Genomic DNA, 144,179 nt, shown 5'->3' with positions numbered 1-144,179 from the left:
GAACGTGGACACGCGCCCCAAGGACAATGTACTAGGGCTATCGGGTCTGTCTTTTTCCCCGGCGTTTGTCCCGTCGCGCGCGACCCAACGCGCACGCCGTTTGGCTGACCGACGTCGAGACTCAGGAGAGTCTGAAGACGAGGATTTATATGGGGATAGCTCTCAATGGGCCACAAGCTTCCAGACCAGTAAGCCTCATCTTACTGGTGGCCCGAGTGAGGAGGTTCATCTCTTACGAGCCCAGAATCGGGAGCTCTCCGACCGTGTTGATCAACTCCAGGAAGTAATGGAACTTATGCTTCAAGAGAACAGGCAATTACAACAAACCCTGATAGCTCAGAGACAGCCCATTCCGATACCGGGTCAGGGGGTACCCGTACAGCCACCCGCTAATGTGCCTGCTCCACCCTTGCCTCCTGGAGCTCCTGTTGCTCCTCCGCCCGGACCACCCGTGCAACCACCCGCTAATGTGCCTGCTCCACCCTTGCCTCCTGGAGCTCCTGTTGCTCCTCCACCCGGACCACCCGTGCAACCGGGTCAACCTGCGCCCGGCCCTTGGAAGCAACTCAAATTGAGGACTACGTATGACGGATCTCTCGAGACTTTGCCTTGTTTCTTGCATCAAGTGGACAGTTATATGCGAGAACAAGGACAACTTTTCCCCACGGAAGATAGCCGGGTGCGTTACGTAGCTTCCCTTCTGACAGGTAAAGCGGCTGACTGGATGGTCCTCCAGTTTGACACCCGCTCTCGTGCTATTCGTTCCCTCAACAACTTCATGACTGCCCTGAGAAGGAGGTTTGAGGACCCCTTCCTGGGGGAAAGAGCCAAAACGGAACTCTTACAATTAAAACAAGGCTCTGCTACAGTTCGAGAATTTGCCGATGAATTTCAACGACTGGCAAGTAAAATTGTAGGTTGGCCCGAGACCACCCTGATCCATCATTTCAGGGAAGCCTTGCATCCTGACATTCTGAACTGGTCTTACATGCGAGGCGATCCCGATACCCTCGAAGACTGGATCCTATTAGCCGAGGAAGTGGAAAGCCGCCGACGCTTTATTTCTCTCGTCCGTCAAAAGCACAAGGAAAAAGGCACCCAAAAGCCTCAACCCAAGGCACCACTGCTCGTCCCACGAAATCCCCCACGTCCGCCCCAGGAACGTGAAGCCCGATTTCAGAGGGGTGCCTGTCTTACTTGCGGAGAAATGGGCCACTTTGCAGCCGTTTGCCCACGCCGCCAGGAATTATTTCGTCCCAGCACGACAACCCGCGCCCGAGGTCGTCCACCACGCAGAGGCACCGCGGCCACCCGCAGCGCAGCTCCGGGAAGACCCACACCCTCTGCACTCCATGCCGGGGACCCAGCCTCCCTGCCTACTACCAACGACCCCGCCGGGTCTCGGATTACAAGTGCCCCATTGGGGGACGACTTTCCCTCTTCGGATGAGGAAAACCCTTGGATTTCTCCAGCCTTAAACCTGGAATCTCCCCTCGACTTGTCAAAAAACGGCTCCGGTCTGTGGTGAATGGAGCGTCTCCACAGACCTCTCAGGATCTTCCTATCAAACCGAATGCTCCTACCAAAATCAAAGAAGTGGACTCCACCGTCTACGTGGATGCAGTTTTACAACAACTTAACGGTGGCCCACAAATCCCCGTCAAAGCACTAATTGACTCCGGTTGCTGTCGCACTCTCATAAGCGAAACCACTTTTGCTGCACTCAGAGCCGACTCTGAGGCTTTACCCGCCCCCGTCCAATTTGCCCAAATGGACGGAAGCCATTTCCAGGGGGGTCCAGTTGATCACCGCACCATAGGGGTGGCAATGGGAATTGGTTCCCACTGGGAACAAATAGACTTCACTATAGCCCCTATCCGATTTGAAATGGTCTTGGGAATTAACTGAATTAAAGGACATAGTCCCAGTATTGATTGGGAAACAAACACTATCTCCTTCGCTAGTCCCACCTGCGACCAGCATCGGCAAAACTTTGCTCTGCTATATCCGCCCGTTCCAGCATTAACCTCTACTGCCCCAGCACCACCGGCTCTACCCGCTGTATACCGGGACTTTGAAGATGTCTTCGACCTTAGGGAATGTGATGCCTTACCCCCCCACCGGGCCTCAGACTGTGCGATTGAAGTGGTAAAGGACTGCACATTAACCAAGAGTAAGATTTACCCTATGAGCGCTTCCGAGCGCACTGTCCTCCGGGACTTTTTGGACAAAAACCTCGCCAGAGGGTTCATTCGCCCTTCGAATGCCCCAAACTCGGCCCCCGCGTTTTTCGTCCGGAAAAAAGAGGGCGACCTTCGCCTGTGCATTGACTTCAGAAAGCTCAATGCGGTTACCCAGACCAACGCCTATCCTATCCCATTAATATCCGATATTTTGGGGCAATTACAGGAAGGCCGTGTGTTCTCTAAATTAGACTTGGTGGAAGCTTACTACCGAGTCCGTATCCGCGAAGGGGATGAGCACCTCACTGCCTTCTCTAGCTGTTTCGGAATGTATGAATTCCTTGTGATGCCGTTCGGATTAAAAGGGGCCCCGGGGGTCTTCATGCAACTCATCAATGAAATCCTACATGACCTTCTATATCGTGGGGTGGTGGTCTACTTAGATGACATTCTCATTTATTCGAAAACTATGGACGAGCATGTGGCTCTGGTCAGGGAAGTTCTGCAACGCCTGCGTAACCATCAACTTTTCGCAAAACTAGCTAAATGCGAATTTCACCAAAGCAAACTCACGTTTTTGGGATACATCATCTCCCACCAAGGTCTTCGCATGGACCCCGCCAAAGTCCAAGCCGTCCTCGATTGGACTCCCCCCACCAACCGGAAGCAAGTACAGCAATTTCTGGGATTTGCAAACTTCTATCGAGGATTCATCCCTAACTTCGCCCAGGTGGCTCTACCCATTACGGACCTACTGAAAACTAAGGGAAAAGTAAGCTCGGCTGCCTTGCCCTCCGCAAAAATCCTATGGACTGAGCAATGCCAAGCCGCCTTTCTGGCCCTCAAACGCCTCTTCACTTCGGAGCCGGTGCTACAGCACCCAGACCCAAATCAAATGTTCATTGTGCAAGTCGATGCTTCCGATGTAGCCATGGGAGGGGCTCTCCTCCAGCAAGGACCGGATGGTCTTCTTCACCCTTGCGCTTACTTTTCAAAAAAATTTGCGCACGCTCAATTAAACTGGCCCATCTGGGAGAAAGAGGCCTCAGCAGTTCATCATGCACTGACTCTATGGCGACAATTCTTGGAAGGGTCTAAAGTCCCCTTTGAGGTTTGGACCGATCACAAAAATCTAGCTGCCCTCACGGGGTCCCATAAGCTATCGGCGAAACAACAACGGTGGGCGGAGTTCTTTGCGCAGTTCCGTTTCACCCTGAAGCACGTCCCTGGGAAGCAGAACGTTCTCGCGGATGCCCTCTCCCGTTTACCACAATATCCGGTAAAACTCGAAAGACCCACCAACTCTCTGTTCACCCCTATACAACGTGGGGCTCTACCTATGCTGGCTGTGCAAACTCGATCCCAGCATCAGCACACCTTACCCAACGTACAAGCTCCGCCAGCCCAACCGACTGCCCAGCCGCCACCGCAACAAACCGGAGTTCCCGCCCTTCCTACCCCTCCGACCGCCCAGCCGCCTGCAGTCTGCGCGCCGCCGCACGTAAGCACTAGCCCCATAACTGTTTCTAAGATCTCCATGGCCGACGGGGGGGCCCCCTCCAAAATCCCCATCTCCGAGTCCTTTTTAACTGTCCTTCGGGACCAGTGCCTTTTAGAACGCACCGCTCATACCCTACCTCCTGGTGTTTTGGAACAAGGAGGCTCCTGGTACAAGGACTCGAAATTGTATGTACCCAAAGCTCTCCGAAAGGACGTTTTACATTTAGCTCATGGAGCCAAAACAGCTGGGCACTTTGGGTTTCTGAAAACCCTTCACTTATTGCGCAGACAGTTCTGGTGGGGGGGAATGCGTTCCGACATTGACTCCTTCATCCGCAGCTGTCCCGTTTGTGCCGCTGCGAAACGATCACAGGGAAAACCCCCGGGACTGCTACAACCTCTTGAAACGCCCAGCAAACCTTGGGAAGTGATTGCTATGGACTTCATGACTGATCTCCCTCTCAGTGGGGGTAAAACTGTGTTGTGGGTTGTTACTGATTTGTTTTCTAAGCAAATACATTTGATTCCATGCGCAGGGATCCCCTCTGCTCAGAAACTGGCCCGCCTCTTCGTGACGCATATCTTTCGCTTACATTCGTTTCCGCGTAAGATAATTTGTGACCGCGGAAGTGGTTTCGTTTCTAAGTTTTGGAAAGCTTTCCTCAAGTTGGTGGGAGTGGAACAAGGGTTGTCTAGTGCATACCATCCTCAAACCGATGGTCAAACTGAACGTGTCAATGCTGTACTTGAATGTTATTTACGCTGTTATGTTAACTACCACCAGGATAACTGGGTGGAACTGTTACCTTTAGCAGAATATGCCTACAATAATGCCATGCATCAATCCACAGGTTTTAGCCCATTTTTTGCTGTGTATGGACAAGATTTCAGTCCCATCGCTCCTGCAAATGATGTAGAGGGGGAGGGGAACCCCGACATTGCCTCCTGGGCACACGCCCTCCGTACCACTTGGCCCTGGCTCGTTAGCAACCTCGACCGGGCCAAACGTAAATACAAAGCGCAAGCTGACAAACATCGCTCCCCCGGGGGTGATCTGCAAGTGGGTGCTTTGGTTTACCTTTCCACCAAAAATCTCCGTTCCACCCAACCGTGCCATAAGCTCAGTGCTAAATACATTGGCCCTTTCCCCATCACCCGGGTCATAAACCCTGTCACGGTGGAACTGGCTCTCCCCAAATCCTTGAGGCGTGTGCATCCTGTTTTCCACATTAGCCTCCTCAAACCCCATGTTGCTTCTCCACAGTGGCATCCGGACCCACCTCCTGCGCAACCCATCATGGTGGGGGGGGGAGGAACACTTCGAAGTCTCCAAGATCCTTGACTCCCGTGTTCACCATGGCAACCTGCAATATTTAGTCCGTTGGAAACATTTCCCCCCTGCCTATGACGAATGGGTGCGCGCACGGGATGTCTCCGCCCCCGACCTCGTCGACGCCTTTCACATTGCTTACCCAGATAGGCCATCCCCCTTGCGAACTGGGAGGGGGCCTTGAGGGGAGCAGAATGTCAGGCTGCTATCTCGGTTTCGTTATTGCCTCTGTCTCTGCGCTGTATTGTCTGCCCCCCAAGGTCGCATACCTAGGCCTGGGAACTCAGCTCCTGGGAAACTGTATTCAGCCTGTGCGTGTAATCTCCCGCCTTTCCTGCCTTATAATATCTCCCAGCTAGTGAGTCTCTCATAGCTGTCATTTTATTCGTTTGCACTGTATGCCTATTTGACCAGTAAAAGCCATCTGTTTGGACTCTATCTGACTTTGTGGTGATTTCTGGTTCTGTGGGCCAAGGGCTGACACACCCCCAGAGGGGGCCCAGAGGGAAAGGCTAGGGTTGCCAAGTTCCTCTTCGCCATGAGTGGGAGGTTTTTGGGGTGGCGCCTGAGGAGGGCGGGGTTTGGGGAAGGACTTCAGTGCCATAGAGTCCAATTGCCAAAGTGGCAATTTTTTCCAGGGGAACTGATCTCTATTGGTTGGAGATCACTTGTAATAGCAGGAGATCTCCAGCTAGTACCTGGAGATTGGCAACTAATTCCTTAGTGTTTTCTCTCTACATATCAAGACAAATGGAAAGGTGTTTGGAGGATGGCTTGTGGGCACTTCAAAGGTGGAATAGGACTGCACGCCCCTCCGCCCACACAGACCCAGAGGGCATCGGAGAGTCTGGGGGCCACTGCCAATGATGTCGGAGGTTCCCCACCCCTGGGCTACAGCCTCCCCCATCCAGGGCGGGGCAGAGCCGGAAAGGCCAGCAGCTTGGAGGAACCGCGCGTACCGACAGAGAGGGCTACGCGTGCCGGAAGTGGCACACATGCCATAGGTTCGCCAACACGGGTATATATCAAACCAAGGAGATGCATGTTCAGAAGTTTCCCTGCTCGCTTTTTACAAATGGGAAATGTGTGAGGAGCCAGTGTGGTACAGCGGTTAGAGTGTCAGACCAGGATCTAGAAGATCCAGGTTCAAATCCCCCCTCTGTCATGGAATCTTGCAGGGTGTCTTTGGTAGAGTTGCCAACCTCCAGGTGGGGCCTGGAGATCTCCCAGTATTACAATTGATCTCCAGATCACAGAGTTCAGTTCCCCTGGAGAGAATGGTTGCTTTGGAAAGTGAACTCTGCGGCACTGTACCCTGCTGAGGTCCCTTCCCAAACCCCACCACCCCTAGGCTCCACCCCCTAATCTCCAGGTATTTCCCAACCCGGAGCTGGCAACCCTACCCAAGATATTTATTTATTTGAATTCTATCCTGGCTTTCTACATGGTACCATAGGTGACTTACCACATGAAAAACACATGAAATAATAACTTAGGAAAAACAGCAACAGTTAGAAACAAATAATAATAATCAGAGAATTAAGCCAATATCTTATCTATCCCATTTTAATCTTGCCTTTCCTCTAAGTGGCACAGGGTGTAGTGCATGGTTCTCCTTTCTTCTTCTTACCCTCACAACAACCCTGTAAGTAGGGTTGCCAGCTCTGGGTTGGGAAATACCTGGAGGTTTTGGGGGTAGAGCCTGAGGAGGACCGGGTTTGGAGAGTGGAGGGACTTCAATGCCACAGAGTCCAATAGCCAAAGCGGCCATTTTCTCCAGGGGAACTGGTCTCTGTCGCCTGGAGATCAGTTGTAATAGCAGGAGATCTCCAGCCATCACCTGGAAGTTGGCAACCCTACCTGCAATTTAGGATTGGCTGAAAGAGAAACATAGTGAATGTGCCCTTTTCCCTCTCAATACTTCCATTGTAGTGCCTTATTAATTTAGTTTAAGGGAAAACATATATTATTTTGTGTATATGCATATTCACATAGCATAAGACACACATACATATATATATATTCTTATGTACAGATCTAGAATCACTATGCATGATGGGTAAAGTAGCAATCTTTGGTCAAGAGACATTTACTACTGGGTCAGGTTGACCCAGCAAGCAGTTTGCAAGCCAGCTGATCTCACTTGGTACAAGCAGGTTCCCTAATTAAGCCTGGAGCTTTGATTTAAGACAAGAAGTGTCATCCTGGAATGTAAACTTGTGTTTCCTCATTAACCATTAGGGAACGCCTTGAAGAGCATTTTCTATTGATATGCAAATAGTTGCTTATACGTCTATAAGGGTTTATTGGGCAGTTGAGTCTTACGTGTGTATTACGCCTCTGTAACCACCCATTATCAAAGTCTATATCCATGCTTGCAACCCTTTGATGTGGGTGGAAATTGCTCTGCGCTTTAGGCAATTTTCACCAGCATTTTGTGTATTGGCCAATAAAAACAAACTGCTTTGAATCATCAACTTCCGACTGTTTTATTGTGATTGAATATTGATACAATACAACAGGCTTATCACCATCAACGCATGCACTGATAGTCTCATGACATTTACATAAGCCTTGTTACAGGGTCACACTTCGCTTGGGGGAGGGGCTGTGGCTCAGTGGTAGAGCGTCTTCTTAGCATGCAGAAGGTCCCAGGTTCAATCACCTGCATCTCCAGATAAAGGGACTAGGCAAGTAGGTGATGTGAAAGACCTCTTCCTGAGACCCTGGAGAGCCGCTGCCGGTCTGAGTAGACAATACTGACTTTGATGGACTAAGGGTCTGATTCAGTATAAGGCAACTTCATGTGTTCATGTGCACTTGTGATCTATCCTACGTTTGCTGCTACTTTGTTAGATCCCGATGGGTAGCCATGTTAGTCTGTCTGAAGCAGTAGAAAAAAAGCAAGAGTCCAGTAGCACCTTAAAGACTCACAAAATTTCTGGCAGGGTATAAGCTTTCATGATTGATAACGGGAAAACCACATCTCTTGCTCCTGACTATGACTGGGTTTTTTTTAAAAAAAATATTAAAAATAGCATGCCTCACTCACATAAGGAAGGTGTGAGTTCACAGGATGGAAAGCTGAAAAAACTGTATCCTATTCTTGTTCTGTATGTTAAGGAATTTACTTCTGGGGTGATGGAAGAGCTCAGACTGGCAGAGAGCCAGCTTGCTGTAGTGGTTAAGAGTGGTGGTTTGGAGCAGTGGACTCTAATCTGGAGAACCGGTTTGATTCTCCACTCCTCCATATGAGTGTGTGTGTGTGTAAAGTGCCGTCAAGTCGTATCCGACTTATGGTGACCCCTTTTTGGGGGGGTTTTCATGGCAAGAGACTGCCAGAGGTGGTTTGCCAATGCCTTCCTCTGCACAGAAACCCTAGTATTCCTTGGTGGTCTCCCATCCACATACTAACCAGGGCTGACCCTGCTTAGCTTCTGAGATCTGACGAGATCAGGCTAGCCTGGGCCATCCAGGTCAGGGCCGCCATATGAGTGGCTGATGCTAATCTGGTGAACTGGGTTGGTTTCCCCACTCCTACACATGAAACCAGCTGGGTGACCTTGGGCTAGTCACAGTTCTCTTCGAACTCTCTCAGCCCTACCTACCTCACAGGGAGGAGAAAGGAAGGAGATTGTAAGCTGGTTTGATTCTTCCTTAAGTGGTAGAGAAAGTCGGCATATAAAAACCAACTCTTCTTCTTCTACACCATGCAAGAGAGTGATTTCTGGGCTTTGTCTGAAAATAGAGATTCTACACATTCCTTAGTGGATGGGCGAGATAGGATGCGTTGGCTTGCTACATTCTCCTTTGCCCAGACAAATATTCTCCTATGCACACATTCCAGTTCCTTGCCAACCCTCATGTTGATGTAAGCTGTCCTTACATCTGCCTCCCATAAATGTGCTTTTCAAATCTCCTTTCCTCGGCCTCTAGGCTGTAATAAAGATTGGTTTAGGTATTTCCAGCAAATCTACCCAATCAAATTTGACAATTTTTTAAAATGAGCAGCAATACTTTGTATATCAGCAGCTGATACAGCCAGCCAATTCTATAGTATAATTCTATTCTGGTTTTCCTTTCAGTTTTGCTGCTGGGATTGGTAACAGCACCAACTGCATTACACCCAGTTTACACCAGTGTAAGCAGTAGGGTTGCCAGGTCCCTCTTTGCACCCGGCGGGAGGTTTTTGGGGCGGAGCCTGAGGAGGGCAGGGTTTGGGGAGGGACTTCAATGCCATAGAGTCCAATTGCCAAAGCGGCCATTTTCTCCAGGCGAACTGATCTCTATCGGCTGGAGGTCTGTTGTAACAGCAGGAGATCTCCAGTTAGTACCTGGAGGTTGGCAACCCTAGTAAGCAGCCACCGGTACAGCTGTGACTAGAGGTTTGTTCTGCCTGGAAGAATTAATTTATTGCAATGAGGTTTTTTTCATGACTATGTATTTCACCAGATTAAGGAAGTGGAAAGTGAATGTCCTGTGTAGTATTCTGAGGAAAACAGGCACTCAGTTTTGGTCAGTACTCCTTGGAAAGTACTGTTGTTGGTGGTGGAAAGTGCCATGAAGTCACTGTTGACTTATGGTAACCCTGTAGGGTTATCAAGGCAAGAGATGAACAGAGGTGGTTGGCCATTGCCTGCCTTTGCGTAGCAACCCTGGACTTCACTGGTGGTCTACCATCCAAGAACTAAACAGGGCTGACCCTGCTTAGCTTCCAAGATTTAATGAGCTCAGGCTAGCCTGCACCGTCCAGGTCAAACTACTGTTACATGTAGGCAAATTGACATCTTTTTAAAAAAGTTATTCAATTTAAAAGTTGGATATAAAGCTTACACAATCATCTCCAATTCTATAAACAAATAATATAGATGTTATTAAACTCATTGATGAATTAACATCTACCTGGTAGCATAATAGCCAAGTATTGCATTTCTCCTTTAAGCAAAAGTGTCATAAATGACAACTCCTTAAAATGACCAATTTAATGTTTGTTCTGATAGCATTTCATTGATTAGATTTGTTGATGCTGAAATTTAAACAGTGCCCCTCTTCTGAAGAATTCTGATTGGCAGGTAGAAAGCCAGTTGCCCTCCCCTTGAACCATGGAAGTTATTTTTTAAAAAAACTAAGTCACTTTAGAATTATCCTATAATGTTTCATCCCTAAATTTCACTTACTATCTTTGATCCAATTCTGAGAGACAGGCGAATCCCTGTAGCCAGGTTTAACCTTCTAAGACTTCATATCACGTTAGTTAGCCTGAATTTTTTGTTTTGAAATGAAGACAGTGCTCTTGAAAGATCTGAGCTGGGTTTAGGGATTTGGGGAGCTCCATATTCTTAGTAATGAAACAGCAAATGAAGCCCAAGGATACGGATCTCACAGCTGCAGACATGCAGATTCTCAGGGGACTGGTATATGCCCCAGAGTTGAAGGAATACTCATGGCAAAGGTAATCAGAACACTTAATAATAGTGAAAAACATACTAACCGAAGCAGAGGTTCAGTGGAGAAAGTGGTGTGGAGTCCCATGGTTGATCAAAACATTAATTTAATAAATGTTTAATTAATTGAAGATTAATTCCGCTGCATTAACGGAACTAAGATTTTACTTTGCACAAATGTCAGGCCCATCCCGCTGCTGTTTACAAAAGAAATAAGCCAATAACATATTAATGAAGATTGTGATGGGGAAGAACAAGAAGAAAGCAATAGTTTCTTGGGTCCAAATCACCCAATTGTTCTCTGCTATTTTTGTGTCTGTTGCAAAGCAAAATATAAAGAGGAAAGATTGGTTTAAATGAATAATTGCTTCAGTATCATTTCCTATTGTACTGGAACCTTTGCAATGCTTGCGGTGTATATACTAGCAGGTTTCTCTTTCCAGTAATTTTCCAAAAAGAAGGTACTTAGCTTTAAAAGCTATGGAGTGAAATGCTAGAAATCTCAGAAATAAAATTAAAAATAAAATAAGGCTAGTGGAGGCACTTTCCCCCTGGCAGAAGGAGTCTACCACGGAAGAAAACCTCTTCCAGTAGCACAGGCAACTCAACAATGGGCAGAAGTGCCAAGTATGAGAACTAAGGTAATACTGATCTTTAAACTATGGCAAATTCAAGTAATACTAGCCTGTCCTATTTAAATATCATTTAGGATAAGTACTGAGTGTAGGAGGAAGGAAGGCAGCATAGTATTGCCCAATCTTGTCAGATCTCAGAAACTAAGGGTCGGTACTTAGGGGTTGGTACCTAGATGAGAGACCTCCAAGGAAGACTCTGCAGAAGGCAATGGCAAACCATCTCTGCTTAATTGCTTACCTTGAAAGCCCCTTTCTGGGGTTGCCATAAGTTGGTTGCGACTTGACGGCAGTTTACACACACACTTAGGCCTAAAACGCATGGCCACTTACCACGGTTTCTGCCCAGGCTTCTCCCTGTTGATTTCCAATTTCACCCAGGATCAAATCCTCGTAAACGAACAGCACTTGATTTGCTGCTGGCCGAGAGATGTGTCAACCCAAAACGAACCCGGATTTGCTCTTGAGGAGCCAAAACGTTATCCCTGGCTCGTTCAACTTACCCGGAAGTGGGGCGTGGACACCAGAGGCTGTGGTTGGTCAGTGAGAATGAATTGACCAATCACCAGGGGGAGGGGGCATTGCTGGATGACCAGGAAGTTAGTTGCTCCCACGTTTTCTGTTTGCACGGACGGAGCAGCTCACAGTTTCGCCATGGGTCATGCATACAGATACTCCCCCGGCCCGGGTTCATTTAATCCTGGCTGGAACGGGGAGGAGCCTGGGCAGAAACTACGGTAAGTGGCCATGTGTTTTAGGCCTTACTGTAGGGAAAGGGGATTGCATGTTTTCTCTTTTTCTTTGTACCCTTGCTTGGTCTGATGCTTGAACGGACCATGTGTATTCTTTTTATTCATTTATTAAACTTTCTTATATTTTGAATGCTCTAAGCTTGGTTGTAAACACACCGTTCTTGCTATCTGAAGTGCAGTAAAAGAGAGGGGCAGCAGGCAATTTCACTGTCTCTTGAGCATGATAGCTTGAAATTTCAAAAGTGCAATTGATAGTGTTGCCAGGTCCCTCTTTGCCACTGGTGGGAGGTTTTGGGGGCGGAGCCTGAGGAGAGTGGGGTTTGGGGGGAGGGACTTCAATGCCATAGAGTTCAATTGCCCAAGCGGCCATTTTCTCCAGGTGAACTGATTTCTATTGGCTGGAGATCAGTTGTAATAGCAGAAGATCTCCAGCTAGTACCTGGAGGTTGAGCAACCAAAAATTAACACCTCTGTACTAATATCTAAGATTAGGAAGAAAGTACAGAACACAGGCAATGCTATAACAAAGTGACAAAAGTGTAATTCATATATATGTTATATAAGTGTATAAAAACATACACAGTAACTTTCAATCCAAGGTTGAGGTCTAGAAAAAGAAGGGGTGAAAAGGGATACGATCGTTTCAAGTCTCAAATCTTCCTCAGTCTTGTTCAATCAAAACAGTAATATGCACACTTGTCTTTAAACAAAGGCTTCGAGAGCTGTAGATTTCTGTTTCCCATAGGGATTAGCAGAAGCAACCCATGTATTCTTTTTCATATAGTAATTCTTCCAACAAGATAATAATTCACTGATACATGGTTGCACAGACAATTTCAACCGGTTACAACGTTCCCAAACAGGATACAATCAGTAGCCTCAACCTTGGATTGAAAGTTACTTTATACGTTTTTATACACTTATATAACATATATATGAATTACACTTTTGTCACTTTGTTATAGCATTGCCTGTGTTCAGTACCTGGAGGTTGGCAACCCTAGCAATCGATTGTCCCCACACTAGCTTGTAGTAGTGAAATGGAAGAAACTGCATCTTTGTGGTGTCTCTAAACAGCAACACAGGTTTAGAGTGCTGGATGTACAAATCTGTCCAGTAGGAGATACTCTTTGATTTGCTTGTGGCAGTGGTTAATACCCAGTTTGGTTTTGGTCTTACCCCCTTGATGGGTAAGGATGGCATTGCCAAGAGGAGACTTGGGATGGCCACTGGCTTTTCAGGCCCCTCCCCCTGGAACCCAAAGGAATGGGGGTGCAATTCTGTTCCCTCCCACTTCTAATATGTTGGTTGCTCTTTTCTGCACCTTCTCAAGCTCTGTAATATCCTTTTTTAGATGTGGTGACCAGAACTGTACACAGTATTCCAAGTGTGGTCTCACCATAGATTTGTACAAGGGCAGTATGATATCAGCAGTTTTATTCTCTATTCCTCGTCTAATTATAGCCAGCATGGAATTTGCCTTTACAGCAGTCGGACACTGGGTTGACATCTTCATTGAGCTATCCACTACCAGCCCAAGATCCCTTTCTTGGTCTGTCACTGCCAGCACAGATCCCACCAGTGTATATGTGAAGTTGGGATTTTTTGTCCCAATATGCATCACTTTACACTTACTCACATTGAATCTCATTTGCCATTTTAATGCCCATTCCTCCAGTATGCAGAGATCCTTCTGGAGCTCTTCACAGTCCGATTTTGTTTTAACCACCCTAAATAATTTGGTGTCATCTGCAAACTTGGCTACTTCACTGTTTAACCCCAACTCCGGGTCATTGATGAACAGGTTGAAAAGCACCGGTCCCAACACAGATCCCTGAGGCACCCCACTGCTCACATCCCACCATTGGGAGAACTGACCATTGATTCCTACTCTCTGCTTCCTATTTTTCAGCCAGCTCTCAATCCATAAGAGGACTTGTCCTCTTATCCTGTGACTATGAAATTTGCTTAGCAGTCTTTGGTGGGGGACTTTGTCAAAAGCTTTTTGGAAATCCAAATACACAATATCCACAGGCTCATTCCTGTCCACGTGCTTATTGACACTTTCAAAAAACTCTAATAGGTTAGTGAGACAGGACCTACCCTTACAGAAGCCATGTTGGGTTTTGCCCAGCAGACCTTGCCCTTCTATATGCTTGACAATTCTATCTTTAATAATGCTTTCCACTAATTTACCCGGAACAGACGTTAAGCTAACTAGCCTGTAATTTCCTGGGTCCCCCCTGGAACCTTTTTTATAAATGGGTGTTACATTGGCCATTCTCCAGTCCTCTGGTACAGAGGCTGATCGAAGGGACATATCACATATCTTTGTTAGAAGTTCAGCAATTTCCCATTTGAGTTCTTGAAGAACTCTAGGATGAATACCGTCTGGTTCCTGTGACTTGTTAGTTTGCAGTTTGTCTAGACGTTCTAGGACTTCCTGCCTTGTTACCACTATTTGCCTCAGTTCCTCATTTTCCCCTCTCCAAAATCGCTGTTCAGGAGAAGGAATCTGCCCTGTATCTTCAACAGTGAAGACAGATGAGAAGAATTCATTTAGTTTTTCAGCCATCACTTTATCCTCCCTTAGAGTTCCTTTACTCCCATTGTCATCCAATGGTCCAACTGCTTCCCTAGCTGGTTTCCTACTCCTAATATATTTAAAGAATTTCTTATTGTTTGTTTTGATGTGTTTAGCAATATGCCCCTCAAAATCTTTTTTTTTCTTTTCATCTCTAATTATTTGCTTGCATTTCCTTTGTGCAAGTTTGTGTTTGCTTCTGTTCACCTCGTTTGGGCAAACCTTACAGTCTCTGAAGGAAGACTTTTTTTCTCTAATTGCTTCCTTCACCTTACCCGTTAGCCATGGTGGTGACCTCTTGGACTTATTACTACCTTTCCTGACCTGCGGTATACAAGCTAGCTGAGCCTCTAGTAATGTGGACTTGAGTAACCCCCAAGCCTTTTCAAGAGATTTAACCCTCCTAACTGTTCCTTTCAACTTCCTCTTTACCAGTTTTCTCATTTTAGAAAAGTTCCCTCTTTTAAAGTCAAAGGTAATTGTGTGAGATTTCCCAGTCACTTTCCCACTTACATATAAATTAAATTTGATGCCATTTTGATCACTATTGCCAACTGGCTCAACTACATCCACATCCCGCACTAAATCACTGGCAGCACCACAGAGTATTAAATCCAGGATCGCCTCCCCTCTGGTTGGGTCTATGACCAACTGTTCGAGGGCACAGTCATTTAGGATGTCTAAAAAATTTATCTCTTTGGCTTGACTGGAGCATACATTTATCCAATCAATATGAGGGAAGTTGAAGTCTCCCATTATTACTACTTCATTACCTTTACATGCTTCCCTAATTTCATTCTCCATCTCAAGATCACCCTGAGCCATTTGGTCAGGGGGCCGATAGAACGTCCTCAGTACTAAATCTCCTTTGGGGCCCGGAATCGTCACCCATAAGGATTCTGTGGACGGGTCTGCCCTTTTTATTGTCTCTAGCTTATTAGATACTATGCCTTCCTTGATATACATAGCAACACCCCCTCCAATACGCCCTTCCCTGTAATTTCTATACAGTTTGTAACCAGGGATGACTGTATCCCACTGGTTCTCTCCCCTCCACCAGGTTTCTGTAATGCTCACTATATCTATGTTTTCCCTTAAAAGCATGCACTCTTAACTCCCCCATGCACCCATCAGAAACCCAGCTATCTACAATCCTAAGGATTGAATCCCCCACTACAAGAAGCCCCCCTCCCCTCTGAGGCATATCCTCGGTACAAGAGGATATCTGTTCATCCACCAAGGAAGAGGTCCCTTCTAAGGTACCACATTTCCCTACCTCAGTGAGATGGCGGGCTCCATCATCCGTGACTGGCAGGTTGCCGTCACCTTGGGACTGGGATGTGACTATTTCATCCCCGGAGTCCTTAGTCACCTCTCTCTCTGCCTGCCTCAGCTCCTCCAGTTGAGCTACCTTGGCCTCGAGGAAGTGAACTCGCTTCCTGAGAGCCAAGAGCTCCCTGCACCAAGCGCACACCCACGACTTCTGTCCAGCAGGCAGATAATCATACATGTGACACTCCATGCAGTACACTGGATAGCCCCCTGACCCCTGCTGGCTTTCTACCTTCATAACTGGTATTTTATTAATTAATTTATTATTATATTATTCTTTGGTGTTGTAACCCTGCCCTTTACTCTCTTGCACTCTTCCTATACCAAATAAGAACTGAGTGCCGAAGTTCCTTGCCCTGCAGCTATCTGCTGCTAATTCACATAGATATTCAAGTTGCTCGGTACTCCAACCGGATGGAGAGAGTTACTCTGCTAAAATAAAAAGATTTTATACTCACCTACAGATCCACAGGCTAAGAGCCCTTGTGCTCTCGCGCCTCTGGCGAGCAGGAGCCTTGGAATTTAAATGCACACAGCCCCCACCTCTCAGACACAAGCTCCAATCACAACAACCCCACTTAACAAGGGAACAATCAAGCTTTCAGGCAGCAATCAACCTTAATCACCCCCCCTGGCACAACAATCACAACCCTCTCCCAGCAAACCTCAATTAAATTCTCAGTTTAGTTAGGCTTCCCAGCGTTTTAAAAAAGGCAAAGTTTAAACTCACCCCTGCCTGTAGTCCCCATTGTCCTGGCCTGGCCTGGGCTCAGTGACAGTGAAGACTCCGCGGAGGAGGAGGGACCCTGTGCAGCCAACCCACAGCTGACAGCAGATGACCAGCAGGGAGACCAAGCGCAGGCACTCCCGGATGTGCTGCTGATAGTCAGCTCAGAGGCACCTCCACCCCCTAACCCTGAGGCAGTAGCCCAGCCCTCAGTCCCCAGCTCCCAGGGTCGCTGGCCCCCTTGGAATTTCACAGGAGAAGACTGAAGTCCAAAGTACAGGCCCAAAGGCCTAGTGCACACCTGGTTGCTCAGCGTCAGCTGCATGCGGAGAGTGAGGATGAATCTTTGCAGGACTGTTCCTGAGAGGCAGGCATCAGGTCCCAGCATGTGGCTATAAAGCTTCCGGAAAGAAGCTGTTGGGTGTGGACGCAACATGTTCGACAGATGCTGGACTTGCCAACACCCCTCTGATTGATTTCCAGAAACCTGACCTTGGACTGCTGACTGACTTGCTGCAACCTCTTTGGCTTCCTTGACTTTTGACCATTTGACTTAGCTTCCAGGCATTCAATCAATCAATCAATCTTTAATTTACAGTCATTTGACCAAATCAAAGTAACAATATTAATTGCTCAACAAATCCATAGATAAAAAATTATCGACACGATCCCAATAAAATCCCATTTTTGAAATGGACCATATTCTAACTTATAAAAGGTTTATCTAATAGCATTTACTATTTATGACTTACATCTTTCCGTGCCTTATATATAGCGGCACAAAGTTCAGCCGCACATCTCGAGATTAATGGGTTACTATCTTCTAAAAGTCGTTGAGTACGAATTTCATCAGACGGACCTATATTGTTTTTTTAAATTTCCTGGATAGTCTTGACTCTTATCTCATGATGGAAAGGACAATACAGTAAAGCATGATCACGGGTCTCAATTTCTTCACCATTACTCGGGCAAGTTCTTTCGATGAAGGGGATTTTCCTATATCTGCCTTCTACGACAGCCGATGGCAAAGCTCCCCACCTGGCTAACGTGAAAGCTCTTCTAAATTTATTCACCTCCAATGTCATCATATATGGGGACCGGGCATTCCTTTGGCTTGTTATTCTTGAGACTGAGAGAGACGCTGTAACTCGACGCTGGCAGCCGGCAGCTAGCCAGAGCAGAAGTGTCTGAACAGGGGAACAGGAGTATTTTCAGGCTTTGATATGTGCAAATGTGTACCCACAACAAACCTGGGATTCCAATTCGATGTACCAAAGCTGGAAAATTCACTTGTTGCCCTATTCATACAAAACACTGATGGCACATAATGCTTTCCCCATAAAGAGGCAGGAGCATTTACAGAGGTCAAACTTTAAGGCAGGAGATCTCCCTGCCTCGCTTATCTCTATGGGGTGCTTTTCCCTTGCATCCCCAGCAGGAGGATGTACAATGTTTCAATCAGAAAACTGACACACAGGAACGCTTCTTTTAATCATTGGCACTTCAAAGAAATTTCAAAAGTCTTCTCATTCGGTGCTCATTAACATCAAATCAAATGTGAGAGAACACCCCATTCTTTCCCAATAGGAAACACCCATCTATTTTGGCTTTTGAAGATAAGAAGGGTTGTAATTGCAGAGAGTCTAGCTAGTGGCGATGCCTTAAATAATGCAGGAATATTTAGCTGGAGGAGCCATCTGTTGTGGCTTAAATACCTGTTTTTACTACTTGCCAGGTACTTCTGAGCGTCTTTCGGATCTAATTGCATAGCGGTGAAAGAGTTTGGACCACACTCAATCTACCCAACCCACCATGAAGATAAAAGAATAGAGGACAGAAGCTGAGCCGGAAACGATCTAGAAACATCACAAAATTCCACCCTGGGGAGATATTAGGACTGATAGTACTAAGGCAGGAGTGTCGAAATAATTTGTTAGGAGGGCCAAATATGACTTGTCACTTGGTAGGGCCAGGCCAGGCCACGCCTCGCCAGCCCAGGACTGGGATGGGGTGGTGGCTGCCTCGGCTGATGAGCCCGCAGTGGACTCGCCACCCCAGATTGAGAGAGGGGGGATGGCTGCCTTGGCTGGCTCACGGGCCGGGTAAGCGCTCTCAAGGGCCTGCTGGCTGTATGATTTACACCCCTGTACTAGGTAGGGTTGCCAGGTCCCTCTTCACCACCAGCAGGAGGTTTTTGGGGTGGAGCCTAAGGAGGGCAGGGTTTAGGGAGGGGAGGGACTTCAATGCCATAGAGTCCAATGGCCAAAGCAGCCATTTTCTCCAGGTGAAATGATCTCTATCGGCTGGAGATCAGTGGTAATAGCAGTATTAAGGTATCATATGAACGACTGCTTTTCTTCATTCACCTGGAACAGGGGTCCCCGACCTTCTTGAGCCTGTGGGCATCTTTGGAATTCTGACCCAGGGTGGTAGGTGCAACCCCAAAATGGCTGCCACAGGAGGTGGAGCCAAACATACAGAGGAAACCCAAATGCAGGGGTGAAGAAGGGTGATTAAAAAAACACCCTGTGTTCCAGAAAGCATGCAGATGGCAATAGAAACTCCAGACAGAAGGAAAAGTTTAAAAAGAAGGGTTAAAAAAGCCGGAAGAATACCAATTTGACTTTTAAATATGGGAAAGGGGGGGTAGAAGAAAAATGATATCAACTTAATTTTTTACTTGGGGGCATATAAAGTTTTTAAAGATCGAATCCATTTTAAATGACAGAGATGAAAGACTGGAGAAATTACGTTAATGTGTTTTGTTCTGTCTCTGTTTTTCTTTTTAAAATGATTTTTTTCTTTTTTTTCTCCCTTTATTATCAATATTATATTATTATTGCTTATTGAAATATATTAAATAAGGGGAAGTTATAACATTAAAAGGACTTACAAGGATTAGAAAATATTAATACAAAGGAGATACTAGATATTTGTAGGGAGGGAGTTAGTCGGTGGGGAAGTCAATTATAACTAATTATATTTAATACTGAAGACATACACCTAGTAATTTTTAAAAAAAAAATTTGACTCACAGATTGATTATAGGATGTATTGTCAAATGAGATGTACCGGCTGGGCAAGAGCCCCACCTGGCCCCACTCACATTCTAAAAACACTTGGTGGGCACCCAGAAAGGTGTTAGCGGTAGGATTGCCAGGGCCCTCTTCACCACCAGTGGGAGGTTTTTGGAGTGGAGCCTGAGGAGGGTGGGGTTTGGGGAGGGGAGGGACTTCAGTGCCATAGAGTCCAATTGCCAAAGTGGCCGTTTTATCCAGCTGAATTGATCTCTATAGGCTGGAGATCAGTTGTAATAGCAGGAGATCTCCAGCTAGTACCTGGAGGTTGGCAACCCTAGTTAGCGGCCACCATGGCACCACAAGCACCATGCTGGGGGGGCCTGACCTAGAAGAAGGCTGAAGTTGACTTGGGTATTTCTCCCTTGCCAACTGCTTTGGGGCTTCCTTTTGATTATGCATGCCTTTTCCATCTGTCAGATGTCGCCTCGCTCTCCCTGCGCGTTTTGCCCACATTATCCAGATTCTGGCTAAAACAGCATCTGGAAAACATGGGCAAAACACGTGTGGGGAGCGAGGTGACCTCTGACAGGCAGAAAAGGCATGCATAATCAAATGGAAGCCCCAAAGCAGTTGGCAGGGGTGACCGTGGGGAAACGTCCCTGCGTAAAAGGTCTTCCTTTCATGGAAAAGCCTCTTGCATTTAAATCATAGTGAAGAGAAGAGTTATATTGCACAACCTGTATCAGGCCCTGTGAATCTGTTCCATTAATGGAAGTGCTTTCCTCCAGCACAAAGAGCTTTCCCCTTTGCCACTTGCATCAATGGGAGGCTCTTTACACTGGAGGAAAGTACCTCTGCTAGTGGAATTGATCTGCAGGATCTAACTCGCTTTTCCATATGCAAAGTGTCCCTTAGCTGGGAGATTCTCCCTCAAGCTTGCAGATTATAGCATCTCAAGGACAGGTCTGACTCTGAACATAGCCAAGGGGAACCCTTTCTGCTTTGGAAAGCTAACAGATTTGAGGCTCGGTCCGGAGCTGAATTTTTCATGTGCATTTTAATGTTTGAAACAGTCTGTGCCATGACTAATGTTTACAGAAAGTGTAAGCTCCGGAAAGCGATAATACATGCAGCGACGAAGAAGCAAAGTAGGGCAATCCTGTCACTCCTTGTTTTATATGGCTATGATTTCAGAAGGAATGGATCGTGGTGCACAGTCACTCTTAATGTAAGTTGGATGGGGATCACAGTGGAATGCTACAGCCCTTTGAAGGTGAAGAAGATGCATTTTACTGTAGGAATCATTAAAAGTGGGACATGATGTGTTGTGACATCTGGTCTCCACCGTGCTCAATAACCTGGGAAATGATCCTTGTTTCACAAAAAGCCGCGGTGCCTGTGAGGTGCAAGAACGGTGAATGTTGCCCCACATTCCGTACCTGACTCTGAGGATTGGAGAAGTGTCTGCTCAAAAGTAACCCCAATCCAGAGGGGCATACCAGAGTTGCCACTTTGTGCTGCATATCTGAACATTGTCTGTCGTTCTCTGCAACTCTGTTAATTTCTCCACTCAAGAGTTTGGAATGGGGGAAAAAAGTGGCCATCGAGAGATATTTACAGTGCATTTCTGAAAGGAATGCATAAGCCGGTCATAGGAGGCAGCGCACCACCTAAACAGATGGCGTATCTCACGAAAATTAAAAAACGGGTGTTCCTGGCCCGAAAGGGCTTTGGCGGCCGCCTAAAGGTGGCTCCTCTCCCAGCCCGGTGCTGGAATCCCCTGGGAATGCCTTCTGGGATGCCAGAACGCCTCCCAGGATGCTGGCGCAGGCTTTTACACTGGTGAGACGCTGGCGGAAAGCCCTGTTGGCGTCCCGGGGTGGAGCTGCTGTGGCAGCACCCGGCAACCAGCGTCCAGGCCTCCCCCAGCATTTGGGCCACTGACGCTGTCGTAAGTAACCTGGACGCCAGCCCTGGGGCCCGGACACCGGCACAGAACCTTCCTGGCCTCTTAAGGGCTTTCTCCCTTCAAACTTAGGAATACGTTGTTAGTGTCACCATTAGGGTTCACAGTTCCCTCTTCATAACCGAATGAGGTTTTGGGGTGGAGCCTGAGGAGGACAGGGTTTGGGGAGGGGAGGGACTTCAATGCCATGGAGTCCAATTGCCAAAGCGGACATTTTCTCCAGGGGAACTGATCTCTGGCAGCTGGAGAGTAGTTGTAATAGCAGGGGATCTCCAGCTACTACCTGGAGATTGGCAACCCTAGTCACCCTCAGGAGTAGATGGACATGCTTCAGGGCTACTTCTGCAGCCTAGACACCTACCCAGAGTGGCACAGTGGGGAATAAAAAGCACTATTACATGGATAGTGCGGATCCTCCTCAGGGGCTTAGTTTCCAGCCAGCAACAGCAGGGAAGCTGATGGGCGCTCCATGCTGTGGGACGATGACATACCTGGAACCGGATCCCCTCTGCTCCACCTGCAAGTTTAAGCATCTATGCAAAGAGATGGCCTTCTTTCTTTTCTGCGAAGCCCCACTGGCATCTGGGGTAGGGTTGCCAACCTCCAGGTTCTAGCTGGAGATCTCCTGCTATTACAGCTGATCTCCAGCCGATAGAGATCAGTTCACCTGGAGAAAATGGCCGCTTTGGCAATTGGACATTATGGCACTGAAGCCCCTCCCCAAACCCTGCCCTCCTCAGGCTCCACCCCAAAAACCTCCCGCCAGTGGTGAAGAGGGACCTGGCAACCCTAATCTGAGGGTGCTGGCGCTTTGGCCTCTTGAGTTAAGATCAGTCTCACCTTTTGAAACCGGAAAGATGGCAGCTGCATCAATCTAACTTTGGAGTGACACAGTATTGATCTGAACATGAAGCAACTGAGAAACTATCCACAGAGGCCAGAGAGTAAACAGACCTGCTTTTATCCTAGCTGGTTTCTACCAGGAAAAAAATAATCCAGCAATAAATAGCTCAAAAATCAAGAGACAAGAGACAAAGCTGTAAAAAACAGAGAACTCAGGGGGGAATTCTAGCCTTGGTGTCCCTCTGCTGTAGGGTTGCCAACTTCCAGGTACTGGGTGGAGATCTATTTCTATTACAGCTGATCTCCAGCCGACAGAGACCAGTTCACCTGGAGAAAATGGCCGCTTTGGCAATTGGACTCTATGGCATTGAAGTCCCTCCCCTCCCAACCCTGCCCTCCTTAGGCTCCGCCCCAAAGGTCTCCTGCTGGTGGCAAAGAGGGACCTGGCAACCCTACTCTGCTGGCTTCCTAGGGCAGGAGTGTCAAACATAAGGCCCACAGGCCGGATCTGGCCCCTTGAGAGCTCTTATCTGGCCCACAAGCCAGTCAAGGCATCCATCCCCCCCTCTTGATCTAGAGTTGCCAACCTCAAGGTACTAGCTGGAGATCTCCTGCTATTACAATTGATCTCCTGCTGATGGAGATCAGTTCACCTGGAGAAAATGGCTGCTTTGGCAATTGGACATTGCTTATGGCATTGAAGTCCCTCCCCAAACCCTTCCCTCCTCAGGCTCCACCCCAAAAGCCTCCCAGCAGTTGCGAAGAGGGACCTGGCAACCCTATCTTGATCTGGGCTGGCAAGGTATGGTCCAGCCCGACCAAGTGACATTTATATCATATCTGGCCCTCATAACAATTGAGTTTGACATCCCTATTGTGGGGGCATTTGCGTTAAGCAGGATGCTGGAGGGATAGGGTTGCCAGCAATGAGTTGGGAAATACCTGGAGATTTGGGGGGTGGAGCCTGAGGAGGGCGGGGTTTGGAGAGGGGAGGGACCTCAATACCATAGAGTCCAATTGCCAAACTGGCCATTTTCTCCAGGTCACTGGATCTCTATCGGCTGGAGCTCAATTGTAATAGCAGGAGATCTCCAGCCACCACCTGGAGATTGGCAACCCTATGGAGGGACCATTATTGATCTCTAGCAGGGCTTGGCTTATGATGCTCTTAGCAGTAGTTTTCATCCTAAAAAAAGAAAAGAAAAGAAACCTACTCCCTTGATCTCAAACACATCATTTTATATCCACATTTTGATAAAATAACATATTTTGGGGCTAATGCATTCTCATGACCAAATCAATCTTATTTCACTGAAACAGTAAGAAAAAGAATAACCCCTAGGGTTGCCAGGTCCCTCTCTGCAACCAGCGGGAGGTTTTTGGGGTGGAGCCTGAGGAGGGCGGGGTTTGGGGAGGGGTGGGACTTCGATGCCATAGAGTCCAATTGCCAAAGCGGCCCTTTTCTCCAGGTGAACTGATCTCTATTGGCTGGAGAGCAGGCTGTAATAGCAGGAGATCTCCAGCTAGTGCCTGGAGGTTGGCAACCCTAATAATCCCCCCCACACACACATACACATTCTTAATAATACCCAGCTCTTGAAATATTGTGATTGGTGTGACAGTACACTTCTCCAAAGGGATGAAATTGTTTCTTGAAACCTTGTAGAGAGGGCAGGTGGTTTTAGAATTTCGGCGCTTCCTCTGAGAAGACGTAAAGAGAGTAGCTGTGTCAGGAATTCAGCAAGATGCCTGCTTGACGCAGGCATCTTGCTGAATTCCTGACACAGCTACTCTCTTTACTTCGTCTCGGATTTTCCTAATGAGAAAAATGATTTTCCTAATGAGAAAAAAATGATTTTTCTAATGATTTTCCTAATGAGAAAAATGCTCATAGTTCAAGCCCACAACCTTTCAAGTTCTGTACTTGCGCTCTACTTATAGTTGAGGGGCCTTCCATGACTGCGCCTCCTTCCTTGAGATCAGTGGGCGGTGGCTGTTCCTTCTCTGATAACTGAAGATAAAAAGGCATGAGGCAGCGATCAAGTCAATGGTTTGAAGGTGAGGAGCATTTAATTCAGCTCTCTTCTGGTAGGCAAGAGGGTCCACGTAGAATAGGGTTGCCAACCTCCAGGTAGTAGCTGGAGATCTCTTTGGCAATTGGACTCTGTGGCATTGAAGTCCCTCCCCTCCCCAAACCCCACCCTCCTCAGGCTCCACCCCCAAAATCTCCAAGTATTTCCAAACCTGGAGGTGGCACCCCTATGCTCCACCCACCATAGGGTTGCCAGGTCCCTCTTCACCACTGGTGGGAGGTTTTTGGTCTGGAGCCTGAGGAGGACGGGGCTTGGGGAGGAGAGGGACTTCAATGCCCTAGAGTACAGTTGCCAAAGCAGCAATTTTCTCCAGGTGAACTGATCTCTATTGGCTAGAGATCAGTTGTAATAGCAGGGGATCTTGTACCACCACCTGGAGGTTGGCAACCCTAACCCACCACTACTAGCCAATCAAACCAGGAAGACAACAGAGATGGTGACCCTAAGTTTGGCAGGCAGAGTCCACCTAAATAGGAAGTTAAAAGAAAGCACAGAAGGCAAGTGGAGAAAGGTCGTTCCGCTTCTCTTCCGAGGGACCCAGAGAGCGAACTGCAGCTCTGCCAAAAGACAGAAGCAGGGGCAGCACAGTTGGGGAGGGAAAACATCCCAACCAGGCCTTTAGCCGGAAGCTCTGCTCAACTTGCTGAGGAAATTGCTTGTCATGTCCCAGTGCTGCAGAGGGAGCTGCAGCCACTGAATTTTTGTTCCAACCAAGATGCTAAGAAATCCTATGTCCTTTGGAGCTTGTTCTGGTCTTTATGCCCTCACTAGGGTGGATTGTTCACCACTTCCATGGCTAACCTCTGGGCAGAAGCCTCTGCTGTACTTCATCAGAGCAGGTCAGCAGAGCTGAGCCCTTCATTGCTGTTGGCTTATTCCCTATAAGAATCCATCTAAATACAACCCATTGTTAGCTTTTTAGTTCGTGAAATTGCTAGCACTGATTAATTCCTGGTTGATTCTACTACTAATACTAATAATAATAATTGAGTGCCTGCCAGCCAGCGTGGTGTAGTGGTTAAGAGCAGTGGTTTGGAGCAGTGATCTGGAGAACCGGGTTTGATTCCCCACTCCTCCACATGAGCGGCAGAGGCTAATCCAGTGAACCGGGTTGGTTTCCCCACTCTTCCACATTAGGCCAGCTGGGTGACTTTGGGCTAGTCACAGCTCTCTTAGAGCTCTCTCAGCCTCACCTACCTCACACAGTGTCTGTTGTGGGGAGGGGAAGGGAAGGTGATTGTAAGCCAATCTGATTCTCCCTGAAGTGGTAGAGAAAGTCAGTATATAAAAACCAACTTTTCTTCACAACTGACTTATGGTGACCCCCCCCCCCCATGGCGTTTTCAAGGCAAGAGGCAAGCAGGGGTGCTTTGCCATTGCCTTCCTCTGCATAGCAACCCTGGTATTCCTTGGTGGTCTCCCATCAAAGTACTGATCATGCTTAGCTTCCGAACTCTGACAAGCTCAGGCTAGTCTGCGCGCTTCAGGTTGCTGTGATTGATTCTGCTACGCTTTAACAATTTCCTGAATCTGGCAGCTCTTTATTTCCTGGTTTGTAAGTGCATGTACCAGTCTCTAAAATTAATGAACTGTTTTTTTGTATAAAGCTGTTCCTAACTCCATGTGGTAAATCTGCCCTGCAGATCAAATGTAATGGGCTCAGGTTTAAAGCACAGAGATCTTATGTTTCTCTTTGGCCCATGAGGGACTGGGGTTTAGTGGCAGTACACCTGTTCGGCATGCAGACGGTCTCAGGTTCAGTCCCCAGCCTCTCCAGTCAAAAAAAGGACCAGGTGGTAGGTGACGTGAAAGACCTCTGTCAAAAAGTCTGGGGAGCCACGGCCTGTCAGACAAGACTCACCTTGATGGACCGGTGGTCTGATTCAATATAAGGCAGCACCATGTGTTCATTTGGAAAATTAATAAATATCTGGTTTTCACACTGAGTGACTGGAGGTGCCATCCTAAACAGAGTTACACCCTTCTGAGACTACTGAAGTCAATGGGATTAAAAGGGTGTTAACTTTGCTTAGGATGACACTGTATGTCATCCAGTCTGGTAGATACAACTTCTATAATAGCCCAGTTACCCAGTATGCTACTGAGGTGGGGTGGATTTAATGACAGGCTAAGAGCCCGCGTTTATCCGCGTTTTGCCCATGTTTTCAAATGTGAGATAAAACAGGTCCCTGAAAACGCAGGGAAAACGTGGGGAAACGCAGGGGGAGAGCGAGGCGACCTCTGACGGTCAAAAACGGCATGCATAATTGAAACAAAGACCCGAAGTCATGAGAGGAGTGACAGCAAGTGAAACAGCCATGCATAAAAGACTAGGGTTGCCAACCTCCAGGTACTAGCTGGAGATCTCCTGCTATTACAACTGATCTCCAGACGATAGAGATCAGTTCCCCTGGAGAAAATGGCTGCTTTGGCAATTGGACTCTATGGCATTGAAGTCCCTCCCCTCCCCAAACCCCACCCTCCTCAGGCTCTGCCCCCAAAACCTCCCGATGGTGGCGAAGAGGGACCTGGCAACCCTATAAAAGACCAATATTTGGGAAGTGCTGTTCATGGAACTTCTCATCAATTGGGTAAGATGGGGGCATATCACAATATAAGAATTATCAAATCACCCACTCTGCCGGCTGGTTAACACTTCAAAAAGTTGGAGAGGCAGGACTTTTGCTTGGTAGACACTATTCAGACCCTAGCATTTGCCTAATGCTAACTTGTAGACATAACGCTGTTATTTTTATTTTGCGTCGCTTTACTCCAAATTACCTCACTTGGAGAGAGTTTAGCTTATCTCGAAAGACCTCTGCTTGATTTTCAAGATCCGCGGGCCAATTATTTCACTTTCTTCCTACTTTCCTGTCTGCGGGATCGATATGGCTAATATATATATTTTTTTCCTTGTAAAAGTGACTGAAGGAACATAAAAATGGAGCCTGTAATTGCTCTCGCAGTTGCCAGTAAATCAATGAAACTTCCGGCTGGGCTGGCATGTTCCACAACACTAGCTACAATGAATAAACCGAGAACGGTTGACCATTTGTGGGACGGTTGATGCCCGTTCCAGGAAGGGAAGGCAAAACCAATTCTATAAATTATGCAGTTGTTTAAATGTTCCGTGCCAAGCCGCTGTCACTTACCCACACCTCGACCCAGTGGAAACGGTAGCACTACAGAAACTGACCATGCGGCTGTTAAACATCTGAGCCAGGGACTGTTGTGAATCCAAACATTCATTTCCTAGGCAGTTTGACTAACTGCGACGCTCCCATCCCTGTTTTGGTTACAGAAGTTCTCACTTTTACCAGGGCTGCATAGTGAGGTGTGTTACTGTAACGTTATATGGATATTCTGCTATAGCGGCTACTATTGCGCTTAAGCATGAGACTGTGAACTTGAATGCAAGTAGGACCACCCAGTGAGCATGTCCAGGTTGGAAACAGAACTAGCACTATGCTTTTATTCCCCCGCATGCTTTAATTCCCCCAAATTTGCATCTGAAAAGTCCTATTGTCCCTCTGTTTTAGGCATCTTTCCATGTACATCTGCACCGTCCAGTCACAACAGACTTACGGCAACCCCAGCAAGGGGCTTTCAAGGCACGTGAGAAGCAGGGGTGGTTTGCCATTGCCTTCTGCAGAGAGCCTTCCTTGGTGGTCTCCCTTCCAAGGCCTGACCCTGCTTAGCTTCAGTGATCTGATGAGATTGGGCTACATACATAAGAACATAAGAAAGGCCCTGCTGGATCAGACCAAGGCCCATCAAGTCCAGCAGTCCGTTCACACAGTGGCCAACCAGGTGCCTCTAGGAAGCCACAAACAGGACGACTGCAGCAGCACCATCCTGCCTGTGTTCCACCACACCCAATGTAATAGGCATGCTCCTCTGATACTAGAGAGAATAGGTAGGCAGCATGACTAGTATCCATTCTAACAGCCATGAATACCCCTCTCCTCCATGAATATGTCCACTCCCCTCTTAAAGCCCTCCAACCTGGCAGCCATCACCACATCCTGGGGCAGGGAGTTCCACAATTTAACTATGCGTTGTGTGAAAAAATACTTCCTTTTATCTGTTTTGAATCTCTCACCCTCCAGCTTTAGCAGATGACCCCGCGTTCTAGTATTATGGGAGAGGGAGAAAAACTTCTCCCTGTCTCCAAACCATGCATAATTTTATAGACCTCTATCATGTCTCCCCTCAGCAGCCTTCTTTCCAAGCTAAACAGCCCTAAGCGTCTTAACCGCTCCCCATAGGACAGTTGCTCTAGTCCCCTAATCCCTCCCTTTAGGCAGTTTTAGCCATTTCAGAACAGCCTTGCTGGTTATGCACTCCATAACTATTAAGGACCACCAGAGAGCTCATGTTGAGCTAGACACATCAGCTCAACAACCTTGCGCACCACAGGTAGGGTTGCCAATCTCCAGGTGGTAGCTGGAGATCTCCTGCTATTACAACTGATCTCCAAGTCACAGCTGGCAACCCTAACTATCGGCTACCCTCTGTTCAGTCTGTAGGGACAGGATATGAGGTGAATGCTCCCCAGAGGTGCTTTTCAGAGCACTTCATTTACATTATCTCAAGAATCATTATGACAATTTGGTAAGACGAACCAGAAACTATTATTATTATCATCCCCATATTATAGATTGGGGGGTGGGGAGTGGCTCAGGTAAGGCCACCTTGTGTATATAATAAAAACATATTAACAAAAATGAAACTACGTAACAATGACACAAAAAAAGTGAAAAACTTTTTTAAACAATAAACCAAGATAATTACAATTTTTGTGCACACTCCTGTGAAGTTCTCAGGAATGACCCCTGGAAAGAAGCACTCGTGCCTTGCTCATAGCCTTCTCGTTGGATTATTAGGCCCCTCAGCTGAGGGTTGCCAACCTCCTGGTACTTAGTACAGGGGCGAAAAATACTTTTAGGTGCAGAATATATTTATAAGCTACTGTGTCTAAACAAATACGCATATACAATTACACAATTTGAAGCTTCCTGTCACGGATAGGTATTTAGAAAACTGGTTTCACATTGCATACATGGCTACATTTGTGAATGTTACCCTTCGTGGGATTTGATATGCATGCAGCACTTTGAAATTGATTACTAGAGATGTGCAATATAGAGGAATATGCTTGCAAGTACTTTTCATACATTTTTTATATATTTATTGTATAAATTATTTTTATAAATTAATATAAACGAACTTTGGCATTTTTAAAATAATTTATTGTTGCATAGGAAAGACTGATGAAGAATTTAAAGAATTTGAAACGGCCGTATCTTCCATGAAGCAAATCCTCCTTGAATAGTCAACATTTATTAGAACTGTTTACTTACCTGTATGAAACCTATACAGAAGACTGATGTACATACAGTGAGAGACATTGCACTTCTGCATTGATAATATTCTTCTTGTCCACTACCATCCATGAAATGGGATGTATAGTTGGTGTATAATATTTGTGTGTGTTGAGTCCAATTGTGTAATTGTATATGCGTATTTGTTTAGACACAGTAGCTTATAAATATATTCTGCACCTAAAAGTATTTTTCGCCCCTGTACTAATTTCCTTATCTTCCGATACCAGTACAGTGGTGTCTATTTTCTCCCCAACCTCCTGGTACTAGCTGGAGATCTCCTGCTATTACAACTGATTTCCCGCCGATAGAGATCAGATCCCCTGGAGCAAATGACTGCTTTGGCCATTGGACTCTATGGCATCGAAGTCCCTCCCCCCAAACCCCACCCTCCTCAGGCTCCGCCCCCCAAACCTCCTGCTGGTGGCAAAGAGAGACCTGGCAACCTTCCTCCGCTGCTTCTAGTTGTATCCTGCAGAAGAAAAATTCCCCGCTGCCTTTGTTTTCACAGAAGAGTCTTGCTGCATTGGCAGACAATAATCACTGCAGTCCTTTGGGGGCACAGGAGGCTGTAGCGGGTCATTGAAGCAGACGAGGCGTTCACAGGTCTGGGCGCTGAGGGCATTCCTGTCAACCTGGAAGAAGAAGACATGGCTCATTTTTGTCTCTTTACATTTAAGACCTCGCTGGAAAGAAAGTTTGGGACATCTGGATAGTTATAAGTCAGCTGCATGGACAGCAGCTCCGGGAAGGAAAAAGCAAACCAGTTCCTTGCGAGAAAAGTCTGAGTGGCTGTGAATCCCCATGTCCTTTTAGCGTAGCTTCTAACTTAACTAGGGTTGCCAGGTCCTTCTTTGCCACTGGCGGGAGATTTTTGGGGTGGAGCCTGAGGGGCGGGTATTGGGGAGGGGAGGGACTTCAACGCCGTAGAATCCAGTTGCTAAAGAGGCCATTTTCTCCTGGGGAGATTTTTGGGGCAGAGCCTGAGGAGGGCAGGGTTTGGGGAGGGGAGGGACCTCAATGCCATAGAGTCCATTTTCTCCAGGTGAACTGATCTCTATTGGCTGGAGATCAGTTATAATAGCAGATCTCCAGCTAGTACCTGGAGGTTGGCAACCCTAAACTTTACCTTGATCTCCATTCCACAAGCCCCGATCTTTTCCTCATGTAGGGCCAGTTATTGAAATCAAGGAATTCTTATCTCAGAGAGCCAAATTATGTTACTTTTCCCCCTTGTTTACACTCATTTTTGCATGTTCCCTATACCTACCCATAGGGTTGCCAGTTATAGGATGGGAAATTCCTGAAGATTTGAGGGGTGGACAAAAAAACAAAAGGGGGAAGGAAAAGCCCAACATAAAACCAGTTTTGCCACTCCACGGATATGGATGCCAAGAGTCAGGTGGTGGCTGGAAATCTCCTGCTATTACAACTGCTCTCCAACCGATAGAGATCAGTTCACCTGGAGAAAATGGCCGCTTTAGCAATGGGACTCTATGGAAGTCCCTCCCCTCCTCAAACCCCGCCCTCATCAGGCTCAGTCCCCAAAATCTCCAGGTTTTTCCCAACCCAGAGCTGGCAACCCTATCCATGTGGAGTATCTGTGCATGTGTCAGAGTATCAAGAAGTTTGTTATGTTGGTATTCAGTTTATTAAAAAAACCCTTTTCCTATGGATAACTGCCTTATTTCAATCTTATTGGTACAGCTACACTTTAGGGTTGCCAGGTCCCCCCCCCTCCAGCCTCCTGCGGTGGATGGGAGGATGGGGTTGCCAGATCTAGGTTGGGAAATTGCTGGAGAATTGAGGATGGAGGTGGGCAGTCAGGGACCTCAGTGGGGTACAATGCCATAGAGTTAGGGTTGCCAGGTCCCCACTCACCTTCGACGGGAGGTTTCTGTTCCGTTCTTGTGTGCGTGTGCATGCACGCACGCACGCCGACGCAGCACTTCCGGTTTACTAAGTTTGAGTGGTCTAAGGCTCCTCATGAGGCAGCACTTCCATGCACGATTGCTCGCCGCCCCTCAGCTGGTCAACGGGCAGGGGGGCACATTACCAGGGGTTTGACTGCCACCAGCGGGCACCTGGCAACTCTACATAGAGTCCATCCTCCAAAGTATCCATTTTCTCCAGGGGAAATTATTTCTGTAGTCTGGAGACAAGCTGTAATCCCAGGGGATCCCCCGGTCCCACCTGGAGTCTGGCATCCCTACTATACTACTCATCAGTTAGTTTCAAAATGGACATAATCCAGTCATGGCAACCTCTACCAATCCACAAGCAGGCTGCAGCATTTTGCGCTAAAGGTTGGATCCAAGCTAACCTATCAACTGCCACTGATTCCTTTGCAAGTGAAGGTTTTAAAGGGCATTCATACTTCCTGAATCTTTGTTGACTTTCAGCTACCCTAAGTTGTTTAGAATCTGGCATTCGACCACTTTGCATTTCGTTCCTCAAACTTTCTAGGCCTCGTGATTGAAAATAACGTTTGACAAATAGGGGCAAATTTCACTTTATTAAGTCGGCCTTGGACTCTGCCTAGGCCACCTCTATAATTTCTAATTATGCTCTCAGGTATTTCTCGTTTTAAGCCACTCGAAAGATGTATTAGCTTCTCTAGATGAATCAGACAGTGTCTTAGAAAAAAATCAGATTAGATGAAGATCATAGATCTCTGTCCATCTTTAAAGTGTAAATTGCAGGCTTGTGCAGACTCAGTTAGCATTGAGGCTGTGCAGGGAAGGGTGAAGGAGTTTAATTAAGGTTGCAAACCTGCAGGTGGGACCTGGAGATCTCCCAGAATTACCACTGATCTCTATTACCAGTTCTTAACTTAGCCTTCACAGCAGGGTTGCTAACCTCCAGGTAGTGAGCAAAAAATATCACCTATACTGTACAGTAGCTCAACAAAAATCCAGTATTAGGCTCAAATGTCTATAGAAACAAAATGCTATTTACTTATTCCTAATCTCAGTGAAAAATAAACAAGATATTGTGCATATTGACATACATGGAACATAGAAACAATATATACAATAATACCAAAAATCTATGTCTTGGAAAAGGATGGGATAACGTCTTGGTATAGGTAATTCCAGGCAGTTCCAGGCGGAGCCTGAAGAGGGCAGGTTGTGGAGAGGGGAGGGACTTCAATGCCATAGAGTCCAATTGCCAAAGCAGCCATTTTCTCCAGGGGAACTGATCTCTATCGGCTGGAGATCAGTTGTAATAGCAGGAGATCTCCAGCTAGTACCTGGAGGTTGGCAACCTTAGTTACCTGGCTGTACTTTGCTGGGATGGTCAAATACTCTGAACTAGCCCCAGCAGCAGAACAAAGAACCAGTGTGAGAGCTGCTGTGGTGTAGTGGTTAGAGTGTCAGACTCTGATCTGGGAGATCCTCGGTTCAAATCCCCACTCTGCCATGGAAACTTGCTGGGTGACCTTGGGCCAGTCACGTACTCACAGGATAGTTGTGAGGATAAAAATGAAGGAGAGGAGAACAGTGTAAGCCGCTTTGAGTCTCCATGGGAAGAAAGATGAGGGATAAATGAAGTAAATGAATAAATAAACCTGGAAGAGTCTGCCTAGAACTAAAAATATAATTCCAAGCAATTTGGGCAGCAGATACAATTAAACCACTTCCTCTTTATTTCTTTTTTAAGCCTATTGGCAACTCTCTTTGGTGCTCATGGAACTAAAAACACCCCTTAAAAATCCAAAGTTGCCAGCAAACAAACAAAAAAAGTTATGATCTCATGTTTCTCTCCCTTTCTGTAATCGGTGTTTTAATTAAAGATTTCCGGATCTTGTTTCCTCTTTTAAACCAACGAGGGAAGGAACCACACTGCAGGGGCCAAGTCTATTGCAAGATCACGCGCAACCAAGCCCCTTTGCTAACTGGACCATGCCTCCTGCCAAATGCATCCCGAGCGTTTGGCAGATACTAGACCCAGTAGCATGACGGTCCCATTCAAGGCCAAAAACGCTGGCCCCGTCCTAACTCTGGAAAAGACAGCGCTCCAACGCACTGGGATGCTGTCTAGCTTCTCCGTCATAACGCCATGACGTAACCGCAGGCAGATCAACCTCTGGCAGGACAGCTGTCCCTAGTTTAAGTCCTGTATACTCTCTGAGCAAGGAGCAGAACGCAAAAACTCTGTCCTTGATTTGTGTTTCATAGAATCAGAGTTGGAAGGGACCACCAGGGTCATCTAGTCCAACCCCCTGCACAATGCAGGAATTTCACAACTACCTCCCCCCCACACACCCAGTGACCCCTACTCCATGCCCAGAAGATGAGCAAGTTATTTCCTTCAACCTGTACTGCTCGGAAATAACAGGCACCGGCAGCAGAGTCTTTTTGAGCAGGTGAGCTGGGGTTAATAATAACTTCCCCTTTCCCTTAGCTGGAAATTTTTGTCAGGGTGGTTCCCTTTATGTAACAGGAACTGTCCAAAGGCATCCCATCTGCCCCCCAAAAGAGTCACTTGCCGGCAAGCGCAGGAAGCTCCCGGTCTGAGAGCAGCCTCTTTAGACGGAGTCATCTGCCTGTTTACAGTTTGCCTGGCACATACCATTCAGAGCCGGCTTTTCTGCCTCCCTCCCTCTCTCTCTTTCACCAAAGAGCGCATTACAACTCCAGAGAGCTGCTCGCTCCGCAGGGCATCCTTTCCCCTGCCGGACAATCTTGCTTTTGAAAACTCTGACCTCCAGGTCCCGAAACCCGCCAGGCTGCAGCGGTGGAGAGAAACAAAGCCAGCCCTCTTTGGTCTGCCCTCCTTACCTTTGCTGTTGATGGCATATCAATAGTGGGAGGTCTGAACAAACTGGGGGGAGGAAAAATCATTGAGAAAGAACTGGCATTCCTGCTCGGAATCTCCGGCAAACCTTTGGGGGGAGACTTTTCCTTCTGAGGGCATTTTTTAACAAAACATTTTGGGGTGTCCCTTGGAACGAGCTCCAAGATCCTTCTCCTCCTCCTCGTCCTCCTCCTCCTCCTTCTGTGGCTTGCCTTAAGGGAAAAATAAGAGAGTCAAGGGAAGTGTCAGCGGTGCAGAAGCAAAGGATAAGGAGGAAGAGTCTCTCTGCTGTCGTCGGGAGTTCAGAAGTCAACCGAACTGCCAGCGAAAAGCATTCCTTCCATGCAGACTGCAAAGAGAGGGGCGAGGGAGCATGCCAGAGGATATAATGACGGGCAAAGGGAAATCACGGCACAGCAAGGATCTAATCCGCGGGGTCTCGAGAACAACGTAAGTCTCCCTCGTGTCGCGTGTTAAAAAAACAAAATAAAACAGTATTAGTGAAGAATTTTCATTGTCACAAGGCTCCAGAATAATCGGGACGGTTATTTATCGCAGTCGATGTGCAGTGTGGCCGGCCGTTCCTGGCGTAACACTTTAGAACTGTTGCAGAAATATGACAAGGCTGGTGATTGACGGTAGTGTCAAAGAAGAACTATAAATAGGAGCTTTTTTTTTAATTACTAGGGCTGTTGCCTTTAATCAAGAGTCTCGCTTCAGATCCAGGAGAGATGTGCCGCTTTGCGGGGCAAACTGATTTAACGGCGCACCCACTTTTTCAAATTGCCAACACACCGATAGTAATAAGATGCCGTTGAGAAAGAAGATTCTTATGGCTGAAAAAACTGGGGGAGGGGAGAGGGAATGGACTGCTTGCCCCCTATATTTCCCTCCTTCCTTTTTAAAGCCTCAAGGCGACATTTCTTATCCTGCAGCAGAATTCTGTCTTTCAAATGGATTCCGAGAGTACACTGACACTGGAGCATACCTGAGACTGAAAATGAGTTTTCTGATTCGGCGTGAACCTGTTTTCTTCTGCATTGCCCTGATAAGGCGATCAACTTTGTACTAATGAGGGAGGCAGAAACGGTTGCTAATGAACACTAACCGTTGGCATTCTTGCTGTCCATCCTTGCTGGCTTTGGACATCTCGGACATGGATATGCTCTACGAAGAGGAGAGCTCTGCGAACTCCACAGCCAATTTCTTGCTACAGTTCCACAAGGAGAGGAAACTCTACCGAAATGGGTTTCTATCTGGAGAGATCAACAGATCTGCCGTGTGCAATCTGACTTCAGACTTAGCGGAGGTGACCAATCGTTCCTGCGAGCGAAGCCTGCCTCCGCCGTACAACGCATCCTTCCTCAGTATACAGGAGAAAAACTGGCCTGCCCTCCTGACCGTTGTCGTGATCGTTGTAACCATAGCAGGAAACATTCTGGTCATCATGGCTGTATCGCTTGAGAAAAAACTGCAGAACGCTATGAACTACTTCCTAATGTCACTCGCGATAGCTGACATGCTCTTGGGTTTCCTTGTCATGCCGGTATCGATGCTGACCATACTCTATGGTGAGTATCGTCGACACTCTCTTGCAAAACTGCATGCGTGCACTTGTTAACTCCACACCAATACCAGCTAAAGTTAAAACAAAAACTTCCTGTGCCCCAAGGCAGGTGCAAACCCATGAGCAATGCAGACTAGAAGCTGCATAGTCTTTATGTGCCCACTTATTACTTCCTTGTTGTGAATATCATTAAAGAAGCTTGGGTTTTTTTGCGGGGGGTGGGGAGGGAGGAAGAAGTATAATGGGCATTACTACCTTTGGCATGGAGATAGTTACAGAGGGTAGCCATGTTGGTCTGCAGTAAAACAGCTAGATTGGAGTCCAGTAGCACCTTTGAGACCAACAAGATTTTCATCGAATCACAGAGTTGGAACGGGCCATACAGGCCATCTAGTCTAACCCCTTGCTCAATGCAGGATCAGCCTTGAGCATCCCTGACAAGTGCTTGTCCAGCCTCTGCTTAAAGACGGCCAATGAGGGGGAGCTCACCACCTCCCTAGGTAGCTGATTCCACTGTCGAACAACTCTTACTGTAAAAAATTTTCCCCAAACCCCAAAAGGGGTCACCATAAGTCGGTTGTGACTTGAAGGCACTTTACACACACAATATCCAGCCGGAACCTTTCCGCCCGCAATTTAAACCCATTATAATATTCAAGGTATAAGAGAGTCAAAGCTCCCTTCGTCAGGCTCTTGAAAGCTTGTTGGTCCCAAAGGAGCTGTTGGGCTCCAATCTAAGGCCTTATATGCACAGCTGTTTCCCTCGCAGTCACCCCTCCAACAACTTTGGGCCCTTGTTTGGATTATGCATGCTGTTTCTGACCGTCAGAGGTCGCCTCGCTCTTCCTCTGCGTTTCCCCGCGTTTTTCCCATGTTTTTAAATTTGAGATAAAACGGGTCCCTCAAAACGTGAGCGAAATGCGGGGAAACACAGGGGGAGAGCAAGGTGACCTCTAATGGTCGGAAACAGCACGCGTAATCAAAACAAAGACCCGAAGTCGTGGGAGGGGTGACGGCGAGTGAAACAGCCACGCATAAAAGACCCAGCTGTTCATTGGCACGGAGTGGCCATCGCTTTAATGAAAACAGCCATGCATTATTAAACATTTGCACAGTGTGGCATCCTAGCATTAAAAGAGGCAGCTCTATTATTTTTAACATAACAGGTAAGGCAGGTTATGAGGACGTGTCAGTCTTGATTGCGATCATGGGGATTTATGAGTGATGCATTTCTAACGTGGAAGGCTACGATGCTGAAAGCCACATCTTTTTCAGCTCAAAACGAAAGCTCCTTTTTTTTTTTTAGTGAGTCCTACTGATTTACAGGCCCTGACCTGGATGGCCCAGGCTAGCCTGATCTCGTCAGATCTCAGAAGCTAAGCAGGGTCAGCCCTGGTTAGTATTTGGATGGGAGACCACCAAGGAAGTCCAGGGTTGTTGTGCAGAGGAAGGCACTGGCAAACCACCTCTGTTAGTCTCTTGCCATGAAAACCCCAAAAAGGGGTCGCCATAAGTTGGCTGCGACTTGACGACACTTCTCACACCTACACAAGGCAGGTTATTTACAGGTCACTTAGTGGGTGTCTGAGTGAACAGGGAATGGAAGTTTGGTCTTCTGGGGCCACATCCTGAAGTTTAGATGCTGGGTAAGTGTGTGCTTTAGGAGGTAAAGGGCTATCCCGTCTAAATGAGTTGCTGTATTTTTATAGTTATCCCAGTTATTCTAACATGGATGTCTGACACCTCAGATTTAGTTTCTACCACGATGCCACTCACAAGCGAGGGACACCATCACCATTAATGGAGATACCAGCCTGTATTTATTTATTTGCTTGTTTATTTTTCAAATTTGTAACCCGCCCCCACCCCAGCAAGCTGGCTCAGGGCAGGTAACATCATTAAAAATAATACAATAATGATTGATATAATAAAATCAACAATAAAATACCTAAAAATCCCCCAAAAAGAAGAAGAGTAGTTGGTTTTTATATGCCGACTTTCTCTACCATTTAAGGGAGACTCAAACCGGCTTACAATCACCTTCCCTTCCCCTCCCCACAACAGACACCCTGTGAGGTAGGTGAGGCTGAGAGAGCTCTTAATAGAGCTGTGACTAGCCCAAGGTCACCCAGCTGGCTTCGTGTGTAGGAGTAGGGAAACAAACCCAGTTCACCAGATTAGCCTCCGCCGCTCATGTGGAGGAGCAGGGAATCAAACCCAGTTCTCCAGATCAGAACCCACCACTCCAAACCACCACTCTTAACCACTATACCATGCTGGCTCTCTGTTTGGCCATGTGTGAAACCTTCCTCCAGCCCACAGAGCCTTCCACTTCCAGAAGACTCTTCATTTCCCAAAAACCAGCAAGGGATTTGTTTCTTGCATACAGTTAAACATTGGCCTGTTTCCACAGTACAAGAAGCAGAGCAGATAGGAAGAGGGAACCACAGGGTAGTCTGTTTTGAAGAACTGAAATGCTATAGACATTTCTGAACTGGTTCATAAACTGTGTAAGCAAGGGTGCTTAGATTGCTATGTAGACATTTAGCCTCATGAAATAACGTACGTACATAAGTGCCATCAAGTCTCATGAACTCATGCAGCTGCCTTATACTGAATCAGACCCTTGGTCCATCAAAGTCAGTATTTTCTACTCAGACTGGCAGCGGCTCTTCAGGGTCTCAGGCAGAGGGTCTTTCACATCACCTACCTGCCTAGTCCCTTTAGTTGGAGATGCCGGGGATTGAACTTGGGACCTTCTGCATGCCAAGCAGATGCTCTACCACTGAGCCACAGCCCCTCCCAACTGACTTCTGGCAACCCCAGCCAGGGGCTTTCAAGGCGAGTGAGAAGCAGAGGTGGTTGGCCATTGCCTTCCTCTCCAGGGTCTTCCTTGGTGGTTTCTCATCCAGGCACCAACCCTGCTTAGCTTCCAAGATCTGACAAGACTGAACTATACCAAGACTGAACTATATTGGGGCTGTAGCTGGATTTGTAGACCATCTGCTGGGCATATAGAAGGTCCCAGGTTCAATCCCTGGCATCTCCAGTGAAAGGGACTAGGCAAGTAGGTGATGTGAAAGACCCTCTCACTGACACCCTGGAGAGCTGCTGCCAGTCTGAATAGACAATACTGACTTTCATGGACCAAGGGTCTGATTCAGTATAAGGCAGCTTCATGTGTTCATGTGTACCATGCTGCCTTCCTTTCATGAAATAAAGTTAGATCTAAATCTTTATTTAACAGCCCTGTGGCGCAGAGTGGTAAGCTGCAGTACTGCAGTCCAAGCTCTGCTCACGGCCTGAGTTCGATCCCGACGGAAGTCAGTTTCAGATAGCCGGCTCAAGGTTGACTCTGCCTTCCATCCTTCCAAGGAAGGGTTGCCAACCTCCAGGTACTAGCTGGAGATCTGCTATTACAATTGATCTCCAGCCGATAGAGATCAGTTCAACTGGAGAAAATGGCCACTGTGCCAATTGGACACTATGGCATTGAAGTCCCTCCCCTCCCCAAACCCCACCCTCCTCAGGCTCCAAGAACCTCCTGCTGGTGGCGAAGAGGGACCTGGCAACCCTATTCCAAGGCCAGTAAAATGAGTACCCAGCTTGCTGGGGATAAAGTGTAGTTGACTGGGGAAGGCAATGGCAAACCACCCTGTAAACATAGGGCGAAAACGCATGGTCGCTTTAGCCTCCTTTATTCCCTGTTTCAGCCAGGATTCAGCAAGGATCGAACACACGTTAGGTGAAAACGCATGCGTTCTATCCTGGCTGAATCCTGGCTGAAACAGGGAATAAAGGAGGCTAAAGCGACCATAGTCTGCCTAGTAAATGTTGGGATGTGACATCACCCCATGGGTCAGGAATGACCCGGTGCTTACCTTTACCTTTTACATCTTTATTTAATAGAGTTCTCTCTGTCTGGATAGCAAAAGCACAAACTACCTGGTGAAAGATCACTGTTACACATAAAGTTCTGCTGAGAAGAGCAAGAGAGACTCTGGCTAGGCGGCAGCTCCTTCTCCGTTCTCTGAAAAACGAGTCTGACCATTGTGAAACTGCCCACTGTTGATGTTACTGTGCGCACATGCTGCCGTGAACCGGCAGCTGCCTTATCTCTGCAGGAGCTAGGAAAGCCTCAGAGAGGATTATCCATTGTCTGGTAGACAATCAGAGGAGAGAAGATTTGCACTCCCCTTTCTTCTTCCCGTATTTTAAGGACAGGGCCATTACAAAGGCATGTGGGTGCGCCGTCAAGTCGCAGCCGACTTATGGCAACCCATAGGGTATACACAGCAAGAGACATATGGAGGTGGTTTGCCATTGCCTGCCTCCGGGAGGGGTGAGAGAGTTCTGTGAGAACTGTGACTGGCCCAAGGTCGCCCAGCAAGAGAGCCAGCGTGGCATAGTGGTTAAGAGCGGCTGACTCTAATCTGGAGAACTGGGTTCGATTCCCCACTCCTCAACATGAAGCCTGCTGGGTGACCTTGGGCCAGTCACAGTTCTCGCGGAACTCTCTCAGCCCCACCTACCTCACAAGGTATCGGAAGAAGTGAGCTGTGGCTCACGAAAGCTCATACCCTACTAGAAACTTTGTTAGTCTTTAAGGTGCTACTGGACTCTTGCTCTTTTCTACTACCTCACAAGAAGGTGTCTGTTGTGGGGAGGGGAAGGGAAGGCGATCGTAATCCGCTTTGAGACTCCTTAAGGGTAGAGAAAAAGCAGGGCATAAAAACCAACTCTTCTACTTCTTCATGTGGAGGAGAGAGGAATCGAACTCGGTTCTCCGAATTAGAGTCCGCAGATCTTAACCACTGCACCATGCTGGCTCTCTATTACAACGACACCCTGCTGGCTCTATATATTACAACTGTAGAGGGTAAATAATGTGGTTTCCAAAAGGACCCAGCAGATGCACCGCATTGTGCAATGGTTGTTTCAGCAGGACAGTGCGCCACGGTACAGAAAATAGCACAAAGTAATAAATCACCAGCTATAATTGAGATCCTCTGAACATGCGGCCCCCTGGGGGCACAAGAATCCCCCCCAGATCATCCTCAGCACCACTTTACACAACATCCTCATCAGAACTGATCTGAGGAAATGTAACTCTGCCCACTGCTTCCCTGTCTGACTGGAGACAGCTTCTTAAATGCTCCCTGCCATGGGAGTCTCCCTGAGCTGAGATTCAAATCCTTTGAGCAGCCCAAAATATAATTAATGCGTAACAAAAGCCTGGTGGCAGATATTTGTTACGCATACAAATGAATTGCAGGGCTGGAAACTAAAATATCATTTTCTGTACCAGCATTTGGCCCTGTGCAAACAGGAGCTTGCTCATTTATTTATATTCATTTATTTGGGGAATGTCTATGCCGCCTCTCCAGGGAACCTGCCTGAGATGGCAGATGAGATGAGGCCGGGGGAAACTGAGACCACAATTAGTGGGTACGGGGTCCCAATTAGGGGTGTCAACCACCCGGTGATGGCTGGAGATCTCCTGGGATTACAACCGATCTACAGGCGACGGAGATCAGTTCACCTGGAGAAAATGGACTCTTTGGAAGGTGGACTCTATGGCTTTGTACTCCACTGAAATCCCACCCCAAACTCTATCCTCCCCAGGCTCCACCACCCCCCGCCCCAAATTTTGAGGTATTTCCCAACCCTGAGCTAGAAACCCTAGCCAGCCAGCCCTCCCCACATTCATTTGTTCTCTTAAAGAACATCTATGCAGGATAAAAGACTGACTCTTGCCTATTGACTTGGAGCCCATGTGCTTGGGGTGGACGTTCAGTTCTAAACAAATGAAAATTAACTTTAAAAAAAGAAAACAAAACTCCATTCATTATGTTCCTTAGGGTAACAAAACCCACTGGGAACAACAGCAACGACCATTTGTTTCATTTCATTCCTTACTGCCTGGAAATGTAGTTTAGGTAAGTCAAGGAGAATTCAGGTAGAGTTGCCAGCTCTGGGTTGGGAAATACCTGGAGATTTTAGGGGTGGAAAAAAAGAAAAGAATAGAAGCCATATCACCATTACGTCAAAGGGGAAAAAGAAAAATATACATATGATATAATAAGCAATGATATCATAACCAACAAACAATATATGATGACAGCAACAATTACAAGCAGTAAATAGTGATATAATTAAATGGTAATTATCATACAGCCCATTCCCGGGGGGGGGGGCAGAGCTAGGGCAGCTGGGAGTAGAACAGCTGCACCGCCTCAACAGAGGCTTACCAGCCGAGGAAAATAAAACAAAAGCACTTAAAAAAATTAACAAGGGGGAAATGCCCCCATAGCAATAGGTAGGGTTGCCAACCTCCAGGTACTAGCTGGAGATCTCCTGCTATTACAACTCATCTCCAGCCGATAGAGATCAGTTCACCTGGAGAAAGCGGCCGCTTTGGCAATTGGACTCTATGGTATTGAAGCCCCTCCCCAAATCCTGCCCTCCTCAGGCTCCGCCCCAAAAACCTCCCGCCAGGAGCGAAGAGGGACCTGGCAACCCTAGCAAACACGCCAGTGCCAGGAAGCTGCTATGCTGGCAGTAGGGTTGCCAACTGCCAGGTAGTAGCAGGAGATCTCCTGCTAATTCAACTCATCTCCAGCCGATAGAGATCAGATCACCTGGAGAAAAATGGCCACTTCGGCAATTGGACTCTATGGCCTTGAAGTCCCTCCCCTCCCCAAACCCCGCCCTCCTCAGGCTCCGCCCCAAAAACCTCCTGCCGGTGGCGAAGAGGGACCTGGCAAGTTGGCAACCCTAGCCGGCAATGAAATCCCAGAAGCAGGAGCCCATGCCAGCATGGGGTTTTTTTTCCTGGGGGTGGAGCTGCCTTTAGGCAGCTTCCTAACCCCTTCGGACCCAGGAACCCCTTCGGACCCTTTTCTGGTGGTGTAGCCCTGTTGCTTTCAATGGGGGATTTTCCTTGTTGTTATATTTTGAATCGTTTAATTTTCTGTTCGGCAGCCGGGAAGATCTATTCCCCCTTTCAGGAATGGGCTGTATTTCACATAGTTTGTTAATTTTGCCATCACTGCCTATTCAGCTAGCGTGCTTTCCCAGTCCTCTTTGCTTGAACACTCTTCCCCTTTCCAATTTGCTGCAAATGTAACTCTGGCCGCCGTTATCATACTTCTGAACAATTCTTCCAAAAATTTTGGAAAATTTTTGGGTAAAATGCCCAATAGCATACTCTTAGCTTCCATACTAAATTTAATTTTTAAAATTTTCTGGATTTCGGCATGTATTTCTTTCCGTTTCTCCAAGCCAAACAGATCTTGCAGCAGAAGAGAGAGGTCATCCCTCTGTAGTGGTCCACCAGGCACTAGGGTTGCCAGGTCCCTCTTTGCCACCGGCAGGAAGCTTTTGGGGCAGAGCCTGAGGAAGGCGGGATTTGTGAAGGGGAGGGAATTCAATGCCATAGAGTCCAATTGCCAAAGCGGCCATTTTCTCCAGGTGAACTGATCTCTTTCGGCTGGAGATCAGTTGTAATAGCAGGAGATCTCCAGCTAGTACCTGGAGGATGGCAACCCTACCAGGCACCAATAGTTCGGTAACTGGGGGAAAGGCTTTCAGTATCCTCTCCCAGTGGGCTACGCCTAGGGTTGCCAGGTCCCTCTTCGCCACCAGCGGGAGGTTTTTGGGGCAGAGCCTGAAGAGGGTGGAGTTTGTGAAAGGGAGGGACTTCAATGCCATAGAGTCCAATTGCCAAAGCGGCCATTTTCTCCAGGGGAACTGATCTATATCAGCTGGAGATCAGGTGTATTAGCAGGAGATCTCCAGCTAGTACCTGGAGGTTGGCTCCCCCGGCTCCCCCAAGATCCTTCTTTGCTAGAGTTCTTTTTAAAGCCATTTCCAAATCTCTGCTTGCTTGTACTTCGCTAGTGCTGAGATTTTTCCTGAATTACCTTTCCCTCTGTAGTTAGTTTGTGTGTGCATGCATGCGGAGCAGCACACAGAAATCATTGCGTTGCGCGTTATTGATTGCAGTACCCAGAAACCGGAGCTTGTCTGTGTGTGTGTCACTCATGCCATCTGGAGTGGACAAATTAATCGTGCGGTTGTCCATCTCTCTGTGCATAACTGACTGCAGTGTATATACATTGGTTCGCATTACTGGTAATTTACACGCATCAGTCACAAGCACTCACTCAAGGGACTTCATTTAGGGTGACTTCAGAGCGCAAGACAGGGTTGCGCCTGCCTCTGGGGCAGGATCCAAGCCCAAGGCCTTCGCAATGGCTCTCTCAGTCCAGGGAGGAAAGGGCCAGATGCCTCCCTGTGCTTACTCCATAAAGACATTCATCCTTCTTAGGCAGGGTTGCCAATCTCCAAGTGGTGCCTGGAGATCTCAGAGTTGGAAGGGACCACCAGGGTCATCTAGTCCAACCCCCTGCACAATGCAGGAAATTTACAACTACTTCCCCCCACACACACACACAGTGACCCCCCCTACTCCATGCCCAGAAGATGGCCAAGATGCCCTCCCTCTCATCATCTGCCTAAGGTCATAGAATCAGAATTGCTGACAGATGGCCATCTAGCTTCTGCTTAAAAACCTCCAGGGAAGGAGAGCTCACCATCCTCCGAGGAAGCCTGCTCCACTGAGGAACCACTCTAACAGTTAGAAAATTCTTCCTAATGTTTCTCCTGTGATTACATCTGATCTCCAGATGACAGAGATCAGTTCATCTGGAGAAAATAGCCACTTTGGAAGGTGGACTCTATGGCATTATGCCCCATTGAAGGGAATCTCATCTCCCCCTCACAAGGGGAATCCGCTGGCCAGGCCCGGATCTCTGTGGCAGGGACAGCCCGGCCATCCCCGGAACAACCGGAGGCATCCACCGCAGCGGGAGCGCAGCCCAGGAGCCACTCCCCATATCTGTTGCTGCGGCGACAGCATGCGCAGTCAACAGTCTTTCAAAAATTGGGAGGATTTAAACACACATCCCATTTTGTTTTGTTTTTAATTTTAGATTTTTCTGCAGACCCAGGGCGTCCCCTGAGTCTGCAGAAAAGCCTGTAGGGGGAAGTGAGTCCCCTGTCTGCAAATGTAAGTATCCTCAGGCAGAGGACACACTTGGAAATTAGATATCTAGATGCCAGGATAACTCCAGGCCCCAGCTGCAGGCAGGCAACCCTCCCCAAAGCAGATCAATGAAAGAGAGTCAGATGGTTCCTCAAAATACTTTGAAGAGCAAACTATGGCAGCAAAAACCTGACAGCTGTTTTGTTGCCTCACATTTATAGCCAGCTTGAGTCAGGCAGTTTAAGGCAGGGCTGGGGAACCTTTTTTCCACCAAGGGCCATTTGGATATTTATAACATCATTCGCGGGCCATGCAAAATTATCAACTTAAAAATTAGCCGACCAAGACCCCAGCAGGCAGCTGCCCCAGATGACCATCCCCCCCGGCACAGGCAAGCAGGCAGGCATCCAACCGGTGGCGCACTCACTGTTGCACCAGCCGGGCGTAGCTGTCCAGCCACACACTGGAGTTACTCCTGCTCCGCAGGGTCGAAGCTGGATTCTACAGCCGGCTCCTGCTACCTCCGCCTGCACGGATGAAATGAGGACATACGGGCTAAGAACTCCCCCCACGTGCGCGCATTCTGGCCCTGCCCCCTTTAACCCCCTCCATTGTCGCCACTTCCACCCCCAGCCCTCTTGTAGTACAGAGGGCATACGTTTCTCCACGTCCCAGGTGGGTAGGGTTGCCAGGTCCCTCTTTGCAACCGGCGGGAGGTTTTGGGGGGTGGAGCCTGAGGAGGGCGGGGTTTGGGGAGGGGAGGGCCTTCAATGCCATAGAGTTCAATTGCCAAAGCGGCCATTTTTCTCCAGGTGATCTGATCTCTATCGGCTGGAGATCAGTTGAATTAGCAGGACGGGTGGGAAAGGGTTAATACAGTTTCTTGGGCGGTCCTAGCAGCTTCATAGCTAATGACTCTTCTGCAAGGGGGAAAGAAGGTTCCTTATCTCGGCAAAACAAACTCACATCTGCCTTGAATAGAGGCTATTCCTGGCCGCGGGAGGGGGCGGATCGCCAGTCTTAGATCCTTCTGAGCTAGAGATCTGCCAGGACCCATGAAAGGCCAGACCAAATGATTTCACAGGCCTTAAATGGCCCCCGGGCCTGATGTTCCCCACCCCTGGTTTAAGGTTTGGGCAGGACCTTAAACACAGAGAGTTTGGCCTAGGGTTGTCAGATCCGGGTTGGAAAATACCTTGAGATTTTGGGGTGGAGCCTGAGGAAAGCAGGTTTTGAGGAGGGGGGTACTTCAGTGGGGTATAAAACCAATGGAGTCCACCTTTTAAAGTGGTTATTCACTCTAGGTGAACTGATCTCTGTCGCCTGGTGATCAGTTGTAATCCCAGATCTCCAGCCACCACCTGGAGGTTGGCAACCCTAGCTCGGCCCAATGCACAGAACAGGGAGATGAGTTATCCCTGGACTTAGGGTTGCCAGCTCCGGGCTGGGAACTACCTGGAGATTTTGGGGGCGGAGCCTGAAGAGGGCCGGGTTTGGAGATGGGAGGGACTTCAATGCCATAGAGTCCAATTGCCAAAGCGGCCATTTTCTCCAGGTGAACTGATCTCTGTCTGTTGGAGGTCACTTGTAATAGCAGGAGACCTCCAGCTAGTACCTGGAGGTTGGCAACCCTAGGTAGAAGTGATCAGTGGCTCATGTCTGGTGTACAGATTTTGTGTGTCTGAGCATCTGTGTTATAGTCAAGGCCAGATGTCTGGTGAATGTTGGTGTCTAACAATAAACCTTTTTAGAATTACCAGCAAGAAGTATACCAACAACTCCAAGGTCCACCAAGCACCTCCAGTACTAGTTTCACACTAGTTCATCATTTACGGCGAAGGTCAGCTACTACCATGGTCGTCGTATAAACGTTCAAAGCAAGCCCTGTGACATGGACATTTCTCTGTCATTTTCGAGTACTTATCAAAGGCAATTGAGGGCCCCCAGTAAATGGCCCAGCTTAACCTCATTTCCTGTTTCACCACCACGTTAACGTGGCCTGGGAAAGGCCAGAAAATGCCAGCAACTAATCAGGAATTAATTTATTCTCGGACATATTCTTTTTCCTTGCACTTGATTGAGTTGCTTCCTTAACAATATTAAACTGGTTCTCTAATGCCACAAATGATCTTCGCTTGCATCCGACCACTCTGCTCAGACAAATGAGACTCCTTAGTAAGGCACAAGCCGTTTTACTCCGGGTCTGCATGTCTGATTAAAGGGTTTCTTTTTCATTCTTATTTTCCCCCCTCCCCCAGCTGCTTTCATTATTCCTTCGGCCCTGCGTTTTATGGTTGCAGATCAGTTTCTTCTTTATAGATCGCAATAGGGGGGAAGTAATTGTTGACTGAGTAGGAAAGGAAAGGGCAGATTATACTACAATGAGGAAAGGAAGTAAAATGAGCAGGGGGAAGAAGCTATTGTGAGGAACTGAGGAAGTTGCAAGGACAGCATTGGATGATGATTTATAAACCAATCGTGTTAAATGTCATTCTTTACTAGAGAGAAGATGAACTTTCTCATTCACCGAGGGTGCGATGTTGGCCCAGGAGATTTATCAGTAAAAGCCAGAAATTTTTGACATTTCCCACTGGGCACCTAAAATTAAAAAAAAAAAAATTAATTGGGAAAAAAGGCTTAATAGCTCCGTTTCCACTACAGCTTGCCCAAGGTGACCTACAAAATAAATTACCGGTAGATATCATCAATCACTAAGTTTCTGATATTTACTTCAGTGTGTGTGTGTGTGTGTTAAGTGCCGACAAGTCGCTTCCGACGCATGGTGACCCTATGAATGAAAGTCCTCCAAAATGTCCTATCTTTGACATTTTGACTTCAGTGTACAGATAGATAAATCAATATGGATATGCACTAGGGTTGCCAACCTTCAGGAACTAGCTGGAGATCTCCTGCTATTACAACTGATCTCCAGCCAATAGAACTCAGTTCACCGGGAGAAAATGGCCACTTTGGCAATTGGACTCTATGGCACTGAAGTCCTTCCCCTCCCCAAACCTCGCCTTCTTCAGGCTCTGCCTCAAAAACCTCCTGCTGGTGGTAAAGAGGGACCTGGCAACCCTAATATGCACACAGATATGCACTTCTGAGTATATCCTGATGGGAAAACATATTAAAGACAACAGGCTGTATCCAAGGCCCCCATGAAGTTTCAGAAGCAATTGTTACCACCTTCCCTTTCTGCAGGTGCTAGGGTTGCCAGCCTCCAGGTGGTGCCTGAAGATCTCCTGCAATTACAACTGATTCCCAGATGAGATAGATCAGTTCCCCTGGAGGAAATGGCTGCTTTGGAAGGTGGACTAGTCTGTGGCATTATGCTCCCCCGAGGCACCTCCTTTCTCCCAAGCCCTGCCCTCCCCAAGTTCCATGCTCAAATCTCCAGGACTTTCCCAACTCAGAATTGGTAACACTAACAACCCGCTGGGGAGGGTCAGAGAACCCTTCAGAGTACTATGTGGCATGTGCTGCAGTAGGGTGGTTGCCAACTTCCTGGTGGCAGCTGGAGATCTGGCTACAGGAAAGGGTGCTATATAACCCTTCAGTTGAACTCCACACTCTGCTGGTTCAGCATCCCCTACAAAACTAGAATGTGTTTTAGCCTGGACATCTTCCTGTGGAGGTAGTTTCCAATTTGAGTGGCCAGCTTATAATAATAGAATCATAGAGTTGGAAGGGACCACAAGGGTCATCTAGTCCAACCCCCTGCACAATGCAGGAAAATCACAACTACTTCCCCCACACACACACTCCCAGTGACCCCCTACTCCATGCCCAGAAGATGGCCAAGATGCCCTCCCTCTTATGATCTGCCTAAGGTCATAGAATCAGCATTGCTAACAGATGGCCATCTAACCTCTGCTTAAAAACCTCCAGGGAAGGAGCTCTTACCATCTCCTGAGGAAGCCTGTTCCACTAAGGAACCACTCTGTTAGAAAATTCTTCCTAATGTCTAGACGGAAACTCTTTTAATTTCAACCTGTTGGTTCTGGTCCTACCTTCTTGGGCTTCAGGTTTCCAACTTCAGGTTGGAAAATTCCTGGAGATTTGGGGTGCAGCCTGAGGAGGGTGAGGTTTGAGGAGGGGAGGAATCTCAGCAGGGTATAATGCAATCCAGTCCACCCTCCAAAGGTCCCTTTTTCTCCAGAGGAACTGGTCTCTGTAGTCTGGAGATCAGTTGTAATTCCAGGAGATCTCTAGGCTACACCTGAAGATTGGCAGCCTTAGTTCCAATGCTCCATGTCCATGGTTGCCTCTTACAGACATCCTGAGAATCCATATTCAACACAGATACTTCCTTCTCTGCTGGTTCTTGACTGCCTACCTGTGACTTTTGCGTAGGGTCGCCAACCTCCAAGTAGTGGCTGGCGATCTCCTGGGATTTCAACTGAACTCCAGGTGACACAGGTTAGTTCACCTGGCGAAAATGGCTGCTTTGGAGGGTGGACTGTATGGCATTGTATGCTGCTAAGGTCCCTCCCCTCCCCAAAGCCCACCCTCCCCAGGTTCCACCACCAAAATCTCGAGGTATTTCCCAGCCCAGAGCTGGCAACCTTACTTTTGTGCTTTAGTACCTGATCTATCAGCTGCAGAATGGGCCTGTATTGTAGGATTAATATGGCTGTTTTATTAGGATCCTGTTAATAATTACATTGAAAACCTTTTTTGTTCCCTGAGAAATGTACTTGGCCCCATCTTTAAACGGAAATCCAGAAGCTCCCAAAAATATGGTCAAACTGTGCATAAACCGGTTAAGGAATTGATTCCTCAATAAGAGGCAGTTCCCACCTTCTATAGAGAGCCCCGTGGCACAGAGTGGTAAGCTGCAGTACTGCAGTCAAAAGCTCTGCTCCCAACCTGAGTTCGATCCTGACAGAAGTCGGTTTCAGGTATCGGCTCAAGGTTGACTCGGCCTTCCATCTTTCCGAGGTCGGTAAAATGAGTACCCAGCTTGCTGAGGGTAAAGTGAAGATGACTGGGGAAGGCAATGGCAAACCACCCCGTAAACATAGTCTGTCTAGTAAATGTCAGGATGTGATGTCGGCCCATGGGTCACCTCTTTACCTTTTACCCACCTTCTATGGGGCATCTCATCGAGAGAAGCATAGCATTGCCGATCCCTTATTTTACAGAATGCATCTTAATTTTAATTAGTGAGATCAGTAATTGCAAGATACCAAGCTGTCTTAAAGTGAGATGATTTTAAAGTGTCGGAGTATCTTTTTCCTGATTTGTCTTTTGGTGGTTTTTCCTTCTGGACTCGCAAGGGAGTCACAAGTATCGAGATTTCCCTTCCATTCTCAACAATTGAGTCATCTGAGATTCCCCCCCACTTTTTTTTTTTTTTGCAAAAGCAGAGTGACAGTTTGTTAAGAATATTGCCAGCAAACATCAATGACGGAGGGCATAATTGAGAGAGACAGCAGCTATAGCAGCCTCGACGTACCATTTTGCTTCTTCGTCTAGGATTCATTTTGCTTCCAGTTTTCCAATTAACTCCTCTATTACGCACCGATCTATTTTCAGTCTCCCGCACTGGCGCTGCACTCAGTTCAAGCAGAGTAAAATAATTGGCAGAACTAAATCCATTCCTTGGGGCACTTGCTTAAAGACAGCCGAAGATTATGGGCCACATTTCTGGGTATATCACATGTGCCTTCCTTAATCTCTCCATTTAGCATCTTAGAAAACAACATTTCAACCTCTGCTCTAAATGTTTTATCTTCTTTAGTTCATAATTTGTAAGCTAAAAAACCAATAGATAAAGGAAAGACGGAACCCCTACCTTGCCTTTGTCCTTCCCAGTATGTTTGTGCTGTGTTTTCATGTGATCTATTACTCATATCTAAAATTGGGTGGCCCCAAGACTTTCATAACAGGGGTGAGTTTGGTGAAGGGATTTTTTATCCACCCCCCCCCCCAATGCCTACGGCTGTGGCTTTGGGAACTTTCTGGAACAATAAGCCATATAAAAGGGATGGTGTGGCAAGATGGGGACATTCAGCCAAAAATCACCCTCTTCAACTCTTCCAAGAGCTTTGGATCCATTCATGGAAATTGCTCTGCCTGCATAAGAAAGCCACTCCCGTCTGATATTAGACAACCCCCCCTTCTCACTACAGCATAGGGTTTCCAGCTCTGGGTTGGAAAATTCCTGGAGATTTGGGGGTGGAGCCCAGGGAGGGTGGGGTTTAGGGAGGGGAAGAACCTCAGCGGGGTACAGTACCATACAGGCCATCCTCCAGAGTTAGGTCCTTGATCCTGCCCACATCTAGCGAGTTGTGCTTCCCTCCTGAGTGAGATTGCAGTGTAGGGTTGCCAGCTCCCGGTTGGGAAATACCTGGAGATTTTGGGGGCGGAGCCTGAGGAGGGCAGGGTTTGAGGAGAGGAGGGACTCCAATGCCATAGAATCCAATTGCCAAAGCGGCTGTTTTCTCCAGGTGAACTGATCTCTATTGGCTGGAGTTCAGTTGTAATAGCAGAAGATCTCCAGCTACCACCTGGAGATTGACAACCCTATTGCAGTGACGCCTTGAGCTGCCAGTCATGCATTCTTCCACTTGGTCCAGGCTTCAGCTCTGGCCCTCTGTCCTCTTTGGGGTCCTCGCCAGTGGCGGATCTACTATGAAACTAACGAAGTTTAAGCTTCAGGGCCCCTAATCCCGGAGGGGCCCTTAAGCAACTTTTTTTTAATGAGTGAATTTTTCAACAAAATCTATGGGTTTTTTTTTAAGTGTTTGTTATTAAAATAAGGTTATTTTAGTGATAGAATCATAAGCCAATGTGTTGAAGTACTTACTATTGACCTTAGAATATGCTCTAATACCCATTTCATATGTCCTCAAAATGTCCCTATAATTGGTCAAATTTCAAAAATTTTCGGGGGCTTGCAGTGCCTGAACCTCCAGCTGTATGGGCTCACTGAGCTCACCAGAATCTATTCAAGCCAACATTTTGGAAGCTGGATCCTCAAATCCTTCGTTGGTGCACGGCTGAATAGTTCTATAGCTCAGCCCTTAGGCTAGAGCCAATCTGAACCATTAAAAGACATCTGAATTCTCAATTCAGGCTGCACTTGTCTCACTTGTGCATTTTAACACCAAAAATCAGATTTTCACCTATTTATCCTAACGAGCCCCCTCTGATGACCTTGTACCTCTCTATTAGAGAATGAACCGATACATCTGCCGCAGAACAACCCCACTGAAGACGATAATAGTGGTTACCCAGACCTTGTTGCTGGTGGGAAGGGGGTCACTGTATGGCCCATTTTCAAGGACTCCACCCCACCATCCTGTTCTCTGCCATTTGGGCCTTGAAGTCCTTGCAAGGGCAGCAAGGCCCTTTGGACCTTGTTGGATGTTGCCCTATTGGTGCTGGTTGCGAAGGGGCCCCCATAACAGTTCAAGCTTCAGGGTCCCAAAAATGTAGGTCCGCCACTATTCCCTGGGTCCCAAGGGAGGGTTGACAACCTCCAAGTGGGGCCTGGAGTTCTCCAGGAATTACAACTTATCTCCTGGCTCCAGAGATCATTTCCCCTGAAGAAAATGGCAGCTTCAGAGGGTGTACTCTATGGCATATCACAGATTTTAGGTGAAGTCTCACCTCCACAAACACCACCCCAAAAGGAAAGAAAATACCAAGACCACGGTCACACAGCCCGGATAACCTACAAGAACTGACCACCTCAAAATGTCCATGAATTTCCCAAACCAGAGTTGGCACCTCTACAGGGGAGACGCCGAGTGTGCTGGGGGTGGACTGGTCTTCTCAGGGGCTTCTTGATCGGCCTGTTCCACAGGATCTTGAATGGGGGACCCTGATGTTATAGAAGAGGAAAGGGTTTCTCCTCATGGAACTTCTGGGGTGCATCAAGCCTAGAGTTGCCAGCTCTGAGTTGGGAAATATCTGGAGATGTTGTGGTATAGTTGCCAACCTCCAAGTACTAAAGGAAAAAACCCAGCACAACTCAATATATTCAACAATTCATTAACAACGTATTAACAGTGAAAAACAACCACAAGGTGTACAAATATATACAATTATTTACAATGAGTAGTCACAAGCCAAATGGCAAAGTCCAAAAGTCTATCAGAGGCAACTTCTCTTCAAATCCAAATGTGGTCGACACTGTCAAAAATTAGTTGGGAGTCCCAACTAATTTTTGACAGTGTCGACCACATTTGGATTTGAAGAGAAGTTGCCTCTGATAGACTTTTGGACTTTGCCATTTGGCTTGTGACTACTCATTGTAAATAATTGTATATATTTGTACACCTTGTGGTTGTTTTTCACTGTTAATACGTTGTTAATGAATTGTTGAATATATTGAGTTGTGCTGGGGGTTTTCCCTTAGCTTACGGTTACCAGTATTGTGAGTATTTTTTACACAACCTCCAGGTACTAGCTGGAGATCTCCTGCTATTACAACTGATCTCCAGCCGATAGAGATCAGTTCCCCTGGAGAAAATGGCCGCTTTGGCAATTGGACTCTATGGCATTGAAATCCCTCCCTTCCCCAAACCCCATCCACCTCAGGCTCCCCCCAAAAAATCTCCCGCCAGTGGCGAAGAGGGACCCAACAACCTTATGTTGGGGGTGGAGCCTGGGGTGAGTGAGGTTTAGGGAGTGGAGGTACCTCAATGGAGTATAATGCCGTACAGTCCACCTTCCAAAGCAACCATTTCCTCCAGGTGAACTGACCTCTGTCACCTGGAGCTCAGGTGTAATAGTGGGAGATCGCCAGGCCCCACCTGGAGGTTGGGAACCCTAACTGAGCCCTGGAGACCATAGGAGGGATTTCCTCTTCTCTTAAGGTTGCCAGGTCCTAGCAACTGGCAGGGGGGCTTACCAGTGGTAGGGAAGGCCCAGGCTGGCATTCCAGCAATCTTGCCAGCGACATCACTTCTGGAGTACACCAAAAGTGACTTCAGTGCATTGCTAGCGATGCCATGGTATTTAAGCAAAACTCAGTGGTTTTACCATAGAGTTTTGCCCAGAGCATCCCTGACATCGCTGGCAACATACTGGCATCACTTCTGGGTGCATGGAGAGTGATGCACTGGAACATTGCCGGTGTCCCCCACCCTCATTTTTCATGCCATTCTTCCCCCTGCTAGACAGCTGATTGGCGGCAGAGGGTGGCGGCACTGGACACAGAGAATCTCCCACCCCCAGTGAGGGGCTGACAGCTAGGGTGGGCAGGTCCCTCTTCGCCATGGGCGGGAGGTTTTTGGGGCGGAGCCTGAGGAGGGAGGGATTGGGGGAGGGGAGGGATTTCAATGCCATACACTCCAATTGCCAAAGCAGCCATTTTCTCCAGGGGAACTGACCTCTATCGGCTAGAGATCAGTTGCAAGAGCAGGAGATCTCCAGCTAGTACCCGGAAGTTGGCAATCCTACTGGCAGCCCTATCTTCTCTTGAGAAGCCTCCCTCTCCTTCTGAGGAGTCTTCTTCCTATGTTGAGGCTGGGCCAAGGCATGTCTTGATAAGTACAGTTAATACAACAATACTCTCCTCGGTTGCAGGATATGTGTGGCCTCTGCCCAGACACTTCTGTGCGATATGGATCTATTTAGATGTGCTTTTCTCCACTGCCTCCATCATGCATCTCTGCGCCATCTCGCTGGATCGCTATATTGCCATCCGAAACCCCATCCATCACAGCCGCTTTAACTCGAGAACGAAAGCTTTTGCAAAGATCATGGCTGTTTGGACCATATCTGTGGGTGAGTACAGCAACGTTTCTTATGTGCTGCACAACAATCAGATCGATTTCTGGCTTCTGAGTGACAACAAGCATATCTATATCTATATCTATATCTATAACTATATATCTACCTGGATGGCCCAGGCTAGCCTGATCTCATCAAATCTCAGAAGCTAAGCAGGGTCAGCCCTGGTTAGTATTTGGATGGGAGACCACCAAGGAATACCAGGGTTGCTGTGCAGAGGAAGGCACTGGCAAACCACCTCTGTTAGTCTCTTGCCATGAAAACCCCCAAAAGGGGTCGCTATAAGTTGGCTGCGACTTGATGGCACTTTACACACACACACAAATATTTATACCATTGATGGCTTGGGAGAAAGTTCTGGTTATTTACCTTTGTTTGCCACACACAAAAAAGCACAAAGACCAACTGCAGAATATTTACATTAGAATGAGCAGGTTTCACCTCTCTCAGGAAGGCAGGGATGATGAATCATAGAATCATCGAGTTGGCAGGGACCACCAGGGTCATCTAGTCCAACTCCCTGCACAATGCAGGAAATTCACAGCTACCTCCCCCCCCCACACACACACACCCTCAGTGACCCCCTACTCCATGCCCAGAAGATGGCAACAAAAACCCTCCAGGATCCCTGGCCAATCTGTCTTGGAGGAAAGTTGCTTCCTGACCCCAAAGTGGCATTACCCTGGGCATGCGAGAAGGCAGAACTAGTCTGCGTCACCATCCCAACTGAGTATCTAAATTCTCTTCATGAAAAAAAAAATATCTTCATGAAAGTATTGTGAGCATTCCTGATGGGTTGAGAAAAGACAACGGGGAAAAAGCCAATAACATAACAAACCAGAATAATTCTGCGCTTTCGTATCCGTCTCTTGCCAACCGAACGCCAACCAAAGCTGTGAGCTCCCAGCGGCAGTGCTTCACTTACCAGGGTGTGAATATCAGGGAATAAAGAGCTACCTTTTCCAGCCTGCCCATCCAACTCAAGATCTGCTTGTGTTGCCAAAATATCACTTAACTCTTTGTGGAGCGGCAAGCAAATTACTTGTAATCCAGGGAGGGGCTGTAGCTCAGTTGTAGAGCATCTGCTTGGCATGCGGAAGGTTCAATCCCCAGCATCTCCAGTTAAAGGGACCAGGCAAGTAGGTGATGTGAAAGACCTCTGCCGGAGACCCTGAAGAGCTGCCGCCGGTCTGAGCAGACAATACTGACTTTGATAGACCAAGGGTCTGATTCAGTATAAGGCAGCTTCAAGTGTTCATGTGTTCATGTGTTCAGCCCTGGCAGACTGCAATGGCACACACAGCCTACCCTTTCCTCTCCATCTAGAATGGCTTTCAGGAGACAAAAGGAATCAGGATGCTAAATAAGCAGCGGGAAGGTCGGGGCAGCATCCTCCAACCCCACCCTGCATCTGGCCTTAATTGGAGTATATCTCAAGTGGGCTTTAGGCAATTCTTCAGAGTTTATCCCGCAGTGTATTAAGAACATAAGAACATAAGAAAAGCCATGCTGGATCAGACCAAGGCCCATCAAGTCCAGCAGTCTGTTCACACAGTGGCCAACCAGGTGCCTCTAGGAAGCCCATAAACAAGACATAAGAACATAAGAAAGGCCATGCTGGATCAGACCAAGATAGGGTTGCCAGCTCCAGGTTGGGAAATACCTGGAGATTTTTGGGCCGGAGCCTGAGGAGGGCTGGGTATGGAGAGGGGAGGGACTTCAATGCCAGAGTCCAATTGCCAAAGTGGCCATTTTCTCCAGGGGTAATAGCAGGAGATCTCCAGCTAGTACCTGGAGGTTGGCAACCTTAGACCAAGGCCCATCAAGTCCAGCAGTCTGTTCGCACGGTGGCCAATCAGGTGCCTCTAGGAAGCCCACAAACAAGACGATTGCAGCAGCACCATCCTGCCTGTGTTCCAAAGCTCCTAATATAATAGGCATACTCCTCTAATCCTGAAGAGAATAGGTATGAACATAAGAACATAAGAAGGGCTATGCACGATCAGAACAAGGTCCATCAAGTCCCACAGTCTGTTCACACACTGGCCAACCAGGTGCCTTTAGGATGCCCACAAACAAGAAAACTGCAGCAGCACCATCCTGCCTGTGTTCCACAGCACCTAATGCAATAGGCGTGCTCCTCTGATCCTGGAGAGAAGAGGCATGCACGATGAATTCTACACAATATTCTACACAGCAGGGGCTCAGCATCCACATGACACAACTGTAGGGGTTACCAGTTGATCAGACGGACCGACCCCACAGATGTGGCCCATCGCCAGGAAGGAGGTGATGCTTCCGTGGGAAATAACCCTGCTCGGCGACGCAATTCAAGATATAGCTCTCAGGTACATCACGATGGAAGAGCAGCTCCCCTGTGGCTCCTATCCAAGTGCCAACCCTACTTAGCTTCCAAGATCTGGTGAGATTGGGCACCATTCCACATCCCCTGAAGAGCCAGCATGGTGTAGTGGTTAAGAGTGGTGGTTTGAAGAGGTGGACTCTGATCTGGAGAACCGGGTTTGATTCCCCACTCCTCCACATGAGTGGCGGAGGATAATCTGGTGAACTGGATCCCCCCCCCCCTACACATGAAGCCAGCTGGGTGACCTTGGGCTAGTCACACTCTCTCAGCCCCACCCACCTCACAGGGTGTCTGTTGTGGGGAGGGGAAGGGAAGGTGATTGTAAGCCGGTTTGATTCTTCCTTAAGTGGTGGAGAAAGTCGGCATATAAAAACCAACTCTTCTTCTTCTTCTGTCATCAAGTCACAGCTGTCTAATGGTGACCCCATAGGGATTTCAATGCAAGAGATATTAGGAGGTGGTTTGCCATTGCGTGCCTCCGCAACATGACCCTGGTATTCCTCGGAGGTCTCCCATCCAAATACTAGCCAGGGTCAGGGCTCCACGTGTGTGACTGGCCCAAGGAAGGGTTACCAATCTCCAGGTGGTGGTTGGAGATCTCCCACTATTACAACTGATTTCCAGGTGACAGAGATTGGTTCACCTGGAGAAAATGGCCACTTTGGAAGGTGGACTCTATGGCATTATACACTGAAGTCCCTCCCCTCTCCAAGCCCCACCTTCCTCAGGCTCCACCCCCAAAATCTCCAGGTATTTTCCCACCCAGAGTTGGCAATGCTAGGCCCAAGGTCATCCAGCAAGCTTCCATGGCATGAGTGGGGATTTGAACCTAGGTTTCCCACGTCCTAGTCCGACACTGTAACCACCACACCACAGTGGCTCTATAGGAGAGGACAAACAACCATCTTTCTGGTTTCCTAGGCTAAGATTCTGTGCATCAGTCCTTTGGATATGAAGTCGTTGATTGATCCTGCATTTTTTTTTTAATTTGTTGACGTAAGCACAATTGTGGATGGAGACAAAACGCAGCCTTGAGTGCAAAATGTGCATTAAAAATCATGCAGCATACTGACAGTTATTAAAACAGGCCGGGCAAAGTGGTGCCCTGGGAGCTTTGCTGTTTTATATTGGCAGGGTGACTTCAGGCTAATATGATAAAGGCACATTTAATCAGTGAATATGAAAGGAGGAAATTAAAGATCTCTTACAGTGGACAGCAGCAACCAGCAGGGCTTTTGGTAACAGACCTGAACAGGAGACATCTGAGAGGTGGGAACTTTGCATTTCAGTACCGTGCAAGGATTCTTAATGTGCTGCATGCCATTTCCTAGCTCCAGGCAGGATCCTCCCCATTTGGACAATTCGTTTAAGTCATAAGAACATAAGAAAAGCCATGCTGGATCAGTCCAAGGCCCATCAAGTCCAGCAGTCTGTTCACACAGTGGCCAACCAGGTGCCTCTAGGAAGCTCACAAGCAAGACGGCTGCAGCAGCATTGTCCTGCCTGTGTTTCACAGCACCTAATATATTCGTCATTCTCCTCTGGGTATGAAGGAGCTGGGTATGTTTAGCTTGAAGAGGAGAAGACTGAGAGGGGATATAATAACCATCTTCAAGTACTTGAAAGGCTGTCATAGAGAGGATGGTGCCGAGTTGTTTTCTGTTGCCCCAGGAGGTCGGACCAGAACCAACGGGTTGAAATTAAATCAAAACAGTTTCCGTCTTGACATTAGGAAGAATTTTCTAACAGTTAGAGCAGTTCCTCAGTGGAACAGGCTTCCTTGGGAGGTGGTAAGCTCTCCTTCCCTAGAGGTTTTTAAGAAGAGGTTAGATGGCCATCTGTCAGCAATGCTGATTCTGTGACCTTAGGCAGATGATGAGAGGGAAGGCATCTTGGCCATCTTCTGGTCACTGGGGGTGTGGGGAGGGGAGGTAGTTGTTAATGTCCTGCATTGTGCAGGGGGTTGAACTAGATGACCCTGGTGGTCCCTTCCAACTCTATAATTCTATGATTCTATGATTCTGATCCTGGAGAGAACAGGTATGCATCATGACTAGTATCCATTTTGACTGGTAGTCATGGATAGCCCCATACTCCATAAGAACGTATGAAAAGCCCTACTGGATCAGACCACGGCCCATAAAGTCCAGCAGTCTGTTCACACAGTGGCCAACCAGGTGCCAAGTCACCTTGTTTCCCTCCCCCATCCCCCAAACAAATTCGTTGCTCAATGCAAGTCCAAGCAGAGTTCCCATCCAGCATTTCTTAAGAGTGGGGTTTCTTCACTGTGTGCTGGAGGGCCTGTGAGAAGGAATGAGAAAAGGGAAGAGTAAAAAAGACACCCAAGCAGCTTTATGGGACAGTTAAGCTCTGCTCATAGGGTTGCCAACCTCCAGGTGGTTAGATAAATATAAGTTACCCTGCTGTATAGTGAGTTAGCAAACAAGGAACAGCAGTAAAAATCAAACAGCAATTCTTTAAATGCTATAGTAATCTTATTCAATTTAGGCATGTACAAAAACACAATTATGAATTCATTATGTGTACAATAGTATGCATGAAAGTCAAAATCATATGGTTAAACGCGTTGTTCAGTCACCTGCGTTAAACATTGAAAGTAACAAGAAAGTCTTTGCGAATATATTGCTAACTTGCAACAAGGAGACGTTCAGTTGCAGTCACGAAGCGTCAAGTAGTTTGAAGTGTAGGTAATGATTTTCTTCTGTAGCCGCTTCATAGAGTATAATAACTCAAAATTCACACGAGTGGCAATGGCGGACCATGCCAATAAGAGAAATACAGGGGGCCGGATATGTCCCTGTTTCGACCACAAAAGGTCTTCATCAGCAGCCAACTCGGGCTGTATAGTAACAGGCTCCTGCGTTGGATAGGAACAAATGTCAAGGACATTTGTTGACTGAACAACTCATTTAACCATATGATTTTGACTTTCATGCATACTATTGTACACATAATGAATTCATAATTGCCCAAATTGAATAAGATTACTATAGCACTTAAAGAATTGCTGTTTATTTTTTACTGCTGTTCCTTGTTTGCTAACCTCCAGGTGGTGGCAGGAGATCTCCTGCCATTACATCTGATCTCCAGGCGACAGAGATTAGTTCTTCTGGAGAAAATGGCCACTTTGGCAATTTGATTCTATGGCATTGATGTCCCTCCCCTCCCCAAACCCCACCCTCCTCAGGCCCCACCCCCAAAAAATCTCCAGGTATTTCCCAACCTGCAGCTGGCAAGCCTAACTGGTATAAGAATTAGAAAAGAGCAAGAGTCCAGAAGCACCTTAAAGACTAACAAAATTGCTGGCAGGGTATGAGCTTTCATGAGTCACAGCTCAATTCTTCAGATACAGCTAGTATTAATCGATCATCTTTATTATGGTCATTGACCAGCATTACAAACAATAACAAAAATCAGTCCAATTGCACAAAACTTAGCTTATGATACAGCTAGTATAAGAACGTGCTGTTGCAATGGCAGAATAATATCAAAAGTGTAAGGATTTACACGAAGACCACTTAGCCTTAGGGTTACCAACCTTCAGGTGGTGGCTGGAGATCTCCCGCTATTACAACTGATCTCCAGGAGAAAGAGATCAATTCCCCTGGAGAAAATGGCTGCTTTGGCAATGGGACTCTATGGCATTGAAGTCCCTCCCCTCCCCAAACCCTGCCCTTCTCAGACTCCGCCCCAAAAACCTCCCGCCGCTGGTAAAGAGGGACCCTGGCCACCCTACCTATACTTTTTTGGAATACTGATTCTTGGCGGGCAGGGTATTGTAAACTGTATTGAGTTCCGTGTAGCAGAAAGCATAGTATATAGTTTTAAAATAATTGAATAAAGCGAGGACATCCATAGAGGGATGTCAGAGTCAGGGCCAAACTAGAATGGCAGCCTCATGTATTTGTTCCAGAATTTGCCCCATCCCTGGGCTGCATGCAAAGTGTGGATTGGGATTTGTTATGTGCAACACAGAATAGCGGGAGATCTCCAGCTACTGCCTGGAGGTTGGCAACCCTGGGCCCTCTACAGATCTGTGCCTCCCCCCTCTGGACTTTGAGTGCGGTTGTTGTACAGAATATTGATCTGAAGCCTATTTGTTTGAATGTGGCCAGTCAAAGGCTTTGTTTGAATCTACTGGGCAAATCGGGGTGCTTCGGTTTGGTGCATGTAGAGTTCTCCAGACTCTGCTCTTTTGTTGTCTAATCAGTACAAAACCATCTTGGTATTTGTGGATGCATAGGCCAGTGATCTCCAGCTACTACCTGGAGGTTGGCAATCCTAATTATAGGGGAGTGTTGTTTAGTAGAGAGAGCAGCACATACCTGATAGCCCACTCCTGGCAATGGAAAGGCCATTACAGTAGCAGCAGTGTTGTTTTTTAAGTTGTAGTTATTTGTTAAACAAGGAAAACTTCATTGTCTCCAATGAGCCAGCGTGGAGGAGAGCCAACGTGGTGTAGTGGTTTGGAGCTGTGGACTCTGATCTGGAGAACCGGGTTTGATTCCCCACTCCTCCACATGAGCGGCGGAGGCGAATCTGGAGAACTGGATTGGTTTCCCCACTCCTCCACATGAAGCCAGCTGGGTGACCTTGGGCTAGTCACAGCTCTCTCAGCCCCACCTACCTCACAGGGTGTCTGTTGTGGGGAGGGGGAAGGGAAGGTGATTGTAAGCCGGTTTGATTCTTCATTAAGAGGTAGAGAAAGTTGGCATATAAAAACCAACTCCTCTTTCTCTTCCTCTTCTTCTTCTTCCAACAAATCACTTCTCTTTGCACAAGGCAGACCACTAGCTAAAAATTTTTAGTCTAAATGTGTTTTTACACTATTACGCTGCTTACGCAAGGACTCTGATGTCAGTGGGACACTGCTTGCTTGGAGATGAACTCCACCAATGTTTTGTTGGATCGATGCCAGTGTGTAAATTTGCCCCTAGAGCCGCTAAAGGGGTTTCAGCTTATCAAGTGTGAATCCGAAAGATGACATGCTCTCTCTTTAAAATCAAAATAAAACTGTGTGAAAGAGCTTCACAGATGACAAAATCAATTTAAAGCTTTTTGAAAACTGCTTTGAGAGAATCCATTTATCTTCTCTTTACAGTTCTTGGCCAGGGGTACATAAAGCCTTCCTTGCTGAGCAGTAGATCTCCAGCATACAGATCAGTTTGCTCTAAGGTCATTTATGCTTGGGAGTTTTACCTGTGGTTTGTTGTTCGCTGGACCCACACTTTCCTGTTGGGCATCTATGCACCAGCAGTCTCCAAGCTCAAATCAGGAAGCATTGGAGTCCCTGTCCCTTGAAACGCTGCTTTGTAATTGGCTGTAGTGCTTACTGCGAGAGAAAAGTCGTGTCCCCCACCCCCTGAGGAAACCCAATTGCCATGTTAAAAAGCATTTAAAAAACAAAACGGAGCTCTCTAAAAGTAACTTGAGGGGGGAAACCCAAGCCTCGTTTTTAAAAGCCTTTCTGAGTAGAAAGAACTCCGAGGAAGCAAGAAGCATTTGAATCTCTGTCCCTTGACACACTGCTTTGTAATTGGCTGTACTGCTTTCTGTGAGAGAAACGTCACTTCTCCCAAGTTTTCGTGTCCCGTGCTTTGCCTTATGCATGGGGATTTCAACCCGGCTGATCTCAGGGGAGATGGAAGAATCGGGTTAATAGAGGAACAGGAAGCCCCAGGATTTGTGAGGGCTGGCAGCGAGGTTATCTCTAATGGACGGAAAACTTATGCATAACTCCAAGGAACAACCGAGTTAAACTGGGGGCGAACGTGAGTGAAAGTACCCATGCATAAACAACCTAAGAGATTAAGAGGAGGCTGAAGTTGGTTCCCAGTTAATTCCTAGTTCCCAGTTCTTTATTCGCATTTCCTAGTTCCTGAATCCAACCACAAATATTCAGGACAATTTAAACGCTCTGCACCCCAAAATAAGGGTTGGACCACCACACATCATACACCCTCACATTCGGAGGACTCTGCCCTGAAAGGGACATGTGCTGGATCCTGGTCCAAACTCCAGTTCTTGTGCCAGCTGTTCCAACAGAAGGGTGCCCCCAGGGCAATGCACATACAGACACTGGGGCCCAGCTGCACCCCCAAAATAATCTTTGGACCACCCCAACCCACATATCCCCACACTTCAGAGACTGTCCCCTGCAAAAAGACTTACAGTGGTGCCCAGTTCAAACACTGGTTTTGGCACCGCCGGCTTCAATTTGGTTTGCCCCCTAGAAGCCAGTATTGCAAAGAAGATTTGAATAAGGAACTGGAATAGTCGTGTGCCCTCTGCACCCCAAAATAAAGTTTGGACCACAACACATCATACATCCCCATATTCAGGGGAATTTGCAAATAAGGAACTGGGGACTAGGAACAAATTGGGAACTGGGAACCAACTTCAGCCTCCTAAGAGAAAGCTAGGTTCCTCGTGTACCTGAGGAATGCTCACCAAGATTGAGAAAGCAGCATACAGAATCACACCTATTTAAGGTGAGAAGGTGAATCAAAATAGCAAAGGAAAATTTACACATATAGAATTTGATACCTAACCCTGCCTCCTACAGCCAGGGAAGATGCCTGTGATCTGTGTTTTTAAAACGTCCCTCAAGTTGAATTAAGATGCAGATAGATGAGCAGAATTACAATTGTCCATTTTTAAATTCTCAAAAATTAGAATTAAATGAAGAATATACTTCAGTTCACCACTAAGGTAGCAAGGAATTCTCCAGCTACTCCTGAAGCAATCCAAGTCATTCTGATTATGGAGGGAATGTGCAGGGAGAACACATGGAGCCAATGTGGTGTAGTGGTTAAGAACAGTGGTTTGAAGCGGTGGACTCTAATCTGGAGAACTGGGTTTGATTCCCCTACTCCTCCACATGAGCGGCAGACGCTAACCTGGTGAACCGGGTTGGTTTCCCCACCCCTACACATGAAGCCAGCTGGGTGACCTTGGGCTAGGCACACTCTCTCAGCCCCACCTACCTCACAGGGTGTCTGTTGTGGGGAGAGGAAGGGAAGATTATTGTAAGCCGGTTTGAGACTCCTTAAGGTAGAGAAAAGCGGGGTCTTAAAACCAACTCTTCTTCTTCTACCTTATTACCTCTTTTTTTACGTTCAGACCATATTTGCACATAACTCCTTTGTTACTTATTCTTTTGGATACTCCTTACCTTAAACAATTGTGTTCTGACACAAACCACACATTTGTAGGCAGCCCTGAGTTGGTAGAAGAATAGGAGGAAGGTGGCAGATACAGATTGGGTTATCAATTTCAAGGTGAGGCCTGAACTTCTCCCAGAAGTACAAGTAGGGTTGCCAGGTCCCTCTTCGCCACCGGTGGGAGGTTTTCGGAGTGGAGCCTGAGGATGTTGGGTTTGGGGAGGGGAGGGACTTCAATGCCATAGGGTCTAATTGCCAAAGTGGCCATTTTCTCCAGGTGAGCTGATCTCTATCGGCTGGAGATCAGTTGTAATAGCAGGAGATCTCCAGCTATTACCTGGAGGTTGGCAACCCTAAGTACAAGTGATCTCCAGATTATAGTTCCCCTGGAAGAACGGGCTGCTTCAGAGGATGGACTCTGTGGCATTACATGCCTGCTGAGCTCCTTCCCCTCCCTAAACTCTGCCCTCCCCAGAAACCCCCAGAAGACAGAGAAAGAGAGAGACAGAGAGGGGCAAGCAGTGGGCACTGAAGGGGGGAAGATGACAAGGCCTTTGGGGAGGTGGTACATCTGCATTGTACACCCATCCGTAAGACCACAGAACTAGGTCAAGAGTCTTAGAAAGGAAAAACACCTGAAGTTCAACACTGTGCTGAATTATTTATGGTTCTTTTAACAGGATTTAAATTTCATGTTGTGCGAATCTCCCATTATTATGTGGCTTCTGCAGCCGTAAACTTTGCCATTTATGTATACGTCCTTTTCCGCACAAACGGTTTACAACGTTTCATGCTGTCAAAAGCTATGTTTTTTTCCCCCACCCATTTTTCCCTCCGTTTGGTGTCTAAAACATTCGCCAATCATTTTTCCTCCATTGTTTTCCTGAACACTTTTACCGCAATGTGTTTTGTTCTCCCTTTCCGAGCCAGCTTCCCTTGAGCATGCGAACATCTTCAAACGGTCTTTATTTCTCCACTCCACTAAATACCCTTCCCTTGTTCACGCCCACTGTTTTGCTCATCTCCCCTCCCTTTCCCTCCCTCCACCCATCCCCCCCCCAAATTAAAAAAAATTGACATAAAATTAGTGGTATAAAGATGGATCCCTGGATGGAATGAATGCTTTTTTCAATTTCGCTGATCTGGCTCTTCCAGCCCGGTCAATTTCAACCCTGCTGGAAGGAATGAATGCCTTTGTCAATTTCACTGCCCAGGCTCTTCCAACCCAGTCAATTTCAACCCTGCTGGATCAAATAGACACATTCACCCTCACTGTTTCTGCATTCCCCTAGGCTGTAATTCTGTTACTCTACGCTTCTTCTTACACGCTGGGAAAGCCAGACTATTAATTCTGAGAGGTTCATAATGTTGCTCAGTGAAATCCTTCGAGCGGGGGGTGGGGGGAATGAATACATTGGAGTGCATTGTAAACTTTGCAATATTTCGATAGATCAATAGTTCGATGGTGTCTGAGTGCAAAGCAAAGTGGATGAACACACTGGGCCTCTAGTTGGCTTTTTTTTTTTTTTTTTGGTGGTTTATGCGTCAGTTTGGGGCATCCATGTGGAGTGCAAACTTTTCCAGCTCCCTAATGGTGGATGAGACAAATGTGTGCCAATTCCCTGGTTGCAATAGTGTTTCCTGTCGAATGGTAGGTCACATCTGCAATAGAGTGCATGTGCAGAAATACAGAAAAAAAATTATGGGGAAGTGGGGAGAGCCTCCGGCGCGATCGTCCATGACGTAATGAATGATGTTGCCCCCTCCCTCCCCACCAGAAAACATCTTTTTGGGAGGAAATGTGCGGACAGGATAAAGCTGATTTAAAAGTGAACAGGAAAACAGAAAACAACGTTGCAAAAGGAGGCGTGTGGACGATAATAGTGGAATATGATTCCAAGCCTCACAGATCAAAAATCTGGGGTGATACACGCAGAAAACGTCTATGATAAAGCTTTGTCTGTCTCTGGAGCATCAATTTAGCAACCGATGAAGCTGTCCATTTTCAAAATTTAGGAAAATGAATATTTGCTTCCGTCCGTCAACCAGCTGAGGGTCGGCAGGCAGCCCAGTTAATTGGTGTGCAATTGACCGCCATAACTTGGCAAATGGGAGCCCTAGGATAGGGGATTAGGGTTGCCAGATCCAGGTTTGGAAACTCCTGGAGATTTGGGGATGGAGCCTGGAGAGGACAGGGACCTCAGTAGAGTACAATGCCATAGAGCACCACCCCAAAGCATCCATCTTCTCCAAGGGGAACTGATCTCTATAGTCTGGAGATGAGCTTGAACTCCGGGGGATCCCCAGGTCCCACCTGGAGGCTGGCATCCCTACCGCAGGCTCAAAAAGGCTGGGAACCCCAGATCTAAGTGAATGGTGTTTACAGTTTACAGATGAGGCAGTTTACAGATGAGAACGGAATTGACTGCAGGAGCATTGGCTCGAAGGCATTTAATCCTGGTTATAATCACTGGATGTTATATAAGTGCTGTAGCAAGCAGACGGATCACGGAGATGCACAGCCCACCTTCTCAAGTGGCTCTTCACCACAGCTATCCAAATCTCAGCTGAAATAAACAGGTCTTCTTAGTCAGTGCTAAGTGGGTTTGGGAGCTCTGATGTTTTGCCAAGTGTCAACAAATCCTTTCCCCTCCTGTCTAATGTTCTTTAATAACAAGGAAAGGGTAGGCACGGTTTGTTTTCATAGCAGCCCCCTGCTGCTGCTGTACTTTGAACGGCCACTTTGGGCACAGAACTCAGGGCAAAACAGGACTGCAACGGCAAGCGGCCGACACAGCCATGTGTAGGTGAATGACCCAAATGCTGAGAAATATTTTTCAGGACATAATTCATATAAATTCACAGTCAGCCCACCCAACATAGGGTTGCCATGAGCCTGTTGACACTCCAGCAGCCTTCTTCCCTGGAGGTTTTTAAGCAGAGGCTAGATGGCCATCTGTCAGCAATGCTGATTCTATGACCTTAGGCAAATCACGAGAGGGAGGGCATCTTGAGCATCTTCTGGGCATGGAGTAGGGGGTCACTGGGGTGTGGGGTGGGGTGGTAGTTGCGAATGTCCTGCATTGTGCAGGGGCTTGGACTAGATGACCTGGTGGTCCCTTCCAACTCTATGATTCTAGGAAGATTTTTTTAAGTTGCTGGTGGTGATGGTGTGATATCACTGCTGGGAAAACCTGGAAGTGGTGTCACACCTCTCTTGGAATCACTGGAAACTCTATGGTAGGCCCCACCTCAGTGTCCTCGCACCCCCATGAGACTGTCCCTGCCTCATGCAGTCTCCCACTGGTTGCCACTGGCTAAGCCTGGCAAGCAACCCTACTCCACAACCTGGCACAAGAGAAATCATTGGTATGGAGGTGTCATTTGTTAAATAACTCATCAAAATCCAAACGAAACCGTCAAGTCGCTTCCAACTCATGGCGACCCTATGAATGAAAGTCCTCCAAAATGTCCTATCTTTGACAGCCTTGCTTAGATCTTGCAAATTGAAGGCTGCGGCTTCCTTTACTGAGTCAATCCATCTCTTGTTGGGTCTTCCTCTTTTCCTGCTGCCCTCAACTTTTCCTAGCTAAAAATAACTATAATCTAACTATGGTCCATAATCTCAGAAAGATTTAGAAATAACGTCTATTGTTCTGGTAACGTACTTCTCACAGTTGCACAAAGTAAGGGCAGCAGAAGGGTTAACAAGGGAAGAGATAGGCCTACGATTGCCAACTCCAGGTTGGGAAATTCCTGGAAGTTTGGGGGGTGGAGCCTGGGGAGGGGAGGGACTTCAGTGGGGTATCATGCCCTAGAGTCCAACCTCTGAAAGTGCCATTTCCTCCAGGGGAACTGATCTCTGTCATCTGGAGATCAGTTGTAATTTCAGGAGATCTCCAGGCCCTACCTTGAGGATGGCAACCCTATGCTCAGCAGATAACCTGATACTGGGGGGTGGGGGTAATCTTTCAACCAGAAGAGTTTCCAGATGCTCCAACCAAAGAGGATCATCCCAGCATGCATTTCTGTGACCTATTTCCAGTTTCTGCCAATCATGGCACTGTTCCCACTGCGGGGAGCTTTCTTGATTCTACATAAGCAGAAACTGGTCCTATCTGCTTGCTGTTCTGTTCTCTGGGCTGCAGTTGCACCTGCCTGTCAGCAAGGCCCAGAATTAAACATTCTGCTTGTGGTGCTCCGAATGCAGGTGCTGAAGGGGATAAAGACAGAGGTTACAACTCCTCTCCGGGCCATAGGCCAGTGTGCGTTTATCCTGGGAAATACAGGGGCTACAAACTGGGGCTACAAACACATACATGATAAGTACAGAGGGGCAAGCAGGCCTCTGCAGATTGGAGGAGAAGGAGAAGGAGAAGGAGAAGGAGAAGGAGAAGAAGAAGAGTTGGTTTTTATATGCCGACTTTCTCTACCACTTAAGGAAGAATCAAACCGGCTTACAATCACCTTCCCTTCCCGTCCCCACAACAGACACCCTGTGAGGTAGGTGGGGCTGAGAGAGAGTGACTAGCCCAAGGTCACCCAGCTGGCTTCATGTGTGTAGGAGTGGGGAAACAAATCCAGTTCTCCAGATTAGCGTCTGCCGCTCATGTGAAGGAGTGGGGAATCAAACCCGGTTCTCCAGATCAGAGTCCACCGCTCCAAATAACCGCTCTTAACTACTACACCACGCTGGCTCCCTACAGGCAAATGCCCCCCTCCAGTAAAAGCTAGTCACAAAAGATCTATGATGAGGAAGGATCTAAGATCTCTCCATGTAGAGCATGTTCTCAGCATACAGAGTTCCCAGGTTCAAGTACTTGAAGATGGTTATCATATCCCCTCTCAGTTTTCTTACTTACATCTTACTTAACTGGTCGAGTAAAAACGTCCACAAACCCAACATGCTCTTGGGCTCCTGCGCCTCATTCCTCTCCCTCCCTTCGCATGAAAATGCTTGGGGCCAGGAGATTTAAAAGGACGCCTATTCCCATATGAGCCTCTCTGCATGTTAAGACCTACCCCTGAAACCCTTTTCACTAGGAGGCACGGGTTCACTAGGCGGCACAAAGGATGGAGCATACTCTTCAGGGGTACAAAGAACTCCAGCCCTTCTCAGGGTTGCTAACCTCCAGGTGGGGCCTGGACACCTCCCAGAATTGCAACAGTTCTCTGGAGAAAATGGCTGCTTAAGAAGATAGACTCTATGGCATTGTGCCCCAACCCCTCTCTCTCTAAGCTCCGCTCCCCAAAATCTCCAGGAATTTTCAGTCCAGCATTGGCAACCTTAGCTTTGTCCTCTCCCGGATGGAAACAGGACAATTATAGCACGATGCCGTATGGAAACTCTGCCCTCCCCCATCCAGTAATCCAGATTGGAAGCCAAGGTGAAGAAAACCTCTGTGTGGCAGCAGCCTAAATCCCCCTCAAGCGGGCACATTCTCATTTTGTTATTTGCACATGGGCATAATTAAAAGGGTGGGGAATGACAGAGCAATTTGCTTATCCATCTGGGATTTGGAAATGTTTCATGTACCATATCCATTCCTCCCTCCAATAGCAATGACCTAGGAAGCTCCTTTGCTGGAGTGGTATGTATGTTCTGAGTGCTTCTTTTTCTTCTACTACCAAGTGGGAAATAACAGCGTAACATAGCAGGCATCTCCCCTTGCCCCCTGCTTTCAAAGGTATAGAAGCATACCGGTAGCATAGGGTTGCCAGGTCCCTCTTCGCCACCAATGGGAGGTTTTTGGGGCGGAGCCTGAGGAGAGCTGGGTTTGGGGAGGGACTTCAGTGCCATAGGCCATCTATGCAGGGTCAATTTTAATGCTCGCTCAAAGCTCTTTTTAAAATGCGACCTTTACAATGCCTATTCATGGTCCCAACGCAAAAGGAGAAATTCCACCCCCACACACACACTCGCCTGCTCCTTTGTTCCTGTTTGCATAGTCATTAGCAACCGCTGTGTGCATAGCTAACGTGCTGCTGTGATTTTGCATGGTTCCTTGAGGGGATTCTTCGCGGTGAGGGCGGAGCAAACACAAAAGGTCGCGTTAAAGGGACTCTTAAGAAATGCAAAGCAGGTGTGTGCCAGCTTCGCAGTCACTTCCTGAATGACAATTCAGCGTGAAAAACTAAAAAAAATATGCGGGGCAATTCAGCCTGGAACGTGCTGCTAATTACCAAGCATAAATGGCCATAGAGTCCAATGGCCAAAGCGGCCATTTTCTCCAGGGGAAATGATCTCTATCAGCTGGACGTCTGTTTTAATACCAGGCGATCTCCAGCTAGTACCTGGAGGTTACCTCAACCTCCTGGAGGTTGGGAACGGAGTTTTTTTCCTCCTTAGGTTTGTCCAGGAGGGTAATAACAATAGAACAGATTCTGCAGCTTGATTTACATTATAATAGGTTGTTTTTGCTATAACAGCACCTGGAGGTTGGCAACCCTCCGGTAGCAACACTAGAGAAAACCAGGGGAAAACAGGAATAGGTACTGCTGTTGGTGTGACATGGAATGTAAATTACCTTGCTTCACAGCCTACTGTCTTCACTGTCCTTTTGCTGTTTGTGCATTGTGTAAGTGATCAGTGGAGGGAATTACCGCAACAAAAATAGAGCGTGACCATAAGAAGGAATTCTCCCTCCAGCTGTGTCCTGCAGAGATAACAGCAGCTTCTGCCAGCTACGAAGGCAAAAATGAGTAAATAAAACATGCCGCAGAACAGGGACACCACAAAGGACCCGTCTTCTCTCAGTCGAAAGGGCCATCTAGTTAAAGGGGGCAATATTATTCTCAGATGGCCAGTGAATGGAAGTGACAAAGGCAACAGTTCCCTTGGGCCGGACACTACCCCAAAAGATTTTACCTTGCTGTTTCCCCCCTTCCCCTTTGCACAGGGGGATTTAAGTGGGAATTTTAACAAATGTTAGGGATAGAATTTGGTTTTGGTATAAATCCACCCAAGGCTGGCTCAATAACTGAGGGTTCACAAGGTAAACTGACATGGACGATATAAACCAGGAGTCCTGTGGCTTCTTAGAGACCTACAGTGTGTTCCAACTAAAGCTTTGGTGAGTTCCCTTTGTAAGTCCCATGAATTAGGGCCAAGCTAGATGACACATTTGATATAGGAGGGAAGTTCCCTAAGAGTTTGCAATCATAGATGTAAGGTTGCCGGGTTCCCTCTTGCCACTGGCAGGAGCTTTGTTGTGGTGGGGCTGGTGGGTGATCGGTGCAATAACGTCACTTCTGGGGTAAACCTGGAAGTGACAGGGATGCCCTGTGCTAGAGCGTCCCCATCGCTTCTGGGTTTATCCCGGAAATGACATTCATCACCCTCCCCCTTCAGCTGGCCTGCTTCCGCTCACCAGCCAGCTGAGGGGCGGCAGGCAGCCCCCATAATTGGCGGGCAATTGCCCACCATTACCCAGTATCTGGCAACCCTACATAGATGCCATTGGGGAACTAATGTTCCCAAGCATGCCAGGGCCCAATTCATTTTGGGAGTGAGGCTCAGGGAGGAGGGACCCCCTGCGGCGATTTCAGCTCTGAAAAACTGCGTGGGGGGGGGAAGCGTTAGCCCCTCCTCTCCATGCTCCTGAGCCAAATTGGGCCCCAGGCTAGTTGGGAACATTAGCCCCATGACATCGCATAGGCTCGGTCAGGGCTGTCCTACTTGTATCCCACATGTTGCCTAGTGTGGCCCCGAATGAAGGAAAAAATCTGATGAAGCAATCTCTGACTAGGGTTGCCAGGTCCCTCTTTGCCACCAGTGGGAAGTTTTGGGGGTAGAGCCTGATGAGGGCAGGGTTTGGGGAGGGAAGGGACTTCAACGCCATAGAGTCCAAGGGCCAAAGCGGCCATTTCCTCCAGGTGAGCTGATCTCTATCGGCTGGAGATCAGTTGTAATAGCAGGAGATCTCCAGCTGCTACCTGGAGGTTGGCAACCCTAGCTCTGTCTCCTGAAAGCTTCTGCTGAAATAAACATTGCTCATCTTTAAGGTTTCTCCTGGGCTCCGGGTTTATTTTGCTGCTCCAGACTAAAACAGCTGCCCATTTGGAACTGATAGGGACAAGAAACTTTTCAACGTGTTTTTTGTTGTTGTTGTTTGATAAATGCACAAACGGAGCTAAATATTAGCAAGTAGATGTGGGATTTCAAGTTTTATAAACTGAGATAAATATTAACAAGTAGATGTGAGATTTCAGGTTTTAAACTGTCTGTGCAAAGGGGGAGAAAAAAAACCCTTTCCCAGGTCGGAGTATAACCTATAATTATTGAATTCTGCTGCAACTCAGTTACACGCTAGGTCCAGCAAACCTTGTTAGAATAACTATTATGTCTTTTTACACTCAGTTACCAAGAGGGGAGACTTAACTAAAGCTCTGGTGTTGGCTGTTACCGCACTAGGTATTCCCAGCGATGTATTAAGAGTTTGAAAATGTTATAAAAAATACTGTTCGCACTTTCTGTGTATTCCCAGCGATGTATTAAGAGTTTGAAACTGTTATAAAAAATACTGTTCGTACTTTGTTTGGCCCCTTTAGCTGTGAAGATGTCTTCCAACCATTTTTTAGCCGTGGCGTCCAAAAACCCTTTTAAAGCGATGTTTTTTATAACATTTCCAAACTCTTGATACATCGCTGGGAATACCTAGTGCGGTAACAGCCTATGTCTACCAGTCTTTAATTCACACTCTTGCTCAACTAACTTTTCAACAATGCTTTTCTAACTAACTGACAGTGCAATCCTAAGAGCTTTTTCCTGGGAGTAAGAGCCACTGAATAGGCCTAAGTAGCTTTCTGAATAGACCTTTTTCGGATTGCTCTCGACCACTGTTAGATCTTAATCTGTCTTCAAGTCCACAGGTCCTCTTGGCTGGTTCAGAGCACCCCTTTCATTGGCTCTTGTGTTGCCGGGATAATTTTTGCCACTGTGCCCATCACAAAAAGGTACAAAATGAATGACCCGTCATATTCAGTCGTGAAAGTTTAAGGGGGGCGGGAATTGTGAAAAGCTATGGCTGTGACTTATTAAAGGTTGTCATTGCTCTGTCGGGACTAACTGTTGGTTGTCAAGAGACAGGACACGAACAGGGCAAATGCTACCTAGCAAAAGGGATGAAATGTTAGCTATAACAATAGCTTGACCCTGCAAACTATGCAATCAAAACATGGGAACTCTTGTATTGTCATAGCACAATTTAGAGGATCAAGCAGTAGTTACAGCGGCATTCCCCCCCCCCTTTCCAGGATATATTGGATCCTACAGTCTAATAGACATTAGGGTAGAGCAACTATATACTGTGGCAAATTCCTCTCCTCCTGACAGCATTTTTCAGAAATATGTCTTCATCCTCAATTCTCTAGGCAGTTTTACAGCTATGTTTCATTTTGTGTGGCAGGATGAATGTTTATATTTACTTAGCCCTTTAAAGAAAAACAAGCATTTATCCATTTTTTCCTCCGATGGTTTATGCACCTTCTCTCCTCTTGCTCCTCTGTTTTGCCGTGCAGCAAAACTCCATCCCTTTCTCTTCTACATACATTTACTACTGATACAGGGATGAGGCTATTATCTGATCCATGAGGAGGAGGAAAGTCACTCCTCTTTGTCATAAGAAATAATCATCGGCACACAACTAAGGAAGAACCTGGTCTGGTTCAAAGTATTTTGTCACCGCAAGCCAGGTATATGCCTGTCTCCTACAGGGGCTTGGTTTGGGCCCACCCAGCAGTGGAACAAGTCCAGGGAGGGTGGGGTTTGGGGAGGGGATGGACCTCAGCAGGGTATAATGCCATAGAGTCCACCCTCCAAAGCAGCCATTTTCTCCAGGGGATCTGATCTTGGTCATCTGGAGATCAATTGTAATAGTGGGAGATCTCCAGGTTCCACCTGGAGGGCGGCAACCCTAAGTTACATCATTTGCTATACATTTTATTGGTCAGCTAGAATCATGCCAACGTGGGTTGTTAGGTGTAAAGGAAAGATCTTTCATTCTAGTTTTGCCCTTTATGTCTGATTGGAGACACCTCTTGATTCTGGGTGGGCCCTGCTGGATGGAGAACCTGTTTTGGACTTTATTGGATACAATCTTGTCAAGTAACATCTGGATCTAGAGAACCTATGCTTGTAAAAATACTTAGGTTATACATTTAGCTTTATTATTTTATGCTCACTGTCCACTGTCCATATATTGTATAATCCTGCACATTTTAAAAAAAATAAACCTCTTCAATTATTGGTTCTTGTAGGTTATCTTGGCTGTGTGACCGTGGTCTTGGTATTTTCTTTCCTGACGTTTCGCCAGCAGCTGTGGCAGGCATCTTCAGAGGAGTAACACTGAAGGACAGTGTCTCTCAGTGTCAAGTGTGTAGGAAGAGTAATATATAGTCAGAAAGGGCTTGGGTTTGAGCTGAATCATTGTCCTGCAAAAAGTATCAAAGGTAATGTGCTAATCATTGTCCTGTAAGTCTCTGCATCGCAGTAGATACCTTTTGCAGGACAATGATTCAGCTCAAACCCAAGCCCTTTCTGACTATATATTACTCTTCCTACACACTTGACACTGAGAGACACTGTCCTTCAGTGTTACTCCTCTGAAGATGCCTGCCACAGCTGCTGGCAAAATGTCAGGAAAGAAAATACCAAGACCACGGTCACACAGCTCGGATAACCTACAAGAACCAATGAACTCTGACCGTGAAAGCCTTCAACAATACTCTAAATATGTTTTGTGGTATTCTTAAGATTTGGAGCTTCACTCTGAATCCAGTACTTTAGCCCTTATTGGCTACAAATACTAGAAAAAACTGTTTTTGGAACTCAACTTGCAAGTGTCCTGCCTTGCAAGGCTGACTTCTTGACCTTAGACCCAGGAGGGCTAGAGACATAGTCCCTTGGACTCTTGGTCTCTGGCTGGCAGGGTAGTCAATGGGACTTTTGGCAGCATTGCCCTGGGGTTGTGAGCTTCACACCTCAGCATTTGGTGGTTTTGTTGTGGACCAACCGATCACCCTTAAGGAGGCGTTAATAGGCCTTTGACAATGCTGACATCTGGGAGCAAGCCAACCCCCCTGTGGTGTATCAGTGCCCCACCTGATTGTGCTGCCCTAAGCAGTCACTTGGGTCACTCAACTGGAGAATCATCCCTGGAAGAGACTAGTGAGAACAGTAAATTGCAGACTTCTCACTAGGCCTTCAGGGAGGGGCCGTGGCTCAGTGGAAGAGCATCTGCTTGGCATGCAGAAGGTCCCAGGTTCAATCCCCATCATTTCCCGTTAAAGGGACTAGGCAAGGAGGTGATGTGAAAGACCTCTACTTGAGACCCTGGAGTGCCACTGCCAGTCTGAGTAGACAATATTGACTTTGATGGACCAAGGGTCTGATTCAGTATAAGGCAGCTTCATGTGTTCATGCCAGTGTGTATTTTCATCTGACTATCCAGCCCCTCGGATCTGACCACTTCCTATTCTCACTATTCCGGTGCTTATGGACTGCCAATGGTACTTTCTTAGAAAAAGCTGCAAACTTTAATGTAACAGCATCCACAGCAATGTCCTACTCTCCATTTCCAAGAATGTTATCAGTATACAGCTGTGCACTGTAAGCTAAATATGAGCAGCCAGTGTGACGCAGCGAAGGGCTGTCACTTAGAGGAGGGCAGGGAGCTGTTGCAGTTGGCAGCAGAGGATAGGACTCGCGATAATGGGTTTAAATTGTGGACGGAGAGGTACCGGCTGGATATTAGGAAAAAGTTTTTTACAGTAAGAGTAGTTCAGCAGTGGAATCGGCTGCTAGGGAGGTTGTGAGCTCCCCCTCTCTGGCAGTCTTTAAGCAGAGGCTGGACAAACACTTGTCAGGGATGCTGTAGGCTGATCCTGCATTGAGCAGGGGGTTGGACTAGAATGGCCTGTGTGGCTCCTTCCAGCTCTATGATTCTATGGTTCACTCTCTATGGCATTTGGTAGAGGTTTTAATTAGTTTTGGGATGTGGGTTTTTTTTTAATTCAGATTTTGAATGCAACACATACCAGGCTAAGCAATTCTGCCCTATGTTTTGTCAATGCAAAATTATGTGTTTTAAGATAATGACTTAACACTTCTTCTGTTTTGTACCTGAACTTCAAGGTATTTCGATGCCCGTTCCTGTTTTTGGACTTCGAGATGATTCCAAGGTGTTCAAGAATGGAAGCTGCTTGCTGGTGGATGAGAATTTCGTCTTGATAGGCTCCTTCGTGGCTTTTTTCATTCCTCTGGCAATCATGGTGATCACTTATCTTTTAACCATAAAGGCCCTTCAAAAAGAAGCCACATTATGCATGAAGGACTTTGGCTCCAAAAGCAAGTTTGCTTCATTCAGTTTGTTCCCTCAGAGCTCTCTTTCTTCAGATAGGTTCTTCCAGCGGTCTCTCAGCAAAGACCTCGGAGCCTCTGGAAGGAGGACGATGCAGTCCATCAGTAATGAGCAGAAAGCGTCCAAAGTCCTTGGGATTGTCTTCTTTCTGTTTGTTGTGATGTGGTGTCCATTCTTCGTCACCAACGTGATGGCTGTGATCTGTAAGGAGTCGTGCAACGAAGAGGTCGTGGGAGGACTGCTGAACATTTTTGTCTGGGTCGGGTACCTGTCTTCGGCGGTCAATCCGCTCGTGTACACACTCTTCAACAAAACCTACCGGTCGGCTTTCTCGCGTTACATCCAGTGTCGCTACAAAGAGGAAAAGAAACCCCTGCAGCTGATCTTAGTGAACACGATCCCTGCTATTGCGTACAATACGAGCCAGCTTCAGTTAGCGCAAATGAAACATTTGAAAAAGAAGGAGTCGAAGATGATGTCCAAGGACTACTCTACCGTGAAAATAGAAATACATCATTTGGATGGGACCTTAATGAGCAACGCTAGCCAGGTGAATGAAAAGGTTAGCTGCTTGTGAGTGTCTGAGCCCCTATACAGCTGCCATGGCAACGAGGAGATTTTTTCCAGAAACATTTTCACCTCAGCTTTGTTGGTGCTGGAAGAAGAGCCCAATCTAAGAAATCCATCAACATAATCACAATTCAATCATGCTCTTTTGCCAATGAAAACCAGGGTGTAAAAGTGATGAAATGTTGGTGGGGGGGGGGGGAGTCATACAATACTTCACCTTCAGAGCAAGCTTTCTTAACTTATTTTTTATATCCTGGATATGTTTCTCAGAAGAAACAGGATGCAGTACGATGGTAATATAAACGATGAAAAAAAAATCTTTTGGCTTTTTCTTAATGAGAAAATACAGGCCTAAGATACTAGTCACCCATGAAATCGGTAGGTAATCTTTTCAATGCCTCATCCAAAGCACATCTTAAACCCTTTGCACTTAAAAAAACAACAACAGGGTAGGAAGCGGGGGAAGTAGAAATGGAAAGATTCCATGCCCCTTGTATGTGGTTTTCAAGGTTGTGGACAATGCTTAATTGATATACACACTGGTTTGGCATTCAGCCTATGCTGTTACTAAGCATACAAACCCTTCATACAATTTTATAGAAAAAGGCAAAGAAAGATGCAGTCCCAGATTTAGTCATGTGGAAGCCCTGGTTGCTTTCCAAATTCTGCCCCTCTTCCTTAACTCAAACCCATATAATATTGATAATTACAATGTGACTAATAAATCAGTAATCTGGTTTGATTCTGTGTAGGCTTACCATTGGCCCAGAGCTGCAAGACAAACTCTCACCCATGCTGCCCAAACCTGCTCAAATGACTGGGGGGGGGGGAATGGGGGAGTAAAAGGAATGTTGACTAATGTCATAACGCCCTAGTACAGGGGTCGGCAAACTCATTAGTCAAAAGAGCCAAGTATCAACAGTACAACGATTGAGATTTCTTTTGAGAGCCAAATTTCTTAAACTATATAGGTAGGTACACTGTTTATTAACTTAATAAACTTTAATTAAAGTTTTAAGTCTTAATTAAACTATAGGTACACTGAATAAAACTTGATATCATACTTAACAGTGATCTTATTTATTGATAAAAATTAAATTGTGAGTCCCTGCCATTTCCCCCTCCCCGTCCGGAGTACTCGTCTGGAGGCCTGGACTACCGCCATAAAAGCCTATTGGTAGACCTGGCCTCCGACTGAGTCCCATTGGGAGGCCAGGTCTACCCATTGGCTTTCTTGGCAGTAGACCTGGCCTCCAGAGGCCCATAGAAGCCAATTAGTAGACCTGGCCTCTGAAGGGGGACTTTTCCCCCTCCTTGGAGTCCAGGTCTACCGCCAAGAAAGCCAGTGGGTAGACATGGCCTCCCAATGGGACCCAGCCGGAGGCCGGGTCTACCAAAGGAAGCCCGCCCCGCCCAACAGCTGATAGACAGGCGGGGGGGCAGGAACCGTTGAGCCGCCCAGCAATCGCACGGCTAGAGGGGAGGCTTTAGCCTCCCAACCATTGAGGGCAAGGGAAAGGGGGACCTGGCCATTCTCCACGGCGGGGGGGGGGGGGAGAGACAGCGTACCCGCTTGCCTGCTCTCTCTCTCTCTCTCTCTCAGGTGCGTGGCTCAGCAGCCCAGCTGCCCGCGCAAGCGAGCGCGAGAGCAGGGGCGCCGAACCAAGTTTGGAGAGCCACATTCAACGGGCCAAAGAGCCGCATGCGGCTCGGGAGCCGCAGTTTGCAGACCCCTGCCCTAGTAGCAATTGCCCACCATTAACAGGCCTGTCCACCACTGCCCTCAGCTGGCCAGAGGGGGAAAGCTGGCCAACTGAAGGGGGGCAATCTGCCCACGCACAGTGAAATAATGTCCCTTCCAGATTTACCCCAGAAGTGACAGGGATGCTCTAGCACATTCCTCAAAAAAACTCTATGGAAACCTCAGAATTTTTGTAGGAATGTGCTAAAGCCTCCCTGTCACTTCCAGGGTAAACCAGGAGGCAATGGGGATGCTCTAGCATACTCCTCCAAAAACTCTATGGTTTCCATAGAGATTTTTGAGGGACACGCTAGAGTGTCCCCATCTCTTCCAGCGTAAACCTGGAAGGGACGTTTTTGCGCTTGCGCGTATCCACACACACACACACACCGAAGCTCCTGCTGGTGGCAAAGGAGGACCTGGCAACCCTAGGCTGAGGGCAGAGGTCTGGCAAATTTACAGGGGGAACTTAGTCTATCATGATTGAGTCATAATGATAGTGCTACCCATTTCCAATTTCCTTATATTATTTGCCGCAATTATGGCTGCCATGTACTTGCCACTGGTTAAAGAAGCCCTGCAGGCACTCCCCTGTCACCCACCAGCACTCAGTGGGCAGTAAGGAAAAATGAGAATGAGAAATAGCAATCTTTCGACACCATGACATCACTTCTGGCTATATAACTGGAAGTGACATCACTGAGTCACAGGACACTCTAGGATTCACCCAAACCTCTATGGTTTTTAACACAGAGTTTGGGGGTGAAGCCTAGAGTGCCCCATGCTGCTGTGACATTGCTTCTGGTTGTGTAGCTGTTAGTGACATCACTGCATTGGAAGATTGCCATTGGAGTAATTCCCACCCACCTCCACCTTTGCCATGTTCCCAGTGGTATAGCCACAATGAAGCTATAGACTGAAGAAAAGGCATCTAATGGCAAGGGCTTCTCCAGTACTGTACTATATAAACAATTGTTATTAAGCAGGGTTGCCTTGGCTGAGTTTTTTCACAGGTCTATTTTTTGTTTGGAAAATTTTAGGCTCCTAAAAAATGTGAATCCTAGCCTGCCAATTGGAAAATCCAGTCTAGCAAAGAGAGGAGTTGCCATGTATCTTAAATAACTTGATTTTAATTTATATAAATCACAGGAAAAAATAGCATGAATAGATCAAGTCATGTGAAATCTGGTTACTTAGTTTTGAGTTTGTTTTTTGAAATTTTTGTACTTGAGTTGTTTCCTCCTCTCAGTTGCCATTCTGAAACCTAACAGCTTCTGTTGCTTGCCTTATTGCTGATTATCTTGAAAAATAAATTGAACCTGAATGTTCCCCGTGTCACTGCAATCAATGTTAATCTCTGCTCTCTCTCTCTGTCCTGTCTTTATTTTGAGCTCTACGTTTTCTTGTGCACTGGACTAGAACTAAAATTGGAAAGCGCTTCATGTGAAAGAAAAACTGGCCTGATTTCCAGAGCCAAAATGGTGCCAATGTTATGGTAGCATAAGCATGGAATCTCTGCCATTTGGCTGTCTGCTGGGCATGAGAAGTACTTGTTCTTCAGGCAAGCAGCCGAGTGGCAAATACTTGCAACCCACAGATTTCTGACCCAAACCAGCAGCTTCTCTCATTGGCCTTTTATACATGGGTTGGATCTCCCTGGTTGGACCTGGGTTCATTGCACATTATGTAACCCGATTTGGGGAAAACTGTATGCATTGGCTTGAATGATCAGTAGGGTTGCCAACCTCCTGGAGGCTGGCTGTTAAGTCCGTGTGGGGAGGACACACAAGGTCGAGGCGGAGTTCCAACAACAAGAGCAGAACAGAACTGGAGAACTCAGGGCAAACGGCCCTGCTTATATGCTCCCTAGTCTGGACCGCACCACTCCCCCGATCTGTGATAGGGGGGAAACAACCCCGGGTTACCAATGGCGCGTGCCGGTTTGGACTAATGCCACATGCAGGACTTAGGATCCTTTGTCCAGGACTCAAGCTCCTAAGTTTCCCCCTGCAGGTCGCCTAACTATTTACATACATTACACCCCTCCCCCCTAAGTCCGGACAATACGGGAACACACAAAGTCCTTTAGGTGGCTCGGGGGTGCTCGGGTGCGCTGGGAACGGCGCAGCATGGGAACGGGGGTTGCCGCCGAGGAGACGGGTACGGGGCCTGCCTCTGTGGTGGCAGGGGCATCCTCCATTGGGTCGTTCGTGGCGACTGCGTCGCTGGGCCACCACCGATCACCCGGCTGCTCGGGGTCAAGCATTGCTGCCGGCTCCTGAACTGGGGTATCGGGACGTGTCAGTGTCGCTGTGACAGGAATGATGGACAGGTCTGCCGGTCGGCGGCAGAGCTGGTCAATGTCCCGGTGCAGCAGTTGCCCCTCTGGGGTAGCGACCCAGTAAGACACCGGTCCCGTTGACTCCTGTACGGTGGCTGGAATCCAGGTGGGCCCCGCCCCATTTGTTGGGCAGGAAGGCGTGGTAGAAGTTGAGGCGCCCCAGGAATGACTGGAGTTCCTGCTTGCAACGGGGCGGTGGGGCGCAGTGGATGGCCTTGACCTTGTCGGGCGTGGGGTGAATGCCGTCCGCGTCGATCAGGTAGCCCAGAAACTCCACCTGTGGCAGGCCCAGCTGGCACTTCTCCCGCTTGACCGTCAGCCCGGCATCCTGGAAACAGCTGAGCAACAGGCGGATGCATTCCAGGAGCTCGTCTTCAGAGCCAGCGGCGACCAAGACGTCGTCAAAGTACAGGATGATGCCTGGCAAGCCCTTGAGGAGGTCCTCCATAAGGTTCTGGAAGATGCCTGGGGCCGTGCTGACCCTGAACTGCAGGCGAGTCACCTGGAAGGCACCCTGGTGGGTGACGATCGTCTGCACCTCGTCCGACTCAGAGTCTACAGGCAGCTGCTGGTACGCTTGGGCAGGTCGAGTTTTGCAAAGACCCGGCCCCCAGCGAGGGAAGCCAGGAGGTGACTAACCACTGGCACCGGGTATGCGTGGCTTTGGAGAGCCTTGTTCACTGTGCATTTGTAATCCACACAGATGCGGACGTCTCTGTTCGCCTTCAACGGCATCACTATCGGGGTCTCCCACTTGAGTTAGGCACCGGCACCAAGATGCCCTGGGCGACGAGACGGTTGAGCTCAGCCTTGATCCAGTCCTTGAGCGCAAAGGGGACCCGGCGTGGCTTGAGGCGGATGGGGGTGGCGGTGGGGTCGACGTACAGGCGAACAGGCGGCCCCTTGTAGCAGCTGAGCGGGCCATTCCAGACGTCCTCGAACCCGGACCAGATGAAGTCGAGGGTGGACTGGGAGATGTGGGGAATGCCCCCAATGTGGAGTCCAAGGGCCTGGAACCACTCAAGAATAAGGAGGCTGGCGCGGGGCCCGTAGACCATGATGAGGTGGAGGCGGCTGGAGCGGTGCTTGAACTGGATGTTCATGTAGGCGACGCCCTGGACCAGCACCCGACGACGCTGGTAGTCGGAGATCAGGACGCCGGTAGGTTGCAGCTTGGGCAAGGCAGTGAGGCGCCCCAGGGCACGGAAAGTGTCCCAAGAAACCATGGAGAGGGCCGAGCCCGAGTCGACCTCCATGTCGCAGGGGGCGCCCTCGATCCTTACGGAGATTGAAACTTACTCCATGCCGTGGACCCAGTGCACGTGGATCCGGTGCACATGGATCCGGTGCATGTGGATCCCAGTGCACGTGGATCCCAGTGCAGCTTGGAGTCGTGGCGGTAGCAGTAGGAGGCGGGAGACTTGTCGCCGGCCATGTCGTGGAAGGGCTGAGTGACGCCATCTTTCCTGGCCCGGCCCGCCAGACGACCCTTCTGCATGGAGCGGCAGACCTTCACGATGTGGCCAACCCGGCCACAAGCCCGGCAGTTGGCATCATGAAAACGGCAGGATTGACAGTTGTGCTGGTCGCCGCAGCTGGCGCATGGGCGAGCCACAGGGCCCAGCGACCGGTGCAGTCTGGTGGACATCTTGTGCATCTCGTCCGCCGAGTCGGAGTCGCAGACGTCCTCAAAATCGATGGGGGTATCTTTGCGAAGCAGTGCGGTGGTGCCATGGTCCCAGGGACAGTCGCTCATAGTGGCAGAGTTGGCCGCCGTGGCCTCCTCAACCGCGGAGGTCAGGGTCGCATCTTTCCTGGCAATGATGTGGCGGCGCACCTTCTCGTTCTGGAGGCTGAAGACAAACCTGTCGAGGAGGGTGTCATTGAGGTTCGGGAACTTGCAGAAACAGGCCAGCTGTAGAAGGGCAGCAAGGTAGTCTGCGGCGGACTCGCCCGGCTCCTGGTCGCGGAGGTGGAACAGCAGGCGGCGAGCGAGGCGCGTCGTCTGGGGCATGAAATGGCTTTTAAGGGCGCCTTGAGCACCTTGACAGGGGCCATCAGGGACTGCGCGAGCTGGAAAGTCCGTGGCCCACACATGCTCAGGAAGATTGAGCGCTGCTTGCCGGCGTCGTCAATGTCGTTGGCGTCCATGAAGCAGGCAACACGATCCGCGTAGCTCTCCCACTCGCTGGGCTGGCGGAGTCAAACGGTTCCAGTGATCCACGGGTGGCCATAGCAGCGAAGTGTTGCATCTCAGTGTGTCGAGGATTTCAGCAAGGCGAGCCAGACTGCCTACCGGGCACTGTGAGGTCGCGGAGAATCGGCGATTTCAGCTAGAGTGATTTCGGTAGCAAGCCGGAGAACAGAACTGGAGAACTCAGGGCAAACGGCCCTGCTTCTATGCTCCCTAGTCCGGCCCGCGCCACTCCCCCCTGATCCGTGATGGGGGGAAACAACCCCAGGTTACCAATGGCGTGTGCCGGCTTAGGGCCAATGGCACGAGCCGGTTTGGACCAATGGCGCATGCAGGACATAGGATCCTTCGTCCAGGACTCAAGCTCCTAAGTTTCCCCCTGCATATTGCCTAACTATTTACATATATTACATTGGCAACCCTAGGCAGGGAGGTGAACAAGTGAGTTGATTGAGAGGCTGGTGAGTAAAGTAGATCAGAGAGAATGAGGCCGATTTGTCCTCTTTTACAAAGGAATGGATTGTTAAGAGAAATTCTCTTAATTCCTTTTTACCCACTTGCTCCCTAAAATCCAACAAACCATTTCTGTTCCTCTTTTTGGGAATTTGGAATCAGTTGCTAATCAATTCCATTTTGATCAAAGAGAAATTCAAAGAGAGGAACGGCAGGAAGGGAGGATGGAGACGGCTCTGGTCGCCCTGACAGATGATCTCTGGAGACAGCTGGATCGAGGCGGGTCAGGGCTGCTGATCTTGTTAGATCTATCAGCAGCCTTTGACATGGTCGACCATGGTCTCTTAGACCACCACCTCTCCGACATGGGGATTCAGGGTACAACCCGTCAATGGCTGCACTCCTTTCTCCAAGGTCAGGGGCAGAGAGTGGCTCTGGAGGAGGTGGTGTTGCAGCGGCACACTTTGTTGTGTGGGGTCCCGCAAGGAGCGAACCTCTCCCCTATGTTGTTTAACATCTACATGCGTCCCCTTGCCCAGCTAGTTCGGAGTTTCAGGCTGGGGTGTCATCAATATGCTGATGACACCCAGCTTTACTTGCTCATGGATGGCCATCCAGACTCTGCCCCGGACACGCTGACCGGGTGTTTGGACGCTGTGACTGGTTGGTTGAGAAAAAGCCGGCTGAAGCTGAATCCAGCGAAGACGGAGGTCCTGTGGCTAGGCCGGGGCGGCTTGGGGTCGGGGTGCCGGCTCCCAGCTCTTGAAGTGTGCAATTAACATCTGCACCCGCCATCAAGAGTCTGGGTGTGATCCTGGATGCCTCCTTGTCAATGGAGGCCCAGGTCACAGCCGTGGTCAAGGTGGCTTTCTTCCATCTACGCCAGCCCTGGCAGCTGGCGCCCTATCGCTCCCGCCCTGACCTAGCCACGGTGATCCATGCCACTATCACCCTCTAGCCTAAACTACTGTAACTCAGTCTATGTAGGGCTGCCCTCAAGACTGATCCGGCGGCTCCAGCTGGTACAGGGGTCTCGCCCCGAGAACATATAAAGCCAGCTGGTACAGGGGTCTCGCCCCAAGAACATATAAAGCCAGTGCTCTGCCAACTGCACTGGCTCCAGCTGGAATATCGGATCAGGTTCAAGGTGCTGGTTTTGATCTTTAAATTAAAGCCTTACATGGCCTGGGAACTTCGAATCTTCGGGACTGCCTCTCCTGGTATACCCCCCGAAGATCTTTACGGTCAGCTGATAACAACTTACGGGTGGCTCCTGGCCCTAAGAGTGTGCAGCTGTTGTCTGGTGACATCGGGGCCCTGCGGGACCTTAAAGAGTTCTGCAGGGCCTACGAGACAGAGCTATTTCGCCAGGCCTATGACTGAGGACAGCCGCAATTTCATCTGCTGGCCTCCCTATTACCCCCCGCCTTTTCTGTTTTATTATTATTGTCAACGTACGAGTAACCTACTGCAAATATCCAGCAATATGAGTTGTGGTTAGGCGCCATTTGAAATTTTGTAATTCCGTGTTTTTAAGTTTTAAGTTTTAATTGGGATTTTATTATTCTAAATTTAGATTTTTAATAATAATGTATTAATGTTTTTATATGATGTTACGCGCTCTGAACCGGCTTCGACCGGGGAGGGTGGGTTATAAATCACAAAATAAATTAAAAATAAATAAATAAATAAATTGAAACGTTTCGGAATTTCCCTCTGTAGATGCTCAGAGGCAGGCCATGTGTTCCCAACTTTCCTGCCTCCTGCTACAGCACCACCCTCTAGCGTGTATCATAAAACAACTGCAAGGGCTAATGTTAAAAAAGCGTGAATTGATTTCAAAGAGAAATCAAAAAGAAATGAACAAATCTCTCTTTTAGAAGAGAAAAAAGTAAAAGAGGAATCAAGAGAATTTTGAACAAAAAAATCCCCTCTCTATAACAACAATAATAGCTAGCCTCTTTATGGAATGTGTGGATGTTTTGAATATCCAGCCTGAGGACTGAGATGTTTAAATCTCAAAACCTTGCTCATTGCTCAGCCTTGTGAAAATCTGGCAGCTCCTAATAAAAAGGTATTACACAGCTGCTGTTTTTTGGGAACTTTTCCTAACAGACCTTCACAGCTACAAAGCTGGAGATGATGATAAATCGCAAGAGACGGCATATTTCAAACACAAATTCTGCATGTAGTTACCAGGTCTCAAGATGGTTGGCCCAAAGACTGTACAAAAGGCAATGAACACAGCTGGTTCCTTCAATTAAAAAATAATAGTGGAGAAATTGCAACCCAATAAATAAAGGTAATGAGGCACTTGCTGCATATTACAATACTTTGTTCATATCACCCAATGCAAAATGAAATAAAATAAATTATTACTTACAGAAAGTAGCCCTTGAAAAAAACTGGAACCTCAGACTTCCAAAGTGGAGGTAAAAATTATCATAAAAGAAGATGAACATCTAAAATCCAATAACGCTCCAGGCATAGAAGGATTTTCATCTGAGTTTTTATAGCAAAAAGAAAGTTGAAGTTAATCCCATAGCTCACTGCCTCCTTTAATGAGATAATTTCTACCAGAACACAGCTAACATCTTGGTATTTGTTAAAGTTGTTTTTAATTCCTAAGCAGAGAAGAGACAAAGTATCAAGAAAATCATACAGGCCTATACAGCATTACTAAAGCAAGATGCAAAGACATTCACGATGTCTATTTTAACTTAGTGCCTCTTATTTATTTATTTAGGTTTGGTTTTGGTTTTTTGCTGCCTCTCCAGCTAGATCCCTGGGGTGGCTTACAACAGTATCAATAATTAAGATCAACATAAAACCAACATTAATAACCAGTGAAACATTCAAAAAAGCAACAGTAATATATCATAAGAGCGAGATAATCGCATCAATAAAGTGCAAATACTTGCAACATATCTGTAACAGCAGCCAGATATACAAGGGCAATAAGGACAGACATCCCATTAATCCTATCCAAGTTCCACAACTTGGAAAATCCCTTTTATAGAATCAAACCTTGAATTGTGAGCAATAAAGTAGCTTCAACAATGTGTGTGTGTTAAGTGCCGTCAAGTCGCTTCCAACTCATGGCTTCCCTATGAATGAAAGTCCTCCAAAATGTCCTATCTTTGACAGCCTTGCTCAGATCTTGCAAATTATTGCTTCAACAATAAAAGATAGTAAAACAATCCCAAGCATGTTCAGTAAATCTGTCCAGAGACCAAAATAGTTCAACAACAAGGCATTTCTGCAGATCTTCTATTAACACATGATTGAAAAGCCTGGACAAAATTAGGGTTGCCAAGTCTAAGTTGGGAAATTCCTGGATATTTGGGGGCAGAGCCTTGGGAGGAGAAGGGCCTTGGCAGCAGTATAATACTTTGGAGGGTTCACTCTGTAAACAGCCATTTTCTCCAAGGGAACTGATCTCTGTCATCTGGGAATGGGAATAAATTGTAATTCTGGGAGATCTCCAGGCCCACCTGGAGGTTAGCAACCCTAGGACAAATTGAAATGTCTTCACCAGTGCCTGCCTAAATATAGTAAATGAGGGGCCACTTATGGCAAGGGCATTCCACAGTTGAGGCACCACTACTGAAAAGGACCTGCTTTGAGCTCCCACCCATCTTACTTCCAGGTAGGGTTGCCAACCTCCAAGTGGCAGCTGCTGCCAAAGCAACATTAAAAAAAAAATGCACAGCCGATCAAATCTCCAATGGCTAATCAGATGTCCTGCTGAACAAAAGTTTCATCTGGCTCCACCCACCTTCTAAAAACACTTGGCTGGCACCACGTTGGGTACCCCTAAGCTAATACAACAAATAAAACAGACCATCCTCAGGCCTACAATACAGAGGACCTCCAATGGCCTACAATACAGAGGACTTCTCCCCAAAGGATTCTCCCCGTGATCCACAAGGCCACAATAAAACAATATGGCACACAACCATATTGGTCCACACAAAATCCAAAAACAAAAATCATATTTTTATTAGGACCAACCAAATTGACACAAAATATTGCGCAAGCTTTTGAGCTCACTAGAACTCCTGATGAGGCTGGACGTTACAAAACTTAGAAAGAGAGAAGTCGGAAAGCAGATGGTTCAGGTCCTGATGTTAAGGTCTGATCTTGCATGCATCCTCTGTGGGATAAAAGCAAGCTGTGCGCTTAACCAAACTGCTGGCCTGACATCACCTTACAGCACATTCTCTGGGAAGCTGTATTCAGTCATGTCGTCCATTCTTTGTTCTTTCACTGAAATACAGAAAACACCCCAAATCCATCCTATATGAGAAACACAATTCTTCTACAAACTGAGAGCAATAGGAAGCACCTATATTGCATTAATTTGGTTGGTCCCAATAAAAGATATAACATAGATCTGGTTGTTGGGTTGATATTTTCTGTGGACCCAATTTTCTACTTTATGGATACCTAATTTCAGCCAAGAAAGAGGCGAAACTGTCAACAGAATGAAAGCAGATGTCGGTAAAGACTGTGTCCTAGAAACAAGGTAATGCTACTTCATTTTATTTTCACAGACTCTGTTATCTTGTGCAACACCTTAAATTGATCTCATACATTGTTAATACAGAGAATATCAGGTGATTCCTATTGTTGTTAGCCTGAAAGGGAACTGAGTCTCTCGTTCGGCGATGGGGACGATTTTGGATGTACTCACAAGCAACCTGAAAGCTACCACCATCTGTGGCTAGGATGGCCAACACCACAAGAAGTCTGGGGAAATGTAGTCGCTGTGTGTGTGTGTGAAGCCAGCGTGGTGTAGTGGTTAAGAGCGGTGGTTTGGAGCGGAGGAGTCTGATCTTGAGAACCGGGTTTGATTCCCCACTCCTCCACATGAGCGGCGGACGCTAATCTGGTGAACTGGATGTGTTTCCCCACTCCTACACACGAAGCCAGCTGGGTGACCTTGGGCAAGTCACAGCTCTCTTAGAGCTCTCTCAGCCCCACCTACCTCACAGGGTGTCTGTTGTGGGAAGGGGAAGGTGATTGTAAGCTGGTTTGAGTCTCCCTTAAGCGGTAGAGAAAGTCGGCATATAAAAACCAACTCTTCTTCTTCTTCACCATCAAGTTGCAGCCGATTGATGGCAACCCAGTAGGGTTTTCAACTCTTCTTCTTCTTCACCATCAAGTTGCAGCCAATTTATGGCAACCCAGTAGGGTTTTCAAGGCAAGAGGCTCACAGAGGTGGTTTGCTATTGCCTTCCTCTGCATGGCGACTCTGGTATTCCTGGCAGATGAATATTTACAAGCAATCTAGACAAGTCTCCGGACTGCTACTGGTCAATCTGATTCACTCCAAGGTACTTCCCCATATCTGCACCACCAATTTGTCACTTATACGCAGGCAGCTGCCAGAATGGCAACTACAAACCACTTGGGGGAAAGATTGATGGGAGAGTGTCGCTGGAGAAATTCACACGCCAGATGAGGTCAGCAGCAGGACCACAGTAAAACAAACACATTTCTCTCTTTCTCCCACACAATGTCTCCACAGAAGTAAACACAACCTAAAGCTAAAATAAAAGCCGGCACTTACCCTGTACTTGTTGAAGTGTTTGACGGATGATACTCTTTTCTCTTATCCTCAGCTTTATTTTTAATTTATATCTTTTTTCCCTGTTGTGAATGCTGAACATTTTCCATGGCCTGGAATACTGTGAGATCAGTTAAAAAGGGAACATTTTTATTCTTTATTCTACATTTTTAAGGGAAACACCCACAACATTTTATATCTTGGTCTCTCTCTCTCTATAGGATATGAATAAATAGTGACAGCGTCTGGATGAGCATGCAATCCCAATAACTCTGTGAGGACATATTATTACTGGAGGCTGGCCTACCCTGTCTGTGGGTCTCTCTGCGAGAAGACCCTAATTATGAAATGGTCATGGTTCTTTACATATTTTCAAAGAGACGAGAAGGGTGGTGAATATGACATCCTAACCTACTTGTAACCCAGAACCTGGGGTTTTAGAGTGGTGGGTGGGCATCCCGTGTGAGTGGAGAAGGGGTGTCACACCCTATTTACTTGAAAGGAAGACGACCACATACACACACACAAATGGTTTTGAGATAATTGTACCTTGTATGCAAATATAAGCCCCCCCTTTTGGTTTGGGGTTGCCAAGCCCCTCTTTGCCATCGGCAGGAGGTTTTTGAGGCAGAGCCTGAGGAGGGTGGCGTTTGGGTAGGGGAGGGACTTCAATGCCATAGAGTCCAATGGCCAAAGCGGCCCTTTCCTCCAGGGGAACTGATCTCTATCAGCTGGAGATCAGTTGCAATAGCAGGAGATCTCCAGCTAGTACCTGGAGGTTGGCAACCCTAATTTGATGGCGTATCTGTGGGGAGGTAGGGTTGCCAACCTCCAGGTACTAGTTGGAGATCTCCTGATATTACAACTGATCTCCAGTTCACCTGGAGAAAATGGCCGCTTTGGCCATTGGACTCTATGGCATTGAAGTCCCTCTCCTCCCCAAACCCCACCTTCCTCAGGCTCCGCCCCAAAAATCTCCCGTTGGTGGTGAGGAGGGACCTGGCAACCCGTGGGGTGGGGAGATGTCTTCCATTTGAATAAATGCTGCAATTCCTTAAATTATGTTTATCTGAAAACCCCAAAAAGGGGTCACCATAAGTCAGCTGCGACTTGACGGCACTTTACACACACACACACCATTCATTGCCAGCTCAAGGAAGGGCATTCTTATTATTCCATAATTCAGACATCATTGGCAAGTGCCAGCTGACAGATAAGGCAGGAGATTAACTTCTCCCTCCCGAATAGCGTTCACTGACTCTCTTCTTCGCCAGGTTAGCTGCTGGCAAACCAAGAAGACCAATGTGCAGGTTCGGTTATTCCTCATGGGGGAGGGCATTTCTCCAGCTCCAGCAGCTGGTGGATCAATGAAGGGCTCTGGAGGCCAATTAGAATCCGAGCATCTGAGCCAGCTGTTTTCTCAGGTAATAAAGTGTGTGTGTTGGTGTGTGTGGGGAAGCTGTGCTCTTTCCAAAAGGTCACCTGGTAAGGAGCCAGCGTAGCAGCTGGATGCTCCAAGCTGGATTATTACCCAAAACCTTCAGGCATGTGCTGTATTCCTCGAGTTTCCAGCAACAACACTGGTCTCAGGCATTTGACTCAAGAAAGGTATCTGTTTTACGAACATAAAACAGAGTGTCTTACAACGTGCCAGCTAGGATTCAGACAGATGCATACTAACATCAAGTAGTGTAGGGGGGAAATTATTCAGTCTGGGAGTTTGCTATCCCTGATATAGGCAAAAGATTTGTGCCCTAAAGGAATGCTGGGAGGAGGAGAAGTTTGGTTGTGGAATTCTATTCCGATCAGGGCCACGAGGGCACAAACAGCGGCACACACCAATCTGGCATCAGCCACTGCGAGCCGGTTTCTAGGAATGTGCTCTGTTCCCCCCCTCTGGTATTTTTCAGGTTCGGGCTTAATAAACCCGAACCCAAATAAACCCGAAGCTCATGGCTGGCAGCATGAATCTAAAGCAATTCCACACCGCCCCAATTCGTGGAGCACCCAGGAATCTGGGCACCATCGAATTGCTTTAGATCTGTGTTGCGGGCTTTCTCCAACCCCGGAGAAGGCCCCGCAGCACAGATCTAAAGGGGAATAGCGGAACCCTTTAGATCTGTGCTGCAGGCCTTTTTTCCAGTTTTTATTTTATTTTTTCCTGTTTTTATTTTATTTTAATCTGAGGATTCTCAGCTGCACTGTCCCAGCCACCACGGTCGTCCCCCACACCAAAGAATGCACTGTAAGATGCTACTGGGCTTGATTCTAGCTCTTTCAGAAATGCCACCATTAGCAGAATGGATTGATGGGATCCAACTCTCAGCATTCACCTAGTACTTGATTTCCAGAACACGATAATATCTGTGCCTGTTTTGATATACCGGACAGCAGTCTGTTTAGAGGGAGTACTTTCCTACCGTGTGGACTACTTTAGAGGGACTACTTTCCTACAGCGTGGTGTAGTGGTTAAGAGCGGTGGCTTGGAGCGGTGGACTCTGATCTGGAGAACCGGGTTTGATTCCCCTCTCCTACACATGAGCGGCGGAGGCTAATCTGGTGAACTGGATGTGTTTCCCCACTCCTACACACAAAGCCAGCTGGGTGACCTTGGGCACGTTACAGCTCTGTTAGAGCTCTCTCGGCCCCACCTACCTCACAGGGTGTCTGTTGTGGGGAGGGGAAGGGAAGGTGATTGTAATCCGGTTTGAGTCTCCCTTAAGTGGTAGAGAAAGTCGGCATCTAAAAACCAACTCCTCCTCTTCTTCTTCTTCCCTGTGATAAAGCCATTACTCAGAATGTATGCAATGTACCTTGTACACTCTAAGTAAATGCTAAAATTACTGTATTATACAAGTCCATTCATTCTTACAAATTACACAACAGTGCTTAACTTTCGTTTTTATTTGAAAAGTCAAACTGACAAAATAAAGAGAACAGTGCTGATTTCTTTTAAAGACGTTTTATTAACTGCTTCAAGAAGAGTTTTAGTACATCTGCTCCAGCACTAAAGAAATAAGCTTTATTTGTTCATGTACAAAACTACATAGTACTTTTAAAGGTACCAGAAATTATGAAGACTTTAAGCGCTACAGTACATTTTTTTTGTAGTGATTTAAATTACGACTGCTCAAATCATTTTTTGTTTTCAAAGCATCTGGAGTGGATCTGAAGGACAGAGAAAGAGCGGCTTGGCTCACGGAAAGGAGTTTTGCTGCTTTCTCCATCCCCTGAAAAACTGCTGCCGAGGAGACCCCTCCAGTGGCACAACAGTCTTGGATCCATCCCAAGTAGCAAAGAAAGACATTGTTCATAAATAGCGAGTGATATGCTCAACTTCATTGTACTGCAGAATATAAATACTTTTTTCCCAATATACAATGTCATTTCGATACATTCCTCTGCGACCAATCAGTAGTATTCCCTATGGTTCACGAACTGTTTTCGAATAGCCTGTGAGCACCACATTGTGGGGCTTCTAGATAGATGCGCTAGCAAGTCTATTCATTATTGGGACAAATACAAAAAATCTTTGTGGACGTCAGATTTTTATTTAGGAGAAATACATGCTCAACTTCAAGCTCCTTTGGACAATGGAACTGAGAGTTAACTGTTTCCGTAGCTGTGAACTGGAGAGGCAGGCCTTTAAGAGTTGATCTTACCAATACAATAGTTTTATATGAATGGTAAAACATTTTGAATATTAACAGTAAATATCAAGTAATTAAAACCTCTGCACAGACACACATATATAAAGGGAGGGGAAAGAGAACAGTATTGGAGAATCACCGTCAGCTCCATCAGATGGGCAACTGGAACTTAACGTCCACCTGAGCTTGTTTTGCTAAGGTTACTATTTCGGAGAGCTTGACAACCTAGAAGACAAACACAAGCAGAAAGGACTTTATATTATTATAGTCAAGTAGGTATCAGGAACATCTTCAACCACACAAGGACCATCCAAAAAAAAGCAGGTGAGTCTATAAAAGGGAATTATTTATTCATTCGTGCATTCAGAGAACCAGGAGTAGGAACTACTGTGAGTAGACTGCCTGACGATTAGTGGCAAGCCCCACAAGGCAGCTGGGCTAATTTTGCCATAACACATTGAACCGCAACAAGAGTTTTCATCAGCTGCAGCCCACTTGGTCAGAATAATCTCCGTAAACCCCTACCTAGCTTGACTACCTCGGCCAGACATTCCAGAGTCAGCATGTCGACTGAAACTATGTGAAAGAACTTGGCAACTCGAACTTAACGTCCACCTGAGCTTGTTTTGCTATGGTTACTATCTCAGAGAGTCTCACAACCTAGAAGACAAACAACAAGCAGACATAAATAGCAAGAACATCTTTCAACTACATCATCTGTAAAAGCAGGCGAGTCTATAAAAGGGAATCGTTCGTTTCTTTGTTCATTCAGGGAGCCAGCAGTAGGAATTTGGCCACCTTGGCCAGTTTTTCCAGAGTCAGCATGTCGACTGAAACTATCGGGAAGGAACCCTGGAGACACTGCCTGTCATCTTCCAACCAGCAATATCATTTGGAATCAGACAAATAAAGCATTTGATTGTAAATAACTATATTTCAGGGTTCCCGAAAGATGTAAAATCTGCTAAGTATCCAACCCATGGCCTTTGATTACCTGGACTGAAACACAGGGGGTTACCGCGCTTGTATTCCCACCGATGTATTAAGAGTTTGAAAACGTTATAAAAAATACTGTTCGCACTTTGTTTGGCCCCTTTAGCTGTGAAGACGTCTTCCAACCATTTATAAGCCGTGGTATCCAAAAGCCCTTTTAAAGCGATGTTTTTTACAATATTTTCAAACTCTTAATACATCGCTGGGAATACAAAGTGCGGTAACCCCCATAGTTTGATTTGTGGATAAAATGCTTCCCTGAAAAGTTACTGCTAGTTTCCTGCTTATCAGAAACACTTCCAATAGACATCATGTCATTTCCTAACAGCAAACTTAATGGTTTTGCACTTATCAGTAGGGCAGGGAAATGGGGCCACCTGCAGACAAAGGAGGGTTTCTTGCACATCCCAGCTACAAATATGCAGAATGATAACTATACAAGAGGCTGCTGGGAACACACCCACTGAAAAACCTCAAAGCGCCCAATGAGCCATGATCACTATCCTCCAGTATTTCATGGTTCCCGGCAAGCAGTTGAGTGCCAATTAAAGAAATAAAAATGGAAAACAGCAGGCAGGGATGTTAGTCAGGAGTGCATACTATTTCACCCTAATTCACCTTTCTTTCCCCTACATAGAGGATGTTCTGGTCTTTTAGGGGTTCTGACCATTTGGAACTTTAAGGGGCCCTGGGAAAGTGAGGCTCTAACCAGATCTCAGAAGCTAAGCAGGGGCAACCATGGCAAGTATTTGGACAGGAGACCTCCAAGGAATGCCAGGGTCGTGACGCAGAGGGAGGCAGTAGCAAACCACCTCTGGACGTCTCTTGCCTTGACAACTCCACCAGAGGTCGCCAGAAGTCAGATGTGAATTGACGGCAAAAACAAACAAACAGAACAGAACGGGAGGAACTGCACTTCCTCTGATCCTAATAAGAGTACCTATATGTGCTCAGGGTTCTCAAACTGAGGAAGGGGCAGAGTCTTTAACAGCTTATAGTACCCTGGAATGGAAAGGTGAAATTAGGGTTGGGTGATGTGCCCCATGAGACACACATTCCTCCACCCTAATCCCCCTTTGCTCCAAGCTTCCCCCCCCCCAAAAAAAAGTCCCCTCTACGCTGCTGTTTAACTAGGGTTAAATGAGCATCCCTGAGTTTCAGCAGTCAGAAAAAAATTGCGTGGTAGGGTTCGACTGCCAAGCTGCACAACTTAAGTGAGCAGAAAAACCACTCAACTTGCATTACTGTGCATTTAACTCTTACAGAAGGGTTTCTTAATTTCTTGTTTTTCTCTTTTCCCCTCCCTGTACAAGTCTTGTGAGAACGGGGATGGAAAATCCCTCCCCCCCCCATGCAAGCAGAGCAACAGCTTGTGAGGAGGGGGCTTATTTCCCTCTCCCACTGTAGTCCCACCCCCCCCCATATGATCCTTCTACTCTATCCCTGAATGCCCCCAACGTTTTGAAGGCCCAGAGGACTACAGGAAGAGAGGGGAAGGGGCAAAGGCAGGCCTCATACGCTCTCCTCTGCTCTCCATTGACTGGATCTGAGCCACTGTGTTTAAACCAGCAAACAACTATGGGCTAAAGCACACTACAAGAAAAAGGGGGGGAAGGAAACCACAGCGAAGAATTTTTTTCAAGAACCTTTGGGCTCACCATTTTAGCAGCTTCATCCAAGTCATCACAGGCCAGGATTTTTAGACCGCTGTCTGTTATTATAGCTTTGGCATCATCCACCCGTGTACCTGCATAGTTAAGATTTCACATTTTAGGATTCCATGCTGATGCCCGTCTATGCTATATGCTAAGCTCCACTCACAATGTGGGACTCAACTGTGTTGTAGCACTGAGATTTCTGGGATACGCATGGCACAGATTGGTTCTTGTAGGTTATCCGGGCTGTGTAACCATGGTCTTGGTATTTTCTTTCCTCGCCAGCAGCTGTGGCAGGCATCTTCAGAGGAGTAACACTGAAGGACAGTCTCTCTCCACAGACTGTCACTGTGTGGCCTTGATAAAGCAGCTGCCAAACCACCATCCCTCACAAAGGGAGGACAAGCCACAGGGAGACATATTTTAGGCCTGGGGTTCATTTATCTACTTCATTTATATCCCACCTTCATCCCCAAAGGGGAGCTTACCTCATTCTCCTCGCTTCCATTTTATCCTCACAACAACCCTGCAAGGTAGGTTAGCCTGAGAATGCATGACTGGCCCAAGGTCACTCAGTGATGTTCCATGGCAGAACGGGGATTCAAACCTGGGTGTCCCTGAACCTAGTCTGATGCTCCAATCACGTTGTGTAGTTAAGAGTGGTAGTTTGGAGTGGTGGAGTCTGATCTGGAGAATCCAGTTCACCAGATTAGCCTCTGCTGCTCATGTGGAAGAGTGGGGAATCAAACCCAGGTTCTCTAGATCAGAGTCCTCTGCTCCAAACCACTGCTCTTAACCACTACACCACACTGGCAGAAGCCTTGATTTGAGAAACCCAACAGTGCTCTCTTGGAAGAAAATACAGCTTAATACAGTATGATCCTTTCCATTGCCCAAGAATTTCACAATTGGGTGAACTCATGAACCATCTCCTGGAGTTTTTAATTTTGCGGTGATTTGTGCTGGTCTATTGCCATACTGATAATAAAGTAAAGGCTTATTCATCTCCTGCAGGCTTATTTCACCCATGAAAATCCTCGGGGGGGGGGGGGAACAAAAACATCAAAAGTCTACATATAACATTTTCTTTTCTGTACAGATCAGCGAGAAAGCAGAAGCAAAGAATCAGACTCAGCAAAAGCGTAAGGAAGGGCTCACCTTGTAACCGTACTACAATGGGTATTCTTAGCTCCAAATCTTTTACTGCCACAATTATACCTTGCGCAATCACGTCACACCGCATAATCCCTCCAAAAATATTTACTAGAATAGCTTGAACCTGTGCAGAGAAGCATCACATAGGAACAGAAGATTAATAAAAAGCAGAAAAGATTCCTCCCGTTCTTTTCCTACTTATGAAAAGGATAATCTTTGACAAAGAATCCCCACTGTTTGAAAAGATCACAGCATTAATGACAACAATGCCTCTGCTTTTATGCTTCAAGCAACCACGCACCACAGGCCTCAACTCAAGGCAAAACATACCGATTCTTAAATTGTCTCATTCTCTCTCAATCATACAAAATGTAGGCAGAACTGAGTTAGTCTCTAGGGGCAAGGCGACCCTGATCTGGATGGCCCACGCTAGCCCGATCTCAGAAGCTAACATCCATGCTTGAGTGAAATTGACCAGCGTTGGAGTGTGGTGAGCCTCTTCCAAGATCCAAAAGGATTCTTCCTCAAACGCTGAATATCTCAGTCATTTAAATGGAGGGGCGTCCTGGCTTCTTCTGTGTTGCGGCAATGGCTGACATTTGTACCGGAACCCCTTTTTGCACTCCAGTGCGGAGACTGAATGTATTGTTTCCTTAGGATCAGGATCATTCCTGTTTTGTGTTGCTCAGTGAGGAGTCTTTGATATCCTCTTTGGTACTTACCTTGAAGCTACTTTTCTGGCAACTGTAAATTGTGTATATAATTGTTGTACATTGGGCACACATACATTATTACAGTGCTTGTTATAGTGATACTATTGGCCACCGTGCTGTTGTTCTTTAATTGCATAGTCTGTCTGGGCATGAAGCTAAGCAGGGTCGTCCCTGGTTAGTACTTGGACGGGAGACCGCCAAGAAAGTCCAGGGTCACTATGCAGAGGCAGGCAATGGCAAAACCACCTCTGAACATCTCTTGCCTTGAAAACCCTATGGGGTCTGCGACTTGATGGTACTTTCCACCACTACTATGGTGTCATGAGAATTTCCCCCCACATCCTATTAGAGAACCAGGACTAAATTTCAAAAGGCTTTGCCTGTGCAAACCATTTAGCAGCAGAGTTCTCCAGGATTTATCTACTAAAGGATGATTATCAATCTTTAAATCTGACAATCTAGATAATCTGCCCAAGTGTTGACAAATAAGGGTGAGTTTGGTTCTTTAAACTATAACCAGTAAACCAGAATGGAAACCTGTAAAGAGTTTTACTTTTCATTAAGAAATCATTCTCTTTATTAGGCAAGACAGTAGGAAGTATAAGCATGAAAAATTAACTCTACCATAACTGTAAAAATAAGTGCTAAAATTATCAAACTCCTAGCATTGCTTAAGCATATTATAGCAAGTAACAGAGTAAAAAGCCAACCAGGTTTCAGGTTTTTGTTTCATTGCTTTTAGGGATTATTATTAAAAAGCCCATGTTACACACACACACACACCGAAATCTCACCTAATTTTCTTCTGAGACTTCCATCCTGAGAAATCTGATTTACTCATCACAGCAGTGCATATTTATAGAAAAATATCAATCGTATCTTTTTTCCAAATCTGCTCTATCATAATCACCTAATCTTCTTCTGAGACTTCTGTCCTGAGAAGTCTGATTTGCTCATCACAGTAGCACATATTTATAGAAAAATATCAATCATATCTTTTTTCCAAATCTATCACCGGTGGGAGGTTTTTGGGGTACAGCCTGAGTATGAAAACAGAATCTACATAGACTTAACCTTGTTTCCTTGCTTACTCGCTACTGAAAGCTTTCAGTGGCCAATGCGCACATGTTGCTAGAGAAACAGCACACCCAGATTGACATAACTGAGTCCCCCGGTCCTGTCTTTCAGCCCCGGTCCTGCCTTTCAGCCCCACGGGTGCCCCCAAAGGCCTGAATATGAAAGGTGGAGGATGGCCTTTCCATAGCCAAGGTGGCCTTACCTTTTTATCGGAATTAATAAGCCTAAAGGCCTCTGTTACTTGCTGTGCTGTAGCGCCCCCTCCTACGTCAAGGAAGTTTGCCGGAGTGCCTCCATGGAGCTTAATTATATCCATCGTGGCCATTGCCAGGCCCGCCCCATTCACTGAAAGTGGGGAAGGGGAGGGGACAGAGAGAGAGAGAACACTCTGAGAATCAGTCTCCCGGGTGCCCACACTCTTCCAGTTCACTACTCCGATGTCCCCCAACCTACGTACCCAGGCAGCCAATGTTTCCGTCCAGCCCGATGTAGTTGAGGTTCGCTTTGGCTGCGTCCCTGTCTCGCTTGTCCTCCTGGGTCCAGTCCTGCAAGCTGAAGACTTTCTGCTGACGATAAGCCGCATTGCTGTCGAAATTTATCTTGGCGTCCATACACATCACTTGGGAAGGCAAACAAACCGAGTTTAGACTCTTAACTTTAACATTAAAAACAAGTGCTACTACTTCCACTAAGGAAAGAAAAGGAAATCTGACTTATCTCAAATTGTTTTACGCTGCTTTTCTTAAACCAAAGGTTGGTCAAGTTTGAGAGTTTAAAGGACCAAATTGTGTTCTGGAATGCACAATCACAGGAAGCTGCCTCATTCTGTATCAGACGATTGGTCCATCAAAGTCAGTATTGTCTACTCAGATTAGTAGCAGCTCTCTAGGGCAGGGGTGGGGAACCTTTTTCCTGCCAAGGGCCATTTGCTCATTTATAACATCATTCGCGGGCCATAACCAGGTGTAGATCTCCGGGCGCAGGGGGGGAGAGGCTAGGGTTGCCAGGTCTCCAGCCATCACCTGGAGGTTATACAATTCAAAAATCGTCCCTCGTGCTATAATAACAGAGTTGAATGCGAGACATTTTTGTATTATTTTTCTTATATAGGGTCAAATATACTAGCTCAAGCCACCTTAAGCCCGATGGACAAAGCATCAGCGAAATAGGAAAATACCGGAATCCTATTTCGGACTTAAAATATTCTAAGGAAATTCTCCTCAAAGTAAAGGGCAATTTAGCCCCAATTTTTGTTACAATTTGCTTTAAAATCAAGTTTTGGCTCAAAATTCTTCGGCTACATACAGCCAATATCGATCTGCAACTACCTTTGCCTGCGGTACCTGTTTCATCTGCGGCTTGGCATGCCGCTAGTGCCGCCCCAGTGAACGGATCTCCAGCCTTCACCTGGAACTTGGCAACCGGGAGACCTCACCTGGCGAAATTTATTTTCACCACGGGACTTTGTTTGCTTCTGTTTCACTGTATAAGGTTTGATTTTTATGACTGCATTATAAAAAGTCTTATTGATGTTTCCAGTAGCCATCAGTGCTTGTTATTTTCCTTCATCACCTGGAGGTTGGCAACCACATGGGGGGCCACGCAGAGAAGGCCTGGAGAGCACCCCCGCTCCCCCACCCTCCCAGGCGGGAAGGCAGCCAGCGGTGGGCCCCGAGCAAACAAGGCACCAGGGGGGCGCAGCCCACAGCCGGAAGGGAGGAAGGAAGGAAAACAGAGAAGTGGAGGGGGAGAAAAGGACGGAAGGAGACAGACAAAGAAAGAGACGAGGGAGAGAGGGGGAGAAAGAGTGACAGAAAAAGAGAGAAAAGCCTTCCCCCCCACACACACACATGCACACGCCGGCCCCAAGCAACCAGGCCCCAGGCTCCCCGCCTCCCCCAACACACACACACGGCAGCACATGCAGCCCCGCGTGACCGAGCTCCAGCCTCCACGCCCTCCCACCCCCCCACCCCCAGTCCACAAAAGGCCCTCCAAGCCTGATCGGCTCCCGCGCACATGTTCTGCCGCCAGGAGCCACCGGCCTCTCCCCCCCCTCGCCGCTTGACAGGCGGCAAGAGGGGCTTACAGTGTGCCGCGGCATTCCTGCATGCCGCGACTGTAGGGGGCAGCCTTGGGGGAAGCATCCCTCCCCCTCCTCCCGCCGACCAAGTTGACGAGAGGTCCAAAGGGCGCCGCGGCCCCAGGAATACCCTCAGGGAGGGCCGCGCTGTGCTGGGCCTCCGCAGCTGGGCCCTGGAGCTCCCCAGGGCCACTGAAAATGTCCGCGGGGGCCGCATACGGCCCCCGGGCCGGACATTCCCCATCCCTGATCTAGGGTATGGGTGTCAAACATACGGCCCACGGGCTGGATCCGGCCCCTTGAGAGTTCTTATCTGGCCCACAAGCCAGCCGAGGCAGCCCCCACCACAGTCCCAATATAGGCTGGAAAGTCCACTGCAGGCTTGCCAGCTGAGACAGCCCCTCCTCTCTTGATCTGGGATGACGAGGCATGACCCAGCCGGACTGAGTGACATTTATGTCATATCCGGCCCTCGTAACAAATGAGTTTGACACCCTGCTCTAGGGTCTCAAGAAGAGGTCTTTCACATCACCTACTGCCTGGTCCTTTTTTTTTTTTTAACTGGAGATGCTGTGGATTGAACCTGGTACCTTCTGCATGCCAAGCAGACGCTCTACCACTGTACCACGGCCCCTCCCTTAAGGAGAAGCCAAATCATTAAGCCATTACACTTCCATGTGTTGACAAAAATGGCAGTGTGCAGGAGCCACAGCGAGAGGACACATCCCACGGGGCCTCGTGGCAGCATAGGGCACAGGAGATTAAAAAAAGAAGGCCAAGGCAAATGGCGCAAAATAGGTAAAATATATTTTATTACTCAGTTAAAATTCCCTATGCGTTTCTCCCAAAAGGCTTCTTCAGTGGAATCTGTTTTCAAAACAGATTTTCACTGAGGATTTAGCTCTGCACTGGAAGTTTTCGAAGTCAATTTATCAGTCACTGAGGATTTAACTCAGCACAGAAAGAATTATTGCATCCAGTTACAAGCCCCTACAATTAACTTTTCAAAGTCACTATATCAGTCACTAAGATACTTTACCAATTCCTGTTGAATCTTCAACCATGGGGTTAATTTCAACCATAGTGGCATCAAATTTAATAAAGAGGTTATATATCTTAATCATATTCTCAGCTGCTTCATTTATTAAGTTTGCAGGAAATCCCATTTTCTCAGCCACCTGAGAACAGAACAAAAGTGTAGCAGAATCTCATGAGTCATTCTCCTGTTACTTTCAACAAAGGCACACTTGAATTTCTGATTTCAGTCCCATGTCTTTCCAGTTTCACTTACAGCGGGAACCTCCATTGGCTGTTATATTCTGATGCACACATGTGCATGCAGGTTAATTACTCTGATGTACACATGCGTTTGCTGTAACACGTGAACAAAGCTACAACAGCAAACCAAAATAGAAACTCTAAAATCATGGCCATCTCTAACAATAAAGCAGCCTGTGATGGAAGAAGCAGAACCGGCCACCTACAGACAAGGCAGGGGGTCGCAACCCCATACCAGGGATATTTTTTTTACTTCAAGCCCTGGTTTTCAGCTTTGTAGTACAATGGGGCTCCAAGCCAGCGACTCCATCTGCTTGGTTGAGGATCGGGTGTCTTGAGGACATGTGCCACGGCAAACTCAATGTCCAAAAGTCCCATAAGAACATAAGAAAGGCCCTGCTGGATCAGACCAAGGCCCATCAAGTCCAGCAGTGCGTACACACATTCTAGTATTATGAGAGAGCTATAGCTTAGGTACTTTAAAGGGACAGTTCCATGCAGGGCTGCTGCTGGAGCGGGGAAGAAAGAAGGAGCAGCCCTTGACAACCTCCTCCCCTCCTTCACAAAAACAGCCCGGGAGGGAAGGGACATATCCCTTTAAAGACCGCTCAGCTGAAGATCGAGCTGTGACAGGACAGCTGCTTTCTCAATCCGATGCATAATTAACTAGGGGAGGTAAGCTCCGTTGAACACAGATTAAAACATGTGCAGGATTGCGTAACGCTTGGCAACACTTTGTGGCAGGTCTCCTCTGAACATCCCAATTTGCATTTTTGCTGTTCTTGTCACATCACAATACGGCTGATGCAGGCTCACCTGCTAAGGCCTCTGGAGAGGGAACTCTGAACAAGTGAACAAGGCTACAGTAGCAAAGCAAACTAGAAACCCTAAAAACATGGCCATCTCTAACGCTGAAAGGCAAGAGACTACCCCAAAGGGGTATGTCATTATGGTTGCCAACTCCAAGTGGGGAAATTTCTGGAGATTTGGAGGGGACTTTGGGGAGGGGAAGGGCCTCTGCTAGGTATGAACATATGAATACATAAAGCTGCCTTATACTTAATCAGACCCTTGGTCCATCAAAGGCAGTATTGTCTACTCAGACTGGAAGCGGCTCTCCAGGGTCTCAGGCAGAGGTCTTTCACATCACCTACTTGCCTAGTCCCTTTAACTGGAGATGTCGGGGATTGAACCTGGGACCTTCTGCATGCCAAGCAGAAGCTCTACCACTGAGCCACAGCCCCTCCCCATGAAGTTGCATGTCTGCCACTACCCAAAAGGATTGTTCCTGGAAAGTACACAGTTTGGTGTGGGCACAAGCCTGCTTCTGCTATTTGTTTGGTTTATCATTAAGTGGTTTGGGAAAACCTGTAGACAAGGGAACACTTTTCAGTTACCTTTACTGCTTGCTCCTTTTTGATGCCTTCCACAATGTCAACAGGTTGTTTAACTATCGCATCAGGGTTCTCTGCGGCAACGTCTTCAATATTGACACCACCTTGAGAACTGCCAATGAGCACTGGGCCCTAGAAGGGGAAAAAATGTTGCAGTAATGACACTTCTGCATCTCCAAAGAAATACTGAAACAGTTACATGTTGGACAATGCAGAGGACTGAACATTCGGTAACTAGTTAGTCAGCTGCCTGTCAGCATAAAAAGACTAACACATCCATGGAATAAATAAATGCTAGCTTCTATGCTTGGGTGTTTAGGGGCCATTTAATGAAGTCCAGGGTACAAAAGGCAAAAATCTTGCTTGCTTCCCAAAATGCCTTCTAAATATGGCCTATCAAAAAATAATAATCAATTATTCAATTCATTGTTGGGAAGGCCACAACACAATCTGATAGGATCTCACTATAAGTTTTATTGCAATTTGAAGCATGAGTTTTAAAGTATGTTTTAATTAATGTTTTGTGATTATGTTGTGACCCGCTCCCAGCTTGCCGGGAATGAGGGAGGGATAAAAATGCAATAAATAAATAAATAAATATGTTACCATTGGTACAAGTTTAAAACAAACCTTTAAAAGTCTTTGAGGATGGGCAGGGAGGGATTCAGAGAAGTTAACAAACATGCACAGAGTTTACCTGAGAAAACACATAAGTGGGGAACAAAACAGATTGGATCCTGCAGCTCCTTTTCACTAAGGTCTTTTATGCATAGCTGTTTCCGTTGCCGTCACCCCTCCGACAACTTTGGGTCTTTGTTTGAATTATGCATGCCGTTTCCGACCATCGGAGATCGCCTCGCTCTCCCACTGAGTTTCCCTGTGTTTTGCCTGCGTTTTCAGGGACCTGTTTTATCTCAAATTAGAAAACAGGGGCAAAACGTGGGGTAGCGCAGGGGGAGAGTGAAGCGACCTCTGACGATCGGCAATGGCAGGCATCATCCAAACAAAAACCCAAAGTTGTCGGAGGGGTGACGGCGAGTGAAACAGCCATGCACAAAAGACCTTAGTGAAAAGCTTTCTTCTACCAAACCAGGGCATTGCTCTTTGCAGGAAGAAGTTGTTGGATCCTGCCCAATGAATATCACTGCCCGAGTCCTCATCAGTAACAGATGGGAAAACAACTAAATAATAAAGGTTTCTATTAGTCTGGATGGTGCTGAGTGCGAAAGAGGCTGTCATGCTGCAGGGAGAAAGTGTTTCTAGTGGGAGGCGTGTTCTTTGCTGCCTGTTTGTAAAAGCATGGGTGGAACTTCCCGTTTCTTGCTGGCCTGTGTCCCCAAACCACACACCTGACTCCATTTTAAAATGGCTTGAAAGCCTGGAAGTCACATTTTAAAAGGGTACCCTGCGCCAGACAGTGCAAAAGCAGTCTTGTGATTTCATATTTTTCTTGATTTTTTTCCTGCTTTAGTTTGTAGGCATTTCCAACTTTTCACCTTTCAGTGCAAAGGAAGTTCTGATTTACTTTCATAAAAAGGTCAGATTTAACTTTGTGCATTCCTCCTGCTCACTCTCCAGTTTGGGCCAAGTCATTTGCTTATTATTTTAAGTTATAGTCCCATCAGAACTATAAATCCAGATAACAGGTTTTAAGGTGTGTTTTTTTAAATAAGATGATTGATTAGAAGTCTTTGGACAGCTTTAACATCCCAACTGGCGACCATTAATGCCTTTTGGGGGGAGTTTAGAGTCAGGGAGATATATTGAGAGGCACAGGGTAGGAACACAGCCAAGAAAAAACTCACAAACACAAACTGGATCTATAGCTCCATCTAGTGATATGATTACAAAAAAGGGATGCTTCTTGATCTTCACAGTGTCTAGATTATTGAAAAACTTAATTTACACCAAAGTCTGAGCCTGTCTTGTGTAAGCTGAGAAGTTTTGTACACTATGTGGGTATTCGATTTTGCAACAGAAAAAAATGAATTCAGGGACTTCTAAAGGTCCTGAATTTAAAGAACAGCTTAATACAAGAGCGCTGCAATCGATGCATACTTGGTATTTTACCCTTCTGTTTTTAGAAATCTCTTTCTGAAGTCCCCAGATTGCTTTTTAAATCTGCGAGAGTTTGAGAAGAAACTGGTGGAGAGAGATGTGTTCCATTGGTAGCGATTGCCGAGAAATCTGCGTCCGCCACGAGATTTCTTTCCAAGTGTGCTTCCTCTTTCCCTGCAAGGACTGAAAAATTCCCTGAACTGTGAAAGCTTGCTTAGAACAAACTCACAGTTGGCAGCACCTCTCTGGCTATGATTTTATTTTTTTTAATTTTTTTACCCCCGCCAGACACTTTGCAGCAAATTTAATGCTGCTTTTATCTAACTATACGTTCAAGTTGCACCGTTCTATAGCAAACGGCACTGGCAGCATTTGATAGAACGCATTCTAATTACATGCCAAAACAACAACAACAACCACCCGGCTTTGCTAAGCCTTAGGGCAAGTGAATTAGCGTGAGGCATTCCATTACAAACAAGCTCTGCGAAGACAGACAAGCACAAATCAATACCAGGGCATTCCAAAAAAGCAGTATTTCTCAAGACAGATGACTCACTTGGTACCATCTTTCCATTGTTATCGCAAAATAATATTCCCTCCTGGGATATCTTCGCTCACAAATAAATACTTGATTGCATATCCTGCCTTTTTCTCCCGTCTGCTTTGTATACAGCTTTTTCCCAAGCATTTTGGAGGAAATGTCTTTTGCTTCTTCTGGACTAAAATGACAAGAGAGCTATGTTCAAGATACGACAAAGGCAACAGCAGGCTTTTAAAAATCCATAATCTCTACAACTAGAGGTGTGAAATTTCCAGAAATTGTGAAGCCATGAAAACCACGTTCTCTGATTTCTGGCCACAGCAGGATTTCCCTTTGAATTCACACATTTAGGCTAGAATTTCAGTCCATGTTTCAGAGACTAATAAAGACATCTCTGCAATAATCAAGGCAAACTTGAGTAATCTGCCCAGAGGACAAAAATCAACACACTATAAGGCCTACATATAAAACCATTTATTTACAAATATATCATAAGTTAAAAATATGATACAGAAAAAAATCAGAGCTTATCAAAAACTGGGCACCTTCACTCTTTTCACAGGTCTGTATTGAGTCATGGTATTTGGTATTTCAGTTACAACATCTCTTTAAAGTAACTTCACAAAACACCATCAAAATTCCATTTTTACAAACAAGCATCTCGCATATAGCAAAATTTAAACTTTCATACCCTCTTCAGTCTAGAATATATATTTCCAAACTTAGCTGATAGAGTAAAAGGGGGGGGGGGAATGTAGTACCAGGAATTGACTCTCTCTAAGCTCAGGTCAAAATCCATCTTTATTCAACCAAAATATGGTACTGCAATCTTTGAAAGAGTAGACATAGATAGAATGGAGAGTGAAACAGACTGGGTCGGATCCAAAGCACCACCATAGGAGTGAGAAGTCCCTGCTTCTCTCCTCCTGTGGCATCCCCCTGAAATGCTGCTCCTGGGGTCAAGGGAGTCCCAGAACAGCACAGGGGCAAAGCAGAGACATGCAGTGCAAGTAGGGAAATCAGCAAGTTGCCCTCTCTTCTTCCACCAACAGAAGGGCCATTCTAAACAGTGTCTCTGGATCCAGCCTGCTGAGCTAATCCCTAGTTTTCAAGAAGAGGCAGTGTTATTGCATAAGGTGAAAGCATTATAGCCAGCACTCTGGCTCAGTGGCAGAGCATCTACTTGGCATGCAGAAGGTCCCACGTTCAATCTCCAGTTAAAGGAACTAGGCAAGTAGGTGATGTGAACAACCTCTACCTGAGACCCTGGAGAGCTGCAACCGGTCTGAGTAGACAATACAGAGTTTGATGGACTGAGGGTCTGATTCAGTAGAAGGCAGCTTCATGTGTTCACTTAGGGGAAAACAGGGGCTGCTGCTTAATCATATGTGCTGGATGCTCAAGCGTATTGCTCTGCACTGTCCTCTTCCCAGAGAAATCTGCAGCAGTCAAACCCCACTCCGTTGGGAATGTCATGGCAACAGCCCCACACCTGATGAGATCCCTCCCCCCCCCCCCAGCCACTGAGCAAACAAGGAGGACATCAGCTGGTAGCACCAGCTGTCAGACAGACAGCAATGGACGTAGGCATCAAGCCAGCTGGCTGACGGGGCAGCAGAGGGGTTTTAGTTTGTTTGTTTTTTGCCGTCAAGTCACAGCTGACTTACGGCGACCCCGTAGGCTTTTCAAAGTGAGAGACTTAAGAGGTAGTTTGCCATTGCTTCTGAGATCTGACGAGACCAGGCCAGCCTAGGCTATCCAGGTCAGGGTTGCAGTGGGTCATAGAGGTACCCAAAAATGCATAGGTGTGGTGACAGGTGGGGGCAGAAGAGCTTGGCCTCTGGGCAATGCCAGTTAACTGAGGATTCTGGATAACTAAGTGTCGAACAACAAACCTTTGTGTATCACCTTTTTGCCAAGTGACAGCTCCCAACTGTGAACTCTTTGTCAAAGTTTATCAGCTTCTACCTAAATCGTTTTGCATCACATATGGAGTTATATGTAACTGATGTACCTGACTTATTTTCCAAAGAAGAGGGCTACCACTGCAATCCTAAGGGGTGTGTGTGTGTGTGTGTGTGTGAAAGGACTTTGGAGGCGGTGTGACCCCGGCACTGGTAAAAATGCCACTTGCGTCGTCCAAATGGCCACTTATGCTGGTGCCGGGGGGGTGGGGCAGCAGCGCCACGCATGGGCGCTGGAACAGTCGCAGCAGCAGCATACCTCTGGTGCAGGAGGAGTAGAGCATCTGCTTGGCATGCTTGGCATGCAGAAGGTCCCAGGTTCAATTCCCGGCATCTCCAGTTAAAGGGACTAGGCAAGCAGGTGATGTGAAAGACCTCTGCCTGAGACCCTGGAGAGCCGCTGCCGGTCTGAGTAGACAATACTGACTTTGATTGACCAAGGGTCTGATTCAGTATAATGCAGCTTCATGTGTTCAGGGGCTCGTGCCGGCGCCAAAGGGGGTGTTCCTGAGGGCAGGGCTTACATTAGTCAGTTTCCAGAGCCCATTCACCCCAGGAATGTCCCCCTTTTCCTGGCATGAACTTACGCCAACAAAAATGGTGGCGCAGCCTGTGTAACTGCATACAGCAGTTTCACAGGCTTCGGGGATTTTTCCTGCACAGCTTGCTGGCCGCAACACGGCAAGTGCTCAGGAGGCGGTGCAGTTCTGCCGTCCCTGGGTGCACAGCAACAAGCCTGAAGAGGAGAAGACTGAGAGGGGATATGATAACCATCTTCAAGTACTTGAAGGGCTGTCATATAGAGGTTGGTGCCGAGTTGTTTTCTGTTGCCCCAGAAGGTCGGACCAGAACCAACAGGTTGAAATTATATCAAAAGAGTTTCCATCTAGACATTAGGAAGAATTTTCTAACAGTTAGAATGGTTCCTCAGTGGAACAGGCTTCCTCGGGAGGTGGTAAGCTCTCCTTCCCTGGGGTTTTTTAAGAAGAGGATAGATGGCCATCTGTCAGCAATGCTGATTCTGTGACCTTAGGCAGATGATGAGAGGGAGGGCATCTTGGGCATTTTCTGGGCATAGAGTAGGGGTCACTGGGGGTGTGGGGGGGAGATAGTTGTGAATTTCCTGCATTGTGCAGGGGTTGGACTAGATGACCCTGGTGGTCCCTTCTATGATTCTATGAACTCTTCCCCTCCCCCCCCCCGTTTCGGATTGCACTGCCCAGAACGTTAGAATCTTACATATTGGTCACACTAAATATAAGGTCATTATTATATAATATTCTTCTAGAGAAAGCTTGAGAGGTTGTGGAATATTTATTTTATATAGTGTTCTCCTGTATTGTTTGATGAAACATAGTGGGTTTGGCTCCCCACCCTCCAGATGAAACTTAGCGAGTTTGCCCCCCATCAGAGCTGACTGCTCAAATGGATATTATTTAAAATCCCTTTGGAATTATTGCTTTAAGTGTTTTAAACAATCATGCACACTGAAATAACTCCAACAAATTGTGTACGCTCCTTGCTAAAAAAAATACTCATTAATTAAAAGTACAACTTACGAAAAGACTATTTTCACTCCTCCTTTAAGGCCACCTTCAAACGTTCCTTTCCCTCTGCCACCAGCTAATACTTGTGCTTTTACAACAAGGTCCTTTGTTCCTAGAATACAGGAAGATGGGGGGGGGGGGGGTAACACAGAAATCTTTTTAATTAAATCTTGCACAAAGGCTGTTCAAACCTATACAAAAAGGCAGTTCTAGTTTTCAACAGGCTGCAAACGCTTGCCACAACAGAGCCGGAAGTCTCACTTAAACTCACTTTGTTTTTCTGTCATGACAAAAGGAAATGTTCATATTGCTAAGCAAGTCAAAGAAGCTTTGCTGTTTGACCTCTGGTGAAAAGGGAGTCAGAATGTCTATTACTAGCAGCGGATCGCCAAATCAAGCAAAAGATTCTCACAGACACCACTGCAAAGATCTGACTGCAAAATTACCATTCTCCATGAGATAGGTAGTTCTTTACTTCACTGGCAGATTGATATGGGGAAAGTAATTTCAAGTTATTAGTCAAGAAAGGATATTTGAGTTTAAGGGGAAACTAACAGACATAAAAATGATTCAACATCTTAATGTTATTACCTTTTTTAAAAACTCACATATTCTTTCTGCTACTTTATCACACACCCCAAAAAAGTTTGCAGCTTTTCCCTAATGCATCGTGTTTCACTAAACCAAAGAAGTCCCTTATGCATGTAACTGATTCTTAAAGACATCGTTCAGGCCTTTGGACTTAAGCCCAGAGAATAGAACCTTCCTGAAATGAATTACTAAGCCCTTTCAAAAAGTCGGAGACAGACACACTTGCTGCTCAATTCGATTTCCACTTTATGCTCAGAGGGGAATAAGTACAACACTTCTTCTGCAAAAAACTGAATGGGTTCACCTGAGCCTTACTAGCTTACACTGGCTTCTGATTTGCTCCCAAGCACAATTCAAGGTGTTGGTTTTAACCTTGAAAGCTCTACAGAGCTTGGGACCGGGGAATAAGAAGAAGAGTTGGTTTTTATATGCCAACTTTCTTGACCACTTAATGGAGACCCAAACAGGCTTACAATCACCTTCCCTTCCCCTCCCCATAACAGACACCCTGTGAGGTAGATGGGGCTGAGAGAGCGTGACTAGCCCAAGGTCACCCAGCTGGCTTCGTGTGTAGGTAAGGTAAAGGTCCCCTGTGCAAGCACCGGGTCATTCCTGACCCATGAGGTGACATCACATCCCGACATTTCCAAGGCAGACTTTGTTTGCGGGGTGGTTTGCCAGTGCCTTCCTTCGTGTGTAGGAGTGGGGAAACAAATCCAGTTCACCAGATTAGCCTCCGCCGCTCATGTGTAGGAGTGGGGAATCAAACCCAGTTCTCCAGATTAGAGACCACTGCTCCAAACCACTGCTCTTAACCATTATACCACGCTGGCTCTCCAGCGGAGTATCTGAAGGACCATCATCTCCCATATGCTCTTGACCAGGAATTAAGGTCACAGGAAGAGGCCCTCCTGACTGTCCCATCTATCAAAGAAGCGCATCTGGTGGGTACGTGAGAGAGGGTCTTTTCGGTGGCAGCCCCACAATTGTGGAAGATCCTCCCCAGGAAGGTGAGCCTGACCGCCCACCCCACCCTCAACTTTTAGGAGGCAGCTGAAGACAGTTTTATTCACGACAGCATTTGATTAGTTTCAGTTCTTCTGCCTACCAGCAGTTTTACACAGTCGTTTTTCAGTTGGTTGGGTTTTATGCATTTTATTATGCTTTGATGCTGTGTGCACTGTAAGTTTCCTTGAGTTCCTGTAAGGCAGAAAGGCGGCTAATAATAAAAGCCATGAGGGGGTCACCATAAGTCAGTTGTGAAGCAGAAGAAGAGGAGTTGGTTTTTATACACTGACTTTCTCTACCACTTAAGGAAGAATCATACCGACTTACAATCACCTTCCCTTCCCCTCCCCACAACAGACACCCTGTGAGGTAGGTGAGGGTGAGAGAGTGTGACTAGCCCAAGGTCACCCAGCTAATCTGGTGAACCAACCCGGTTCACCAGATTAGCCTCCGCCACTCATGTGGACTGGGAAATCAAACCCGGTTCTCAAGATCAGACTCCACCGCTCCAAACCAATGCTCTTAACCACTACACCACGCTGGAGCGTGTCCAGAGGAGGGCGACCGGAATGGCCAATGGGCTGGAATCTATGCCCTATGAGGAGAGACTTAAGGAGCTGGGTTTGTTTAGTCTGGAGAAGAGAAGGTTAAGGGGTGACATGATAGCCATGTTTAAATATTTGAAGGGATGCCATGTTAATGAGGGAACTAGCTTGCTCTCTGTTGCTTCAGAGACTAGGACATGGAGTAATGGATTTAAACTAAGAGAAAAGCGATTCCACCTAAACATTAGGAAGAACTTTCTGACGGTGAGGGCAGTGCGATGGTGGAATGTGCTACCTCGGGGGGTGGGGGGTGGAGTCCCCGTCTTTGGAGGCCTTTAAGCAGAGGTTGGATGGCCATCTGTCAGGAGAGCTTTGATTGTGGGATCCTGCATGGCAGGATCTTCCAACCTTGTGTGATTTTGTGATTTAAGCTGGTGTACTCCAGCTAAAGCCACTGCCGTTTGTTCAGACTGCACTTGGAATCAGTGAGTCCATTTGGAACTGGAAGAGAGGGGGTCACAGAGAGCCCCTGCCCTGGAGGCTAAAGAGGAAGCTTTCCAGAGCAGCTGTGCTATGGTATGGGCTGAGTTACATTTCAAACAGCTGTCCAAGGATGATGCTTAGTTACAGAACAAGATTTTTTTTAAAAAACGCCGCAAAGCTGTTGCTGGATGCCGTGATCTAGAGGGAGCTGCGGGTGGAGAGAACCGTTCTCTCCTTTGCCCAGAGGCTGTTCTTGAACTTCCAAATTGCTTCACTAAAGTTGCTGTTTGCAGAAAGGGACAAAAGTCTCCAGATCCTGCCCCACATGGCAACTGAGCAGCCACGGGGAGGGGGGGGATTTTGATGACAAGGTTCTGCAGAGCAGACTTTCCAAACTGCTGCTTCCTGCGGCTGTTCCGTGTATTAAAACCCCAAGGAAAAACATTCGTCATGTGCTGTTTGACCTGAAATACCTAGCCAGCTCATGCATAAACCTCTCTTCTGTCAGCAACAAAAGAATGTTGAACGTCTTAAACAGGAGGCCAGCCAGCCAGTTATTTCAAGAACGTGAAGGAAGCACGCAAATCAAAGCGTTCATCCAGAAACACCACTAGGTCTATAAGGCAGACATCCCCCACTTCCTGCTCTTATGCTCGCCCTCTCTGCCCTGCCTCTAACCTCTCCTGCTACAGTCTGAAAGACAGGGAGGTCTGGCCAGGATGTCTGTGCCAGTTTATTTGACACACACATGCCCCGAGACCTGGTAGACGTCTTTGTTTTAAATGGAAGGCCAATTGGCACCAAAGTCCTTATGGCTCATTTAAACTCTTTTGAAATTAAATCAAAAGAGTTTCTGTCTAGACATTAGGAATAATTTTCTAACAGTTAGAGCGGTTCTTCAGTGGAACAGGCTTCCTCAGGAGATGGTGAGGTTTTTAAGAAGAGGCTAGATGGCCATCTGTCAGCAATGCTGATTCTATGACCTTAGGCAGATCATGAGAGGGAGGGCATCTTGGCCATCTTCTGGGCATGGAGTAGGGGTCACTGGGGGTGTGGGGGGGAGGTAGTTGTGAATTTCCTGCATTGTGCAGGGGGTTGGACTAGATGACCCTGGTGGTCCCTTCCAACTCTATGATTCTAAACCTCGTTCCATTATTGCAAAAGGGCTGTAACTTACTCTGGGCTGTAACCTACTTGCATTATGCCCATACAGACTGCATACAGACCCCACAGATTTATACAGACCCCACAGATTCTTCGATTTCAGCTTACCTGCTTTGTGCTAGCTCCCTTGCTCACTTTTCAGAAGCAGGGATCCACAGAAAATAGGGGGATATTGGCTTTCAGCACCCAAGAGCGGCTACAAGTCATACAGCGGGGAAGAGAAACACAAGGCAGCCAAGCTGCCTGTAAGAGATCTGACGGGGGGAAACTGCCTGAAGAGGGAATGAATTGTCGGGGACCGGATCTGAGTGGCCGCAGTAGCCACTTCAGAGGTCCACGTGCAAAAGGGCACACGTCCAGGAGAACAAAGTGACAGCGCATAATGGGATGGAGTAGCTGAGAAGTGAGCCCAATAAAAAGCATGGCATCAGAGACTATCACAATACCAAATGAATTTTCGGCTAAACATTAGGAAGAACTTCCTGACAGTTGGGAGTGGTTCCTCAGTGTAACAGGCTTCCTCAGGAGGTGGTGGTCTCTCCTGCTTTGGAGGTTTTTAAACAGAGGCTCGATGGACATCTTATGGCAGTGCTGATTCTGTGAACTCAAGCAGATCACGAGAGGGAGGCCAGGAAGGGTTACGTCAGTGCTTGGCTCTCAGGACCCTTTCTTACAAGCCCAGGGAAAAGCCAATCACCACTTTGGGGTCAGGAAGGAAATTTCCTCCAGGCCAGACTGGCCAGAGATCCTGGAGGTTTTTCGCCTTCCTCGGCATAGAGCAGGATTCACTGGGGGAGTATGGGGCAGGTAGTTGTGAATTCCTTGTGTTGTGCAAGGGGTTGTGGACTAGATGACCCTTAAAAGTCCCTTCCAGCTCTATGTTTCTATATATTAAACACAACAAACCCTTGACCTGGCCAGCTCTCAGGGCCCCAACATGGCTCCACGGCAGCCATTAAAAACCGCTCTGACCTAATTCGGTGCCCTAAAGCCACAAAACCCACGTACAAATTGCCAGCACTGCTTACACACATCGTTACGGCATTCCAGCTGAATTCTGTTTCAAGCAGACATTCCATGGAAAGTATCAGTTCAGTATAAAAATAGGAAGCCTCATAACTTTCACACACAATCTATTTTAATGGCAGCAGTGCTGGCTTCCCCAGGAACAGTTGAGGTTTTAATGAAGCAATGGAAAATGCAGAAGAGGGACACTAGGGGTATTTTACCCATGAAGAAGAAGAAGAGTTGGTTTTTATATGCCGACTTTCTCTTCCACTTAAGGGAGAATCAAACCGGCTTACAATCACCTTCCCTTCCCCTCCCCACAACCAACACCCTGTGAGGTAGGTGGGGCTGAGAGAGTGTGACTAGCCCAAGGTCACCCAGGTGGCTTCACGTGTAGGAGTGGGGAAACCAACCTGGTTCACCAGATTAGCCTCTGCCGCTCGTGTGGAGGAGTTGGGAATCAAACCCGGCTCTCCAGATCAGACTCCACCACACCAAACCACCGCTTTTAACCACTATGCCATGCTGGCTCCCATGAACAAAAGTAGCACAGTAAACAAAATATTTAGTTTCAAGGGAAAGAAGGTGAACTGCAGTAACTGGACGGTTTTTCAACAGATTGTCCGAAATGAGTGCAGATTGTCAAGCAGATTCTCTGTGCCGAATTTCTAGACAAACTTCCTGGATTTTATGAAAAATAGGATGTTTGATTTGTCATAATGACGGGGATGATTTCCCTCCGTGGCTCTCGCAGCTCCATAAATTACCTTACACACAAACAGCTGGGGGGAAAATTCTGCACGCGAAATGACAACAGGAAAGGGATATTCCAGCAAGAGAAGGGGAACAGATTGCACGGAAGAGACATTAAGGCCACACACCCACATCGTTACAGCAGCAGGCAAAATGGAAATGAGAACTGGCAGTCACTGATTGCCAGCTAGAACAAAGCACACACTTTAACACATGCTATTTGTCCATTTGATTTATTAGAGGGGTTTAGAAGTCTAGGATATTTCTGCATTACATGCCTCATTTCCACATGCTATTATTTTCAAGGAGCTGGAGTGGAAGCCAGTGAAATAAAAAATAGGCGACTGTTATAAAAGGTAACTGAATATCTGAGCTGATTGCCCTCCGTTATTAGAGAGAGACTTTTTGAGCTTTACTGTCTACGTTCGTTTCTGTTCTTGCTGGATGCAATGCCATACCCCCTTCTGGTCATCTAAGGAAGTGATTTTCACTGATTCTCTCTTTCTACCGCAGCCCGCCCACATTGTACCCCACACCATTCACAAGACTCCCCCAAGCCTCTGAACTGGCTCAGTTGCTAGATCTGTCCACGTTTCCAAAGCCAGACAATAAGAACTTCCTTTGTTTACTACCATGTTGATAGCTGGGAATTGAAACCATTCTTTATCCCTATTATTATCAATAATAAGAAACTAAGATTATAGTCTCCATAGGTGTAGAAGCTTGCTGCTCCAACCTTGAAAAAGTTTTTAATTGTCTGAATAAAGCAAAGGTATTTATGCCCTTTAATTTTATTAAACCCAAAGCGAAAAGTTAATGAGCTAAGTTAGGCATGATATTTCATATGTTTAAAGCAGCAAAGTCAATTTAGGTTTGATAAGAAAATATTGTGTATGATTAATTTTTTTCTCCCCAGACCACCCCCCCTCCCCGCATGGACAACTCTGGATAAAAATTGTACTGTTCCACTGCTTCAGACCAACAAGAGCTTCTGCACTTGCAGAAGTATCAAAAGATTTTAAATATAGTATTTAATCCTAAACAGTTTGAGCACATTGGAGAGCTGGCATACTTGACGTAAAGGACATTATCACTAAGAGCAGGGTTCTTCAACATGGTGCCCGTGGTCGCCATGTTGCCTGCCAGGTTTTCCAGAAAGTAGGCAGAGCTATTTTAAGGTAGGGCTTGTTATTGGCTTCCTTCATTCAAATGGAAATTTTCCACTGAAGGATGAGGAGGACCGATAATCATCCGTTAGTCATGGTGCGATTCCATTCCTACCTTCAAGATTTCCTTCTTCCCCAGAGGTGAGAGGAGGGAGGTATTTTGCTTAGCTCTGCCTCCAGAGGCAGCCATTTTGGGGTTTGCTTCCCGTGGAAAATATTTTGGGGTGGTGCTCACCACCCCCCCTCAAAATTCCAAAGGTGCCCACAGCTTCAAAAAGGTTGAGGACACCTAACTTAGAGCATCTAGTCATCCAAAGAATTGTATTTACTGGGCTACCATGCGGCCACAATTCTGTACCAACCCTCGGTGCTGTCTTCTACTGGTTGCCAGCCAGAACACGGAAGGCTTTCTGCTTTTGTAGATATGTCTATGTGCATGCCGCAAATCTGCAGGAGTGGAAAAAAAAAGCCACCTAGCCCTACTCAGTGTAAGAATTTCTATACTGAGAGCTCACCCCCGTTACTTTTAAAGGTTTCTAGACCTTATGGCTATGAAAATACGTTAGACATGTTCATGTAGAATAGGGCTATCCATGGCTACAAGACAAAATGAATACTAGTCATGATGCATACCTATTCTCTCCAATATCAGAGGAGCATGCCTATTATATGAGGTGCTGTGGAACACAGGCAGGACAATGCTGCTGCAGTCGTCTTGTTTGTGGGCTTCCTAGAGGCACCTGGTTGGCAACTGTGTGAATAGACTAGTTAAATTGTGGAACGCATAGTTAAATTGTGGAACTCCCTGCTCCAGGATGTGGTGATGGCTGCCAACTTGGAAGGCTTTAAGAGGGGAGTGGACATGTTCATGGAGGAGAGGGTATTCATGGCTACTAGACAAAATGGATGCTAGTCATGATGCATACCTATCCTCTCCAGGATGAGAGGAGCAAGTCCATTATATTAGGTGCTGTGGAACACGGGCAGGATGGTGGTGCTGCAGTCGTCTTGTTTTTTGGGCTCCCTAGAGGCACCTGGTTGGCCACTGTGTGAACAGACTGCTGGACTTGATGGGCCTTGGTCTGATCCAGCATGGCCTTAAGGGTGTGGATACTACCCAGGAAGTCTTGAAAGCCACAAAAATATGCTGAATGACGCTTCCAGTGTCCGGGGCAAAGCTTTAGTGTCCTGAAGTGCGCTTTGTTCCTCCACGTGACTACTAAAACTAGGATCATACAATACCACAGAGCCCGGCGTAATTTCTTACTTGCAGTATTTCAAATTTACTGCATGTACACAGAGACAACACCCAGCTTTCCTGGGCACAGAAGATTTGTGTGTTTTACACACAGCCCTGGAGCCAGCTCTTTAAAAGCCTCATAATCCAGTCACTATTGCCGCCAGAGTGTTATTCCCCACATGCTGGTGTGGTGAGCTAATGCTGTCTCACTTGCTTAAAAAAAACCAAAAATTCGACTGCATGCTGCCAATGTGAGTACCAACCATCACAGTTGGCACTGCTTTGTTGGTTCTGCAGGGCCCACACAAAGGCCACATGCAGCTGGCCTGAAACAACTGCACTGGATCAAGAGAATGGGGTGTTCCCATTCGTCAACTGCAACATTTTGGACTGTATTAAGGGAGAGACAAGGACTTTGCACTCCACTGACAGAAGTCTCTTCTGTTCCCAAAAATCCTCTGGTGGATCCAAGCCAACGCATTTCAGGTAGAAGATACATCATTAACCAGACATGTTACTCCTAACAAGACCATCACTGGGACCAGCAACATGAGCCATACTAAAAACATAAGAACATAAGAAAAGCCCTGCTGGATCAGACCAAGGCCCATCAAGTCCAGCAGTCAGTTCACACAGTGGCCAGCCAGGTGCCTCTAGAAAGCCAACAACAAGACAACTGCAGCAGCATTGTCCTGACTGTGTTCCAAACCACCTAATATAATAGGCATGCGCCTCTGATACCGGAGAGAATAGGTATGCATCATGACTAGTATCCATTTTTATTAGTATCCATGAATACTCCTCTCTTCCATGAACATGTCCACTCCCCTCTTAAAGCCTCCAAAATTGGCAGCCATCACTACATCCTGGGGCAGGGAGTTCCACAATTTAACTATGCGTTGTGTAAAGAAATATTTCCTTTTATCAGTTTTTCATCTCTCACCCTCCAGCTTCAGCAGATGACCCCATGTTCTAATATTATGAACGAGAATGAAAAGGTTGGGGTTATACGCCTATCTTAGGTTTATACTTAGGTTTATACTACTATCTTAGGTTTATACTCCTGCTCATCTTCTCATGTGATTTATGCCATCACATGCCAGCAGTGCCCTTCCACCCTCTACATTGGAAAACAGGCCAGTCCCTACGACAAAGATTAAATGGATGTAAATCAGACATCAGAAACCACAATGTTCAAAAATCAGTGGGGGAACCTTTTCCTTCTAGGACATTCAGTTGCTGATTTAAGAGTAATAGTTCTCTTACAAAGGGATTTCAAAGGGAGATTAGAAAGAGAGACTGCTCTTACAACTAATAATTACAAGAGAGACTGCTCTTATAACTAACAAGTACAACTAATAATGAAGCTTAAGACAATGCATTCTCCTGGACTGAATAAAGACCTAGGATTCCTGTCTCATTACCAATGCTGATTTCTCCCCACCTACTACCCCTCTGCATATCACACCTAATCCAATCACGCCTGCTAATGTCATTTACCTGCTATGGACATTTACATGCTATTGCCATTGAGTGTCTGAATTCACTCTTCTCTACTTGAGGACAGATGGACTCAAGTTCTAGCTGTACCTGAAGAAGTGAGCTGTGACTCACAAAAGCTCGTAACCTGCCAGAAATTTTGTTAGTCTTTAAGATGCAATCGGACTCTTGCTCTTTTCTGCTGCTATGGACAGACTAACACGGCTACCCATCGTGATCTAAGACATGGTACTATAAGCAATAATGCATGCTTATTAAAAATAATTATGTACTAATTAAACACTTACAGCTTTCACAGCTGGGAAACCTCTCAAACACCATCGGCACAAGCCAAACATAATGGTCAATCCTGTGCCTGTCATGGGACTGAGACTGTGGGATTATTATTGGGTTTGCCTAATCCCCCAACATGCAGCAAGTTAAAGACTTCTGCTTTTCTCTACAAATCAGGACCCACCCCCCAATTTTGAACACAGGTTTACGTGGCTTGTGCTCTTGTGCTATCCCCCCCACACACACAACAGGCACCTTGTGAAGTAGGTGGGGCTGAGAGAATTCTAAGAGAACTGTGACTAGCCCAAGGTCATCCAGCGGGCTTTAGGTGGAGAAGTGGGGAATCATACCGGTTCTCCAGATTAGAGTCCGCCGCTCATATGCAGGAGTAGAAATCAAACCCGGTTCTCCAGATTAGAGTCTGCTGCTCCTACAACTACTACACTATCAGCTACTGGAGAGGGGGCAGAATTTTTAAGTGCAAACATTTGCTTCTCCACACAAGTGACATCCTCTTTCAATTTAGCACACGGAATATGGCATGGAAAAGATTCACTGACCACACACACACAGGCTCTTTGGGTTTATACCTATTTCTTTTGCAACCTGGTAAGCTTCCTCTGGTGTCTTGGCGACTAATCCGTGCGGAACAGCAATGCCAGCATCCTTCAGCAGTTCCATACTCAGGTATTCATGCAGCGACAAGTTCCTTCGCTGCTGCACTTGAAGCCCATGGCTATTCAACAAGCCTGTACTGCCACCAAGTACCTGGGGGAAAAGAAACATGTTGCTTCTTAGTAGAGCAAAACTGGAGTTAGCAGTACAGAGTTTTTATCACTGCGTGAACACACTGACCTGTAGGAAGAGTCTATCCACATACTGCACAGTGGTATGGTATTCAGATGCAATACTGAACAAGACTTTCAGTGAAATCCTATGCAGTCACTCCAGTTACTCCACAATAGGTTTAGACTGGAGTTACCCTGCATAGGATTGAAGAAGAGTTGGTTTTTATACCCCAATTTTCTCTACCTTTTAAGGAGACTCAAACCGGCTTACAATCTCCTTCCCCTCTCCACAACAGACACCTTGTGAGGTAGGTGGGGCTGAGAGAGTTCAGCAACTAGCCCAAAGTCACCCAGCAAGCTTCATGTGGAGGAGTGGTGAAACTAACCTGGTTCACCAGATTAGAGTCTGCTGCTCATGTGGAGGAGAGGGGAATCAAGCACAGTTCACCAGATTAGAGTCCACCGCTCTTAACCACTACACCATGCTGGCTCCCACACATGCACCACGCTTGCACTGTTTCATTCTAACCATAGAAACAGCAACCCCAGAATGGAAGGTCTCAGTCCCTTGAACAACAACGCTCTCCCGAAACAGGAGACAAATTTCCCTCAACAAATGTAATAAACACTGTATTTACCTGGAATATGCAATGCACAATATTCCGTATCAATTAAAGCTAAGAACCAGATCCATTTCCAGAAGGCCCATAGATACCTATCAAACGCCACCATTCCCTATCCCTGCTCTCCTTATCTAGGGAGAGAATGGGGAGAGGCGTTAAGATATTTATTCCCACAATTTCAGAAGTGGAAGAGTGTTGGTGTAGCGGTTAAGAGCAGTGGTTTGGAGCAGTGGACTCTGATCTGGAGAATCGGGTTCGATTCCCCACTCCTCCACATGAGCGGCGGAGGCTAATCTGGTGAACCGGGTTGGTTTCCCCACTCCTACACATGAAGCCAGCTAGGTGATCTTGGGCTACTCACAGCTCTCTCAGCCCCACCTACCTCACAGGGTGCCTGTTGTGGGGACGGGAAGGTGATTGTAAGCCAGTTTGATTCTTCCAAGTAGTAGAGAAAGTCGGTGTTAGCCATATAAAAACCAACTTTTCTTTTTCCTTCAAATGGCAATGCATTCTACATAGGTTCTCCATGCTCATGATGGGCAACAGGATACCCCTGTCTGTTAAGTAGCAGAGTTATTTACTTTCTTCAAAGCCCACCACTTCACTGACTCAAGGCAGATTACACAGCATAAATCGACACAATCGATAGGATGTGACATCTAATAAACAATGTAATTGGACTAGGATTAGAAGCAGTCCCTGTGCAAGCACGGGGTCATTACTGACCCATGGGGTGACGTCATATCCTGACGTTTACTAGGCAGACTATGCTTATGGGGTGGTTTGCCATTGCCTTCCCCAGTCGTCTGCACTTTACCCCCAGCAAGCTGGGTACTCATTTTACTGACTTCAGAAGGATGGAAGGCTGAGTCAACCTTGAGCCAGCTACTGGAAACCAACTCAGGTCAGGATCAAACTCAGGTTGTGAGCAGAGCATGGACTGCAGTACTGCAGCTTACCACTCTGAGCCACAGGGCTAGGATTACAGGGATTTAAAACAAAGCAAAAAAGTATTGGGCATGATATGTTAAACAATGCAGAAAATGACATTACAAAAGTAGAAAACAATGCAGTGAGACCAGGACAATGCACACAGCATGCAGCTAATACATATTATGCACAGTGCTCTGGTACCCAGTCCCATTGTCTTATAAAAGCACTTTCCTGAACCATTCTGTTGTAATATATACAATATATTTTAATGATAATAGTGTGTGTGTGTGTGTGTGTGTGTGTGTGTGTGAGTGAGTGTGTGTGTGTGTGTGTGTGTGTGTGTGTGTGTGTGTGTGTGTGAGAGAGAGAGAGAGAGAGAGAGAGATTAAAGTGCCAGAGATGGCTTGCTACTGCCTTCTTCTGTACAGTGACCCTGGTATTCCTTGGAGGTCTCCCATCCAGGTATTCCTTGGAGGTCTCCCTAACCACCGCTCTTAACCACTACACACTGGACAACTCCCTGCCCACGAATCCGAAGAGATGGATTTGACTAGAACAGAGTATTTATGGGTGTTCTGGCCATCTTTACATGGGTATTCTGGCCATCTTGCTACTGCTATCAGTTTAGACCTGAAAATGTCCCCACTGGGGAGGGGCTGTAGCTCAATAGCAGAGCATCAGCTTTGCATGCAGAAGGTCCCAGATTCAATCCCTGGTCTCTCCAGTTAAGGATCAGGTAGCAGGTGATGTGAAAGACCTCTGCCTGAGACCCTGGAGAGTAGCTGCCAGTGACCCTGGAGAGCCAGTCTGAGTAGACAGTACTGACTTCAATGGACCAAGGGTCTGATCCAGTATAAGGCAGCTTCATGTATTCAAAATGGGGGCAAATCATTCAATTCTCTCCAGGATCAGAGGGGTATGCCTAATATATTAGGTGCTGTGGAACACAGGCAGAATAATGCTGCTGCAGTCGTCTTGTTTGCTGGCTTCCTAGAGGCACCTGGTTGGCCACTGTGTGAACAGACTGTTGGACTTGGTGGACCTTGGTCTGATCCAGCTATTTTATGTTAGATAGGACACTTGCACATCAAATGGTGCTGCCAGCCTAGTCAACCAGTTCATCTGTTCTTAATTCCAAACAAATACCAACATTATACAGGTCTAGGGAACAAAAGCTCCCCCCTGCAACTTTGAGATTTTTAAATACTTATATCCCGCTTTCCTGCTGCAGTTGCAAAGATGAGACGAAGATGAAAAACAGTAACAGGTGCAAGCTGAATGAATCCAAAGCCAACATCCAACTGTACAAATGAGCATGCACCACAGATTTGTCTTGAGTGCAAGAACTTTATGTAATTAAAGGCCAGCAAGTTTCAAATACATTTTGCAACAGACTCAGAGGATTTAATTTAGAGCCTGTTTGCTAGATTTGCATTTGTGGACAAATGCTGCCCCCGCATGATTTTGGGATGTACAGCCACCTGTAAAAATCACTACATGGGCTGACGATGCTCCAGATGCAGCGGCTGGTACTGTTTTGGAGGTTTCCCAGCCTGCGGCAACTGGGCAGATACACAGTAAATCCAAAGAGGTCTTGGGTTCCAAGGATCCAGAGATAGCGTTATCATAGAACTATTATTCCATGGCAATTGGGGTTACAGCAAGAGATATTTACATGCAATTGCTGGAATCCCAGGACATCAAGCCCCGAACAAGTTACCTTACTGCAGAATTAGCAGACTGTCCCAAGAGGTGGTTGAGGAAGGACCTGCAGTTTAACTGAACACTGCGGAGAGCTCTGTATACAACACAAGAAGCTGCCTTTCAGAGACCACTGATCTAAGTAGCTCAGTATGTTCTGCTCCCACTGGGAGCAGCGTTTCAGGCTCTCAGGCAAACACAGTCTTCCCCTGTACCTGTCATCCAAGATCTGTTTTTGAACTGGAGATGCAAAGTCTTCAGACTTGAGAGTTTTGCCACAAAAGCACAAAACCCCACAAAGATACAATGCTCTTCCGGTGAGCCATGTGCTTAGGGCAGTGGATCAAATGCTTCAGAATACAGAGAAGTATGACATGCTCTGATGCGTTTTCTGGGCCACTGGTAGTGGACAGAGTTTCTTCAGAGCCCGATCCTTACAAAATCGTACGCTTCACGAGCCATAACCCTCTTGGGAATAGACAAAAGGTCATAAGCCTGTGCTAAGTCCTTGCCCTTTGTACACACCACCTGTCGACTACCAACTGGATTGTTTTGGTGAGGTCCTTGGATCAGTCCCACCAGAATAAGCCACAGTCCCGGTGCACTATTGACAAGATGAACTTGACTATCTAGAGCTCCACCACTGAGTCACAGCTCCTCACAAAGGTGCTGTCTTCGTCCCATAGCTTGGGGCAGGGGGATCAAATTCTTCAGTGCAGGGAGAGAGGTGTGACGTGCTGCAATGCGTTTTTCTGGGCCGCTGGTAACAGACAGACAGTTTCTTCACAGCCCTGAGCCTTGAAGAATCTTATGCAGCCTAGCCACAATCCATAACAGACAAAAGGTATGCAACCCAGATGCACAGCCTCTCTCCAATTAAGGTCAAAGAAAGCACTCAGAATATTTAACATGGTGATACATTTCATTTCTAGCAGGTTTGTATGTGGGAGGTATATACACTTCCTGTGCAGCACCAACCAAGAATTTAGTCTCAAGCAGAGATATGAAATTTCCAAGAGTTTTGCTGACCCCGCACCCTGTTGCGGACCTCCAATTCCCCCTCATGCTCTTCCTTGTATCCCAGGAGCAGCATTTCAGGGGGGAATTTTGAGCTACAGTGTGGTGTGGTGAGAAAATCATGCTCTGCAGACACAAAACCCTTCCAACCCTGGAAACCCTCCACTAGATCTAACCCTACATTTGCAACAACAAAAAAAGGAGTTGTTAAAGAGCAGTAATATTACCAAATAAATCTGCAGGGGATGTACACTACTGAAACACCATTTTCCTAACAGAAAACAAGCTTCAACAACACAGAATATCTTGAAATAAACATTAGAGAGTAGAAACATCTAGTTTTCACACTGTCAACCTGTATTTGTTTGCATTTGTCCATATGACAAAACTCCAAACTGCACTACATTCTGTATTTTGCGACTATGAACAGGTTCAACACATGGTGACATCTCATGATGCTCACGCCAATCGATCAGCAGTCATTTATTAATCTTAAAGAAGTTCATTCGTGAGAAGGCTTTAAGAGGGGAGTGGACATATTCATGGAAGAAAGGGGTATTCAGGCTATTAGTTAAAATGGATACTAGTCATGCTGCATACCTATTCTCTCTAGTATCAGAGGAGCATGCCTATTATTTTGGGTGCGGTGGAACACAGACAGGATGGTGCTGCTGCAGTCGTCTTGTTTGTGGCTTCCTAGAGGCACCTGGTTGGCCACTATGTGAACAGACTGCTGGACTTGATGGGCCTTGGTCTGATCCAGCAGGGCCTTTCTTATGTAACCCAAATTTCATGTGCGTTATATGAGGCAGCCAAATTCAAGCAGAACCCTGGATCTCATACATTTAATAAGTAATGATTTATTGTAGAGCAAATGTGTTTTCAAAAAGGTACAAGTTACAGCATGTGTATTTGTAATCTACAGATAAGCTTTTTAGGGGGGGGGATTAGTGTCTCTATTTGACACCAATGAGTCAATCTCAACTTTGGCTCATGGACTAAACAGGGATATCTAACAAGGCAGAATCGACTGGCCACAGATGGTGGACTCAGTGCCCCCCCACATTCCCCCAAATGTAGATCTCTCAAGCCCGAAGGCTGAACACCCACCCCTGTTCTATAATGAACACTAATAAGAAAGAAAAGTTTAAACCAGCTTTAAGTCAAACACCAATCGAAACATACGACTACTCCAGTTCACAACAGAATAATCTGCCTGAAGAAGTTTTCAAGGAAAGTTAACACTATTTTTTTTTAAAGGATGACTGTCTGGATCCCTTTTAAAACAAAAGACAACAATGGCTCACGGTGCAGTCCTAAGCAGAGTTACACCCCTGCAAGTCCACTGAAGTCCATGAGCTTAGGAGGCTGCAGCTCTGCTTAGGACAGCACCGTTAGGGTCTTAAATCACTGGAATGTAATGTATGAGCTCTCGTTAGCCACAGCTCACTTCTTCAGATACCTGAAGAAGTGAGCTGTGGCTCACGAAAGCTCATACCCTGCTAGAAAATATTTTTGTTAGTCTTTAAGGTGCTACTGGACTCTTGCTCTTTTCTACTACTGCAGACAGACTAACACGGCTACCCACTATGGAATGTAATGGAAAGGGAAATGCCTTTAAGGTGCTACTGGACTCTTGCTCTTTTCTACTACTGCAGACAGACTAACACGGCTACCCACTATGGAATGTAATGGAAAGGGAAATGCCTTTCTGGAGTTCTGAAGCGTTCCCCTCCTACACCCATACCATAGTGATGGTTATTAGTTACAGGCTAGTCTACAAACTTGTTAAACCAGATCTATTGCAGCAAGTTCCTAAAGCAGATATAATCTTATTACAGCCTGAGAATCCCTTCGTTGATTAACCCACTGGTATGCTGTTCGTCAACAAAGAAGACACATAAAAGATACTCCACAGAAGTCAATCTTCCTTCTCCAGCAAGTGAAAAAGCCACTATCCTGACTATCTTCCAGGAGCATTCTCAGACTTTTGGTTAAGGCTGTCTTATGGCCAGTACTCATAAGCCCCTTTATTTATTTTGTTCTTTTTTGGGGGGCACAGTTTTTTCTCCATAGTAAGATTTGATATTTTTGCAGAGTTTTAAATTATAACCCATCCTGAGGATCCAGACAGGCTACTGAAGCAGAACTTTGGTCGGTCAGGTTAAAAGTTCTTCTTAATTCAAAATCCTGTCACCTACAGTGGCCATGCAGCCACTTCCAGAGCCCCCACAAGGCAACATCCCTCCCTCACTGTTTGCCCCACAGCAAACAGAAGGATCCTGCCTCCAAACATAGGCGTTCCATTTTTCTACTAATGAGGGTAATCCTCTATTAAAGCTACTGGCCATTTCTGCACGTTGCAGCAGCGTGTTGCATAAATTATGAATTGTGAGAAGAACATTCTGTACAGAATCTACCGACAATCCATTTCAATCTCTGGCACACAACTTGCAGTTTTTCCACCAACATCGCATACCAGGTGAATGCTTTCCCTCCAAGACCTTTCCCCCACTTAGTCAATGCCAGATGGCACCACAGAAGTCTGTAGATGTAAAATTAGGAAGTGTTTTTATCCCAACATGTGGCATTTCACACTTGCATTATATCAAACTTCAGCAGCTACATTATTCACTCTGGTTTGGTGGGGGGAGAATCAATTTTGAGCTCTCCAAAGACTGCTTAGAATTTTCAGCATTCCAGTTTTATCCTCAAACTTGGTCAAACACACACACCCCTCCTTCAATTGACTCCACATGATCTGAACAAACAGTAGTGGTCCCCAATAAAAATCCTTTAAGGCAGTGGTTCCCAACCTGTTCATTTACCTTATTTATACTCCACCTTTAAAAACATAAGAAGAGCCATGATGGATCAGACCAAGGTCCACCAAGGTCCACTGTTCACACAGTGGCCAACCAGGCGCCTCTAGGAAGCCCACAAACAAGAAGACTGAAGCAGCATTGTCCTGCCTGTGTTCTACAGCACCTAATATAATAGGCTTGCTCCTCTGATCCTGGAGAGGATCAGTTCTCTCCAGTGGGGTTCTCTCCAATGGAGACCCAAAGCATTCTATATCATGCTCCTTCATTTTACCTTCACAACAACCCTGTGAGGTAAGTTAGGCAGAGTCTGAACAACTGGCCCAAGGTCACCCAGCAAGCTTCCAAGGCAGAGTGGGGATTTGAACCTGAGTCCCCCAGAAACTGAGGGCTACAGAGGCCTGGAGGGGGAACAAAGTTATTGTAAGGGGTCCACAAATCCATATGCCCGCCAGGCATTATCGTTTTTCTCTCTGTATTATTGTGCATTTCCTCAGTCAACAGATACATATAGTACAACTACTATCAAGTGGAGTCCCACAAAAATTTGATGTTAAAAAGGGGTCCTCATAATCAAAAAGGCTGGGATCCACTGAGCAGTGTAGTGTTGTGGTTAAGAGTGTCAATCTAGTATCTGGAAGACCTAGATTCAAATACCTGCTTGTGTCATGGAAGCTGGTTGGATGGCCTTGGGCCAGTCACGCTTTCTCAGCCTAACCCACCTCACACGGTTCTTGTGAGGATAAAATGGAGAAGAATAATGTCAGCTGATTTGGGTCCTTATTGGGTAGAAAGGCAAGATATGTTAATTAAATAACTAAAGGTAGTTTCAGAGAGTAGCCGTGTTGGTCTGCCATAGAAGAGCTAGATTCGCGTCCAGCAACACCATAGAGACCAACAAGATTTTCTGGGTGCAAGCTTACAAGAGCCTGACAAAGGGAGCTTTGACTCTGAGATCAGAGGAGCATGTCCATTATATTAGGTGCTGTAGAACATAAGCAGGATAATGCTGCTACAGTTGCATTGTTTGGGGCTTCCGAGAGGCCCCTGGTTGGCCACTGTGTGAACAGACTGCTGGACTTGACGAACCTTGGTCTGACCCAACATGGCCTTTCTTATGTTCTTATGACTCTCGAAAGCTCATACCCCGAAACTCTTGTTGGTCTCCAGGGTTTCCAGTTCCCTTTTCACCACTGGCGGGAGGTTTTTGAGGCGGTGCCTGGGGAGGGCGGGGTTCGGGGAGGGATTTCCATGCCATAGAGTCCAATTGCCAAAGCTGCCATTTCCTCCAGGTGGACTGATCTCTATCGGCTGGAGATCAGTTGTAATAGCAGGAAATCTCCAATAACAACAATATATGTAATTTCACAACGATGACTTGAATATACAATAACCATGAGACTCAGAACCTGCTATGGTCAATTACAAGCTCTGATACATACATTCTGCAGGTAGGCAGATAGTGGCTATTGTATATTCAAGACATCGTTGTGAAATTACATATATCGTTATTCTTTAGAGCAAGCAGCGTGCTGTTTTTTTGTTTAGCTATCACTTCGTTGCAGCATAGTTTTTTTTTTATTTCACTAACTACCTGGAGACTAAACCGAGGCTGTCGTACTTTGGACATATTATGAGAAGACCAGAGTCACTGGAAAAGACAATCATGCTAGGAAAAGTTGAAGGCAGCAGGAAAAGAGGAAGACCCAACAAGAGATGGATTGACTCTATAAAGCAGGGGTGGGGAACGTCAGGCCTGGGGGCCATATAAGGCCCGCGAAATCATTTGGTCTGGCCCTTCATGGGTCCTAGCAGATCTCTAGCTCAGAAGGATGCTGTTCTGCATGAATCTCTTGGGCCCAGCTGGGGACAGCAGAGCTCAAAAGCGAGTCGCTCTATGTGGCAAACACTCGGAGCCGTCTCCGGTCGTGCCTCTTGGCTAAACGTTTGACCAAATATAGCAGGCAACTTTTTAAGTTGATAATTTTGTATGGCCCGCGAATGATGTTACAAATATCCAAACGGCCCTTGGCAGAAAAAAAGGCTCCCCACCCCTGCTATAAAGGAAGCTACGGCCCTCAATTTGCAAGGTCTGAGCAAGGCTGTTAAGGATCGGACACTTTGGAGGGCTTTGATTCACAGGGTCGCCGTGAGTCGGAAACGACTTGACGGCACTTAACACGCACAACTACCTGGAGGCTGGCAACCCTATTGGTTGCCACTAAGGTGCCACTGGACTCGACTCGAGCTCTTCTGCTGCTTTAAGGGGCTTCACGACGGACTCTCTCCCCTTCCCCTATTCAAAGAACAAGCAGTTGCCACCCTCCACTCTTGGTTCTAAAAATAGAATTTTTCTCAAGCAGGAAACTGGGGGGGGGGGGAAGAGAGAGAGAGAGAGAGAAAGGGGGCGGGCTGGGACGCCTTATAGGGCAAATATCCACTTTAACAGGGCACGAAGGATTAGCAGAACAAGGCCTGGCCAGGGCTGCTGCGGGCGAGTCACGGACCCTGATCTTGGGCGGCGGGAGAGGCAAGGGCCGGTCCGGGTCTCTGCCTCCGGGCGGGCACCGAGGAGAACTCCAGGAAAGCCCCGTGACGGAGGGGGAGCGGTCAGGGGAAAGGAGAAGCGGCCGCCGCCGCCCCGCCGTCGTCCTCACCTTGGCCGCGGCGCTCAGGGCCCCGTGGCGGCCTCCGCTGCCGTCCCTCAGCCGCCTGGCAGCGGCCAGCACTGCCCGGCCGCAGATCATGGAGGCGGCCATGGCTGACCTCCTTCCTCCGTGAGGAGCCGCTTCCCACCGCCACGCGCCTGCGCGGAGCTCGCGGCGCCACCGAGAGGGGTTTCAGGAGCGGCTCGTCTCCCGGCTACTTCCGCGTCCGGGCTGAGCGGCTTTCCCACGCCGACTCCCGCAAACGCGGAGGGACAACCATAGAGAAGCCGGGGGATAGAGTGGCGTCGCTCGCCTCCATAGACAAAAACAGCCGGAAAAAGATTTTTTTATGTATATAAAGTATATATATACGTATATGTATATAAAGTATATTTTATGTATATAAAGTGCTGTCGCAGCTGATTTATGGCGACCCAGAAGGGTTTTCAAGGCAAGAGACTAACGGGGTTTCCGCACTTTGTATTCCCAGCGATGTATTAAGAGTTTGAAAATGTTGTAAAAAACATCGCTTTAAAAGGGTTTTTGGATACCACGGCTTATAAATGGTCGGAAGACGTCTTCACAGCTAAAGGGGCCAAAGTGCGAACAGTATTTTTTATAACGTTTTCAAACTCTTAATACATCGGTGGGAATACATAGAAAGTGCGAACACTAATTTTTATAACGTTTTCAAACTCTTAATACATCGCTTGGAATACAAGTGCGGTAAGAGGTGGTTTGCCATTGCCGTCCTCGGTCTGCAAAGCAACCCCTTCCTTGGTGGTTTCCCATCCAAGTACTAACTATGGGTCACCCTGGTACGCTTCCAAGCTCTGACGAGCTCAGGTTAATCTGAGCTATTCAGGATGCTCCAGTGAGTGTGTTTCAAAGTGCCCTCAAGTCACAGATGATTTATGGCGACCCCGTAGGGTTTTCAAGGCAAGAGACGTCTGGAGGTGGTTTGCCATTGCCTGCCTCTTCGGAGCGCACTCTGGTATTCTTTGGAGGTCTCCCATCCAAGTACTGGCCAGGGCTGACCCTGCTTAACTTCTGACATCTGACGAGATCAGGCTAGCCTGGGCCATCCAAGGTCATCAGAAGTATTTAAAGAGTGCCATTATTGAAAGATGACTATGAGTCCCCATCCTCTCCACTAAGCCCAGCGACCTGTAACTAACTGCATTTGCTCAACGTTTACTTTGGAAGCTGTTTGGGGCCAGTACCTTTCCTTTCAGAAAACTCTGGCAGCCTTCACACAGAGGTTTTGCTCCCAGTTTGGCATCTAAAACCTGAATAGCTGAGGGGGTATCCATAAAACAGTGTCTCCTCATCACCCCCTTTGTGGGTTTTCCCTGGTTTGTTATGATCTTTTTCTAAAGGTTATAGCCCAAGCACCTTTTGAACACCATGTGGATAGGAAAGTAGGTTTTTTTAAGCTGTCCTGCCCACACTGCTACAGTTTGGGGACTTAAAAAAGTGTTACAACAATCTGTTGCCAGTCACAGTTCTTCTGAATTCTCAGCTTTCATTTTTTTTAAAGCAAGTCTCTAGCCCTTGAGGGAATTAAATTAAAACTAGGAATTCAGAGGAACTGGTAGACTGCGGCAATTGTTTGCGATATTCCATCAGCACTGGCCTCCCTACCCTACTCTCCCCCACCTTTTTGCCTGTCCTGTTTAACAACTAATATGACTGTCCGCAGGCCCTGCAGTGGCCCTTATGCCATAAAACGAACTTCATTCTGCTTTATTGTGTAATATTTATGGGGATGTAAAATTGTTGCTTTTGTAAATGGTTTTATTTTTATCATTTATTGAAATGTTATTGTATTTATTACATTGATTATCATGTTGTGAGCCGACCTGAGCCTGACCTTGGCCGGGGAGTGAGGGCAGGATACAAAACTAAATAACCAAATAAGGATAACCAAATAAATAAAGTTATTGTATGATTGTGATCTAGCCCTTCATTGCTGATAATTTTTCAAAATAGTTTAGAGGGGGCACTGGTAGCCATGGGGGACTGAGGCAAGGAATATGTAGAGAAAACTGCATTGTGGATAGAGTTGCCAGCTGGCCTGGAGAAAAATGTCCTTTTTTAAAAATACAGGCGTACTTGTTTACCAGGTGGAGGTATGCCATGAAAAACTTCAGCTGCCCATTTCTATGCATTATTCTTCTATTAAATGGACGGGTTGTTTTTATCCCAACCATCTGGCAGCTGTACAAGTGGATGTTCCAGTGCCACTGAGGATGTTGCATGAGAGCTGGCAGAGAACAGTCCGTGTGTGGAAGATGACATAAAGCTCCTATGTTTCACATACGGAAAGTGGAACACTGATGTAGACCTGAAATGTTAAGGCTCGCTGCCTGCGAGCCCAAGATGGATATATTCTCAAAGGCTGTTCTCTACTTCATAGTTCATCTATATGCTACACTGAAGCTGTGTGTGTTACCAAACCTGCTTCCCTTTTGTTAAAATAGAACCAAATGTTTATTCTCACAGTACACATAGCTGTAGATATTATAGGTTATATCTGTAACTGCAACACATTCACCAAAATTTACTATTTAGGTGGGCAGTTATTAGTAGGGGAGGGGGTGCAGTGTCTGTGAGGAAGACCCATAGCCAGAACTTTCATGTTGAGGGTGCATGAGTACACTGAGAGGGGTTATGCTCACCAGGAATTCATCATCCTAACCACAAGACTCATTAAGCAGTGCCTGATTATGCCATGGGTGCGGGGGGGGGGGTGGTCCAGCAAAGTCATGGAGTTGAGCCTAGTGATGTCACATTGAAAAGCTGTATTCATAGTAGTACTTCCACACACATGGTATCTGCGTGTAGTCATAATCACGACCTTTTGAAGAGATGGACTGTTTACCAGAATAAAGGAATTATAGAAATTAAATTCTTGCTAAGGATAAAATATAGTTGAGCTTTCAGTGCCTGTTGTTGCTTCCCATCTCCTATTTATGCGTGCAGTGGTTGCCACAATCAGGCATACGTAGAAGTCTTAGAAGCGCACTCTCTCTCTCTCTCTTTCTTTATACACACACACACACACACACACACACATATACTCCTGTAATATGGCACACCACCTACTATCCAGGAAAAAGTGATTTGCTTATGAACACTGTAGGAGCCCTTTGTTGATGTAATTGATTCACCTACATGCTTCTGTCAAGAGAAGTTGCAGATCTTAAGACTGAGGTGAACGATTCAAAATTGTTGGGAAAGGCCTGGATGGGTGAATAGGAAGATAGCAGTTAGTCAATACCTTACTTACTAAAATGGAAGATTCCTATTATTACACCTGCACGCAAATCACTTTCTCTGACCTAGAAAATTATCCCCTAGTACCAAGCAGGTGGATGTCTGCGGTTATTGTGTAGTAAGGGAAATGTACTCTGCACCTGTGCAAAGAGTTTGCAACCCAGGTATTTAAATAATTGGTTATTCTTGGCATATTTATTTATATCCTCCCAAAGACCTTATTTTTCTGTCGTGAGAAATGACTGCCTATATATTTTGTACTCCAGCTCTTTTCAGCGAACAATTTCCTTTTCTGTACAGAGAGGTTCGGGTGTTTAAATCTTCCTGAGCATTATGTCTCTTTCAATTCTTTAGACCTATCCCAGATGTGGTGTGTGTGGCTTGAGGACAGGAGCTTGACAGTGGTTATTAAGTCTGTGGCCGAGGAACTGACATGTGATTTTAGGGTGGGTTTGCATATAAAAAACCTACAGGATCCATATAGATCTGTCTTTAATTTTGTTTACTGCAGCATAGAGACAACACAGGCTTCTGAAGGAAAGGCATCTTGTTAGTCTTTTAGCTGCCACTGGAAGACTTTTTACTGCCACAGACTGAAAAAAAAGAAAGAATTATTCCTGTCATGTGGGTTGACTAGGGTTGCCAGCTGGCCTGTAGGAAAGATGTCTTGCCCCTTTCGCAAAGTTGTGGAAAGCAGCTGCTGAATGGCATGGCAGTAAAGGACTCTTAGCTTGGAAAGAAGGAGGTTAAGGGAACACGTGATAGAGGTCTATAACATTATGCATGGTATGGAGAGAGTGGACAGGTAGCTTTTCTCCCTCTCTCATAATACTCGAATTCGGGGTCATCTGCTGAAGCTGGAGGGTGAGCGATTCAAGACAGATAAAAGGAAGTACTTCTTCACACAACGCATAGTTAAATTGTGGAACTCCTTGCCACAGGATGTGGTGATGGCTGCCAACTTGGAAGGCTTTAAGAGTGGACATGTCCATGGAGGAGAGGGCTATTCATGGCTACCAGTCCAAAATGGATGCTAGTCACTATGCATACCTATTCTCTCCAGGGTCAGAGGAGCATGCCTATTGTATTAGGTGTTGTGAAATACAGGCAGGGTAATGCTGCTGCCATCGTCTTGTCTGTGGGCTTCCTGGAGGCATCTGGTTGGCCACTGTGTGAACAGGCTGCGGGACTTGATGGGCCCTGGTGTGATCCAGCAGGGCTTTTTTATGTTCTTATGGAGGAGAGGGCTATTAATGGCTACCAGTCCAAAATGGATACTAGTCACAATGCATACCTATTCTCTCCAGGATCAGCTCATACCCTACCAGAAAATATTTTTGTTAGTCTTTAAGGTGCTACTGGACTCTTGCCCTTTTCTACTACTGCAGACAGACTAACACCGCTACCCACTGTGAATTATCTCCAGGATCAGAGGAGCATGCCTATTATTTTAGATGCTGTGGAAGACAGGCAGGGTAATGCTGCTGCCGTTGTCTTGTCCGTGGGCTTCCTCCAGGCCCCTGGTTGGCCACTGTGTGAACAGACTGCGGGACTTGATGGGCCCTGGTCTGATCCAGCAGGGCCGTTCTTATGTTCTTATTATGCTGCCATTATTAGGATTGCCACTGCAGCCGTATTGTTCGTGGGCTTCCTCGAGGCCCCTGGTTGGCCACTGTGTGAACAGACTGCGGGACTTGATGGGCCCTGGTGTGATCCAGCAGGGCTTTTCTTATGTTCTTATGGAGGAGAGGGCTATCCATGGCTACCAGTCCAAAATGGATACTAGTCACAATGCATCCTTATTCTCTCCAGGATCAGAGGAGCATGCCGAATATATTGGGTGTTGTGGAAAACAGGCAGGATGGTGCTGCTGCAGTCTTCTTGTTTGGGGGCTTCCTAGAGGCCCTTGGTTGGCCCCTGTGTGAACAGACTGCTGGACTTGATGGGCCTGGGTCTGATCCAGCAGGGCCTTTCTTATGTTCTTATTCTGCTGCCATTATTAGGATTGCCGCTGCAGCCCTCTTGTTCGTGGGCTTCCTGGAGGCCCCTGGTGGGCCTCCGTGTGAACCGACTGCGGGGCTTAGTAGCGGGCCTTGCTCAGACCCAGCAGGGCCCTTCTGGTGTTCTTATCCAGCCGAGGCAGGACAGGCCTCCAGGCCAGAGGGCCACCCTCGGCCAGGCGGAGGGCGGCCTTGCAGAGGGCTCAGCCGCCGGAGGCCACGGGAGAGCGAAGGCGGGCCGGCCGAGCCAGGCCTCCGAGGGGAACGAAGCAGGCCCGGCCTCCTCGGCCCCCTCAGCGCCCCGCAGGCCCGCCTCTTTTCTCCGGGGCCTGCTAGGCCGCGGCGGGCTCCGAGGGCGGCGGCGGCGGCGGCATGGCTGGGCGGCAGCGGCCCGGCGTGGGAGTGGGCGTGGGGGTGGTGGTCACCAGCCGCGCCCACCCGGGCTGCGTCCTCCTGGGCCGGAGGAAAGGCGCCGTCGGGGGCGGCACCTTCCAGCTCCCCGGAGGGCGTCTGGAGTTCGGGTAGGGCCGGCCGGCCGAGGAGGCCTTTCTTCTCCATGGAGTACCCCCCCCCCAAAAAATACCCCCACTCGCGCGGGGTTCTTGTCTCTTTGTGCAGGGAGCCGAAGCGGCAAAGAGCTTGCTGCTGCGGTTGCCAACCCCCCCCGATGGGGCCTGGAGTTCTCCCGGAATTGCGGCGGGTCTCCAGGCTGCAGGGACCCCAGCCCCCTGGAGAAAGGGGCACTGGTCGTGAGAATGGCGGTTTTTAAGCAGAGGCGAGGTGGATTTCAGTTGCGAAGAGGTGGATTGCAGTTATGAATCAGAACCAAGGAACTTGGAACCTGATAAAAATGTCAGCAATAATAATAATAATAATAATAATAAAATCTGTCAGCAATGCTGATTCTATGAACAGGCGGTTCCTGAGAGGGAGGGCATCTTGGCCATCTTCTGGGCATGGAGTAATGGTCATTGGGTGTGTGGGGGGGGAGGTAGTTGTGAATTTCCTGCATTGTGCAGGGGGTCGGACTAGATGACCCAGGGGGTCCCTTCCAACTCTATGATTCTGTGGATGCTAGTCATGATGCATGCCTATTCTCTCCAGGATCAGATGAACATGCCTGTTGTATTAGGTGCCGTGAAACACAGAACAATGCTGCTGCCGTCGTCTTGTTTGTGGGCTTCCTAAAGGCACCTGGTTGGCCACTGTGTGAACGGACTGCTGGACTTGATGGCTGATCCAGCAGGGCCTTTCTTATGTTCTTATGTATACTAGTCATGATGCATACCTATTATCTCCAGGATCGGAGGAGCATGCCTATTATATTAGGTGCTGTGGGACACAGGCAGGATAATGCTGCTGCAGTCGTCTTGTTTGGGGGCTTCCTGGAGGCACCTGGTTGGCCACTGTGTGAACAGACTGCTGGACTTGGTGGACCTTGGTCTGATCCAGCAGGGTCTTTCTTATGTTCTTATGAGAAAACAGGCAATTTTGGAGGGGGGGGGGTCACATCAATGCTGAGCTCACCCCTTTCCTTAAACGCACTCCTCACCAGGCTCTGTAGTAAAACGGATAGTAAAGAGTTAACTGGGACCTGATTATGGGTTGGAGGAAAACTCCACCCCCCCTGAACTGTTTCTCTTTCATTGCATTCAGTTTGTGTTAATTTTGATTTCAGTTGTAATGAAGAAGTTGCGTTGTATTCTGCAGTTCATGTCAGTACAGGATTTACTTCATGACCGTAGCGAGATTGCAAAAGGCTTCATCCCCAAATCTCCAGACATTTCCCAGCATGGAGCCGGCAACCCTCCAGGCACCTGTGAAAAGCCTTTTATTAGGGCCCACCAAGTTAACTTACAGCAAGTGCTGTGAGCAAGCTTTTGAGTTCTCCAGGTCTCTTGGTTAGGCAGGTTGGCTGTTCTGTACAAAAATGGGATATGGGGGTTAGGAGAACCTAGTAAGCTGTTTATTTGGGGGTGGGCATTGTCCTCAGTGAACTCTAGCTGTGCCTAGTGGCAATCCCCCCTCCCCATTTGCAGATCTGCATGCATCCAAGAAAGGGAAAGGATTTCTCAGGGCATCATGCTTCAAATGTGCTTCCTTGTTTATGTTCCAGAGAAGGAGCCAGCTATCGGGATCCTGCCCTCTGTTGCTTTTGGCATTCCCAGAGCAGGCACTGTTAGATACCCAGAGAGTGATGTTACTGAGGCTGACTAACCTCCTTAACTAACTCTGATGAAAAGTGGTTATTGAGATGAACAGAGTAAAATCCCGTGGACAAAAGAATACAGCAGCTACTTTGGCAATTAGAAAAAAATGCTTGTTGGGATTTTTCTAAATAATGAAGTATCTGTTGTGAACTCCCAAACGACTGATTATCACTGTTGTACCAAATCCCTCTACTGATGAAGTGAGATGTAGAGGCTCACTTACCCTTATCCAGGAACGTCTTGTCTCTGTGCTTATAGGATACATTCTGTCTCTTTTCAGCCAGAGAGGCACCGTATTGCCTTTCCCTCCCTTTTGAGACTTGTGCAGAAGACGGGGAAAATAGCAGGTGAACACATGAAGCTGCCTTACACTGAATCAGACCCTTGGTCCATCAAAGTCAGTATTGTCTACTCAGACCAGCAGCGGCTCTCCAGGGTCTCAGGCAGACGTCTTTCACATCACCTACTTGCCTAGTCCCTTTAACTGGAGATGCCGGGGATTGGACCTGGGACCTTCTGCATGCAGATGCTAATATTCTGTACAAGGTTAACTTGTACTGCGTTTAACCTAGCAAGCATGTTCCACCCCATTCCTATACAGTCTTTCACACAGATCCCAAGGAACTTTTTTCTGTGCCATTTGGTCTGTCTCTCTCACACATACACCATGTTACTTGGATGCTGGTTGGTTAATGGTTGGCTTTTCTGATGCTTCAAGTTGCTAGCTTCCCTCCCCCATTCCTGCTTTTTATATTGCTCCGGTCTTTCACGTTTCTTTAACTTGTGTACTCTCTTCTTACCTGTCTAGTGAGAACTTGGCGGAATGCGCAGAAAGAGAAACCTTGGAAGAAGCCGCTCTACACCTAAGAAATGTCCGCTTTGCTTCAACCGTAAATGCTGTTAGTATGAAGGACAACTACCACTACGTCACTATCGTAATGAAAGGAGAGGTGGATTTCAATTACGAATCAGAACCAAGGAACTTGGAACCTGATAAAAATGAAAGTAAGATACTATATTTTTCAGTGTGCGTTGTTTACTAGTTTTCCATCTCTCCTGTGAGGGACATACTTTCCAACATATATGAAAGTGTACATTTTGTGCACTTGTACATGCTCTCCAGTGTGACTATATTTAAGTTCTTGGAGGGTTTGTTTGTTTTTTTGCTGACAAGTCACAGCTGACTTATGATGACCCTGTAGGGTTTCCAAGGCAAGCGATGTTCAGAAGTGGTTTGCCGCTGCCTGCCTCTGCTTCACACCCTTGGTATTGCTTGAAGGTCTCCCATCCAAATACTTGCCAGGGTGGAGGTTGAGAGCGTGTGACTGGCTCAAGGTCACCTAGCGAGTTTCCATAGCAGAGTGGGGAATGAGATTTGAAACTCCTGCCGTAAGGCCAGGTGCCTCTTTTATCACAACTTAGAAATATTAGACATACCTCCAAGCCCTAACTGAGCAGTTTCTTGATGGCACAGGGCAAAAGGAGGGACAGAGTTGGTTGTTCCTGCTCCATGTTATTACATAGGTAAAGGTCCCCTGTGCAAGCACCGAGTCATTCCTGACCCATGGGGTGACATCACATCCTGATGTTTTCTAGGCAGACTTTGTTTTATGGGGTGGTTTGCCAGTGCCTTCCCCAGTCATTTTCCCTTTACCCCCAGAAAGCTGGGTACTCATTTTACCGACCTCGGAAGGATGGAAGGCTGAGTCAACCTTGAGCTGGCTACCTGAAACTGACTTCCGTTGGGATCAAACTCAGGTCGTGAGCAGAGCTTGGACTGCAGTACTGCAGCTTACCACTCTGCGCCACGGGGCTCGTATGCTATTACATATTGGTTGTAAAATCTTGCGTCTTACCAATGCCTTTTAAAATCTGTAGGTATATCTACAGAGTGACAGTAATCTTGAAACTAACCAGCTTCTCTTGTGACACCTTTTACTCTCTGCCACATAGGTTGGAAATGGGTGAAATGGGAAGAGATCCCCTCAGCAGATCAACTGTTTTGGGCTTTACGCAGCTTAAAGGAACAAGGTTACGATCCTTTCAAAGAAGACTTAAGCCACCTGGTGGGCTACACTGGAAATCACCTTTACATGACAAAAGATAACTCACTGTAGTGTGCACGAACTGTTTACACAGAGAGCTATTTTTATATAATAAAGAGTTCTAGCACATCCCTGCAAGCCTAAGTTTTCTCTAGCCAAAGGCTGGCTTCTGTCTCCGCCACTGACAGAGGTTTGTACAATTGGTGAACACAACAGCAGTATGTCATCAGAAAGCATTGTTATAGCAGGGTTTCCACTCACTGAATTGTAACACAGGTCTCCCCCTTGCAGCAACAAACACCTGCTGGATGGCTTTTAAACAAAAACATTCTGCATTGCGGGAGAGGGAAGCTGCTTAAGAGAAACATACGAACACTGGAATCATATTCTACTTGCTTTGGGTATGTTTTAAGTAGAGGTACCCTCAATCAGTACAACGTTCAACATTTATGTCTATTATCCTCTTCCGAACCGGTTGCAGCAAAGATTCCGTCAGGCAGAAGAAAGGAAGAACTTAACTTAGGGAACCTCTAACTATTCGTCTAGCAGAAAGTCCCAGGTTCCCTCTTTCGCATAGGAACTATAGTGGGGAAAACCAGTGTTTTCTCATATGAACTAGTGGGGAAAACCAGTGTTTCAATGATTGTTGCAATCTTCTGCACTCTCCTAGTTCTAAAAGCTAAAGGTCCTGTGAGGGTCTCTGTCTTTGTGTCTCTGCTTTCCATCACCTGCGGTGTTATCAGTGAACTCGTAAAAGCAGTTCACACCTTCTGGTCTCAGGCGCCAGGCCTGATGGCCCATGTATCTTCCCCCCCGCTGTTCTTCCTGCCAGTACTCCCTCAGGCCGGTGCGGCCTTGGAAGTGTGATAGCCGCACCAGACTTCCTGGGATCCGTCTGATGTTTTGTATTATGCCAAGCTTGTAACTTCCCATAACAATAAGTGTGAACCCCAGTGCCCCAGTGCCCTGGAGTCAATATATTCTGTAAACCCGTATAGCCCCTCACTTGCAACTTTCTACCTGTGCCTGTCTCATCTCCTGAAGGCTTCAATAAATCTATTGTTTCTGTATCAACGTCTGAGCAACTGATTTGGAGAAGCAAACTCAGAGAGGGGGATCTCTCACATTAAGTTGCAAGTCCTTGCCTCTCGGACTGCAGCTGTACCGCTTTGGACAGAATGTCAGCCGACGAGGACACCACCCCTAACCCCGATGCCCCCAAGGAACCGGACGAGCCGGAGAAGCCGGACCCGAAGGAGGAGGGAGCCAAGCCAAAGAAACCGAAGGGTCGCGCACCCGACCAAGATCGGGACGGACGTCCCCGGGGGCTTACTTATTGGCTGGACTCTCCCAAGGGCTGGTCGCTCTCGCGGACTGCGGCGAAGGATCGCCGGTTGGCCTTCCCCAGCACGGGACTCGAAGGGGACCCGGCCCGCAAAGAGGCCCTCATGGAGGAAGAACGAAAGCAGTGGCAGGAAGACCGCCGGGCTATGCAGGAGCAGATGGAGATCATGCAACGCGTAATGGGTGAGATGGCCACGACCCTAGATGCGCTGAAGTTGCAACCTCCAGCCGGTGCTCCCCCAGACGGGGCGCCGGTAGTTCCGCCCGCAACCCCTGCCCCCCCGGCCCGTCGGGACCTGAAAGTCACGTATGACGGGTCGGGAGACCAGTTGACCTTTTTTATGGTCCAAGTAGACATTTTTATGCGGGAACAAGGCCGAACCTTCGTTTCTGAGGAGTCCCGGGTGCAGTACGTGGCTTCCTTACTGCAAGGGGAGGCGGCTGCCTGGATGGTGTTGCAGTATGAACTCCGCTCGCCGGTGCTGCGAACCCTGGACGAGTTCATGGTAGCACTCCGAAACCGTTTTGAGGACCCGACTCTGGGTGAGCGGGCTAAAGCCTCCCTGATGCAACTGCGCCAAGGGACTAAGTCGGTGGCGCAGTATGCAAGTGAGTTCCAGTCACTGGCTAGCCGAATTCTGGACTGGAGTGAAGCTACCTTGGTACAATGTTTCAGGGAGGGTCTCAACCCAGACCTCCAACATTGGGCCTTCATGCAAGGGAACCCCCCGGATGTGGAAGGTTGGGTTCGCCATGCTGCTGACATCGAGAATCGCAAACAACTCCTGAACTTGTCCAAGCAACGGCTTGGGCGAGACCCCAGGCCCCGAGGTGACCGTGGCCGGGAACTCCGGCAAGGGGGTGGCGGGGGTCTCTCGGCCGCGGAACGCCGCAAGCGGTTCGAGGCCGGCGTCTGCCTGATCTGCGGGGGAAAGGGTCACTTTGCATCGCAATGCCCCTCTCGCTCAGGCCGTCCGACCCCCCCCCCGCCAAACCCAGGCCGAGCCGACGAAACCGGCCGCCGACAGCCAGCCTCGCCGCAGAAGTGGACCACTGAGCCGGCGCTCCGGCGCACCCTCCGCTCTCCACGCGCGCCCCCAGGATGGGGCATCCGACTCTACGGTCCCATCGGGGTCCCGGATTACAAATACCGTCTTTGATTCGGACGGCTCCCCGGAAGCCACCACCCCGTCCCCCTCTTCCAGCGAGGAGGAAGAGTGGGAACAGCCGGCAAAAAACGCCGTCGGTCTGCTGTAGAGGGGGCTCCGCAGCAGACCGTCCCTATCGTTGTGCAAGGAGCTCCACCGATGGTAAGCGCCCAAGAGGACAATGTATTTGTGCGTGTTCATCTGTCCCTACCCAAAGGGGGTCCCCCGTTAGAGGTCCCCGCGTTGGTCGACTCGGGGTGTGCCCGCACCATGATAAATGAGGAAACTGCCAAGAAGTTGGGTGTCCGGCGCAAGCGGCTTCCGGGACCCCTCCGTTTTTCCCAAATGGACGGGAGTGACTTTAAACGGGGCCCTGTGACCCACAGAACTGCAGCCGTGATTATGTCCGTGGGGGAACATTGGGAACGGTTGTATTTCACCATCGCCCCTATTGTAACCCCTGTGGTGTTAGGGATGAACTGGTTAAGGGGACACAATCCCTCCATTGATTGGGTTAAACGGGTGCTTTCCTTCCCCGAAAACCCCTGTGGGTTGCATGACAAGGAACGGGTACTCAGAACTCCAGCCGCCGCACTGGTAGGGTCCCCCGCCCCAGTCTCTCCTCAATTACCCTCTGAGTACTCGCAGTTTACTGATGTTTTCGATGTTAGAGAGTGCGACGAACTGCCTCCCCACAGAGAAACGGACTGTGCCATCGAGATTGTAGGGGAAGGCAAACTGTCTAAGGGAAAGGTTTACCCCATGAGCCCTAGTGAAAAGACTGTATTGCGAGACTATCTGGATGTCAATCTGGCGAGGGGTTTCATACGCCCCTCCAAGGCTCCTTATTCAGCCCCAGCTTTCTTTGTAAAGAAAAAGACGGGAGATTTAAGACTGTGTATTGACTTTCGCAGACTGAACGCAGTCACCCAGTCTAATGCTTACCCCCTCCCTCTTATTCCTGACCTTCTAGCACAATTAAAGGAGGGCCGAATCTTCACCAAATTGGACTTGGTAGAAGCCTACCACCGCATTCGCATCAAAGAAGGAGACGAACCCAAAACGGCCTTTTCCAGTTGTTTTGGGATGTTTGAGTACCTGGTCATGCCGTTCGGACTTTCGGGGGCTCCGAGTGTCTTTATGCAATTAATTAATGAAGTTTTGCATGATTTACTGTTTCGGGGGGTGGTGGTATTTCTCGATGACATTCTTATTTACTCTGAGACCATGGAAGAACATGTGCGCCTAGTGCGAGAAGTGCTCCAGCGGCTGCGGGAGCACAAACTGTATGCTAAGGTGTCCAAGTGTGAATTCCACCAACCTTCTATTACATTTCTGGGGTATGTGATTTCCCACCAAGGGTTGGAAATGGACCCCGCCAAGGTCCAGGCGGTGCGGGACTGGGAAACCCCCACTACCCGCCGCCAACTTCAACAGTTTTTGGGGTTTGCCAACTTTTACCGGAATTTCATTCCCAACTTTGCCCAAGTTGCGCTTCCCCTCACTGCCCTGTTGCGTACCAAGGACAGGGGGGCTAGCGCCGCACTCCCCTCAGCCCGTCTGCAATGGTCTCCCCAGTGCCAGCAAGCTTTTGAACGTTTAAAGCTACTTTTTTCATCCGAACCCGTTTTGGCTCACCCGGATTGCACCAAGCCCTTCGTGGTGCAGGTGGATGCCTCGGATGTAGCCATGGGCGGGGCCCTATTGCAGAGGGATGAGGGGGGACGGTTGAGGCCATGCGCCTACTTCTCCAAGAAGTTTTCCCAGTCCGAAATCAACTGGGCCATTTGGGAGAAGGAGGCAGCAGCGGTCAAACATGCCCTTACCATATGGAGACACTTCTTGGAGGGGGCCGAGCTGCCGTTCGAAGTGTGCACAGATCACAAGAATCTCGAGGCTCTCAAGGGAGCTAGAAAACTCAATGCCAAACAAATTCGGTGGGCCCAATTTTTTGCAAAATTCCGGTTCACCCTCAAACATGTCCCTGGCAAAGAAAATGCCCTAGCTGATGCTTTGTCACGACTTCCCCAGTATCGCAACGATTTCG

The 144,179-nt window shown here is 47.2% G+C and overlaps 3 protein-coding genes across 3 annotated transcripts; 2 read left to right on the top strand and 1 right to left on the bottom strand.

Moving 5' to 3' along the window:
- The first annotated feature begins 35,746 nt into the window (after positions 1-35,746).
- HTR2A (5-hydroxytryptamine receptor 2A) lies at positions 35,747-77,453 on the top strand. The gene is made up of 3 exons (XM_056856670.1): positions 35,747-36,161; positions 54,750-54,950; positions 76,639-77,453. Exons 1-3 carry the CDS (start codon positions 35,747-35,749, stop codon positions 77,439-77,441), a joined length of 1,419 nt encoding a protein of 472 aa, XP_056712648.1. The 3' UTR covers positions 77,442-77,453.
- A 16,047-nt stretch (positions 77,454-93,500) lies between these two features.
- Positions 93,501-120,341, bottom strand: SUCLA2 (succinate-CoA ligase ADP-forming subunit beta). The gene is made up of 10 exons (XM_056856244.1): positions 120,165-120,341; positions 109,856-109,955; positions 106,348-106,510; positions 103,737-103,865; positions 102,101-102,239; positions 99,436-99,597; positions 99,181-99,323; positions 97,192-97,312; positions 96,037-96,125; positions 93,501-93,610 (listed from the first exon to the last, which is right to left on the bottom strand). Exons 1-10 carry the CDS (start codon positions 120,253-120,255, stop codon positions 93,536-93,538), a joined length of 1,212 nt encoding a protein of 403 aa, XP_056712222.1. The 5' UTR covers positions 120,256-120,341; the 3' UTR covers positions 93,501-93,535.
- Positions 120,342-135,757: 15,416 nt separating this feature from the next.
- On the top strand, positions 135,758-139,718 carry NUDT15 (nudix hydrolase 15). The gene is made up of 3 exons (XM_056856855.1): positions 135,758-135,906; positions 138,404-138,600; positions 139,549-139,718. Exons 1-3 carry the CDS (start codon positions 135,758-135,760, stop codon positions 139,710-139,712), a joined length of 510 nt encoding a protein of 169 aa, XP_056712833.1. The 3' UTR covers positions 139,713-139,718.
- Positions 139,719-144,179: the final 4,461 nt, after the last annotated feature.

Source organism: Euleptes europaea, chromosome 10, assembly GCF_029931775.1.
Source record: "Euleptes europaea isolate rEulEur1 chromosome 10, rEulEur1.hap1, whole genome shotgun sequence".
NCBI lineage: Eukaryota > Metazoa > Chordata > Lepidosauria > Squamata > Sphaerodactylidae > Euleptes > Euleptes europaea.
The sequence above is the reverse complement of the archived record's forward strand: the minus strand, read 5'-3'. Positions and strand labels throughout refer to the sequence as shown.

Bases quoted from the DNA above. Each gene is read 5' to 3' on its own strand.
- NUDT15 (XM_056856855.1), top strand. From the start codon at position 135,758: ATGGCTGGGCGGCAGCGGCCCGGCGTGGGAGTGGGCGTGGGGGTGGTG. The intron at 135,907-138,403 runs GTAGGGCCGGCC...TTACCTGTCTAG, and splicing joins GGAGGGCGTCTGGAGTTCGG to TGAGAACTTGGCGGAATGCG. The intron at 138,601-139,548 runs GTAAGATACTAT...TCTGCCACATAG, and splicing joins GGAACCTGATAAAAATGAAA to GTTGGAAATGGGTGAAATGG.
- SUCLA2 (XM_056856244.1), bottom strand. From the start codon at position 120,255: ATGGAACTGCTGAAGGATGCTGGCATTGCTGTTCCGCACGGATTAGTC. The intron at 102,240-103,736 runs GTAACTGAAAAG...TTCTGTTCTCAG, and splicing joins AAAAGGAGCAAGCAGTAAAG to GTGGCTGAGAAAATGGGATT. The intron at 93,611-96,036 runs GTGAGCCCAAAG...TTTGTCTTCTAG, and splicing joins TGGATGAAGCTGCTAAAATG to GTTGTCAAGCTCTCCGAAAT.
- HTR2A (XM_056856670.1), top strand. From the start codon at position 35,747: ATGGATATGCTCTACGAAGAGGAGAGCTCTGCGAACTCCACAGCCAAT. The intron at 36,162-54,749 runs GTGAGTATCGTC...CCTCGGTTGCAG, and splicing joins GATGCTGACCATACTCTATG to GATATGTGTGGCCTCTGCCC. The intron at 54,951-76,638 runs GTGAGTACAGCA...CTGAACTTCAAG, and splicing joins TGTTTGGACCATATCTGTGG to GTATTTCGATGCCCGTTCCT.